Source organism: Cavia porcellus, unplaced genomic scaffold (assembly GCF_034190915.1).
Source record: "Cavia porcellus strain 051 isolate PalLab524CR breed Dunkin Hartley unplaced genomic scaffold, mCavPor4.1 scaffold_15, whole genome shotgun sequence".
In the NCBI taxonomy this organism is placed as follows: domain Eukaryota; kingdom Metazoa; phylum Chordata; class Mammalia; order Rodentia; family Caviidae; genus Cavia; species Cavia porcellus.
In genome coordinates, this window is record NW_026947498.1 from 8,233,677 (window position 1) to 8,337,394 (window position 103,718).

General features: G+C 56.4%; 5 protein-coding genes and 1 long non-coding RNA gene across 6 annotated transcripts; 4 read left to right on the forward strand and 2 right to left on the reverse strand.

Moving 5' to 3' along the window:
• Positions 1 to 1,457: 1,457 nt before the first annotated feature.
• Positions 1,458 to 31,360, reverse strand: Ubash3a (ubiquitin associated and SH3 domain containing A). The gene is made up of 14 exons (XM_003463961.3): positions 31,214 to 31,360; positions 29,885 to 29,938; positions 26,854 to 27,040; positions 25,077 to 25,275; positions 23,062 to 23,231; positions 21,994 to 22,202; positions 15,808 to 15,931; positions 10,079 to 10,178; positions 8,950 to 9,072; positions 6,568 to 6,660; positions 3,676 to 3,820; positions 3,330 to 3,436; positions 2,602 to 2,711; positions 1,458 to 2,021 (listed from the first exon to the last, which is right to left on the reverse strand). Exons 1-14 carry the CDS (start codon positions 31,324 to 31,326, stop codon positions 1,887 to 1,889), a joined length of 1,869 nt encoding a protein of 622 aa, XP_003464009.1. The 5' UTR covers positions 31,327 to 31,360; the 3' UTR covers positions 1,458 to 1,886.
• A 6,114-nt stretch (positions 31,361 to 37,474) lies between these two features.
• Tmprss3 (transmembrane serine protease 3) lies at positions 37,475 to 65,886 on the forward strand. The gene is made up of 15 exons (XM_013146076.3): positions 37,475 to 37,576; positions 38,725 to 38,869; positions 42,861 to 42,971; positions 43,674 to 43,790; positions 44,050 to 44,173; positions 46,067 to 46,192; positions 47,744 to 47,787; positions 48,284 to 48,449; positions 49,100 to 49,269; positions 50,800 to 50,895; positions 53,460 to 53,602; positions 53,773 to 53,925; positions 54,760 to 64,030; positions 65,436 to 65,585; positions 65,701 to 65,886. The coding sequence occupies exons 1-13, from the start codon at positions 37,559 to 37,561 to the stop codon at positions 54,775 to 54,777; spliced, it is 1,431 nt and encodes a 476-aa protein (XP_013001530.3). The 5' UTR covers positions 37,475 to 37,558; the 3' UTR covers positions 54,778 to 64,030; positions 65,436 to 65,585; positions 65,701 to 65,886.
• Positions 63,955 to 68,358, forward strand: LOC134470540 (trefoil factor 1-like). The gene is made up of 3 exons (XM_063225313.1): positions 63,955 to 64,030; positions 65,436 to 65,585; positions 68,234 to 68,358. Exons 1-3 carry the CDS (start codon positions 63,955 to 63,957, stop codon positions 68,356 to 68,358), a joined length of 351 nt encoding a protein of 116 aa, XP_063081383.1.
• Positions 68,359 to 70,474: 2,116 nt separating this feature from the next.
• On the reverse strand, positions 70,475 to 74,262 carry LOC134470439 (uncharacterized). The gene is made up of 3 exons (XR_010039319.1): positions 74,017 to 74,262; positions 73,475 to 73,822; positions 70,475 to 71,932 (listed from the first exon to the last, which is right to left on the reverse strand). It is a non-coding gene; the product is annotated as an uncharacterized LOC134470439 (long non-coding RNA).
• A 1,121-nt stretch (positions 74,263 to 75,383) lies between these two features.
• On the forward strand, positions 75,384 to 78,153 carry Tff2 (trefoil factor 2). Its single transcript, XM_063224563.1, has 4 exons — positions 75,384 to 75,542; positions 75,976 to 76,125; positions 77,178 to 77,324; positions 77,957 to 78,153. The coding sequence occupies exons 1-4, from the start codon at positions 75,464 to 75,466 to the stop codon at positions 77,968 to 77,970; spliced, it is 390 nt and encodes a 129-aa protein (XP_063080633.1). The 5' UTR covers positions 75,384 to 75,463; the 3' UTR covers positions 77,971 to 78,153.
• Positions 78,154 to 94,138: 15,985 nt separating this feature from the next.
• On the forward strand, positions 94,139 to 96,433 carry Tff3 (trefoil factor 3). Its single transcript, XM_003463916.5, has 3 exons — positions 94,139 to 94,299; positions 95,257 to 95,403; positions 96,270 to 96,433. The coding sequence occupies exons 1-3, from the start codon at positions 94,218 to 94,220 to the stop codon at positions 96,281 to 96,283; spliced, it is 243 nt and encodes an 80-aa protein (XP_003463964.2). The 5' UTR covers positions 94,139 to 94,217; the 3' UTR covers positions 96,284 to 96,433.
• Positions 96,434 to 103,718: the final 7,285 nt, after the last annotated feature.

The window sequence follows — 103,718 nt, forward strand, 5'->3', positions numbered from 1 at the left end:
TCGGGAGTTCACTTTCCCCTGTCCCCCGGTGTCCTCCCTGTCCCTGTGGGGCCTGGTCCTGCTCATTTCTGCTTTGTCTTTGCAGTGTTTCCTGGTGGGGCCTGGTGGGAGTGTTGAGGGGGTCTCCCAGGCTTGTGCCCCCCTGCGCTTGGTGACGGAGTCCAAAGACGAACCAGGTCTGGGCAGAAGGCTCTTACCTGCTCCTGCCATGGGCAGCACTGTCTGTGTAACAGTCCTGTGACAGCACCAGGGCTGTGCCTTGCTCCTCTGTGGGGGACAGAGAGGGGAAGTCTCCCCTGGGACATGAGAGCCACCAGAAAGAGCCAGCTGGACCCGGACCTGTGCAGGCTGGAGCCAAGTCAGCAGCACAGCAGGGCTGTCCTGGGCTTGGTGGGCAGGGTCATGCAGGAGGGGCTGCTCTCCCCAGGCCCTGAGGGCCCCTTGTTTCCCAGGGAGGACCAGTGCTGGGCATGCAGAGTCCCCTCCCGCAGCTGTGGCCGCCCTGCACGCTATGAGCGGTGATGCCTGCCTTTGCCCTCTGTGCTGTAACAGGGTTGAGGTCCCCATGCACATGGCTGTGGGGGGCGGGAGGACCCTGTGAGGAGCCCCCATCTACTGCTGGACCAGCGTCCTCTAATCAGAGCCGTGGTCAGTGCTCCACCTTCACCCGCTTCCCATCTCAATTCTTTACTCCAGACTGCAGTCTCCCTGCCCCGCCCCCTCCACTGGAAGAATGGGCGCCGGAAAGGGGGTGCACAGAGATAGAGGTGTCTGCAGTCCTCACACTAAGCGCCCTGGGGAGCAGGCACAGGCAGAGGCGTGGGGGGCGCTCAGCAAAAGCCCAGGGCTGAGGCTGCCCACCGTGACTTCCGTGGGAATAGAGACTGTCCTTTCTCTCTCTTTTTCTCTTTCTCTCCCCTCCCCCCAGCACTGAGGAGTGAACCCAGGGTTTTTACGTTGAGCTGTGCTCTCAGCCCTTCTTAAAAGGTTTTTATTTTTTGGAGACAAGGACTCACTGAGCCACTACGCTGCCCAGGCAGGGCTCAAACTTGTGGTTCTCCTGCCTCAGCCTCCCACATGTGGGTGCTACCACTTGAATCTTCTCTTGCTGTTAAGGATCTTGAGCTGAGAGAAGACCCTGGGTTCCAGGTCTGAGGCCTCCTGGGAGAGGAGGTGGGACGCAAAGTGAAGGACAGTGGAAGGAGAGGAACAGAGAGGTCCAGGGCGTTGCGCTGCTGGCCTGGGCGGTGGAGGAGGGGCAAGAGCTAGCCGCTGCAGGCCAGGCAAGGGCTCTGCCCAGAGCCTGCGAGGGGACCCCTGGGCCCTAGTTCCAGGGATCCCGACTCCGAGACTTGGGCGAGTCTGCGAGTGGTCGCCGTGTTGCACTGCTGCCCGTCACGCTAAGGATGTGGCAGTTTGTTAGGAGGCTAAGGGGGCAGTGGCCACAGCTGCACTGGTTCTGATCAGGGCTGTGGTGCCGCTTTATTGATGATCGCACCTCCCTCACCTGTGTTGATCAAGATAGGAAAGGGACAAATGCCCGGACCCCATGGCTGGCACTCGGGAGGTGGACAGACCTCCTCCTGTGTGTCTGTGTGTGTGTGTGCATGTGGGGTGTCGGCTCCTGACAACCAGGCTCCTGGGTCCCTCTCTTCCTCCAGCCATGGCCCGGGCACCCTTATCACAGGTCCCCGCACTTGTGACCCCATCACCTTGAGACACCTGGTCCTGCGTCCATTCTGTGTTCCCACAACCCAGCTGGCCGCCAGCAGAGTGGAGGCTGAAGTGAGGGGCAGGAGTCCCCGATGCCAAAGTGCACTTTGTGCTTCTGTCACATGGTTGAGGCAGGGACATCCCCATGGCGAGGCCGCACACTGGGAGGTGGCTCAGCTGCCCGGGATCCAGCTCCTCCAGTTGAAGGCCGAGTTGGCCCCGTGTGTCAGAGTCCTTGCAGGCGGGCTGGCCAACTCCCACTTCCCTTCTTCGTTCTCCTCGCAGAAGCACATGCCCAGAGCAGGGATCTAGAAAGGAGCGAGCGTAAAGTTCCTGAGCAGTGTCTCCCGAGACTCCCACTGCTGGGTTTGGGACTGGCCACTGGGGGGCCCAGGCTTTGCAAGTACATGGCCCTCCCAGGTCACCCGTTGTCACCCATTGCTCATCAGCCACCTGCACCCACCAGGCCCAGCACCCTGGCGTCCCACAGCTCCTGCCAGCTTGCCATGTGGCACAGCAGGTGGGGACCCTGTCCCTTCCCACCCATGCCACTTCCTGTCCTCAGGGGCAGAGCTCAGCCTGTTCTCTCCCCACCCAAATTGCTGGCTCCCCACTGGGCTGGGGTGGATCACAACATGAGCTGGAATTTCAAAACAGCTCACCCCTCGTTCGTCACAGTATGGGAGGCAGGAGCAGGGTGCACAGTGAGGGTGACATGCTTGTCCCTCTGGCCCCCTACTGGGCTGTGCTCTGACTGGCAGTGGGGCTGCACACCCTCAGTGGCCAGGGGTGGCTGGACCCCGACCTGCACTCTGAGGAGGGTGTGTGGCAGCCCTGAGCCTTCACGGTGGTGGGCCATGGATGCCAGAGATGTAAGTGGGAACGAACCTTTCTCACCAGCTGGACGAAGTCCCCGCAGTCCCGGGGCGGGAGCCCGAGGAGAGGCCGGGTGCAGACATCCAGGGCTGAGCCGTGGCTCACGATGAGGATGACGCCCGCTGTGGACAAAACACCCCAAGGTCAAAGCAGCCATGGAGAGCGCCTGGAGCCCCAGGACCTCTGCAGTAGGCTACGTCCCCAGCCCTTTTGATCTTTTATCTCAGGACAGAGTCTGGCTGCAGTCACTAAATTGCCCAGGCTGGGGTTGAACTCGACATGCTTCTGGCTCAGCTGCCCAGAGTGTTGGGATTACCAGGCAGAGCTCACCTTTCATTATCCAGGGGTCCCCCAAGCTGCGGGGGTGGAGCTGCAGGAGGTGCGTGTGCTCCGCAGTAGTGCTTTCTGCACCCTGGCTTTGTGTATTAATTTCAGAGTGCACCCCCTCTATATAGGGTGTTGGGGTACAGCTCCCAGCCCCCAGCCCCAGGGATGGAGGAAGGAGCCATCTGAGCCACCGTTCCCTTGGCACTGCCTAGGTGCTGGCAGCTGGAGGTGGGGGCGTGGTGGTGACTTGCCCAGACCTGATTCCAGAGCTCCCAGAATTGCATCCCGGCTGCTGCAGCCTCAGAGGAGGACCCTCCAGTTGGAGAGTGGAGTGGGGCTGGATGGGTCAGCTCCCACCCTAGAGGTGACCCCCAAGCCCAAGACTGCTCCACTAGTGGGCTGTGGACACTCACGTTCCTGTGGGCAGGCGCCCAGGACACGCTCCATGCTGTGTGCACAGCGGTCCGTGTACTGCACATAGCTCTCTGCAGGCAGGAGGGAGGACAGCGGAAATGCAGGCCTGGAAGGAGGAGGAGGTGGCTGTGCCCTTGGGAGAGGGAGGCTCCTTCCACCCCAGCCTGGGTTGACCAAGCCCAGCAGGGGAGGCAGAGGAGGACCTCACCTGGCCACCTGGGATCTCCTATCCTACCCACCGCCCACCGGCACTTTAGCTCCCCACCCCGTCTCCCGCCCCTCTTTAGCAAGCGTCACACATTTCCAGAGCCTGCAAAAGGCAAGAGGCGAGAGGCAAGGCGCAACCTGTAGTCGAGGTCCACGCTGAAGCCCGCCTCTCTCAGCTCTGCCTGCGTCATGAAGTTCGGGCCGGTTCTGCCTGCTTCCCACTTGGTCCACTCAAAGATCCCGGGCTCTATTCTTATCTTCAGCGTTTTCTCCAATTTGAGTTCTGGGTTCAACCAAACAGAGTATTTATCACGGTCTTCTAAACGATCTCTTCCCAGCTAGTTCTGACCTATGCACAGGTCTCAATATCTTTCAGAAAATATACTTTTTATTTCTCAACGAAGACCATCCTGGTATTATGCATGACTGTGGGCACTTCTGAGACCAGCAGTACTGCACAGTTAGGAGCAGTCTGCCCAGAAGGGCTGTCTCCCTGGGCTGGGAAGGTGTCACATGATCATCTGAAATAAAATGAGCTCCCCAAATGTGTCCAAGTCTGGGGGCCGGGTTCCTGCCTGGAGCACATTTGGAAAGAGGGGTCAACTTGATAAGGCTGCTTATCCAAGGTACATGGGGGCCTCATCTACAGTGCATAGTGGGGGCCAAGAGGGCTTGGGGGACTGGTGGGGGTGTGTGGCCTTGGGCCTCCTGTGAGGACACCTGAAGGCCACTGTCTAGTGAGATGCTCTGGCGATCGGCCCGGGCACTGGCACTGAATCCACAGAAAGCTCAGGCAGGATGGCATCTTAGGTCTGTCTGAGAAAGAGTTGCTTTTGTGGGGGAACTTTGGGGGAAGCCTGAGTCCCCTTGTGTTCTCTAGTTAACTCAGGAATTGTGAGTCCATGCCCTCCCCTAAGCACAGCAATCGTGGTGCTTGGTACATAAAGTAAATTCAGTAAGACAGCGTGTGAAACACACTGGCACTGGCGTGGTGGGAAACATTTCTGAGAACTTTCTGTTTTGTAGGCAAGAGACCCAAGTAATATAAGTTTAAAAAGCCCCCAAATTGGCATAGGTGGAACACTGACCAAGATGGGAAAGTTATGAAAAATGTTTTCAAAGCTCTTGCTCATATACTTTTTCTAATCACAGAGATTGGGCAAAAGAATAGTCTGTATCCTTCTGTCTGTGTCATTATGGTGAGGAAAAGGTCACAGTCTTCATGGATTCCCTGTGACAGTCCACAAAGGGTGCAAAGCCAGCCAAGATCGAAATTAAACTAGCTTTGGAGGGAGGTGCAAAACCACATCTGATGCATCCAGGAAAAATTCTCTATACACTGGGTGTATTGGCCCATGCCTTTAATACTAGCGCTTCGGGAGGCTGAGGCAGGAGGATCCCAGCCTGGATGACGTAGTGAGTCTTTGTCTCGAGATAAAACATCCATACAGGGCTGGGTGTATAACTTGTGCAGCCCTTGGGGTCAACCCCCAGCATCTAAGAAAAACAATTTAACACACTGCGGGGTGTAAGAGCCAGGGCCAGGACCTGGGATAGAAGACAGGAAAATCAAGGCATGGGTTTTTCTTACGGACTTGTGCATGGCTTTGCTGTGGTCAGAGCCTGTTACTATAGTTGTTGGGGTAATTGTGAATACCTGAAATCCCAAGGTAGAGCTACTTCCCGTGTAGAAAGTGTTCCCACCTTGTATGTGGGAGTTTTCCTCAGGCCAACGCCTTGGAGTGAACAACCAGGAAGGAACAGTGCAGGGTGTCAGATCGGCAGCTTGGGTCTCTGATTTTGTTGTCCTTGTCCTCTCTGTCCAAGGGCAGCACTGAGTGGCCACTTCTCCTCCCCTCCCTCAGTGAAGGGAGAGGCAGGCCCCACACCAAGAGGGGGAGAGGTAGACGCTGCGGGGCCTCGTCCCTTGCTTAGGGCTCTCAGCCTGGGCCCCTACACCACAGTCTGTGACTCATTGTTGAGTGAAGTCTCAGGAGAGGGTGTGTGTGTGTGTGTGTGTGTGTACAAGCTTGCACATGCTCATACACACATGCAGGGATGTGGCGAGGCTGCTTGCAAGCCTGCTTGTCGCAGGGCCAGGCCACGCTGCCTGTCTGGCTGCACCAGGCCTCACATGCTCGCTTTGGGAAGCTGACGTGGTTCTTTTCCTTTTCTTCTCCCATGTGTGGCACTGGGGACTGAACCCAGAGCCTCTGAACTGAGCTACCTCACCAGACAGTTTTGTTTTTCTTTTTGTTTGTTTGTTTTTCATTTTGAGACAGGGTCTTGTTAAGTTGCCCAGGCTGGGCCTGAACCAGTGACCTTCCTGCCCTGGCCTCTCACAGTGACCCTGCCTGCTGCTGCTTAGCATCATCTGCAGTCACATCCCCTGTCACCTGCTTTACCTGCCCTCTGTCTGCAGGGCCCGCTTGCTGGCCAGCACCTACTCCTGGCCTGGCCTTCATTAGCAATCTCCCCAGCTGCTCCTGGCCACACTGGCTGCAGGACACCTGGAGCTCAGGCCCAGCACCCAGAGGGGGCTCTTAGGGCCACCTGCTGGGCATTGTCCATCCAGCCCATTTCCTGGGCCCTCTCCCTGACACCAGAGTCACCCGCTCCGAGCTCTGCAAATGTCCAGCAGCCTCCCTTGCTCCCATCTGCTGGGGCCTGGTTTCCCAGGCTGTTTGGGGGTTCCATCCCATGGATGGATGCTCGGAAGCACCTCAGCTTCCTGCCATACCCCCGCCTGGAAGACACTGCCCAGCTCCTGGCAGCAGCTGTCCTGGGGTGAGTCATGCATTTGGGTCCAGGAAGGACGTGAGAGTTCCTAACTCTCAGGAGGAGGCCGCTTTCTAGGTGTTTAGACATCTGGCTGAGGAGTTGCAGCTGAGCCGTGTCATGAAAGGTGCTGACTGTGGCCAGCTGGTGGCCACTCATTGTGCACTATAAGGTGCCCTTTCTCCTTCCCCTGCCCATGGAGAATAGCCCAGAGGTCATAGCCACAGGCAAAGGTCCTGGGGTCTCACCTACCTTCCAGGATGTGGTTGGCCGTCTGCACGCAGCGGAGGGCGGGCGAGGAGAAGACCGCGGTGATTCTGACGCCGCTGTCCAGGAGTGAGTTCCCTGTGAAACGGCAAGCCGGACACACCCTCATGATCCTATGCCATGATAGGGGGGCTAAGAGGCTTCCGGACTCCTGCTCGGGCCAGCTAGAACCTGCTCCCCTGACCACCCGTTCCCCGTATGATATTATGGGGCTACAGGAGATGTTCTGGGACCCTGGCTGGGCCAGGCGGTCCAGTGAAGAGCAGAGATGTCCTCCAGAAAAGACTCTGAAGTAAAAGGCATTCAGCCCATGAGAAATCCTCCAATACTGTCTCAAAAGATGGAGGGCTCACGTACCAGGGGTGTGGGTGGCTCAGGGCAGAGTGGCCCAGCCCATGGGAGCAGGTAAGGAGCAGGCCAGGTTTCCTGCCACAAGGGTCTGAATGCTCGGGGGCTCTGAGCTCTTCTGAGGGCACCCAGTCCACTGATCCTCTCGCCTAGGGCCTTGAAACCCTGGACAGACACCCTGACCCACCCTGCTCAAGCTGGAGGGGCTGAGCTCACAGGCAGGCACTGCTGTACACATGTGGGAATTCACAGGCAGGGACAGAAGACTCAAGGCCATTCTGGAGGGAGGAGACGTAACCTGAGCACCTTCCCTGCCACACTGGAGGCCTTGGTGGCGGGGAAGCAGCAGGGTCTCTACGCAGGACAACTGCAGCATGTTGAGGCTAGCGGGGTTCCGGGGAGCCTGCAGTGGGTCAATTTTACCCCCCTACCCCAAAGCAAGATCTGAGAGCGCATTGGCAGCATCTGCAGATGCTGCTTCCAAGAATTGAAAGGTGGATGGGAAACGTCTGACAGAGCGTCCCTGAGCAATGCCGTACGGCAAGTCCTCTACAGAGCATTTCCGCTGTGTTAGCCGAGACTGTAACCACCCAAGTCTGTAACCACTCAAATGACAGGTGTGGAGAGGGTGTGCTCCTGACCTATGCAAATTTGAGGCCACTCTCCTGGGGCCTAGGGACAGCTGAGGATTTAGGTGGTCAGTCCATCAAGGGTACCAAGGGATGGCCATAATCCTATTAAAATAAGAGTGGGTACCCCTGTAACAGGAGCTTTTTATTTTATTTTGTTGTTTCTTTTGTCTTGCTATGCAGTTGAGGCTGGCCTTGGGACTCATTTAATAGCCCAGGCTGGTCTTGAACTTGCAATTATCCTCCTGCCTCAGCCTCTAGAGTGCTGAGATTGCAGGCAGGGACCACCATGCCTGGCTAGATACTAGAGTATTTTTAAAAAAGGCAAATTTCCATACAGAGACAGAAGACAGTGCAAAGGCACAGGGGAAGATGCTGTCTCTAAGCCAAGTGGGAGTGGGGAGCCTGGGCTAGATTTCCCTCCTAGCCCCCCAAGGAACCAGCCCTACAGCACCTTGCCCAGGGACTGCCAGCTCCAGAATTGCTGGCAGTGATGGTCATTGTCATCTGCTTTGCCCTGCACTGTCACAGTGGCCACTGGCCACTGATGGACCACATACACCAAGATGCTCCCAAATGCTCACGTGGGGAGGGTGTAAACATCTTAGCAAGATTGAGGCACGGAGAGGGCTGTGGAGGCCGCTGCAGCATGCACTGTGTGTATACACGCACACGCGCACATGCATGCACCCAGACATGCACACACACAGCCCTCAGGCTGACCCTGTAGCTGATGCCCGCCCCCTCTGACCTTGCCCAGGGATGTCCCCCTGGAGCCTGAAGTTAACCGAGGTGTCAGCACCATGTTCTTGCCACTGAAATCGGGCAAAGGCCGCACACCAGGGTTTCCCGTCCCTCTAGAGCTTGAGGGTTAAACTGTGTGCGGAATTCACTGCTGGGTGGTGGCTCTGGGGACCATTTGTCCTTCAGTGAACCTGTGGTGTGACTTGGATGTCATTTGCCCCTTTGGGTTCCCTTGGGGACTTTATCAAGGTGGGGCCAGATGGAGTCAATGATCTCATCTATTTCAAAAGTTCGATCTCATGGCGTGACAGCCCCAGACACAGGACAAAAGCCCATGGTGACAGAGGTTGCCACGGCGTTGCTGAGGGGGTGTGGCTTATAGTTCTTACGTCGCATCCTCGGGGCACGCAGGGCCTGTGGACGTCTCCTGTCCTCTTTCCTCTTTCCTCTTTCCTCTACTTCTTCTACTCCATTCCCACCTCTGCACTTCCGTTTCCTGCCCGGGTGACCTTGGGTGAACTCTCGGTGCCCAGGTCCCATGCTGGCAGAGTGGAGGCAGTGCTCACAATGGTGGCAAAGGACACGTGACAAGGGCTCCCTGTAAAGCTATGGTCATCGCTGTCTCCCGCCCGCTGGCCCTGCTTACCTGCGAGCCTGGCCTGGAAGGTTCCACAGGACGACAGCGGTGGGTCGCGCTCGAAGTCACTGAGTCCGCTGCTCCTCCTGGGCAGCTGGCGAGGGAAGTTGAGGTCCGGCCTGTAGTACTTCCCTGCAGCAGAGGCGGGTGTCATGTCCTGGCTGACCATGTTAGCGCGCAAGGGTCCCCCAGCCTTCCCATGATGAGACCCAGCTGCGTGGTCCCCTGGCTGTGCTGCATGGTGTGGACTGGACTCGAAAAGCCAAGCAGCTTTGCCAGGCATGAAGAATCTCCTCTAACACAGAGCCCCGGGGGATCATGGTCCCCTTTGTCCTGCAGCCCCTGTGACAGTGACCCCTGCAGCAGGAGCCAGATGGAAACCCAGCGTCTCCACGGCTGATTCGGGCTAACAGGGCAGGAGCCTCAGGTTGGTGTCTACTCTCGAGGGGAGCTGGGCTATCGTGTTGGCTGCAGCATGCCCTGCTGCCTGGGGGGCAGCGCACAGGTGGCTGAGGTGTCCCGGTGTAGTGTGTGACCCGGCCAGTGGCTTGAAGGCCGGTTGAGACCCAGCACCTTGTCTCTTTGTGTTTGACCTTGAGCTCCCAGGCCTGTTAGTCTGGCACCAGCACCCAGTGGCTGTGTGACGGGCAACAAAGGCTTCACCTGACCTAAAAACGGGTCACTGAGTTGGAGCCCGGAGCCCAGCCCCTGGCTCAGTAGGCGACCCAGGGATAAATCATAGCACAGGTGAGCTGTGCACAGTGGTGTCATTCCAGCATTCTGGAAGGCTGAGGCAGGAGGATTGCAAGTTTAAACCAGGCTGGGCAGCTTAATGACTTAACCCTGTCCCCCCATCCCCACCCCCCAAAAAAGTGAAGCTGAAGATATAGCTCAGCATGAAGATTCTGGGGTACAATCCCCAGCAGCAAAAATAAAAGTGGCAGGGCTGGTTCTTGATCAAGAGCACCTGTCATCTTCGTGGAGGACACCACCATACCAAGGGCCCTGTGCGCTCCAGCTCCTCTCTGAGCTCCTGAGGGGGTAGGGACTGGGTGGGGACCGGGCACCAGGTCCAGTGTGCTCACTGCGAACCATGCCTATGCCCATCCACCCATCGCCCGGCCCCAGCGCTGCCTACCGTCTGTTGTGGAGCACTGTCGCAGCCAGTACTTCCCGAAGACCTGGTCCACCCGCTCCCCGTGGCGCACCACCAGCACGCTTCGCCTCGCGAGTGTGGCCTGCAGGGAAGCCGGAGCCACTTAGAGACAAGCAGACTCACTCTGGTGGCACCTGGAGACCCGGCCGCCCATGTGACCTGGTCACTACTGGGGTAGGGACCCGGAGCCGCTTGTTTACTGGACAAGAGGGCATCTCAGAGACGGAAGGGAAGGTTGGCTCACACCACCATCCAGTGACTGCTGTCTTTCAAGCCCCTGTCCCTCTGCAGAGGTGTCTCAGACACCATCTCTGTCCTCATGCCTGTGTCCTGTGTCACCATAGTGTCCTGTGTTACCATAGACCCGGAGAAACAGGGCCAAATAATCTGTTGGACTTAAACCTTTACAGCCAGGATCTGAGCACACTTTTTGTCTTTTAAAGTTGGTTGCCCAAGGTGTTTTGTCACAGTAGTAGAATGACTGCCACCAGACACTTGTCTGACTTAGTAGATGCAGAAGCTGTGGATGGCAGGGCTGACTATTTTGTTCAGTTTCTTCTCAGTGTGGGGTGGGTGTGCTGGGGACTGGTGTGCTGGACACTGAGCTGACCAGAGGATGGTGGGACAGCTGTTTGCAGCAGAACCTTCTCTTCAAGCTGAGACCCTCAGGGCAGGCGCCGAGGCCCACTGTCATTCTGGATGGCACCACGGGCCAGCAGACAACACCTGCACTCATGTCCCAGCCCCATGGGGTACAGCCCGGTCCTAGCGTCAGACATCTGGAGGCTGTTCTAGAGCCAGATGGGGGTCCCCCCTCCACACAGGTCGCCTGGTGCTGCCCATAGCCCTGAGAACTCAAGCCATTGCTGCCTCTGTGGGGCCACACCTCAGCCCACGCTCCTTCCCCTGGAGCCCCAGATCTCCTGGGGGCCAAGGGACAAGTGTAGAAAGATGCTTTGTAGAGAGGACAAGGACAGAGTGCACAGTGGCTGTCACCAGACAGTTCAGGGAGTTCCTAGGGAGGACAGGACTCGGCCGTGCTCCAGCTGAGGTCGTCAGGATGGGTCAGCGGACAGTGCAGGGGACGGCCCAGTGTCCGCTCCCATCCTTTGCTCCAGCTTTGGCAGCACAGTTCAGGGGTTCAAATGCAGCAATGCCTTTTCTGGCTAGGGGGTTGGCATGCTCTTCCTCAGCCTAGCTCCATGCAGCAGCCTCCTGCTGCTCTCTGACTTCCCCTAAATCCTAGGCAGGGAAATACAGTGCGGTTAGCATCCTGAGTGGCCCCTTCTCCTGGGAGCAGGAGATTTAACACCCAGCCAGGCTGCAAATCACACTAGACTGTGCTTTCTTCTGCAGACACTGATGGAGCCAGCAGCAGGGTCCCCTTGGGTGTGCCTGGTGTTGGGAAGTGGCTGGGGATCGCTGGACGGGAGGAGGCTGGTGAGCAGAGGATAGAGGCTGTGTCGCCCTCCTCAGGGCTCCTGGGCTTAGCACCATGGACAGCTCCAGACGCCTCCAGCAGCCCAGGCTGACCTGGACAAAGGCCATTCCAGCTGCTCTGTGGACCAGATGTTCTAGTGACTCTTCTACTTGCAGCAGACGTGGGAGCTACAGTGTCTGTGAGAGCAAAGGACGCTTTGAATTGCACACATGCACTTTTGGAGGACCGGCCTTTTGAGCAGTGCTGAGGTGCTTCACGTGTCCAGCTCCAGGGCACAGCTCCGAGGGGAGCTTTGCCTTGCTGTCTTCCCGTTATAAGGCAGGGGACCACCGCTTCTGACATGTCACCTCTTGAGAAGATGCACTTGTATCTCCTGTCTAGCTGCCAGCAGCTGGCACGGCCCTCGGGTGCCCGGAGCTCAGCCTGCCTGGCTGCCGTCCTACGTGTTGGCAGTGCTTTGGGCTGAGGTGTTGGAATTTGGGGCCTTTTTACCCTGGTTGACTCTGGAGCACTTGTACTTTGAAATGAGAGAGAACTAGGGTGATGAAGTGAGAGAGGGGTACTAGGGAATGGGGTGGACCAGCCCCGAGAGCAGCGGTAGTGAGGCCCAATCAGCTCTCTAGGCAGAAGGGCTGTGTTTATGTACTGGGTTTCAGAACAAGGTACCCCAAACTGGGGGACAGGGGATAACAGGAATATATGCTTCCATGGCTCTGAGGTCAAAAATACAAATCCAAGACTACAAGGTTGGGTCCTCACACAGGCCCTGTGAAGGTAAGGATCCAATGTGTCCCACCCGAATGCTCCTGTGTTAAAGACATGGCTGTTGATGGATTTGGGGGCACTGATTGGATCATGTAAACTGTGATTTAATCAGTGGATGAATCCAGCCATGAGATCATACTTTGAAGCTGGGTGTGGTAGCATTCCTGTAATCCCAGTGCACTTGGGAGGCTGAGGCAGGAAAATTGTAAATTCAAGCCCAACCTGGGCAAATGAGTGACTGAAGGAGACCCTGACTCAAAATAAAAAATAAAGGGCTGGAAATATAGCTCAGTGCAAAGGCCCTGGGCTCAGTCTTCAGTATTGGAGGCAGAGGAGACCCTAACTTGACTGCATGATTTGGAGTTGGTAGAGACAAGCGGTGGGGCCTGGTTGAACAAAGTAGGTGTCATGGGGATGTGACCTGGGGGGCTGTCATTGGTCCTGGCTCCTTCCTGTATGGCTTTCTCATCCTCTCTGCTTGCTGGCTGCTATGAGGGAGCAGCTTTTCTCCCTCACAGCCTCTGCCATGTTGCTGTTCTTCATGAAAGGCCCACAGCCATGGAAACCCCAGACCATGGACTGAACCTCTGGAGCCACGAGCCAAGCTATAAACTGGGGAGCAGCTAAAGCTGGAGGTGGATCACACGTGTGGAGTTGGAGCCAGGCCCATCCTGAGACCACAGAGCCCCGAGGCAGTGGCGTGAATAAGCTGTCTCAGCCCTGAGCGTGCGAAGTGCCCGAGGTGAACCAGGTGAACTGGAGCTGTGAGAGGCGAGCTGTTGCTAGGCCGATGCGTGCAAATAAAGGCCTGCAGTCATTGGGCAGCTCTCTTCTCTGCCCAAGAGGAAGGGCTCCCTCTGGCCTCAGCTTTCCACATCTTCTTCATCTTGCTTTTATTTCTTCACAGTCCTACCCCAGAAGTTTCTCCAGAGCTGCACTGGACACTGCAACAAACCCATCCTCCTTGAAGCTGAGTCTCCAAGTTATTCCATCACAGTAGTGGGTGGCACAGGTCTCAGGGAGATGCGTCCTCCTCCTGCCAGTGTCCTTCTGTCCACACTGCCTCACGCCAGGCTGTTCCCATGTGGCTACCTCCTCTGGGTGTCTTTCTGGCCTCCTTCTGTAAGGACCATTGTGATGGCCTCTAAGGCCCCCTGGTCACCCAGGATCATCTCTCTCCTGGTCCTTAGCTCCAGGGCTCTGCAAAGACCCTTGTCCTTATCCTCGCATGCGAGGACTCCAGGGTTTACAGCTTCCGGTCTGTGCGGCCTTCGGTTCACCCCTTGCTGTACGGAAGGGGTGAAGGCAGAACAAGGGAGGGGCCAGCTTACGGGGAGGTGCATGTGCCTCGATCATACATTTAGGGAACCAGTCGGAGTAGCACAGGCCCAGCTCAAAGGACTTCTGCCCCTGGAGGGACACACTCCAGAGAGTCCTGTGGGGCCTGCTCTCACTCCCTGGGGACGGTGGCGTGTCCAGCCTGCACTGTCACCAGGTGAGGCAGGAGGGAGCCAAAGAAAGGCTAGGAAAGAAGCGAAGATGGACTGGCCTTGGAGCCCACTTTCTGGAATCCAGTGACCAAGGAAACAACTGGGAAATAAAGGTGGCTTGTAGATTTCTGGGCTGGAGCCACCTTCTGGGTTAGACGCTAGCCTGGAGCCAGGTGCCAGGTCTGAACACAGAGGGATGCAGTGACCAGGCAGCTTAGTGCAGACATGGCAGGTCCTGCACATGCGCACAGAGCTCTTCTTCATCCCTCGGTGACCCCGACCCTGATCACCACATCGCTGAGTATGCATTTGAGTCTGTGGGCTTCGGACACCAGGACAGCTCCTCCAATGGCCACACAAAGTCAAAAACTCCACCCATGGAGGGGCTGAGTCAGGCTGTCCCCTGCAGGGGTCACACTCAGACCCAACCTTCAGTCCTGCCCAAACCCTAAGGCTCGAGACCCTTGGCACTGAGGCCTGCTGTGCTCCTCCCTCTGGCCCGCTTTGCCCGTGGAGTGGACCCTGTCTTTCCCAAGTGAATCACTGACCCCACTGCTGCCCTTGAGGATCCTGCTCAGTTCTTTCAGATACCAGGAGCCTGGACAGGACCACACCATGGTAACACTGACACTGGGCAGCCTGGGCAGAGGGGCTCTTCCTGTCAGCTGGTGACCGGCAGATGCTTGGCTCCCTGGTCAGTGGCTCCTGGGCCTCTCTGGTTGAAAGCCTGGCTGGAGAGGACCCGTGTCAGCTCCTGCCTGGGTCTCTGGTGGTGTGGCTGACACTCAGGGAGGATGCTGGGAAGTGGCTAGGGTGGCAGGCGCAGTCCCACGGCCGGGATGCAACCGCACAGGTCTGTTTTCTTCTAAGTGGAGCCCACGAGTCCAGGCCACGCTGTCAGCATGCTGGCTCTCTGAGGCCTTTGTCCTTGGTTGGGGATGGGTTTTCTCTGTGTCCTCACGTGTCCTGCCTGTGTGTGCCTGTCCTCATCCATTCTTCTAAGGACACAGCCCTGTGGCTCGAGGCCCATGTGAATCAGGTCTACAGAGGCCTGATCCCCAAATGCCATCACAGCTGGAGGGGTCGGGGCTGTGAGTTCCCACAGATGGGTTCTGGGGACACAATTCAGCATCACAGTGGGGCAGCTATCATCTGGTCAGTGTGCTGTTCACCAAAATGCCACTAATAGGTCAGGTCTGGGTCTGCCTCTGGGGCTCAGGGAAGGGCCACACCACAGCCCTGTCCCCTGGTAGTGACACCCATGGTCCCCAAGGCCAGTCAGCTCCTGACATCAGCCCCCTGCACCCTGCCAAGCCCCACTTTGAGACCTGTGAAGGGAGGGGTGGGAGCGCTGCCTGCATTGATTGGGGTCACTGAGATAAGCAATGCTACACAGCAGGGTGCAGAGCGACTGCTTTGGAAACAGGAGGGCCAGAGAGGCCTTGCCACACATGTGACAGCTCTGTGCTGACCCCAGTGGCTACTTCTAAAGAAGGACAAACCTCCGCTCAGACAATGACCCTTTCCTGGGCAGCCAGGTACCAGATGGCCTTTGGGGACCGCATGGCATTGCTAGCTGCCCCCTTGCACCTTGCTTTGTTGGATGTGTCTGTGTGGGCGGCCAGGTTCAAGGTGTCCTCCTGCTGTGGATCCGGCTCCTCCACCCTGCAGCCTGGGCTCTCATCTCTCTCCTCCCTGCCTGCAGGAGCCTTCTTTGGGCTCGGTCCTTAAAGCAGGAATCTGGACATTATTGTCCCTTCCACTCCTTGTGTGAGGTCCTAGAACCATGACTTGTGTCCACTATGGAGTGCAAGGTGGGTCCCCTTGGCCAGGGAGGACAGACCAGATGTTGCCTCTTGGGCCCTAGGCCTGCTGAGAAGCATCCCAGGCCAGTCCACATCCGGGTCTGCCTGAGGGCAGGTGGAACCGAAGCTGAACCCAACAGCCCCACCTACGACAGGGTCCACGGAAAGCAGGTTTTACTTACTGCCCTTAAGAAGTGGGGGTTCTGTTACCTGCAGGGCCTGTAAGCTGCTGATACTCCTGGGTGTCGGAGAGTGGAAATCTCCGTTCCGCCTGCCGCTGGCTTCGGCGTCCTTCCTGGAGCTGGTGTCCGTGGCTAGACTGAAGGTGTACGTCCTGTGGGGGGGGGGGGAGAGAAGCCTATCATGAACAGAGCTGTGTCTGTCATTGCCATGGAAACGCAGCACGTGGTCCTGGAGGTGCGTGACAAGGTCCCGGACCACCTGGGCAGAGCAGATGATCCAGGACGCAAGGTCACAGCGCAAATGAAGTGCTCAGGACTGCAAATGGGAATTGCAGGCAATGTCATTGCTTCTGGCACTTCCTATGACGCTTAATTTCATGGTCCACTTGGCTGAGACACAGTGCCCTGGAAATTGGGCAAACACTTATCTTGTTTTAGCCTTGAGGACAGAATTCTGGAACTTCACAATGACCTACATCCCCAGCATTATTTTAAGTTTTACTTTGAGACAGGTTCTTGCTAAGTCATTAAACTGCCCAGGCTGGGTCTGAGCTCCCAGTCCTCCTGCCTCAGCCTCCCAGGTGCCAGGTCTACAGTTGTGCTAAAAGTGGTCCAATTTGAGGGGCTGAAGCATGGAATGTATTTTCATGGTGGGGTAAAATTTTCCCATTGTTTTTATTTCCCAGTGTTTTCTCATCTCTGCTATTTATTCTTCCCGGTGGGCTCTGTGTTCATCCAGGGAAGTTGTAACAAATGACTCCCTGGGATTTTGCCTGGAATCCATCAAACCTGGGAAAGCATGACAGTGAGAGAAGCGGGTACGCTCCTGTATTCCCCGTTCTCGCAGAGGTGTCGAGAGTTTATTTCTTCCTCCCTGCACGCACGTGAGCTTTTTCTCTGCCCCCGAGTCCTCCTGTGGCGAGCTTTTGTCCTCAGCCTGCTCCAGGGCTGTCCTGTGCCCATGGTCAGGCCTGGCCACCCACTGCCTATCCTGAGGTTCCTATTTCCTTGCTCGGCACGAGTGTCTTTCGCAGAACCGGAGGTTGAATGCAGACCCGGCCTCCAGGCAAGGCCTCCACCTCAGGGTCACAGCCCTAGTATTTTTTAAATTTTGAAACCTTGATCCCATATCTTGCATAGTCAGGTGCAGGGAGAGGATCACGGCCGCCCAGGAACTCCAGCAGTCACTGCAGACCCCCGATGGTCGTCGTAGATCCCTGATGGTCTCCTGTCCCCATGGGCAGCCTCTGAGGGAGAGCCCCTTCACAGGGCCTCATGGTGACAAAGGAAATGGCGGTCGGTTTCTTCTTCCGGAGGGTTAGGGTGGGGGCACCTGAGCGCTGCTATCAGCAAGTGACATCTGTGAAGTTTACAGTCAGCAGCAAACCGAAAGCATCGCTGAACTCAGAGATGCAGCGTGGATGGGTCAGGAAGAAGCCAGGGCTGCGGCCTCGGGGAGGACGGGAAGGGGTGGGGCAGCGGTGTGGACCTGAATGCCTGGTCCTTGGGGGCAGTGCGTGGGGCTCCGTGGTCAGTGTCATCCACCGGCATCGGGGCTAAGCCTCAAGATCATGGTGCCCAGGCTGTCCTTGAGGCCTTGTCCTTGGCTTGGGGTGGCCTCTTCTCCCTGAGGTCCCTCACACGGCCCCTCTGGTGGGCCTGGCCCTCAAGATCCAGTTCAAGGCTGTGGGCTGGATCAGGGCTTCCCCTGGTGACCTTGTTTTACCCTCATGCCTGATAACAAAGCTCTTCTCTGAGTGAGGTCCGGAGGTAGGTGGGGTGCTGTGGGGCAGGAGTTCACACTGTGAATTTTGTGGGGACCCAACTCAGCCCATGGCTCTGCTGTCTTTTTTTAAGGTCCGAGATGCTTGTGACCAAACTGCTCGGAGTTTTGAGAGTCGCTGCCTGGGTCTGCGGCAGAGCTGGGCGTGGTCTTCCCTGGACTCCAGCCTCGGCCTTGTTCTGGGCTCTGCGTCCCGTCCTGCCTGTCCGGCCTCCCGTACAGGTACAGAGTGCCGGGTCCCATGGGGTTCCCCGGGCTGCCCTTTGGGGAACCGGTCTGGCCAGTGTGGGATCCTCTCCCCAGTATGGCGGGTCCCAGGCTGGGGATGGGCTGCGCTCTGGCGCTCTCTTCTTGGGTTCCAGGGTGGGGTGCCCTCTGGCCGAGTTTGTGTCATCCCTGCCCAGGTGGTGTCCTGTGGCTGTGTCACAGTTGCCAGGTTGCCTCACGACACCACAGCAGGGTGGGGCTTCCAAAATGGGGCTCATCAGACACCTCTCAGTACCTGGCTGACATTTCTCTTCTTTCCTTTTGCCGCAGTTTTTGCTAACATTTATTAATTCCTAAAGAAGCTCATCTCCAGAAAGACACATCAGCGTGGCAGGTGGATGGTTATGCAGGCTACGGGCGCCGGGCACAGAGTTAGCAGTGACAGCTACGTGTGTGTCTTCCACAGGATACTCAGTGACAATGGGCTCTCTGTCTCGGGCATCGAGTGACAGAGCCTACCGGGGCACCCAGGTCACCTGGGACCTGCAGGTCAGGTTCGGAGTAACCAGGACATGAGTCTTTAGCGGTCACCAGGCAGGGTGATGGGCGGCGCCCCTTGATGCAGCCCTGGACACCAGCAGCCCCTGGACCCACAGCTGCGTCTGCATACCCCCCAACCCCCCATGCTCCTTCCAGGCCACCTTCTGCAGGCGTCTGTGCCCGGCAGCTGAGACTCTGTGTTAGAGCTGTGTTTCCTTCGATCCGAGGGCTGGGGACTCTGAGTCCGGATCGCCCAGCAGCCAGGTGCAGACGAGCAGCTGCCCTGGTTTTATCTGACTTCTTTATTTCTCCTTTGGCCCAATTTCCTCAGATTCTTTAGGTTTAAGATGGATCCATTCATACTTTGAAGCCGCAGTGCATTTTTAAGATACGTTGCATTGGAAGACAGCGAGGTTCCCCTCATGCGTCTGCCGCAGGAAGTCCCAGGCTCCCAGCCTCAAATCACCCCGCTGACGCCCTGGGACCTTAGGTCAGCACACACACACTCACACTCACACACACTCACCATGCATGTGTGTGCAGGCAACCTCCTTACCTCTGCTGCCCTCACAAAGTGTCGTGCCACACGCATTGTTCCGCAGATTGCTTTTGTCACTTGTTGATAAATGTTGGATTTTTTCTTTTTTTTTTCTAGTGCTGTGCTGCGTCCCTATCTTGGACGTATATTTTTCATAGCAAGATATAAAGTATTTATCACAGCTATGTTAAAGCTGCAAGTGTTTTATTATACGGATGTGTAACACTTCATTCCACCAGTGGTGGGTTTTTTTTGAGACAAAGTCCCACTTTGTAGTTCAGACTGGCCTTGAACTCCCAGCAGTTCTCCTGCCTCAGCCTCCCGAGTGCTCGAATTACCTGTGTACACCACAAGGCCTGGTCTCTGACATAATTTTTAATAGAATGCTTGCTTTGGGTAATGAGTTGGGGATTAGGATAGGGCTGAGTAAAGCCCTGGGGGAAGGTGGGCCAGTTGTTGGATCTTCCTGTGCCTCAGTTTCTCCAGCTGTAAAAGGCAGCAATAACAGTGCCTACTTAGGGGCTGCTGCGAAGCACAATAAACTGCTCAGGGCCAAGCCAGGGTCCATGCTTGGCCCCGGCAGGGTCCAGAGGTCATGGAGCTAGACTTATTCCAAAAATAGTCCCCAGCTGTTTGAGCCGAGCTCGCTCAGAGTGGGAACCTCACTGCCAAGTGTTGGGACCGTGGCTGCCTGTTCCCACCTGGGTGTGCTGTGTGGTCCCCACAGCACCCTTGGGTGGTGACCTCAGGGAGCTGCACTGCCTGCAGAGCTGTAGCTCAGGCTGGGGTCTGTGGTGTGAGTGGGTCCTCCATTTTGGGTACAGCCCACGGGCACTGTGCTGCCCACACTGTGGTGCGTGATCAGCAGACGGAACCTACACTCAGAAGCAGTCAGGCTCGCCTGGCCTTCCTCTGCGAAGACCCTCAGCGAACACCTCCCCACTTTCCCGTCTCCAGATCTAACTGGCTGCAGCTGGTGCCCCCACCCTAGCGTAGAAAGAGCACCCACTGACACAGAGAGCTGGGGTGAAGCGGGATGAGGAACAGAGCGGACAGACAGGGGTGTCCCCATGTCCCCCTAAAGCTGTCCTTTTCTAAATGATGTGGCGTTTCTCACAGTGACTGCTTTAGTGCGGTCCGGTGCAACTTTCTGCTTTTTAAACTGCGGTTCCTTGCAGAATCCAGCCATTCTGCCTACGGGCTTCTCCTCTGCTGGGCACCGCCCACACCTGCTTCATGATCTGCTCGGCACGGGAGTCTCATGACAGCATAGTTCTCAGGCAGGGAACAGTTAAGGGGCAAGTGTCGCTCAAATAAAATGGCACCCTCTCCACAGGCTCTAGATTGGGTGGATTGGACTTAGTGATTTGCTCACTAGCGGGGAAAACCCTAGTGAGACCAAGGAGGGTCTGAGGAGCCTCAGTCAAGCAAGGACATGAATTGGGGTGATGGGGGGGGTGTCTCATTTGGGTTGTCCCTCATCTGCCAGCCAGCTGTAATGGGGCCAGACACCCCCCCACACAGAGACTCTTCTGCTCCTTCACACTTGGACTTCCCCAACTGCCCCTCAACTGCCCCCAAACTTCTGTATCATTAAAACTTTCTGAGGCCCCTCCTTTCCCCTTATTCCTCTTAGTTCTGCTGACTGACACCCATGCCTGGTGTGACCCAGCGGTCACACAAAGCCATGCCTGGGAACAAACCTGTGTGTGTAGGCAGGCAGATGCATACATAGGCCTGCACGTGTGCTGTGTGTGTTATTTCACACGTGTTCCACACTGGGTGCACATATGCAATGCTGTATGTGTATAATATTTGCATGTGTTTATAATGTCTCTGCATAGTATAAAAATTACTGGTTTGCTGGGCGTGGTGGCTCATGCCTGTGAGGCGTGGAGGATCATTGTGAGTTCGAGACCAGCCTAGGCAACAAAGTTAGCTCAAGGCCAGCCTGAACTACACAGCGGGACCTTGTCTCAAAAAGACAAAAAAAAATTACTGGTTCTTCCCCACCTAAACTTGTATTAAGTTTGGTATCAGGATTATGGGGCCACTCTAACAAATACCTACAATGTGCAGTTTTGGGTCTGGACCATGAGCAGAGGCTGGAAGAAATTTTGGATGTAGGATAAAGAAACCCCATGTCATCACGAGCCGAGGGTTCACAGAAGGTGGGGGTAGGTGGTGGGGTACCGGTAATGCCTGTACTCTGGGAGGCTGAGGTGGAAGGATTGCATTGAGCCATTTAGAGACTTAGCAGGATCCTGACTCAAAATAAAAGATAGAAAAGGGCGGGGTATGCAGCTCAGTGCAAAGGCCCTGGGTTCAGCCTCAAGTACAGGAAACCAACAGTCTGGATGTTCAGGGTGCTGCTGGGAGAGCTCAGGAGGCAGTAGTGCCTCATAGGAAGTGGGGAGCAGGAGGTTCTGTTACAGTGAAAACAAAACCCAGCACAGGTGTCTGCAGGGGGTGGAGGTGTCTGAAAGTCTTGTTTTCCTCGTGTTGTTATGGGAAATGGGACAAGTGAGGGACACGTCACGGGGGAGGGGGGGACCAGGAGCCAAAGGCAAACAGTGCCAAAGGCTTTGAAAATCCTCGGCCTCAACAGGTGCTGACACTAAGAGGCTGCAGACATGGGAGGAAGAGACCCACGAGGGAATCTAGAGTTTCCAGGAAAGAAAGTGTCCATGACCCTGTGAGCTCTGGGGAGGATCTGGGGCCTCAGAGGGACCCAGCCCTGCCCACAGCCTTGTGACTCCGCATAGGGGACCCGGTTTAACCAGATCTGGCTCCTGACCTGTGAAAATCCTGTCTCAGCAGCTGACTTTGTGGGATTTTGTCCCAGAGAGGAAGAGGTCTACACAGCACCGAGCACTTGACGGTTTATGCACCGAGCCTAAGCTCAAGGCTTCCAAGGGTATTGCCTGGTGTTTGTAAGAAAGAAGACTTTTGCAATAATCGTTGGGCTTTACTGCCTTGGTAAAATAATATGAGGTGACCCACATCCTGAGTGTTATCGGCAGAAACCATGCGTGTATCAAGATACTCAATTGTTTTGCCAGCGTGGGCATAGAAGGTCCAGATGCATAGCCTTACAGTGCCCGCCACCTGGGCCACAGGGCCCAGGCCGTCCACACTGCACTCACCTGTGCTTGACCCAGGTGTCCGCCTCGCTGGCCCGCTCCGTGTAGTTCTCTGGTAGGAAGCCCCGGCAGCCTGTGCGATGCGAGGTCCCCAGGACCCAGCCCTCACTGGCCTCCTCCTGCTCGCTGGGGTCCACAAAGATGTAGTCGCCGGGGCTGAGTGTCAGCTCGTCCCCGTTCTGGGGCTTGTACTGGAACAGGGCACGGAGGGTCTGGAAGGAGACAAGGGGTTTGGGTCCCCTCAAGGGTTCATGCTAGGAAGTGACGTTGGAGCTGAGGTGTCATGTCTGGGGCCTTGCTTCCTCCCCTTCTGTGTGCCCAGGCGCCAGGGCCACGCTGTGCCCTTGTCGAGGAGCCACAGGGCATAGAGCGAAATGCAGCGTGGAATTCTAGGTAGATTCAGGGACTTATCTGTATGTCCTCCCTTTCCTCCTCCCTCCCAACCCGGTTACCCGCCTACTCGCCCACTCACCCTTTGCTTCCTTCCTACACGGAAGCCCCTCAGCTCTCGACGTGTGTCGCACATGCCTTCCCTGACACAGGTGACTATGGATTCTCTTAGAGTGGGGACAGAGTGGATACAGCAGCGCCTCGGTTCCCTATTTTCATCTGCGAACCACTTGGTTCTCAAACCGAAACATATGGCGCAATGTCACTCTTGCTTTGTGAATTCGCCTCTGGTGGTGGATGTGACCGTGGCCATCTCTGCCACCCGCACACAAAGGCAGCCACCTCTTCTCGAGTGGTGGAATGAACTGAGTTCGTGAGTAGAGGGACCGCTGTATTTACCCTGGGTCTGAAGGAGCACCCCAAGCTTTTTTTTAAAACCCATTAAGTCTCAGGAGAGGAGCCCTGGAATGAGCTACAGTAGGGGGAAGTAACAAGCAGCCTTGTTGCCAGCGGTCCTGACAGCAGCCCTTTGCTAAGATGACCAGAAATACCTCTGGTTGGTGGAAACTTCAGGGCTTGTGCCTGGGGGAGCCTGCTCCCCGCTGCACAGCAGGAAGCATGTGGGAAGGGGCGGGACCAGTGCTGTCCCCTGGACTCCGGGGAGGGAGGCCAGGCCCTCACCTGGTAGTGCACGAAGCGCATGTCTCGGGAGAAAAGGGCTGCCGTCCACTGGCAGGGGTGGCCTGGGGGGACAGCTCTGGCCAACTGCTCCAGCGTCCTCTGGTGATGGGGGTAGAACTTGTGGGCCAGCGTCAGGTGCAGCTGCTTGGTGCAGGGCTTCACGCTGCAGTCTGCGCATCAGGAGGGTGCAGGGCGGTTAGCATGGACCTCCGCACAGGGCACCTGCCTCCGCCCGCCCTGCCCCCTCTCGGTGGGTGCTTCCTGCTCAGGCGAGGCCTGGGCTTTCCCTGGTGCCCGGCTTCCCTGGCTGCAGGATGTGGTTGGATGCCACGGAGTTTTGGAGGAGGGAGGAGAGAGACAGAGGCACAGAACTATGGCTTGAGGGGTTCAGGGGCCTTGGGCGAGCTGATCTCCAAATGCCTGATGAAATGCACAGTGCCCAGCCCCCTCAGTCTCAGGGTGTGCATGGACTCAGCGCCTTGAGACCCAGACTCTAGTTCAGTGGTTTCCTGTTCTGTGAGGGTCTCTGGAGAGAACTCACAGGTCTAGCTGGGCATGGTGGTGCATACCTAATCCCAGAACTCGGAAAGCCAAGGCAGGAGGATCGCTCAAGTTTAAGGCCAGCCTGGGCTACAAAGTGAGTTCAAGGCCAGCCTGAACTACACACAGACCCTGTCTCCGGGAAAATACTGCGCACAGCATCTCTGCTTGGGTCTTAAAGGAGCCTGGGCGGGCTGAGGCGCAGGTCTTTGTGGGTGGTCTCTGTGCGCCCAGTCCTGGTCCTCCTGCAGGCTCTCAGGTCAATGAGTGGAGTGGCTGGTGTCACTGGAGCAGCCCGATCCTAATGTCAGCCAGGCCAGAAGCATTTCACATCCTCTGTCACGAGGGTCACAGCACAGGCCTTGCTCTGGGTGGGGGGGACAGAGGTTCCAGCCCCTTCTTCCCTTCCCAGTGGCACAGGTGTGGTCAGGTGTGGCCATCTGCCTCCCCTTGCTCCAACAAAGGGTGACTTGGGCCCAGATTTGCTGCCCCTGGGCGTTGTGGGACAGTGTATCCCGGGGGTCCTGCAAGCTGGTGGGACACAGGAATAGCTGCCTGCACTCCACGAAATTTGCTTGTAAACACACCTTGTTGTTCATAAAAAAAAAAAAAAAAAAAAAAAAAAAAAAAAAAAAAAAAAGCTCCAGGAAGACGCTGTCCCTTCCTGCAAGCTCTGTGGCCATTCCACCATCTTCCATGGACTCCACCCCACTCATGCAGCCCAAGTGGCTGGGCACACAGCCTAGACAGGTGGTGTGGGTGAGGAAATGTGTTCCTCAGCTGGTTTAGTAGCACGAGGGTGGACAGGGCCTCCTACACTGGCCCTGACAGACTAGGGATGCTGCCCAGCTGTGACTGGCCACTGCCTCGTGGGATCAGGCTGAGCCATGGGCCGTGGAAGTTTCAAGCCCCTGCCCTAGCAGTCCTGGTCCTGCTGTGTGAAAGTGTAGAAATGCTTCCTCTACAGTTCTGGAGGCCGGAAGTCCTTCTTCAAGGTGTCTGCAGGGTCAGGAGCCCCCCAACGGCTGGGGAGGGGCTGCCTTGACTCACCCCTTGAGGAGGCCCCGTGGAGGTGCTGTGTGACACCAGGTGCAGCCTCTGTGGCCCATGACTTTCTTGTCTAAGCGCCCGAGTCCTCTCCTCTCTGGAGGGAACACCGGTTGCTGGGTGTCGGGGCCGCTCTCCTCCGATGACTGCATCCTATCTATTTATCCCCAGGGAGGCTATTTCCAGCAAGGCCGCATTCCTTGGTGGTCCCAGCTTTTCAGGGGACACCACTGAACCCAATAAGGCTATTTTGACAGGCACCTTAGTGCCTGTGCCTCCGTCTCCCCGTTTTAAGGCGAGGCTGGTGAGTCCCACTGGGGACATGAGGAACAGTGAGCGCCTGGGGTGCCCAGCCTCTGGATGGGAGTTGTGCTGGGCACTGGGCAGGCCCTGGGGCACCTTGTCAAGCATCCCCTGCAGCTGCCTACCTGCCAAGACGGCTGCCTCGGTGGCGAAGGCGGTGGCGAACTCCCGGATGACGTCTGCAGGGCCGTCGCTGATGAAGAAGCCGAGGTAGCTGACGGAGGAGTGCAGCACCAGGGGCACGGTGGCAGGGAAGGACGCCAAGACCTGGTCCCCTGCCCTCTTCAGGGCCTCGTACAGGCTTTCCACCTTCTGGTCTTCACACTGGGGCGGGAGAGCAGCACCTTCCTCAGTCTCGGCCGGAGAACCTGCCCTCCCCTCCTCTTTCCTCCCCTCACACGCTCATCCCAGGTCCTGGCCTCTTTCTGCAGCCCTGGAGCCCTCTCTCCTGAGGGTCTTCACGAAGTGCGATCAAAAATACAGTGACCGCACCACTGAGCTCCTCCACAGTGAGGCAGCTTGTAAACCTACCACGCTGCGTTCTCATCCGCCTTGGTCACCAGAACTGGTTCCATGTGACTTCCGGCTTCTCTCCAGAGGCAGAATGACCGTGAAAGGGAAATGATCTGAACCAGCGGAGGACACTGAGGTTCAGGCAGGACAGCACCACTAAAGACCCTTGGGAGAGAGAACCCCAGAGCTGCGGCAGGAAGGGCCAGGATGAGGCCGGTGTGCCGGATACCAAGAGGTGCGTGGGAGGGGACTCAGAGCAATGTGTCTTCCCTATGATAAAGTTTTGAAATTCAAGCGGCCCCTGCCCTCGGTGGCACCGGTGACCCCCTTGGCAGATCTGCCCTAGATCTGGTGCTCATTTTCTGCTCTTTTAGGTAAACTCTTTCAGACTGGACTCACCTCCCAGTGCCCGGCTTGGGGCCCTTTGTCCCTCCTGTCCCTTTCCCAGGTCCAGCTGGTCTGGTCCCACTGCCTCACCCTCATCCTCACTGGCCCTGGTCCTGCCTCTTGCTCCCCACTCTCCGCTTTGCTGGAGTTACAGCCCCCTTCAGGGAATCCTGGGGGATGGTGCTCACACCCCCATACCCAGATAGGTGTGGAGCCTGGGCTGCTGGATTTAGTTTGTTTGTGTTTGGTATTTTGAGACAGAGTCTCAAGATGTAGTCCAGGCTGGCCTTGAACTCACTGTGCAGCCTGGGTGATGGAACTCGTGGCCATCCTCCTGCCTCAGCCTCCTGAATGCTGGGACTTTAGGTGTGTGGCACTGCTTTTGCTCTCCTGGTTCTGAGGCACATAGGAGAGAAGATGGGCGAGCTGGGGGCTGGCTGTCTCCCCCATCTGCCGGCTTTGGCCTCCTCTGCCAAGCAGCCCCGGGGTAGCCTTCTAGCTCCCCTCTATGCTCCTGTTCCATCTTCTATATAAAGCGCTGGCCCTAGGACAGGGATACATCCTGCATCTGTGATCACCGCTCTGCCACCCACTCATCAGCTGATTTGTCACATGGTTAGGAAGCTCCTTCCCACTCTGAGAAACATGCTGGCCTCTGGGTATAAAAACAAGGAGTATATCTGCCTCTCCAGGGGGTTTGGGCTGGGGAAGGACACGGAGCTGCGCCTTCCCAGGACAGGAAATGCCATTGGAGACGTAGACAAGGAGAGGGGACACACAAGACACAGCACTGCCTTCTGCCTGGACATCAAGGGAAGACTTAGAAGGAATCAATGAGCAAGCTCCTTCAGGTGAATAGGAGTTCATCAAGTGAAAGAAAGGTTAGTGGACACAGCAGACCCAGCTGATGCTGCAGATCTGGAGCATGTGTTAGAAGCCAGCCGTGTCCTTCCTGGCCTCGCTGCCCCAGAAGCGGGCTGCTGGTGCCCCGGACCGACTTACCGTGAAGAAGTCACAGAGCGTCACGTGCGGGAAGACCTCGTGGGCCCTGTTCTTGGCGCACTGCCGCTTGCTCTCCCTCCAGAACTCCTGCAGCCTCTCGAGCAGGGGCCCCGTGGGGCAGAGGAAGAGGGCATACTCCTGGGGGATGGGGTCGTCCAGGGAAGGGTCCTTGCAGTGGCTGTGCAGCCTGCAACAGAGAACGGGCACCTTCACGGGCGTCGCCGCGGCCAGGCGGCCACCAAGTGCACAGCCCAGAGAGTTCCGGCTGGTTCCAGGCAGGAGCCGTGTCTGAGACAAGGAAGGAAAGCGGCAGGAAGACTCCGACGGGGCTACCAGTGACCTCAGAGGTCCAGACAATGCCTCTGCAGTGCTGGGAAAGTTTATGGGAAAAATTCACGTTTTTCTTCTATGATGAACTTTAAATTAAACGTTGAAAATCAAAAGCATGCAAGCTAACAAAAAAAGAAAAAGTAGGTGAGTTTGGGTGGCTGTGATGTTTTCTTTCAGTTCAGTTACTTTTGGAAGCAAGCTGACAAAGAACCCGGGATGGGAACTCACCCTTTTAACAATAAACACAGAGATGAAGACAACCTCGACCTCGTTCTGTCCCCTGATTAAATGGATGAGGTTTTCCTGGAGGAATAAAAATTCCCAGCATGTCAAAGGCACAGCAAGGCTGTGAGACACCGTGAGGAGCTCATGGGGAGCAGTTAAGCCATGCATCTGGAACCTTAGGGTACCCCGACCTGCGACTGCCTCTGGGAAGGGGTGCAGAACGTCGGGAGGAGTCTCACAGGAGAGAAGGGCACTTCAGTGACAGGAAGGCTATTTATCAAGTGTTCGTTAAAATTCCTGGTTTTAAGGGCTTCCCGTGATGTGGGATGAGCTCCAGAGGTGACGTAGGGTTGGGAGCAGGGTGCAGCCCCAGGGGAGGTGTTGGTCCTGCCCAGCGCATCCCTCTAATAAAGTAGACGCAGTGAGATCGGTGCCTACACTAAGTGTTGATGCTTTAAAAAGTTATTGTCGTAAAAAAAGCGTTGCCGTTTATTCCTCCCAAATCCTCCTCCTCACCTTCCGTGTCCTTATACCGGCTGCTTCCTGCAGCAGCTCTGGAGTCCTCTTTCCCGAGGGTCTTTAGTGCCTCGCTGTCCTGAATCAACTCAAAACACTGACCTCTCATGGTCACTTTGTCTCTGGGGAGGAGCCGGGAGTCCCACAGTGCTGGCTCCGGTGACTGAGGTGGGTCAGGATGCAGTCACATGTTTACGAGCTGCCTTTCTGTCCGATGGCGCTCAACAGTAGAGTCACCATATTTCTGTTCACAGCTCACACAGACCCTCAGGAAAGAGGACTCCAGAGCTGCTGCGGGAAGTGGCCAGGACAGCGGACGAGTGTAGGAAGGCGGGGGAGGGTTCGGAGGGGAGTTGTGGCAGGACGTCTCTCTGGGCAGTAACTTTTCTTTAGCCATTTAAACATTCACGTTTCGTATACGGAGTCTGGCAGCCTCTTCTCCAGTTCACTCTTGTCCCTGGGTTAGTCCCGAGGAAGAATTCGTTTTGTTTTCTAACGGAAGTTTAACCACAGGTCTGTAGCCTGCACGGTGCGAATTTTATATAAATCATGAGCTATCTGTCCTTGTGTTCCCTGCTGTCAGCCACGTAGGCTGATGGGAGAAGTGACGCACGGCCCGTCACACACACGTGCAATACTGCGCTCGTCCTTACTGGTTTCCTTAGCGTGTCAATTCCTCTCTTCCTTTTAAAGATTCCCAGTGCTGCAGCCAAGATGTCTATGCCTGTCTCCTCTTGCCCTCTGTGTTCCGGGAACACGCTGGCATGCATGTGTGCCCGCAGACCTCATGGGATGGTAGCGTGTGTGTCCCTGGGTGGAGTCTGGGGACCCAGTTCCTCACAGCTCCATGAATTTTGACTTGGGGCTGGTGTCGAGTTGGATTGGCAAAGAGGGCCCTGGGTGGCCCAGTGCCCCCGGAGTGTCACTGCCTCACCCTGGCCCTGTGGTCCAGAGGCAGACACTGAGCCGGTGGGGACTGGCTATGGCCCTCATCCTTGTGATCCCTGTCAGTCTCTCCAGCCTGCATGGGCGGGGAAGACACCACTACCTTGTGGACCTAGCCCTTTCTCAGTGACGGTGTCTCCATCCGAGCGGGAAGTTCCCGGGGAGAGTCCCCTCAGGGCTCTCAGAGCAAGAAACAGTGGCACCCCTGGTACCGATAAAAATGAAACACACACACACACACACACACACACACACACACACACACACACAGAAAGAAACAGTGGCACAAGCCTGGCCCATCCGCCCACCTGGCGCTCTCCAGTTTTACCGTGTGAGCTCCTGGGCATAGGACCATCAGTGAGTGGAAGGGATCTGAGAGCGGGATGATCTTTCCTTACTTTCCTTTTTTCTCTATTCTTTCCTCCTTTCTTTCATGGGGGTTGAACCCAGGGCCTTCCCACTGAGTTACACCCCTTGTTTTTGGGGTTATTTTATTTTGTGATAGGATCTTGCTGAATTACTACTTGTCCCAGCTGGGCTCAATCTTGCAGTCCTCCTGCCTCAGCCTCCCCTGGTGCTGGGATTCCAGTGTGGGCCACGGTGCCTGGCCCGGCCCTTTCTTTTTTCATGTGGCCATAATGGATGCTCTGTATTGAGGCATTGAAGAATGGAGGTATCGAAGAAAACTGAGTGTTTCTGTGGGAGTCAGGTTTGAATTAAGTCAGATTTTTGCAGGGTGCAGGAGATCAAACTCAGGAGCTCACCCATGCTGGGCACAGGCTTCACCGCTGAGCCCTGAGTCAGATTTCCCCAAGTGGAAATCCGAAGGCTTTTCACTCCATCTCACAGCAGCGCTGTGCTCCCTGTGCCGGGTGCTGGGTACTGGCAGATTATCTCATCTCACTCTTGTTGCTTCTCTGTCCTCACCAGGGGGTCCTGGGCCCCTTCTGGGGTCCCCGGGAGCAGAGCCCCCAGCATAGCCCAGTCCTCCCCAGGGCCACTGCACCACACTCACCAGCTGGAGGCCTCCTCCACGGTCTTTCTCCCAGTGGCTGCCAGCGCCTTCAGCCTGCAGAGACGTGGGGGGGGGGGTCAGGGAGAAGCATGTGCTCCACCTGCCCCTTGTGGCTCCGGGGCTTCCCTGGGGGCTCCCTGCAGGTGGGTCCCCAGCCTCCGATGTCCCCTGGCTTTCTGGCATTGCTGTGCCAGGTGTGAGTTCACTGAGCTGGATTTAGCTGAGCCAGACTAAGCTGACTGAGTGTATGGGGCCTGCTGCTGTCTGCTGGACCCCGACGGGGATGCGGCCTGCTGGAGAGGTTTGGGCAGAGAGGCCCCCGGTGGGGCCGTGCAAGGCCCGCCTTTCCATGCCCACGTGTGTGCACTGTATAAATGAGAGGGATCTTGGGGCCAGCTTGTCTTGGGTGCTGAGTGTGAGAGGGATTTGGTGGCACCGGGAGCCAGCTTGAGGCTGCCCTGGCCACCCACTGCTGTTCCTAGACCTCGGCGTCTTTGTCCAGAACCGAGGGCATAGCTCGGCGTGGCCCCCTGCATGCACCTGACTCCACTTCCCGCTTGCTGGGTGCTCAGCTGTCGCCTACATCATGGTGACACCAAAGCACCGATCTGTGGGGGAAGCAAGGGCCTCTGGCCCCAGGCTGCTTCCTCCAGCGTTCGAGGTTTGCTTCCAAGTGCCAAGGAATGGAGAGCACCTCCCCTAGCCCTGGGGTGCCTTGAGTTTATTCCTGACGTGTCCCCTCTCTCCCTTTTCTTCCCAAAGGGTCTCAGTATGTTGCCCAGGCTGGTCTCAAATCCTTGGGTTCCAGAGACTCTGAGCCTTGGGAGTGGAGGGCTCACCACACCCAGCTCACTCCTGTCATTTCCTAACTGTCGTGCTTTGTGCTTCCAATGATGCGGTGTTTTCCCCAGGGACAGGTGGCTTTCCCTGTGTGGTTCAGAAACCTGGCCCAAGGGTTCTTTCCGTGGGCCTGGCATCAAAAACACACCTGGGGTTGGAGATGTCACCTTCAGAGCCACTTAGCCACCTTGAAATGTCACCTTCAGAGCCACTTAGCTGTACAAGAGGTCGCCACAGGCCCCAACTTCCTCCAAAGCCCTAGAAATGGGGGCAACCAGGGTGACATGTGGCTTCTAATGTGTGTGACTGTCAAGGTCTCCTGTTAGTCGGCCAGCAGGGCTGCTGCTTCAGCTGCTAAGGTCGCTCGGGGTGAAAGAGCAGAGGGGGCTTCTGCTAAGAACTCCTTCACCCGGCACCAGCGCCAGCCCACCCACTTCCACCGCTAAAGGGCTGGCCCAGATGCCCAGGGTCCCAGCTGCCTGTACTCACGCGGTGTGCGCTGGGAAGCCCAGGGCCAGGAGCGGGTCCAGCAGCGAGGGGGTGCTGTGGCCCTTGAGCTTGTTGCTGACCTTGGCGTAGAGCTGCGTCTCCCCTGCTGCCATCTCTTCCTGCCCTGGGCTGCGCCAGGCGCCTACAGATAAAGCAGAGCTGGGGCGGAGGGGAGGAGACAGGGCTGAAAAGCAAAACCTCAAGCCTTTTTGATGTCTCTGACACAACCAATATCCTGTTTGTAGGGGCGCTAGTCCTCGTGCCCTCTCTGCAAGGTGCTGGGGTCTGCCCACCCCAGCGGGGCACGTGAAGGGGTGAGCCGAGGACCAGGGAGTAGAAGTCAGGCCGGGCTTTTGTCTGGGGCCCCAGGGGCCACCTGCCCTCAGTGACCCTGGCCCTAGTCCCCATGTCTGCATGTTAGACATTAAACTACCCCACATCCACTGGCCCTGCTTGTCCTGAAATCTTTCTGGCCATTCAGTTATTCACTGATTTGTTTTTGATTTTTAAACATTTATTTAAATTTGAACATGCCAAAAGTCGAAGAATCACTTCGACTTCAGCAATTTCCATGCAGTGAGCACACACTCCCTGGTCTCCCAGGGACTGCAGCTGGGGGAGTTTTGAACACCTGCCCTGGGGTGCCTTGGGAGACACTCGAGGTGGTCATGACTGTGGGAGGAGAGGTGTCACAGGGAGAGGCCAGGATGTGGACAGCAAAGTCTGCAAAACCAAGAGTAACCTGGCTCCTGGTGTCTGGTGCAGGATGGAGAGACCCTGCTCTGGAATTTTCCTGGGACCCCTAGCCCTCTCCTGGAGCCCTCCACCAGCGCAGGGGCCATCAGCTGTGCGTGCATGACTAGTTTCCTTGTGAAATCAGTGTCGCTGCCTGTGACTGTAGCGAGCTCGCCATCAGTGCGCGTAGTGTTAATTAGACCAGTCTAGCACAGGCCTCTTCCCATCTCTTGGCTGCTGTGCCCTGGGGCAGATGGGACAGTTTATCTTCTCACCAGCAGATAATGAGAGTTTGGCTGCTCTGCTGCCGTGTGTGCACTTGGGATTGTCAGCCTCTTAAACATTAGCCATCCTGCCGGGGGAGTGGTGGTCCTCACTGGGGTTGTGACTCCTGTCTCTGGGTTGGATAAGGATTCTGAGACCCTTTCGTGGATTCCTTGGCCATTTGAGTATCTCTGGGGAAGTGCTTGTTCATAGCATCTGCTGTTTTGTTTTTTTCATGGGGTGACTTGCTTTTTCTTATCAATTTGTGGGACCTCTGGTTATTGGGTTCTGCATCCTGTTTACTCGCTTTGATAAAAACGGTCTCCTGTGTACTGTTCTGGAAGCTTTATTACTTTTACCTTTCACACTTAGCGCTATGATTCATTTGAATTAATTTCATGTGCAGTGTGAGGTAGGGATCAGGTTTCACTCATTTTTCCCATTGACAACTCTATTATTTGCCCAGAGTAGAATATTTATCACAAATATTTATTGTAAATCATAAGACTGTTTCTGGCTCTGTTCTGTGTCTTGTTCCTTCTGTCAGGTTTGGTGCTCGTTCTGCACAGTCGTGCTAAGCTCGCTGACTTTTGTCTCCTTCGGGATTGTCTTGAGTCCTCTAGACCTGCTGCTCTTCCCCATCCATTTAAGAATCAGGTCGTTGCTGTGTGTAGTGGAGATTTGAAAACACCTACACTCATGGCCCCGTGATTTCCAACAAGGTGCTGACGTACTTCCAAGAGGGAGCAGGATAATGGTGCTGGGAATGGCACGTCCACATGGGGTGCCCCTCAACTCCCACTTCATAGCATGCACAGAGGTGAACTTGAAATGCATGGTGGGCTCACATGTGAATCTAAAACTATGAGCCCTATTTTTGGTACTGGGAATCAAATTCAGGACCTCGCCTTTGCCAGGCGGGTGCTGTGCTGCTGAGCTGTACCCCTGGCCCAAACTAGGAGACTTCTAGAAGGAAACCTGGGAGAAAAGACTTGGTATGTTGGAGTTTGCAAACTTTTCTTAGGATATAAAAAGCATGATCCATGAGAGGTCGTAAACTGGAGGCTGATAACATGGATGTCATCAAAATTGTCAACTTCTGCCCCCTTAAAAGACACCATAAAAAACCCCAAAAGGCAAGGCACCGACTGGGAGAGGGTGTCACCACACATGTAACGGGTGTGGACTTGTACCCAAAATATTACACACATCAATGTATGAAATATATTCCTATAGTCAATAAGACATGTCAGTCTAAAAATGAGCAGTATATCTAAACAGACCCTTGGCAAAGGCAGATACATGACCGGGCAGGGAGACTCAATGCCGTTGTTCTTGGGGAGGAAATGCTGACACATATGGCTTCACAGAGCACTGCCTAGACTGCAAGCTGAAGTTGGAAAGACTGGCACACCAGTCAGCTCTTCATGAGAAGGTCAGTGGTTTATTTCGGCTCATGGTTTCACTGGTTCAGTCCATGGGCAGCTGGCTCAGAGGCAGAAACTTCACGGTGCTCAACTCTTGGTAACCAGAAAGCAGGGCAAAGGGGAAGAGTCTGAGAAGAGGGGCCACACTGCCCTGCCAATCTAGTCATCTCTCGAGCCTGTGAAGATTCACCAGGATTAACCGTCACAGTGGACCACACCAGGTTTGGACAAGGTGGCCGGATAATCGAGACTCTCTGACATTGCTGGTAGGATTGTACATCATCCGCTTACTTCCGAAAAACACTTCCATAGTTTTCTCTGAAGGTCAATGCATTTGCTATACGATCAGTTCTACTTTGAGCTTCTAACCAGGCACACATAAAAATATATGTCCATACGCAGAGATTTGTCCCTGGATGCTACTTGCTGTTTTGTTCCTAATTGTTCCTAAAGAAAGCACAGGATGGGTGGATGGGTACACACAGTGGATGGGTACACACAGTGTGGAATATTTAGCCAATAGAGCTGTTCTTGCTTGCTCATGGAAAGGACACGTAGTTTTTCATACAGCAGTGTGCATAGACACAAAAGAGTATTTTGCTGAGTGCGGATCACCACAAAATCCATCCTGCTACCTTCTGTGATCCATTTCAATGAAATTCTAGAAGAGATCAACCCAATCTACAGCAACCAAGAGCAGATTGGTCGTCGCCTGAAGTTAGCGTGGCATAACAAGGTTGATGGAGGTAGATTCCCTGGAGATTCCCTGGCATGCGCAGTGGTAGTTATATGGATGGGCACAGAGGACTAACCTAGATGTCAGAATGGGCACATTTATAGTGTGCCAATTAGACCTCAGCAAAGTTGATATTTTAAAAAAAGAAATGAAAGGAAAGTTGAGGACCACAAAAGGTAATATGTTATTTTCTGCCAAACCAAAAGTGTTGCTGGGATTTTGTTTGGAATTACGCGGAATCTGTAGATCAGTGTGGGGAGGACCAGCATTTTAACTGGTCTTTCTTCCCATGAATGTGCCTCTTAGTAGCTTTTTGTAGTTTTCAGGATGTTCCCTTATACTTTTGATGTTACTATAAATGGTATTATTAAGCAATTTCTGTTTTCATTTGTTTGTTGCTGGCAATAGAAATACAATTTTATACTGATCTCATTTATTAATTCTAAACCCGCCTATTGATTTAAAAATTTTAGAGGTTCTTATGGATTTTCATGTGTTCTGTCTCTAAATAACTACAGTTTACCTCTTTCTAGTCTTTCTGAACTTTATATACTCTTTGCCATTATAGCTCCAAAAAAGGCAACAGCGGATTTTTTGTGTGGTGTTTAAATCAACCTGCTTGCTTGAGACTGACCCTTTGGTCACAAAATGTCATTTCCCTCCCTTCCTTTCCCCTTCTTTTCTATTTTTTTCCTTTTCCTCTTTATTGAGCTACTTTGGGCCACAAATAAGATGTTAAACAATGAATCTAGGGCCTCTTCATGTATTATCTCCATCTGAGAGGAAAAGGTTTCAGCATTTTACCATCCCGGTGTGTCTGCTGTGTTTTCTGTACTATCTTTTTCCCTTTAATTGTACCCCCTTGGGGTGAACCCCTGACACCCGACCCCGCCGCCAGTCTGCTCTGCCCTGAGCTGTGCCCTTGCACTCCCAGCCTGCTGCTTTGGTGAAAAATCATCCACGGTGACTGACACTCAAACTGACGTCCCGAGTAACCACCTTCCGTCCTGGTACCCGAGTGCCCTCTTGGGAGTCCAGCCCTGTGGCTCTCGCGATGTGACCACCGGACTCAGCACTGCGCATCTCTGCAGCTCTGCACCCCTCCATCTGCACCTCCCACCTCCTCTCACCCCTGTCCTGGTCCCACCAATCTCCCTGTGCATTTGTTTCTCTCTCTCCTTCTTTTCTAGACACCACACATCAGCTGGAGTGGCAGCCTCTGCCTTCCCTGGCCTGCATCTCGTGGGGTCCCCAGGCCCATGGTCCTTTCTCTCTGAGGGATTCAGAGATGTGGTAATTTCATGATCAAACAATTTATCTAGAATTTGAAAGTCTAGAAATAGACAGAGCTCATTGCCCACAAGAGAGAAATGGATGTGGGGCCGACTGAGTGCCTCTGTTTAATCTGCCTTTCTCTGATAAATCACCAGCAGCTCTGAGAGCACTGGGCCTGGCACACACACTACTGGTTCACATGTTCCCATGCCTTGGCTTAAAGCAGGAACTGTGCTGCCTGTGCCCGCCAGGAAACGCCCACCTTCTTCTCCCTGCTTCAGGGCCAGCAGCGCAAAAGGCTCCTGGGCCTCAGGCGGGGAGTGTCCACGCTTTCCTGCCCAGGGGACATCAGGATGGGAGGCCTCCTCTTCTGAGTGTGCCAGCCCCAGACGTGGTCACGTCTCTGATTCTGGAATGTTCTCTCCTGACCTGGAGGGAATTGGTCTGTAGGAGACTTTCCCAGTGGCATTTTACAGGGAAGGTGTCCTGCCACCTGCACGACCATCCCTGGGAGACCTGTTTGACCCTGGGCCCCTTGTCCAACACCCCTGTTGATAAGACCTCATGGTGGCTATTGATGATCTGTAGTGGCCAGCTCCCCTGGGTGTACCATCCACATTGCACGGTCATGGTGGTGCTGGGCCCTGGGGCTCAGGATGAGGGGACAGCCCACACTGTTCCCTGGGTTTCTCATCACCTCCAGTGCACAGTTCAAAGTAAAGGACTCACGGTGCTTCCCTCTTGTCCCTGTCTGGGGGCAGAGGTCCGTCTCAGGCTGGCATGTCCACATTCAGAGGACTGCACACACCCAAGCCCTGGTGTGTCTTCCCTGGTTGGAAGTGGAGGGGGTCGGGCCCCTGGAGACAACCTGGTCTCTCCCTTGCTCCTGGCCAGGTGCTCTGGGCTTGCCCCGCCCCCACTGTCTCCTCAGCTCTCCTCTGCCTGGCAGGTCCTGCCCTCTGGCACCACCCTGCCCTGCAGCAGCCCTGCCGGGACACATGGGTCCCTGTTGCTCTGGCTGCCTTTCACCGGCTCCAGTCCTCCGTGGCACCATCTCAAGGAAAGCCCTTCTGACGTCCCGGCCTCCGTGACCTGGGTGTCTTCCTGGCATCCCCATCTCCACTCTGTCCTGGCATGGCCCTGAGGGGCCTGAGACGCACACAGTGCATCCTTTTCCCCACCTTGGAGCTGACGCTCTCTGCCATGGGCAGCCATCCTCCAGTGCCTAGAACACTGTTTTTCCTATCGCCAAGGCCTCCCCTTTCCAGAGGGCTGCTCCAGCTCCACACCCTAGCTCCCCAGGTCTTGCTGTCACCCCCAAGCCTTCCTTGCCTGGTTGGCCCAGACTGCCTGCGAGTTCCCGTCAGGCTCTGTCTATGCTCTCTGGGTCTGGCTCTTGGTGGATGGTGGAGGCAGGGGCTCCCCACTGAGCCATCCAAGTCTGCTCCTGTCCTCCCTGGCCGGAGCCATTGCCCGGGGGGACCAGAGCACATCCTCCTTGCACAGTGCTCAGTGACAAGCACCCCGCCTGGTCCCCTGTCCTTAGGCAGCTACAGGAGCTACTGCACTCAGTCACCCGGAGACAGAACCCCACCCTCAAGGGTCTCTGTCCCCTCGGTGGCCACCTGTTCCCATGCCACAACTCTCCTCTGCAGAGCTTCTGCAAGGCTCCCTCCCGGGGGAAACGGTCCCCTCCTGTCCCCACAGCCGATCCTCCTGGGCCACCTGATAACCACCAGGGCTTGGGTTACACAGAGGCTGCCACAACACCATTGGCCGCGATACGATGCCCACGGTGACAAGGCCCAGTGACTCGGTGAGAGGCCTCCCGCTGGACTCGCCGCTGGCAGCTGCTGCCTGCCTCTCCGGCTTTTACCATGAACAAGGAAATTCCTGCTGCTTCCGACCATGGCGGCTGCAGACACGGTGAGCGATGTGGGCTGAGGACAGAGGCACCAAGAGGTGCCTCCCTCCCTGCGGGTGCTGCTCTCGCGGTGGCGTCTTTTGGGAAGTGTTTGTCTGTGGGTTCTTACTCTTGCTATAGAGATGAACCGCCCGATTAGCCAGAGGCCGGTAGGGCCGGGCAGGGAACACTGCTGCCAGCGGGCTGTGTTCCGATGGCGCCCTAAAGCAGCGCTTGGGAGGGAAGGCCAAGAGGCAGTGTTTAAATGACTCTTGGTCAGTTCTAAGCAGACCTTGGGAAGCAAAGTTCCTTTAAGCGGCCCATGCTTCTCTGTGTTTTGTGAGTGGTAACAGCAGCCAGGAGAGAAATCAGAGCAGACCTGAGGGCCAGGGTTTGCCAGCCCCTAGGGGCTCAGCAGACTCAGCCCTGGGGACGCAGGTGCCCAGGGACAGGCGCGGTACCCAGAGAGTGACCAGGACTTGCCCAGGAGCCCTGCACTCTCACTGCCCCCAGCCCCTCCCAGGAGCCTAGAATGACCACAGCAGGCTCCTCAGCTCCTTGGCCTTCCGCAGGTGGAATCTGAGCTCCAGTTTCTGATGGAAATTGAGTCCCGCAATGGCCTTGGCATGAGCTTCAGCTTCCAGCCACTCCTCACTCAACTATGTGGGGAGGCCCGGTCCCAAGGCCTGGACACTTCCATCCTTAATTAGGTCAGGCAGGGAGAGGCCGTGTCCATGGGGTGCTGCTAATGCCACAGCTAAGGGTCCCTTCCCCAGGGCCAGGCACATCTAGGGGCCCAGCATTACGTGAGTATGGACACTGCTTACCTTTGAGGTAGACAGACCCATGATGGCACAAAGAATTGTGCCTACACGGCTAGGGCTTAGAAGGTCTCTTATGTTCCAAAGAATGACAGTTGCTTCTGAGTGGTTAAAGGGCTTTTCTTTGAAGGTGCCGTTTGATTTTAAGATTGGTTAAATGGACCATGGAAACGCAGTCCTTTGGGGGATTAAGTTTATAGTCTTGCTAATCCTAGAAGCTTTTTGGTTCAGAGGGGGAGATGCCTTTTTGATGAACTGGTCCTGAGTCCCTTTGTGTGGACCTGAAAGATTTAAAATACGACAGATTTGTGGGTGATGCCGGCACGCTCTGCTCTGTTCTTCCTGGGCAGGAGGTGGAGGTGGAGGCAGAGCCCGGTCTCAGAGGCCCTGAGATCGTCACCATGGGGGAGAATGACCCACCTGCTGCTGAGGCGCCCTTCTCTTTCCGGTCACTGTTTGGCCTCGACGACTTGAAAATTAGTCCTATGGCACCAGGTAGGTGGCGTCCAGTGGGGCCTTGTGACATCTGCCCGCTGTGTAGGTGACAGATATGGCTGAGGGAACAGGGTGGAGGGGTCCTCTCTGTGCACCGTCACCTCAAGGCTGGACACCTACTGTCTTCAGTTTTTAGAATCCCAGAGAGACAAGGGGGTGATTTTGCCTAGCTGCTGGCTGACTCTCTAGAGACAGATATTTTACTCTGTGGTTGGGGGTTTTCAGACATTGGTGGCCCTGGTCCATCCTGGAGGAGGACAGATCTTGGCCAGGAAATCTCAGGGAATCCTGAGAAGCAGAGGCTGCCAACCCTCTCTGAAACCCTAAAACAAGCTGTCTGCACATCCCCAAAAGGCTCAGAGTCTGGATTAAAATCTGACAGCACCTGACAGCTGCTCTCAGCAACCAGAGGCAGAAGCTGCTTTTGCAAATGAGCTGTGGCTGGGTGGTGAAGATCAGACCCTGCAGTGTCTGCCCTGCTGGGCTGGATGTGTCCAGGAGCTCGGGGCTTACTGGTCCTGGAAGTAGGGCTGGGAGCAGGCAACATGGGAAGCCCTGGCTGAGTTTCGGAAGTTAAAGAATGACAGCCAGCTGGACAACTAACATGGCGGAGGGACAGATGACGACAGCGTAGGGGAGAGGGTTCAGCCAGTGAAGAGAGACAGGATTTTAAAATGTGCCTCAAAATTAGCATAAAAGTAAAGGGAAGAAGAAAAGCCCTGTAATCTACAGACCCAGGTGTCACCTGGTTTTGAGACCTGCCTCTGCCCCTAAGTACGGACTCACACACAGCACAGGGGGACAGGTGTCTTCCTGCAGGCTGCCTGGCTTCTCTAAGGGTCCGCGTGGTGCTGGAACTTTGATCACCCAGATGTGTAGCCTGTGTTGCCATCTGATCAGTGAACCTGTGACACTCTCGAACGGTTTGTGATATATGAGAGTGCTATACGCACCCCTGCCTTGTGATTTTTGATGGTTATTTATGATTAATTCCTAGGACTGCGAAGGGTCACATGTTTTGGTTCTCACGTGTTTATTTTATGAGTCCAAGTCTGCAGTACGGAATGTCCATGTTCCTTGTGGAGAACTGATACATTTCTTCTTTTAAGTCCCTTTCCTGTTTCTCTGTCCTCCTCAGAACCAACGTGTTTTTAAGCCTTTCCTGTTTAAATAAAGCAGCAGAAATTTAGATAATACGCAGATCACCAAAAAGGTTTTTAAGAATTACATTTGTACATGACTCAGAAAGTACCCTGTTACCCCTTATTATTACATTTCTTGCTTTTCTTTTCCACACATTTGCCTTCTGAGGCTCTTTTTTTTAACTGTACTGTATCGAGTTCATTTTCCACGGCATTAAGTAGTTAGATAGTTTTCAATCTCTGCCCATGAGTCAGTCTAGCCCTCAGCCTGTTTTTATAGATAAAGCCTCACTGGGACATGCATTCCTGCTTTTTTTCATTCTGTGTCCTGTTGGGTTCACGCCATGACCACAGAGAGGTGGGTGGACAGGTCAGACACCCCATAAATGTCAAGGTCCTGACCTCTGAGTCTTTGCAGAGGACTGAGATCTGTCCGCTCTGTTCTACACCATGTTAAGCAGCCATAAGTGTCCACCGTAAGTGTCTACCACGCGTGCAGGTTCTTTCTTACTTCCCCGGGCCCCTTTTCTAGCTCTCCCCATTATAAATGTCCCTCTCCTCAGTGTCTCGTAGGCTGAAATTTGTGACTGATCCACAACACCTTGTAGAATGGATTCCCGGAAGTGCAGTTCCCGGGTCACACATCTTATCTGTGTTTCAGGCTTCTGCTGTCATTTCTAGGTGGACACAGGGCTCGCTGGCCACAGTTTGCATCCTAGTGGCCATTCAGTGGGGGAGGCCCAGCTTGCCTTCTCTGGACAGCAGTGGGGGTGAGGATCAGAGTCCGTGGGAGGCTGAAGCGGACTGATGTCTGGTTGGGATTCCTTCATTTCTGGGCAGGGAGAGAGTCCTCCTCCTCACTCATCCGTCCATCCTGCATCCATTCTTCCGCCCTTCATCCTGCGTTCATCTGTCCTGCGTGTATCTGTGGGACTCTCTTGTTCTGGGCACAGAACACACCACTGGGCTCGTCCGGACCTCCTGAGAACCCCCATTGCGCTCTCCTGTCTTTGAGCTGCTGGACCCCATTTCTTCTCTCTGTCTCTCTCTCTCCTCTCCCATTTCCCTCTCACCTCTCTCCTTCCCCATTCTGTTTCTTTTCCACATCTTCCTTCAGCGTCTCTGTCTCAGGCAGCTCCGATGGCCCTGATTGTCATATTTTGATCCTGTCAGCATTGAGAGGGGAAAGCTGAGGTTTCTGAGAGCAGAGGCAGGGAGATCTGAGCTGTCACTGAGGGCCATGGGGCGGGGGGCTCTGTTCCCTTTGCCTACTTTAGAGTCAGGGTCTCACTATGTAGTCCAGGTTGACCTCAAACGCATCAAGATCTGCCTGCCTCAGCCTCCTGAGTGCTGGGATGGCAGGCACGTGCTTCTGTGCTCAGGATCTCACCTGGATTTTAATGATAGCAGCCTCAGCATGGCTGTGCCTCCCAGGACTACGGGACTCCCAGTGTGCTGTGGCTTGGCCCCGAGAGAATGGAGCTGCCAGCGCCTTCCCTTCCTGGCCGGGTGTGCCTGCCTCTCTTCCTCCACATCCTGACTGAGTCTGTGAGCAGCGGGGCCTGAGGCTCACTTCCTCGTGAGCAGTGGGCGGGCTGCCTCCACCTCGTGGGTCTTGGGGCAGAGACCAGTGTCCCCTGGCTGCTGGAATCAAGTGCCACCAGCCGAGAGATTTAAAACAGGAGGGCTTTATTCTCTGTGTTCCAGAGACATGAGTCTGAACCCTGAGTGTGGCCGGGCCTCGCTTCCCCCAACAGCTGTAGAGCTTGTCTCCTGGCTCCTTCTGGTTCTGGTCATCCACTGACAGCCTTAGGTGTCCCCAGGCTGTAGCCATGGCCCTCTGTCCTCTGTCTTCATCTTCACATGACCATCTGTCTCTCCTGTCCTTTTCCGTCAGCTCCCCTCTACGTGTGCCTATCTGTGTCCCAATTTCTCCTCTAAAAACTGAGGCAGCCCACCTGCCAAAATCAATCCAAATTGGGTCCAAAAATCAAAAAGACGCCAGAGAACTTAGGGCACAAAAACCCGCGCGTTTATTTTAGCTGGCCAAGGACTTAGTCCCTAGAAGCAACTAGGAGACTAGCGCCCTGACTGGGAGGGGTTTGATGGAATTTGCTTTGTTACATTTATTTTTGAGGGACATCAGGCAATAGTTACACAGCTGAGACCACACGGAAAAGCAGCTCTGGGGGGATGTTTCGAGGTTATTTACAGCTCTGGAAGGTTCGAGGTTATTTACAACTCTGGGGGAAGTTTTGAGGTGATCTCCTGTCATGGATGTACAAACATTCCTGGGAAATTTTAACCACGAGGTTCAGTTACAGGTCAACAAGGTTTAGCAAAGTTGGCGCATTACAAAACAGTCAAGCGGTGCTTAGGCTATAGCAAATAGTTATTTTTCATAGCTTACAACAAAAACTGTGACAGGTGCACTGACTTAGGGCCACCCCTGCAGCCTCATCCCACCTACATTGCTTTATAAAGCTCTTCCTATTCGAGCATGATGGCACATGCCTGGAATCCCAGAAATCTGGGAGGCTGAGGCAGGAGGATTGCAAGATTGAGCCCAATGTGGCTGGGCTAAAGCTCAGTGCAAAGGTCCTGAGGCTCAATCCCAGGGCTCCTCCTGAAAGCCCCTCCAAATATTGTGACTTTTTGAAGTCCTGAGAGGTAGGACCAGGGGGATGCATCTTTCTGGGGGACACTGTTCAGCCCAAGATGCTACCCCCCAGCCTAGGCCAGGTCCTTCTCGAGGCACCCCCATTCTGGGTGGATGAGCGGCTGAGTTCAGGTTTAAGTCCCTCAGAATCACTGTTTCTGCTTTGCATGCTGGCTCCTGCTGGGCCCAGATGCCGACGCGGTGGCCGCGCAGATCCTGTCTCTGCTGCCTTTGAAGTTTTTTCCCATCATCATCGTGGGCATCATCGCGCTGATCCTAGCGCTGGCCATCGGCCTGGGTGGTGAGTCCTGTCCGTCACTTAGTGGGCGCTGAGGGGCAGGCGGGTTCAAACCCGCGGAGCCTCCCCGGCCAGTGCAGGGCTTCATCCCGGAGGAGCCTGTGCGGGGAAACATGATGTCACTTAGCCACTGAAACAGGGCTGTGTGGGGCTGGGTGGCCGGTGGAGGAGACAAAGTCCCCATTCATGGGATGCCAGGCTCCCTCACTTCTGAGCAGGGCACTGTGGGCGGGCGGCTCTGGGGAAAGTGGGTTACCGGGTGGGCGGGGAGCTTGTGGGGACAGTTTCTCACTTTCTCCTTCAAAGAGCTGGGCCGAGAGGTGCTTAGCTCGCCCACCTTGGCCTCGTGGCCTGTACAGAGTTCCTCCCCAGCCCAGTGCCCAGGAAACAAAGGGGGCCCAAGAGAGCCCAGGGAGGGTGCCCGCTTGGCTGTGTCACTTCGTGCTCGACCTTGAGTGTCCCCACAGTCTAAAATCCCTGGAACTCCCAGGCCAGGGCCCATCAACAGCAAAGTGGGGCACAGCAGCTTCACTACCAGAATGCAGGACAGAAACCGAGCTGAGGGATCCCTGCCACCAGGGATGCAATTTCAATCAGTTTCATTATTCATGGGCACGCTTACTGCCCGCCATGTGGCAGGTGGACAGTAGCCAGGGCTGTGCACTGAGAAAGCTGCCTGCTGGCTTTCTTGTCTCCCTGTCTTAGTCCACTTTGACTGCTCCGGGAAGTACAGGTGCCGTTCGTCTCTTAAGTGTATCGAGCTGACGGCGCGCTGCGACGGGGTGTCTGACTGCAAAGACGGGGAGGACGAGTACCGATGTGGTGAGTGTGGCCGTTCTCCACAGAGGCAGGAGGGGGCGGCCTTCCCCCTGTGTCATGGTGTGGCCTCAGCCACGGGGACTTGGCCCTGAGGCCCTGGGCTGGAGCGCAGGGAGCTCTGAGGGAGAGGATGTGGCAGAGACCAGGCCTCTCGGGTGCAGACAGTGAGCTCCACCGTGCTCCATGTGGCTGAGGGCTGTTTCGAGGGGCAACTGGGGCGGGGGATGCGCTGACATCCTGCTGTCCTGTCGCCCTGGTGCAGTGCGGGTGAGCGGCCAGAGCGCTGTGCTCCAGGTGTTCGTGGCAGCCGCCTGGAGGACCATGTGCACCGACGACTGGAAGGGGGGCTACGCTCGTGTGGCCTGTGCCCAGCTGGGCTTTCCCAGGTAAGCGCAGGGCTCTGGCCCCCACCCTGGGGCAGCAGGGATCTTGGGGCACCCAGCAGGGTGGCTTCTCTGTCTTTGGCCCAGTGCCCTGCTACAGGGGAAATCGAGGTCCGGGCCGGCCAGGGGACCTGACTGGGGTCCACGAGGACTTTCCAGGCCAGGACTTGTCTCAGGCCACAGCAGGAGGCTGGGCATAGTGGTCGTGGTCCTGGGGGTCACGCTTCTCGGAAGGGCCAAAGAACTAGGTCTTGTTCTTTTCTCTCTTTCTTTTGTTCTCTTGTACAACTTGAACCCAGGGCCTTCATACTGAGGTACACTCCTTGGTCCCATGTCTTATCTTTTGAGACACCCAGACCGGACTCCAGTCTGCCATTCTCCTGCCTCAGCCTTCCAGAGTTCACCACAACTATTTTGAACCAGGTTTTTAAAGCCTGGGATTCTGTGAGAACACAGTCGTTCAAAAGGCTGTTTGGCAATACTTGGATGAACCACTTTCCTGGATTTTCTGCTCCCATGTTTGGCATTGCCTGGGTGACTTCTGGATTTAGGGTGACACATTGACATCCAGACGCAGGCCCCGCCTCTCTGCTGGCCTTTCTGGGGCTCCCCTGTTTCTGTGGGGTCCTTGATTTCGTGCTCTTCACCCTTGACCCTCAGCACCTCAGCAGACAGCCTGGGGACAGAGTGAAGTGACCCGGAGGCCTTGGATGTATGACCCTGGGCGGCCCAGCAACAGGTGGTCAGAGTCTCGGCTGTCAGAGCTGATGTGCCACATGCTCGGCTGCCTTTGTCCAAAGCCAGGGGACTCTGGAAGGTCCCCACATGTGTCCCTGAGGCCTCCCCACCCCATGGCAGTCACCCTAGTGCACACACCAGCTGGGACTCCAGTCTTAACGCGACTGCCCTGCTCCTCAGAGCCAAGGAGCAGAAAGTTCACATTGTGCACACATGCACACTCACATGTACACACTCACATATGTGTATGCAAGCATGCAGCACAGGCCAGTGCTTCCCGGAAGGGACTTCCGCTTCCTGCTGAGCCCTCTGCTCTCCTCCCTCCTAGGCAATGGCTCCCCCCTTCACCCATCTTCTGGTTCTCAGGGCACCAGCTCATTGACCTGGGCACCCATTGTGCCAAGCGGGCAGCCCTGGCCTCCCCACCGCAGCTGGTGGGGGACAGGGTCCTCCCGCCTGAGCTGGGACTCTGGGCGCCTTTCTAAGAGCTGGTCCCAGGGCAGTGTCCCCAATCTGTTGTCTCTGCCCAGCCTGATTTTTGCTTTATACGCAGGCTAATCAAAAAATATGGTGACCATTTAAACAGTCAGGTGAAGGCGGGTTGCCACGATCCCTCAGAATCCTCCCCTGGTCTGGCCGAAGCCCTCGATGCTGCTGTTTTCAAAGCCGAACCTTTTTCACCCTATATCTTGACACTTCCCACACTCTCCTGGTCCTAGGGCCCCCCCGGGTCGCTGCCCCCACCGTACTTCCCTCTCTCTGGACACACCAGGAAGGTCTTGGTCCCCCAAATCTTCCTTTTGGGGTATTTGCCATCCACTGGATGCTACTGACAATGCCACTCCTAGTTCTGCATGTGACTCCTGGCTCCTGCTTTAAGCCAGGTCAGCTGCAGGCATGGAAGTGGGCCCCTGGGGCCTCCGGAAGGGTCCTGAGGATGGTGACCCAGGGCAGGGGGAGCTGGGTAGGCAGGGCAGTGGTGCAGGACCAGAAAGCAGACTGTTTCAGGCCACCATGGGCTGGAACCTTGTTAAGCTGCGTGTGATCTGATGGTGGGCGGATGAGGGCCCCAGCATGATGCTGCAGCCCCATGACGGGAGCGTGAATGGGTGGAGGCGGGTCAGGGTCCCTTAGGCACTGTGTTGGGTCTGCTTGCAGCTATATTGGCTCGGGTGACCTCAGAGTAGACCTACTTGAGCCGCAGTTCCAGGGGGACTTTGTGTCCATCAACCACCTCCTGCCAGATGACAAGGTGACCGAGTTACACCACTCTGTGTATGTGAGGTAAGCAGGGAGACACTGCCCGTCCAAAACATGCTGGGTCACTGTCTGGGCCTGTGGAGCCGGGTTGGGGGGCAGGAGCTGATCCGGGCCCTTGCCGAGTGGAGGGAGGAAGGGAAGAGAGTTGGGAAGCAGATGGGATGTGTGTGTGGTCACCTGGCAGGGCACCAGGTGTGTCTGGGATGCGGGGACTTGGAGGACAGGAGCGACCATCATGCACCTCACAGAGTGCTATGGGGGTCATTGCTCACTCTGTGTGTTTGCCCCAGAAACTATAGGGAAGGGAAACTGGTGCCCTTTGTGACAACCTCTAGGTGGCAAGGCTGAGTGAGGGGTCACCTGTGGTGCCCAGGTTAGACGGGAAGGAGCAGGTGCAGCCAGATGCTGGGGCCCTCGCTCTTGCTCTCTCCAACTCCCGGGACCCCGAGCTGCAGTCTGAGTCCTCTGCTCCTGGGCCACTGCTTCCAGCGTTTGTGGCCTGGGCGGCAGGGGTGCAGGGTCCCGAGTCTCTTGTGTAGGGAGCCAGGACACTCAGATCTCAGGGCCCCTTGCGAGCCCTCGTGAGCGATGGGCTCTGTCCCCACCTGGCCGGGGATGGGCGTTGCTGGCGCAGTCTCTGCTCACTGCCCCAGGAGGTGTCCTGTCCCCATGTGGGATCCCAGGCTCCAGAGGTCCTGAGACCCAGCCTCGCTGCCCCGGCACTGCCCCCCAGTGGTCAGGGTGTAACAGCACATGGCACCATGGGAACTCAGACTCCTCCTGGAGCCCTTGGAGGCTCAGAGAAGCCACAGCCTTCAGCCCTGCAGGGTGGGTGGGGTTTCCCATTGCATCCTGGGAGCCTGCTGGCAGGGCTTGCTTCTGTTTCAACATGGACTAAGATAGTGATTTGTACTCCAGGGCAAGAGGGATGAGGTGTATTTTTCTTCATTTACAAGATGGAATAGCCGAAGAAAAATTTACTCTAAAAGCCTTGGATACAGGGAGAAGCCACAATATTTAACGACTGCTTAGTCATTTCTATTTAAGCATTAATAATGCTTAAATAGAAAGCATTATTATAGGGAAACATGCATAGCCATGGGTCCCCCTCAGGCTCCTCTCTCAGCACACACTCGTCCCATCATCCTGGTCCTTCCTGCGACAGCTCTGGAGCCCTCTTTCCTGAGGTCTTCATGAGCTGTGAGCAAAATCAAGGTGGATGCTGTGCTGAGCGCCACCCAGGGGAAGGGGGGCTCGTGGGGACACTTCACGGTGTCTGCACCGTGTAACTTCAGGCTTTTCTCGAGATCGGAATGACCGTGACAGGGAAACAGTTTGAATCCATTCAGGACAGCCAGGCAGCCAGGACAGGGCAGCTAAAGACCCTCAGGAGAGAGGACTCTAGAGCCGCTGAGGGAATGGGAGGGACGGTGGGCTGGGTGTGTGTGACCCCAGCAGGAGGACAGGCTGGGAACCCTCAGCAGAGCTCTCACTGTAGTCAGGCTCAGTGTGACCTTTGCTGTGTTTTGCTGTCACCTCCCACTTTCCATCATGCCTGTTGTTTCTCCACACTAGGGAGGGATGCACCTCGGGCCGTGTGGTCACCCTGAAGTGCATGGGTAAGCGTGCTGGACACACAGGGAAATGAGTGGAAGCCAGCCTTCACCAGGTCCTGCCCCTCCCCCCTGCATGGCGCTGAGCCTCCCTTGGGTCCGGGTGGGATGGAGCAGGAGGCAGTGTCAGCCTCACCTGTCCAGTGGGAAGGTGGCCTTGGTGGGCCCTCTTGTCCCTTTGTCCTTGGACTTGCAAGGGTCCAGGCCCAGACATAGCCAGTGGCCTTCTGCTCCCAGCAGGGGCTCCTCTGGCAGGTGTGGGGCCTGGGGAAGACGGGGTGGGGGAGAGTGTTAGGGGACTTCTTCGGGCTGGGGCAGTAGTGGCTGACCTCACAGCACTGCCATTATAGATGGCACTGGATGCTAGGGGCACTGTCACCTGGGCTTTGACAACCCTGGGCAAAGGGTCTTGTTTCTGGGGGGGAGGGCTGGTCCCACGGGGTGGGGGAGTGGTCTGGAAAGCCCGAGCTCTCCCTGCACCCCTTCGCTTCCCCCTCTGCAGCATGTGGGCTGAGGACCGGCTATGGCGCTCGCATCGTGGGCGGGAACGAGTCCTCGCTGGCTCAGTGGCCCTGGCAGGTCAGCCTCCAGTTCCAGGGCTACCACCTGTGTGGGGGCTCAGTCATCACGCCCCTGTGGATCGTCACTGCCGCACACTGTGTTTACGAGTGAGTGTGGCTCCTTCCTGCCAGGCCCCGGCCAGGGATAGGCCACGCGGGACAGGCCCAAGCTGGGCAGTGAGCAGGCAGGAAGCCAGGCAGACAAAGCCACCACACTGCATGTTTTCCTGCATCCCCACCCTCCTCCCTGGCCCTGTCTCCACACCGGGGTGACAGGGCTCACACCAGGGTCAGAAGGCCATGTCAGGCCAGGGCCTGGCCTTTGGCTGCTAATTGCATGCAGTGGACCATGCTAGGCTGAGGCAGGGTGAAGCCATGAGGGGTGGGGTGGGTGAAAGTGCGTGGAGGACTCTGAGCCTCGCAGAGCAATCTCTCCGGAGGTGTAGAGGGTAAGAAGCCTCCTAGGCCAGGGTGCATTTCCCTTTCACTTTTGCCCGCTCTCTTTGGTGGCTGTTGGAGGTGGCCCTGGAGCCTCCTTGAAAGCCAAAACTATTTGTAAATGTGAACTGCATGGGTATGGAGCAGGCAGGTCCTGGACACATACAGGTCATGCGTTTCTACAAAGCCCGCCTGGGAGAGTGGTCAACACGTCAGGCCCTGGGCTGCCTGCTGCCCAGTGGCACCTTAGGGCCCCTGGTGTTAGCGGGTCCCATGGCTGACTTTGTCCTTGGCTTCACCTCCTGGCCTGTCCATTTCAGCCTGTATCTCCCCAAGTCCTGGACGATCCAAGTGGGCCTGGTCTCCCTGCTGGACAGCCCTGCACCCTCCCACTTGGTGGAGAAAATCATCTACCACAGCAAATACAAGCCAAAGAGGCTGGGCAACGACATTGCCCTCATGAAGCTGGCCGGGCCGCTCGCCTTCCACGGTACCTCTGGTTTCTGGGCCGTTCGGTGGCTTTTCGTTTGTTTCGAGGGCGTTTGTGATTACGTACAGAAATAGTTTTATGATGGCTGCTTGAACCTTATCAGAAAGCCCAGTGTCTGACTCATGTGGGTGTTGGTGTGTGCTGATTGTGCTTGTCACTAAAGTCGTGATTTGCCAGGTCCTTGGGGGTGACCAGCATTCCCAGCAGCACCCTGATGTTTGGTGAGGAGACACAGAATTCCACCCCAGAAAGTCTCAGAGTCAGTGGGCACCTAAATTTAGATTCAGCCTGTAGCCTGCCCGGGGCTCCTGTGACTTGATTAGTCTCTCCCCAAAGACTCCAGGCACCCTGCAGATGGGTGGGGGTCGCCACCAGGGTGCCCCTCCCTTAGGGGCAGAACCAGGTGGTACAGAGAGGCAGGCGTGTGCACCTCGAGGAGGGAACATTGCTAGACAGGCACCTCTGGGTGCTGCGGGGGCAGGGTTCACAGAGCTCATTCTCAGGAAGTGGGGGGCAGCGCTGGACTTTGTTAGCAATCCAGTGGGTGGGTGTTCTACTGCTTCGGGGCCTCCTACAGCCCTGGCACATGCACCAGGGGCACTCTGGGGGCAGGTGGTCCCCCGCCTTTGCTGGGGGGCTCAGTAGCTCTGGATGAGTCAGATGCTCCCGGAACGCCCGGGTCGATGGGATGCAGGCCAGGGCCGCTCCAGGAGGCCCCCCAGGCCATATCTGCATCCGGTCACACCCGTGTCCTGGCCCATTTCCAGGGGTTGCTTTCATACTCTGGTGGCCGAGTCCATGGCAGCGCAGAGGCCATGTGGCTGCCGAGGCCTGTGCACTCATGGCTCTCAGCTTTGGCTCCAGAGGCTGCCGGTCTAGCAGATAATGGGGCGAGAGGTCCCTGCCCTGAGATGCTCCCTCTGAGCCCGAGGCCCAAGCTGTCCCCGGAGAAAGTCAGTGCCCCTGCCTTGCGAAACTGCATGTGTGGAGATAGGTGACCTTGTGGTGAAAGAACCCACCAAGACAAAAATAAAAAAGGGTTGAATCAGACCAGAGCACACTGTCCAGGGGCTTGGCTAGCGCCGGCCGTGTATTTGCAAGACAGGACTCACCACTGGGGTGAGAGACCGAGGTTTGCCTGAGGGAATGCAGGCTGGGGAAGGGTCCCAGTTGGCGTATAGAAGTAAGTTTTCTGGGACATCTGTTTCCTCATTAAACCTTCTGGGAATGCCTGTGTGGCAGATGAAGGTATATATCAAAATTGCCAGGTGACAGACTGCTTATTTCAGCCTTCTGGAGGGGCCCCCCACCCCACGAGGGAGGTTTATGTTTCTCTCAAGGGTCCAGGCATTAAATCCAGACTACTGGGTATGTGTGGGGCGACATGCTCCCTGGGGCGGCTTCTTGCAGTGAGTTCCAGACCTCTTGTTGCTGGTGGACAGTTGTGAGCACACAGCAGGAAGACACAGCCACTGGTGGTGCGGTCTGCCCGCTGCCCGCTGAGCGGGGCTCTCGTCCCTCTGCCCGCAGAGACGGTCCAGCCGGTCTGCCTGCCTAACTCGGAAGAGAACTTTCCTGACGGCAAAGTGTGCTGGACATCAGGCTGGGGGGCCACGGAGGATGGAGGTCAGTGGTCTGAGATCAGATTCTGAGCCCAGGCCCCCAAGACCTTGGGGCAGGGAAGGGTCCCTCAGACATCTCATTGTAATGCCCCCAGAGTGGTGCTAAGGTCCAGTGGGGATTGTTCATGGACAGCTCAGGACAGCCCTCCCTTCGGCCCAGGGCCATCAGGTGCGCTTCGTTGTCTCAGGATCTCAGGAGAGGACTGGGACTCCAGGGGAATGGGGACATCCTCACCAGGGCCTCTGACACACAAAGGGCCGTCCTGCACCTCATTCTCCTCCTATAAATGCACACAGGGCCGCCTGGACACCTTGCTTCAGAAATCTGCTTGGTGACCAGTGCGGTGGGCGCTGGTGGGAATCTGGAAGTTGTATTACTTTCTCCTCCAAAGATCAAGCAGAGCAGGCCTCCCAAGGTGACCCTGGTGCTGTAGCAATGGTGGCAGGAGCCTGTGAAGGGTGCTGGCAGTGGTGCAAATGAAGCCACATTGGTGAGGCACAGGGAGGTCCCCAGGCTTGGACTGCCCACCGCCTCTTTCCTAGTTGGTTGGGAGAGCATCAGCTTCCTGTAGCTCTGTAACAAGTGATTCTGATCGGGGACTTGGAACTATAAAAATGTGGTCCATCATTCTGGAGGCCAAAGTCTGAGATCTTGGCGTGTGGCTAGGGCTCCTTCTTGGCTCAGAGGTGGATTCGCTCTGGGTCCCCCTTCCCTGGTCTGGTGGCTCAGCAACCTCAAGGTCCCTTGCTTGAACCAGAGCCACCCCAGTCCCAGCCTTCATTTTCCCTCAGCTCCCCACAAGTCTCAAGATCACAGAGGCCCCTCTCCTTGGCCTGATAGGGACTCGGTCATTTGATTTAGGGCCACCAAGGGCAGGATGAGCTGACTTTGTCACTTTAATCATACCGCAGAGACTCTATTCCAGGTAAGATTCCTCTTCCCTCTTCCCAGCTCCTGGGAGCTCAGGATTTTCCCTGGGAAACCTGTCAGTTGCGTCCGTCCCTCCTAAAGAACACGGGGCCTCCCCAGCTCCAGGCTGTTGCCCCTCCTTGTCTGCCCACTGCCAGCACCACTCCAGCTCAGGACCTTGGCTCTTGGTAGGTTGAAGCCAGCCCTTGGCCAAACCCAGCCTGAGCCAACATGTGGGGCAGAGAGGCTCCTGGCTGTAGCCGAACTGAGGCGACCCTGGCTCAATGCAGAAGCAGGGTAAACAATTCCGCTCCCTTCCTCTCCTGGGGACCCTCTCTGGGGATGCCTGCCCCAGCACCGTGGCTCTGGTCACCTTGGACTCTGGAAAGGAGGTCTCTGGATAGGAGCCCCTTCCTCCCTGGAGTCCAGGGTCCCCGAGAAGACCAGCTCACCTGCTCCCTAGTGACCTACTCCGTCCCACAGAAGCTCCTGACCCTTCTTCCTGTGAAGGTCTGGCTGCGGGCTTGAACTTCCTCCCCCTCCTCTCATAAGAAGCTCCGCTCACACACGGAGCCCTCAGCCTCTACACAGCACCCCATCCCGGGTGGGGTGACCTTGTGTACACGTGTGGGTGAGGACACGGGGGAGGAATGTGGGCACCATGCCCAGGTTCCTGCAACCAGCTGGTGCCAGAGGTGGGCTCCACCTGCTGCCCCTACCTGTGCCCCTCGCCACAGCTGCTCTTCAGGTATCTGGGGGATTGGCCACCGCTACCCCGATCTCTCAGCCCAGTGTCAGGCCAGGGTGTCCTGTCGGGGGCTGTAGAGACATGGGGGCTTTGGGGTCCCCCACGAAACATGCGAAGTGACACACTAATCGCACACTCAGGGTGCAGGTTTTGAGGGGTGAAGACCCACGTGGCACCTGCTCCACCTTCAGAGGCAGAGAACCCTCTATGACCTACAACGTCAGGCGGGAGGGTCGTCCCTAAGGCTGACCCTCACAGGTGTATTAGTATCCAGTGGCTGCTGCAGTGAAAGAGGCCAGCTTGGTGGCTTTGCGTGGCACAGTTATAATCATGGAGGCCACCAAGGAATCGGGGTGGTCAGGCTGGCTCCTTCTGGGGCCCTGGGAAGGGCACTCCCATCAAACTTATCTGTGACTCTGACCTCTGCTTCTGCCTCTCGGCTCCTCCTCTGAGCCTTTTCTGGGCCTAGTGATGTTGCTGGGCCCACCATACCCCTGCTCCTCTCTGGTCTGCACCCCGTCACACCTGCAAGACCCCCCTGGCCAGGTAGCAGCCTCGGGTTCCAGGGATCAGGCTGCACGTGTGTTTGTAGATGGCAGTGCCAAGCGGAGCCTTCCTGTGCTTCAGTCTCCCTGGGGAACGTGGCTCTGCTGGTGTGGGTCGAGGGCCTGACCAGGAGCACCCCGGGGGAGAACACTGGGTCCACCCTTTCTCCGCTTTGGGGAGCCCAAGCGGTTTGTGAGGGAGCCGAGACCCAGGTGAGGCACGCTGCTCTGGAGTCTGCTGTCCCCCCAGGGCCCTGCTGTCTTCAGGTACCAAGTTGTACCTGGATGACCTGCCCTTGCCCTCAGCGTCACCCTGGGCCCCGACCCCCCTCCCCCTCACCGTTTGTCTGCCCTTGTTGGAGCAGGCGACGCCTCCCCTGTCCTGAACCATGCTGCGGTCCCGCTCATCTCCAACAAACTGTGCAACCACCGGGAGGTCTACGGCGGCATCGTTGCCCCGTCCATGCTATGTGCAGGCTACCTGAAGGGCGGAGTGGACAGCTGCCAGGTGAGGAACCACAGTGCAGTGACCCAGCCTGAGGGCTGGGCCCCTGCCGTTGCTTCCTGTGGCTGTGTGCAAAGCAAAGGTACCCGGCATGGGGAAGAAACTGGCTGGAGATGCAGCCGCCCCCCCCCGGGCACTGGGCTGCGACCCTGACCTGGCCTCTTCCCTGCCAGGGAGACAGCGGTGGGCCCCTGGTGTGCCAGCAGAGCCGGCTGTGGAAGCTGGTGGGTGCCACGAGCTTTGGCATTGGTTGTGCAGATGTGAACAAGCCCGGGGTCTACACCCGAATCACATCCTTCTTGGACTGGATCCATGAGCAGATGGAGGTGTGTCCGGGCTGCTCCAAGTTCAAAGGGGACCCAGGGCAGAGCGGGTGCCAAGGTCTCTGCGAGCAGTGACTTAGCAGCTCAGGGCACAGTTAATCTCTGGGCCGGGCGAGGCCTCATGTGGGTGTGGCCCTCACATGGCAGGTGAGCAGGTGGCCAGGAGGGGACTGAGGACCCCAAATGTCCCCTATGCATTGCCCCTTGCTGGAAGCTGGGGAGAGATGCAGAGTGTTCAGGCAGGAGGGGCCAGGATGCCAGGGAAGGGAGTTCCAGGCCCCGCTGCAGTATAACAAGGGGACAGAGGAACGTGGGTGGAGTGACCAGGGTGTTCTAGCAGGGTCCCAGGCAGGGACCTCGGCCTGGAAGGCAGGTGGCCAACGTCTGCTGACCTAATCTCGGCCTATGTCTCCTATCACCCTGGGGACCAGTTTCCAAGACCTTTGCCACGGCAGCCTGACCAGCATTTGTCATTATTTGACTTCTCCACGATGTCCCTCCGGGGATAAAGTGGACTCTCAGTGTTGTTTTAATTGGCATTTCTCTACGAGGCCTTGCTGGTTTTGATGTGTGGGGTCTTTAGAGCATGGGTGAGTGTCCAGGACTGCTACAGGCTCTGCTGTCCGAGGGTTCTGTCGCAGGGCATTGTAGTCATCTCTGACTCTGATCACCCAGAGTTTGGAAGATGCTGGGATGTCTGGGGTAGCTCTGGGGCCGCCTTGGGGTAGTGCTGAGCACCTAGAGGACGGTGGTCAGCTCTCAGGTGGCCTGCACCCGCCTGCTCATCAGAATGTCTGACAAGAGGATGGCAGGTGAAGTCTCTGTGTTTGCTTTCAGAGGGACCTGAAGACTTGAAGAGGCTCACTATCTGAGCTCCTGAGTGGATGCCCAATCCTTCCCCAGACTCGACGTGGGCAGGGTGACATGGCTGCCTACCAGATCCCCAGGGACACTGGCCTGACCCTGACACCCATTACTGCCTGCTTCTCATGCCTCGAGCTGGGGGGCTTTGGGCTAAGATGACTTGAAGCTCCTCTATGACCTTCCCTGAGAACCAAAGCAGAGCATCCCACTAGCTACCTTTGCCCACTTCACTATTTAGGTTTTTAAAGAATTAGTATTCTTGGCATGTGTTTGCGATATACAACAGTGACCTCAGTTTGGGGAGCTAGGGACACATATGCATCAGATCTCAGCTGTGCTCAGTCCCCTCTGGCCCTTTCCCGACCTACCTTCCACTCCGTCTTCAAGGGTCCCACAGGAGTCCTGGTGAGTCAAGCAGAGCTGGGGACAGTAGCTCAGCTGAGAGGCGCATGCTCAGAGCTGGGCTCCCTGGCTCTGTGCACACCTGGTCCTCCACACTGGAGCCAGCCTGATGCTTCCTCCTTGCAAGGCCCGCTCCACATGTGGGGACTTCTCTGTAATAGAGGCTTCCGGGGCTGAGTCTGGTTGTTCCCCTGTGGCATCTGGGGCTGGGTGTGTTCCTGGCCCTTGTTCCCAAAGAACAGAGCAGTTCTGCAGTGGGCACTGGACTTGGTGAGCAGGTGCTGGCCACTCACATACCCAAAGCAGCTGCAGACCTGGGCCTGAGTGACATTGGGCTCTCCTGCCTACCCAGGTGGAGGCATGTATGACCTGTCCTGTGAGGACAGGGTCCTCAGCAGGGTGGGTCTTTTAGCCTAAGACCCATCAGTAAAATAAAAAGAGACAGAGGCCGGGTGGAGCAGGACCCAGTCCGTGCTGGGTCCAGAAGTAAGCGGAGCATGTCAGCACAGGTCAGCAAGGCTGGCTGCTGCCCACCTCTGCATTGGCTTGGTAACCTCGCACACCTGCAGGATCGGGGCCCACGGACACCTGCAGCCCCCACGTCACACGGCGACGGAGGAAAGTAACCTGGAGGTGACACTGGCTCTTGGCACCAAGTAAATCATCAAGACATGAATCAGCCAAGAATTTCAGGAGAAAAGAACCGGTCCAGGCACCCAGGGAGGAGACAGGGGGTAAGGGTAGGGGAGGGAGGCTGGTCACGTGGAGTAAACCCCGTCACACTGCGGGGATCCTCCAGGACCCCCAGTGACACCTGAGCCCACAGATGTAACCCTCCTTTCCATGCACGCATGCACCTGGGGTGAAGTGAATTTATAAAGGAAGTGCAGGAAGAGATGAACACAGTGTCCAGGAGCAGCTGGAGCAGCCGTGACCACGCAGTGGGATGAAAACACGGGGCGGCTCTCCCAGGTGCTCGGCTGCATTTTCTCCTTTACTGAAGGGCAGCGGGCACCAAAGAGCAGCTCTTTGGTGACTGTGACTGTGAGCATCACTGCTCTGGTGCCCAGGACCAGGATAAGCAGAACAGAAGCCACTCAAGTACCAGGACCTTCGATCAGATAACCAGATGATCATGACGAATGGGCTATCGGCAAATCCAGGGTGGACATGGGGCCACGGATGAGTCACATCCTGGGTGGGGCACGGGGTGGGGCACGTGAAATTCCACCCCACCACTCTGGAAAGCAGGTCGTGTAAAGTTTATAAATTGTTTACTTCTGGAATTTTCCACCAAATACCTGCAGAACACTTTTGTAACCGAAACCACAGATAAGGGTAACTGCACAACTAGGAAAGGCTCAAGACCGTTTTCCTTTGTAGTGTCTCTGCCAAGGTGTGGTTAGACAGATAAACAGGTCCTGAATTACAGTTCCAGCCTGCAGGGAGAGGGATGATTTCCTGTGCAGCCGTCTCTCTGGAAAAAAGTGGGCCATGGGGGGGGGGTGGTCAGCAGATGGACATTTCTGGCCCACTGTGGCCTTTTCCTTCTCTAATTACCACGCAGTTTTTGAGGAAATGTTTGATGTTGAACAGTAGGTGGGGGATTATGTAGATGGCAGGAAATTAATCAGCACATACTGGGTACTTTTCACATTCACCTGTTTCATTTCCACAGCAGGCAGTGTGCTGACTTTCTGTCACTATGAGAAAATTCCTGGTATAAGTGACTTAACAAGAAGAAAGGTTCTGTGGTGTCTCATGGCTTCCGAAGCTTCGGTCCGTGTTTGGCCAGCTGCACTGTCGCCAGGCCCGTGGCAAGGAAAATTGCTTGCTTCATGGTGGCCGGGAAGCGCAGAGAGGAAGGGGAAATGGTTTGGGGACAGGATATGGTACCCAAGGGCATGTCTCTTCTGTCAACCAGGACACTGGGTTAGAGAAGGGAGGCCACATCCAGCCAGCACTGCATCTGGATTAGAACAGCTCACTATAGCAGTGGGAGTACAGGTTGCATGGGAAGCTGGGAGCTTTGTTATTTGAGCTGCAAAGGGCTTCAGGTCGCCTACTTGAAGCCGTTTGGGACCTATCTGTGGCTCAGAGTCCTTCCTAAGGAGATGTTTGGTTTCCATGGAGACAGCCGCAGACTCCATGGAGGTCCAGGGGTGGATTTCTTCTTCCTTGTCTCCATGGCTACCGCATCATCCTTCCCCATGCTTGAGAGCTGGGCTAGATGGGAGCCAGGAGACAGCACAGCTAGAGTGCTCCTGACCTGCAGCCACGTCAAAGACCTAGCTGGAAGAATGGGCCAGAGATAGCACGGGCTCCCTGGGGCCTGGGGGGAGCCCTGTGGCCAGCAGTGTCCTGAGCTGATGGGCAAACAGAGTCCCAGCTCCCAGTCATCCAGGACAGACCCACTGGGACGGAAGTCTCATTCCCATTACTCACTTTAGTGTTTAACATTTTAAAAAGAATGAATTATAGGAAGCCTGATGGCACTGCAGTCAGTTTGAAGAAAAGAATCTTAAACATTGACCACTGACTTAAATACCATCATTGGCTGTGAAAACTGAAGCCTTACTGTGTCACCTCGTTAGGAGGGCTTCTCGCCCAATCAGAGGACAGTGGCCAAGGGCTGTGTCCTCCTCGTCCATGCCTGGTGCAGGACATGAGTCCCAGACACAAGGCAGCATCTAGGACTCCAGGGGATGGGGGTGCGGAAGTGAGTGCTCCCCACATGGAGCTTCATGAGTGTGTGTGATCCACAGCCTCTGAACAGGTATGGGTTCCTATTGCCTGGCTTCCAACTCCTGGGAGGGGACAGAGACCAAGTCCAGGACGGGGAGCGACAGCCAGGAGCCACACTGCTCTGTCCTGCGGTCAGTGTCACAGCAGTGAGGCTGTGGGTAACCTGGGTTTGTAAAGTGTTATTTGCTGGGGAAAACTGGGCAACATTTACAAGGAGCCCTCTGCACTGTCTCCTGTCACGGCCTGAGTCTGCACTCTCTGCTGTTGTGGCATGTGACCCTACATTTATCTCATCAAGAAAAATTCTGCAAAAGGCATCGGGGAGACAAGTGCTCCATCTACTCCCAGGGACTCACTCAGGAGTTTTGGCCTGATCGCCAAGATGCTGTGGGGCCGAGGAATTGTTCTCACCACTGCTTGGTGTTTTGCGCTCAGAGTGCGTCCCTGGAGAGTCATCCAAGCTGAGTGTGTCTCTTGTTCACGCTTGAACTTGCAAACTTCCTGCCTCAGCCTCCTGGAGTGCTAGAGTTACAGTCATATATCATCATGCCAGGCTATGAATTTCTTTGTCTGGTCTCATCTTGGCCCATCCTTAAACCATTGACACCATCTCTTCATCTCAGGGACTTCTAAAAATCACAGTGGGAAGCCGGGAATGGTGGTGCATGTCCGTAATCCCAGCACTTGGGAGGCTGAGGCAGGAGGATCTCTGTGACTTCAAGGCCAGCCTGGACTACAAAGCAAGACTGTGTCAAAAAAAAAAAAACAAAACAAACAAAAAAAAAAACAGCTGGGCACAGTATTGGGACCTGTAAGAGTCTCCCCTGGGGAAGCTTCGCCAACAGATGACTTGTGCTTAACTTGTCCTCTGCTCTGTCAGCTCACACCAGGGACAAAATCCCACCCCTGAAATAAAAGAGCTGCGCACACATGGACATCTTGGGTAGATGTGGCTGGAACCCCACCAGGAGCCGTACCTCAGGGGCAGGAGCTGGGCTGGGGCTGGACAGCCAGGGGCACAGGGGCACAGGGGCTTGAGTTCTGCCTACAGAGCTCACAGTTGAGATGGCTGGCACCTGTTTCACATCCCCTGGGGGCCACGGCCAGGACAAGCAGGAGGGCAGCCCCGGGGGAAGGTGCACAGTGGCCCCTGCCTCGCCATGGGGCTCAGCTGTGGGCTGTCCTCATACCAGCAGCCTGTGCTCACCGCACTGGGTCTCACAGGGGTTCTGATTGGGAGGGGCGAGAAGGAGGGCAGGCCTGGCCTGCACACCCAGCTGGCCAAATCTAAGCAATCGGGGCGGTGCACAGTGCCCTCTGGCCTGTGTTTGACTTCAGGGAAGGTGTGCTGGCGAAGGTATACAGCAAGCATGGTGGTGGGGTGCGGCCCTGGGCCCCCCAAAGTCAAACAGCCGCCTCTGTCCCTGCCTGACTCACCGCTGCGGGAGGGAGGCCATGCCGCGCCTTCTGTTTCAGGGATAGCGGGGAAGCAGAACCATTGCTTTGTGGTTTTAAAGCACAGGATTTGTAAGGAAAAGATTTAACGTCGTGCGTTCAGGACTCAGTCAGGAGACAGGAGCCCAGAACCCAGGCAAAGGACCCTCAGGCCCACCCACTGCCCCCACGGCCCCTGGCCTGGACTCCGCTGTCTCCATCCTGCCCGGTCACCTGTCAGCTCTGCGTCCGCTTCTTTGTGTCTTTCGTGTTTTTTTCCGTCTTTTCTTCTCAGCTCTTTATGCGCTCGTGTCTGTGATACATAGTACTCACGGTCACCGCAGGCAGCTGGACCCTTCTCCTCCTCACCCATCTCCCCTCCATCCTTTCAAACAACCGACCACGCTTTGGTTTCTGACCTCCCCATTTTTTGGTCTTGATTTCATTAATTTCTGCTCTGGTCTTTATCACTTCTTGGCTTCATTAGGCTTCATCTTGGCTTATCACTTCTTGGCTTCAGTCCCAGGTTTGAACTGTTCTTGTCCTCTTAGGACCTTGAGCTGCACCATGCGGTTATTTATTTATCTGTGATCACGTGGGGTTTTGTTATTGTTGTTGTTACTGTCTTGTTTTTGTTTTTAGTAAGTGGATTCCCCGCTAAACTCTTCCCTCTTAGAACTTTGTGTCGCTCGCTTTTGGTGTCTTTTGCTTCTGTCGTCATTTGATTCTAAGGGAGTCTTATTTCCTCCTGGAATCCTTCTGTGTTATTTAATCTCCCAGTGTTTGCATAATTTCTGAGGCTTCTTTTGCTGTTGATCTCCAGCTTCATTCTGCTCTGATGAGACAGCATGCAGGGCCTTACTTCGGTCCTTTGCATTTATCTGCGTATGCTTTATGGCCTGAGGGATGGGGTATTTTGGAAAAAGTTCTGTGTGCTGTTGTGAAGACTGTGTATTCCGCTGTTGCTGGACAAAGCACTGCGTCGATGCTCTTTGGTCCATGCATCTGCTTCTTTTCAGTGCTCAGTGTGACAATTTGTCACGTTACTACAAATTCCCCCAGGATTCGCCAGTGATGGCCCCTGGCAGGTACATGCAGGGCTCCTAGACTGGGCACCTGCTTGGGCTTGACCCAGCTGTGACCCAAAGTGTCCAGCTCTGTGCGACTGGCTGTGGTGGTGCTTGTGTCCCTGAGGTGTGTGTGGGTTCGGGCTGGCATTTCCTGACCCTTGGAGGCTCAGACATTTCCTGGTCCTGATGTGTGGTCCTGCTGGCCGTGTTTGTTTCCTGAGCTGCTGAAATAAATCAGTAAACAGCCACTGTGGCTCCCACAACATGATGTGCTGCTGTCCCCCAGGGCCAGGGTTGTCCACAGTGTGGCCTCCCAGCGGGATGCCTGTTCCTGGCTTCTGCTATCTTGGGTGGTCTCAGGGATCCCCCAGGGCTCCGTGTCTCTATGTCACTGTCCCCTGCAGGGATCTGCATCCACCCTAATGATTCCATCATCTGCAAAGACCTGATTTCCAAAGAGGGTGCTGGGGATGGGGCTCCCATGTCCTCTGAGAAGCCACCCTGGGGAAGGCTTGGGAGAAGGGTCACTGCGTGCTTCTGTGGCCTTGCTCCCGAGCTTGTCCCCCAGGACCTTACCTGTCTTCCCTGAAGGTCTATGTGTCCCTCCTCAGGGGCTGGGGCCACTGGGGAAGCACCTCGGACACAAGGCCAAGGCCAGTCTGGGATTCCATCACAGGGACCCAGTTGACGGCCCTTCATTGCCAGTTATGGGACATGGACACCCCTCATCCTCTCCAACTGCACCGGGCCCATGAGCCCCCTACTCTGCCCTCAGTGCCTTCCGGCTCTGGGCAGACCCATTCCGGTCCCCACTTCCATGAGAGCAATCTGCTGGGGTCAACGCCTGCTCACTGCTTCCTTCTCTCCATGTAGCACCCTCAGCTGTCACGCAGGTCGCACCAGCATTCCTGGCTGTAATTATTCTTTGGAAAGCTGGATTCCCAACCCTGAAGGGAAATCCGCAAGGAGAATCCCTGGGTCTCTGGCTCTACCTTGGCACCTTGGGGGAGTGGAGTGGCTGGAGTCGCCCTTGGTGGGGACAGCGGGGTGCAGGCCCCACCGTGGTGAGGCAGTGTCCCTGTGAGATGGCCAATAGGGGCAGAGGGTAAACCCCAAAGGAAGGGCAGGCGGCGCCATGGAAGGGCACAGTGGGGCCCTGGCCCCCTCAGCTGGATCGTTTGCTGCGGGGTCTCACAGCAGCCTCGGGGTTCCTGTCTGCAAATCCAGCAGCTGGACCCTACCCTCCTGGGCCTGCCAGCTGCCCTGGGGCTCCTAGGCGCCTCTTGGGCAGGGAAATTTGCCCACCCACTGGGAAAGCCAGTGTGGAGCTCCTTGGGGTCTATGACCAAAGTGACAAAGTCAGCCGGGAATCATGGTGCTCACCTGTAATCCCAGCACTCAGGAGGCTGAGGCAGGAAGATCACCATGAATTCAAGGTGATTTCAAAGTAAGAACTGGCCTCAAAAAGGAAAAAAAATCACTAGGTAAAAGGTGGGTAAAGGCATGCGGAAGCCACACCCACGCTTCCAAGGCCATTGCAGCACCAGTCATGGGAGCTAAGAAATGGGAGCACCCAAGGAAGAGTTCCTTCGGCAAGGAACGGGTAAGGCAAAGGTGGCATCCACTGTGCTCCAGGGAGTACTACGCAGCCCTGACAGAAGGAAAGCCCTGGGTTAAGAGGTTCTGACCTTCCCACCACGTGCCCTTTAGACCATCCTCAGCGGAACACTGCAGACAGGCCGAAGGCCCCTTGCACCTCCCACGCGCCTTTCCTCCTCCAGATGTGCTGGCCCCGAGGTGGGTGGGTCCCCTACCCCCTGTGCTTGTGCCCTTGTTATTCTTTGGGTCCAACTCTGTGGCACTGACTGACATACTTTGGAAATCTCCATCACAGGTGATCACCCTTTAAGATGAGGCTTAATTTATTCTTCACTTAATTTTGTAAAATGTCTCATTACTTCTTCAGTGTAATCTGCAATTATGTAAATTTATGAGGTATATAAAGCACATATTCTGTATGTACAAAAGGTGACCCAAAAATACATTCAAGAGCTCCATTTTGGCAGACACAGCCATGGAATCCCTTCAGAATCCTCCCCTCTCTCCAAACACACTCTTCCCCCTTTCTGAGGTGTGATCAAAGACCTAGTGAATGCTGCTGCCGAGCGCCATCCAACAGAAAGGCAGCTCTTAAAATCAGGATGCTGGGTCCTCATCTGCCTTAGTTAGGGAGTCTGGTGCCGTGGGACCTTAGCTCCTCCCCAAAGTCAAAATAACTGTGACAGGGAGACGGTGTAAATCCATTCAGGACATCAAGGCCGCCAGGACAGCACAGCTAAAGCCCCTCAAGAGAGAGGATTCCGGAGCTGCTGCAGCAAGTGGCCGGGGTGATGGAAAGAGTGTGTTAGAGGCCACAGGCAGGACTTAAAGGGGGATTCATGCCAATGTGTCTTTTACTGTGGGAAATTTAAACACCATGTTTGTTGATCATAATGCATAAAAGTCTGAAAGGTCCACTACTAGGCCTATTATATTACTGCCCTGTACTGGGTATATCAGTGCCTTTCTCATTTCGGGCACTCATCCTTCTTCCCGCTTCTGCCCCTTCCTCCCCCTCCTCTCCACTCCTCCCTTTTCTTCCGTCCTTTTTTGATGTAGCCCAAGGTTGCAAAGCCCCGTCAGGTCATGTCCTTCCGTGCATGCACCGCCACGGAAAGCACAGCTTGGCCGAAGCTGGGAGTACTCGCTCCCTACCGAGAGCCACATAGCTTGCACTCCAATCCCCGGGCACTGCTGCTGGGCCTGGACAGCAGAGTCCAGCAAAGTCCCTGTCACTGTGCCCGTGCCCCTTGTTTGTCAGAGCTCAGCCCTCTGAAGGGAGGCCCTCCCGCAGACCCCAGCCCGACTCGGGGTTGTGCCTCCAGGGATGGCAGGGTGCTGGGCAGGAGGGAAGAAGAGCCTGGTCACCCCTGGTGGAATCTGGGATCCTCCCACGGGCTGTGGACTTTCTAGAAAAAAAGAGAATCTGGGGGTGGTTCCAGCATGTCGGGAGGCCGAGTCAGGAGGATCCCAAATTTGAGCCCCATTTGGGTGAATTAGAGACTCACATAGATCCTGTCTCCAAATTAAAAATAAAAAGGGGTGGGATGTAGCTCAGTGCAAATCTCCAGAACCACTAGAAAACCCCAAAAAGCAAAAACCAAAACAGAAACAAAACTAGCTCTAATGGCCCAGGTGCCCCTGTCACACCGGAGCGAGGCCCCGTGAGCCCTGGTGTGGCTGGGGCAGAAGGGCCTGGCTGGCCCACTTGCTGGCCCGGGGTCATGGCATCCTGACACCGGGTTCCGGCCCCAGCCCCAGCCCCAGCCCCAGCCGCACCCATGCCGGTCACAGTCCACGGTGACTCCTTGGGTAAACGCTGTCCAGACTCTTTAGTCAAACAGGGCCGTGGTATAAAGACAGTGCCGCTGGCTTCCTGGCCGACTCCTGTCTCTCTGCAGCCCAGGGGCCAAGTGCGATGGCGCGCAAGGTAATCTGCATCCTGGCCATAGTCCTCATGCTGGTCCTCAGCGCGCTGGCTGAGGGTGAGACAGGTAAGGTGGCCTCGTGCAGTGGCCAGCGCATCCCTGGCCGGTCCTGTCTTCCATGCTGACCCTCAGAGCATGCTGCCATTAGTGTCACACTGTGATAGGAATTTTTGGCTTGGGCTTACACCATGCCTCATAGCATTTCCAGAGGTGCATGGTGCTGCACATCTGTAGCCCAACACTTGGGAGGCTGGGGCAGGAGGATCCCCACAAGTCCGAGGGCAAGTTACATAGCAAGTTCGAGTCCAGCCTGAACCTCACAGGGGTAGCTGTGGTCTCGAGGGCTGGGTTATCAGTGTGGGCTGGCACGCCAGTGGGCAAAGTGTTTCTGATTTGGATATTTTTGTATATTTGCATTATTGTACCTCTTTCAGTGAAAGAGGGCAGGGAGTTGGCAGGGTCTGTGGAAAGCACTTCCCGAGCTGCGAGGTTCCAGCCCACTGTCGCTGGAGACTGGAGACTGAGTTTCCAGGGAAAGGGACAGCAGAAAGGGCTGCCAGCATCCCCAAACCAAGGGTTCCCCCAGAGGGGACAGGAAGAGCTGAGGGTGTCTCCTAAGGGGGCGTCTCCCAAGGGGGCATCTGTCAAGTGGGCATCTCCCAAGGGGGAGGTGTTGGGGCAGAAGGAATAGGGAGCAGCAGGCCATGTTTCGGAGCCAGAGGGAGTGGGCAGGAAGGGACAGAGGTCCCCGGCAACCTGGTCAGTGTGACAGCCCACAGAGCCACACATGGGCACAGCCCCAGGCAGCCCCTGTCACCCCGAATCCCCCCAGGACCTCGAGGGCCTGGGGTAGATGTGGAACCGTGACAGTGATGGCTTGTGTCACCTCCCACCTCAGTGGGGTCCTAGCAGGTTGCCCTGAAATACAGCCCCAGGTTAGGCTGTGTCCAGGTCCCCAACAGCAGCAGGTCCCCACCTGCCCTTCTTCTTACCCACGTCGCCACGGTCCTGTGCGGGGCTGTCCAGCGGCTCTCTGTACTCCCAGCCTGCAGTTGCCCAGTCCCTGCTCTGCATGGGCCCCACCTCACCCAAGCCCCCAGCCCCACTCGAGTCCCTCTCACAAGTGACTCAGCTGCCTCCTGCAGGATGCCCTTCCAGCTTTGTCCTTCCGCCCTGGCCTGGGTCCACCCGGAAGCCCCTCTGTCCCACGCTTCCTCGGCACATGTGGAACCCGTACCATGCTGCCTTAGACCTTACACCCTCAGCTCTGAGCGACAGCGCCTCCCTTCCGATGTCCCGGTCCCTGTCATCCTGCCTGTCATCCTGCCATCGAGTGCCTGATGGGTGCATGTGACTGTCACTGTTTGTGGGTTCACACTGCCCGCCGTGATGCGCACGGTGAGGTCCCCGGGCAGGCAGAGCGCGTCCCGGGCACTGTGGCCTCTGGCCCACTTATCCCGATTCCCGCCAGGGACCTGTGACGTGGCCCCCAACCAGCGCATCAACTGTGGCTTCAGTGGCATCACGCAGAAGGAGTGCGAAAGCAGAGGCTGCTGCTTCAGTAACAAACACCGCGGGGTGCCCTGGTGCTTCATCAAGCAGCAGGTCAATATGGAAGAAGGTACAGCTGTGGGGCCTGGGGTGTGGGTGGGAAGGACAGTATTGGCTCCTCCTGTTGGGCGGAAACCACAGTCGTTTCCAAGTGAACTCACGGTGCCTCTCCTCTGACTCCCCAGAGGACGAGTGTCTCTTCTAGTGGCAGCCACAGGGACCTGCTGGCCTCCAGACCTGGCACCATCCTGTGCTCGGCGGCCTGGAGCTCAGCCACCAGGAGAACGAGCTTTTCCCTTCTGCAGATGTAGAGCGACGTCCTGACTTGCGGTACTCAGAATTGGCTTAAAATTAAAAGAGAGGAGCGGTGACTTGTGCCTCTTGTCTTTCACAAGTACACGTGGCAGTTACCTCTCTGGGTCTTGTCCCGACCCACTGTCACTGCGGCCGTCTCCGAGAGCTGGAGTGGGCGCTGGCGGGTGGAGCCTGCCGTCTGCTGTGTGGTCGGCCTGCTCACCTCTCCCACTCCTGCAGGCGCCCCGGCTCCTGTCCCCAATGTTGCCCACATGACACTTGTCCTGCTTCTGCCCTCTACTATTCTTCTTTCCGATATGGCAACTGGCTCGGAGCCCCAGCACACATCTGAAAGGGTCAGCAGTCACGTGCAAAGGGCAGTGGGGGGCTGGCATCTTGGGGACCCTTCCCCACCCCGAGATCTAAACAGAAAGAGAGGAGAGGGACTCAGAAGCCAAGGTCACTCAGTCACCTGATGCTGACACAGCCAGAAGCAGAAGAAAGAGCCATTTGCATCTGCCTGCTGCTTCTCAGTCTGTGTGGCCTGAGAGATGGGCACTGGGGGTGGGGCCCGGAGCGCCCTGTGGAGAGCAGGGAAGGGGCACCCCACTCCGTCACTTTTATTCCTGCAAGCTCAGCCTAAGGCCAAGCTGGGTTCCCAGCTTCAATGGAGCTACCACCTGCACCCTTGTTCCTGGGGACGCCAGTGGCCCTGCAGCCAGCCGGGGAAGGGATGCTCAGAGCCCATTGGGCTGCTCTGCTCAGCCAGGGAATCACTTCCCAAGCCCTTGGCCTCTGGGGTGAGGAGCAAGATGCCGAGAAGGGGGAGAGTCTCTCCTCCGAGACAGGGACCAGGAACAGGAAGGCCCTGTCCCCTGCACACAACAGGGAGCAGTCACGGCTCAGGACCCTCATGAGTCCTCTGTGTGACATGGCATGGTAGTTGTCATGCTTATAATGCCTGGCACAGGGTGCATGCAGATAGCTGTCATCTTGTGTCCTTGCAGGGGAAAAGGACAAGAGAAAACACAACCAACCAGGTGTGGTGGTGCACACCTATAATCCCAGCACTCAGGAGGCAGAGGCAGGAGGATCTCTCCAGTTGAGGTCAACCTGGGCTACATAGTGAATTCAAGGCCAGCCTGAACTATACAGTGACACTTGGTTTGAACAGCCAGAAAACTTGGCTGGGGATGGAGCTCGGTGCTAGAGAGTGTCTGTCGTGCAGGAGGCCGAAGTTCGATCCTGTCTTGGTTACTTTTCTCTTGCTGCTGGGACAAAATACTTGACACCCAAAATGAAGGAAGAAAAGGTTTATTTAGCTCACAGTTTGTGGGGGTTTCAGTCCATAACCAGCTGGCTCCAAGGCAGGGTGGCTCATGGCACAGGGGCAATACATCAAAGCAACAGATAACAAAAGCTGCCAGGGCACACATGCACAAAGTGGGAGCAGGTGGAGCACCCCTGCAATCCCAGCACAGTGTGAGGCTGAGTCAGAAGGATGGCAAATTCAAGCCCAGTCTAGGCTACTTGGTGATTTTGCAAGATCCTGTCTCAAAATATAAAATCAATCAATCAATCAATCAGTTAATCAGTCAAAGGCCTGACCTTTGCATGAAGGTGACCTCAGCATAAAGGCCCTGGTTTCCATTCCCAAGAGGAGAGCAAAATCACACTCTTCTTAAGCCTCCTGTGTAGGTGCAAAGTTCAGATGCCTTTGACCCTGGCCCACTGTGGTGTGAGCCTGTGAGCAGCACATGGCCGTGTGTGCCCTGCCTTGGGCGCTGGGCCAGGATGGGGGCGGCCCCTCCAGCGAGCTGCAGACTAATGGGGCTCCCCTTTGTGTGTCCCTGGAACACCTGATCCAACAGCCTCTGCTGGACAGACACTCGCTCTGGGCCCTTGGAAGCTCAGCCGGGGGTCCTCTCAGACCCCACTTCCTGGCCCCTGGGAGGGGACAGTGCCCTCTTCATGCCCCGCCCTTCACGTGGCATGGCCTCGGGAGTGGCTGGCCTGTGCTTGGGGCATGGCCCGGGTCCTCTGGGGTCCTGCTGGTGTCCTGCACCCTCTCCCATCATTCTCAGCAGGGAGGTGGGGTCCCCGAGACGTGGTCCACCTGCTCCTGCCCTCTTTCCTGCCCAGTGTTTGCTCCGTAAGGAAAGGGGAGAAGCTCACCTTCTCACCTCTTCTGGCTGGAGGTGGCCACAGGACTGTGGCTGTGAGACACAGAAAAGCAAAGGCTTGAGGAGGCTTTTCTTTCTGAGTAAAAGGAGGCTCCCTGGCCAGGCATGGCAACCAGGCTTTGGATGTCTTGGTGCATGCCACCTTCTGGTGCTTCAGCAGCCATTCTATGACACTGAGGAAAAGCCCAGAGCTAACACCTGGGCATCCTGGGGGTCTCTGATTTGACCTCTTTGTCTCCAGATGCTGTGTTCACTAAGCCAAGTGTCCTCGTGGGTGACCTGCTGCTTGCTGGGGTTCCTGCGACTTTCCCAGAAATAAATGGCAAAACTAACATTGAGAACTTAGGCATCCCCAAGCCTAGCTGAAGCTGGAGGTTCACTGAGAGTCACCTCCTTCTGGTCACTCACAGCTGTGATGACCTCCAGGCAGGCAGGGGCCCCCTGCTGGGGCAACCAGTAGAGCAAGCCACACCTTATGGGCAGCTATCAGGCCAGGTGACGGGGAGACACTGCCACACTTTGGCTTCCCCAGTACCTGCAGGTGGAGGTGGGTCTGGGACAGTCGCTTCCTGCTGCCCTTCCCTCGAGTTCCCCTGCTGGCTGCCCCCTACTGGATGTGACCTTGGACCCTGCATCGGGACCGGGGCTCCTGGACACCAGGGTGAGAAGGGGCCCCGGCCACCCACGGCAGCTGCCCCAGCAGGGTGATGGGGTTGGTGTGGGCACCGGCCAGTGACTTGGCCCGAGGGTGTCTGCCACCGGGACAGCCACTCGGGGCAGGAGAGTCCAAAGATGGTTGGCAGAGGGGATGCCAGGGTGGGCGCATGTGGGGCCAGGAAGCCTGGCAGGGAGGTTGGCAAGGGGACTGCTGGAAAGGGGTGCACAGGCACAGGGCCCAGAAGTTTCACCCCAACAGAAGCTCATTCGAGTGAGGCACTGATGCACTGCCCTGACTGTGATCCAGCACACTTGGAGCCAGGGGAGGATTCTGAGGGGGGCTCATGGTCACGCGGCTTTGCTGTAACAAAATTGTAGATGTAAATGGTCCTTGTGCTTCATGCTCATGTGCTGTGGGCACCTGTTCACTGCAGTTTCTGCCAAATGAAATCGTGACACCACGGCTTCATCCTCCTCGGTCACTGGCTCTGGCCCACTGTGATTCCGGCTCCTCCCCAAGCTCAAAATGGCAGTGACAGGGAAAGCTTTTGAGTCCAATCAGGACATGGAGGCAGCCAGGACGGCACCACTGCAGTCACTCAGGAGAGCGGACTCTAGAACAGCAGCGACTGATAGGGGCTGCGTGGGAAGGGCGGGGAGGGCTTTGGGGGCACTGTGGAAAGTAGTTCTTAAAAATCCAAAAGTCACTGTCTTTTAGGAGCACGGTGAGTCCCTGTGCACATGTGTGTGAGCACACCAGGTGCACGTGTGCACGGCCCAGGCCAAGGAGGGAGAGGAGACAGACAGACAGACAGGGCGCTGCCTCTGTAAATGCTGAGTCCTGTCCCCCCTGGGTCCCTGCACCTTGTCCCACATTCTGCCCACCCTGCCACCCCCTTAGTAGCCAGTGCTCAGTGCTTTTGAGCCACTCGGGCTGTCCAGAAGCAGCGATAGGGCAGTGTGTGCCCCGCCCCTGTGGCCATCACGCCTGGGCATGGAAGCCGGCAGGAAGGCAGGCTGGCAGGCATGGGGCACTGGGCCTTGGCGTCCTCTTGGAAGCAAAGGCCTACAGGAAGGAGCACAGCCCTGCTGAGGCGGTGGCCAATGGCTTGGTGGTGGCACAGATTTGCCCTGGGACCCCAACGCTGCACGGGCCGCTTGGTGGTAGGCAGCCTCCCATGTTTGTCTGTTCCCTGGCCACAGGACCAGTCACTCGGGGTGAGTGCCAGCTTCCACGGTCTCTGACAACCAGACAATGCCAGACACTGTTCCTGCTGGCTGTGGTGTCCTGTGCACTGCACTCCTCTCACAGACTCAAAGTCTTCTAGAATGTTCCATGTCACTGAAGCTGAACCTTTTAGAATGTCCCACATCCCTGAAGCTCTTCAGATAAATTGCTAGGGTGCCTCTCACAGGGAGAGACTCACTTTGGGGAGAACACGGAGGCCAGTCAGGTGCCCCTTATCCCTCACCCAGAGTCAAGGTGTGAGTCGGTGAGGGGCCAGGTTCATCACAAGGCTGAGGAGCAGGGAGGTGGTAGGGAGGGGAGGGTCCTGGCTTCCTGTACCCCCAAGGTCCAGCCAACCTGGCATAAAAAAATGAATGTCTTGGCCCTGACCGGCAGTGTCTGCTTGTCTTTGTTTTCTGAAGGACACAGTATGGAGCATGTTTCCATGGCGTGAGTGGCACAGAGCAGCTTCTTGGGCGGCTGTGTGTCAGCCTCCAGCCTCCTTGGCTAGAAGGAAGGAGGCTTTGGAGGAGCTTCCATTCACCCCAAATAAATGCTCACATTGAATTCAGCAGTTAACACATATATAAACATTTATCAATTTACTTGGTTTATACTGTTCCTAAATCAGGGGCTTTTATAGGCTTTTACTATTCTGTTTCTGCTAATGATGTCAGCCCTGTGGGGTCCCCGGGGGGCTGCTGTCCATCCTGCCCTCTTCATCTTGGTTGGGGTGGTGCTTTGCCGTGGGCCCAGAGACTGCAGCCACGGACATCCATGGTCTCAGACTAGGGTGGCTGGAGCTCTGCGACCCTGGCACCAGCCCTTTGGCCCCCTGAAGCCCAAGGCAAATTGTGTCCTACTTGCTGCCACATTACGTGGGCACCTGTCTGTGCCTCTGGGATCCATGTGTCTAACTGGGCTACAGATGGCAAGGAAAAGGCAGCCTCTCGGAGATGAAGAGGCGTAAAGGGGCAGACTGGGCCACCGGGATGCATGTGCTAGGGTGGGTGACACTGCTGGGAGCGGCCACTCGCAGGTCTGTGGGGTGACCCGGAGGGTAAGACAGTGAGAAGCAGCCGGGCAGAGGGCAGCTCAGGATGGGAGCCAGGGCCCTGATTAACCATCCTGTACCTCAGGGCCGGGCTCTGTCACTCCCACATCAGCCACACACCGGGGACCCGTCAGCCCCAGCGTGCGGGGAAACAGAGGTGCTGGGAGTCTCACCCATGGAGAGGATGTGTCATCCCCAAGCTCTGCCCCTCTCAGGAGGACTCTGCTCCCATCACCCGGGCCCAGGATGCGTCCTCCCCACCGTGGCGTCCCTGTCCCCTCCCCTTGCTCGGGCTGTCGACGGAGTCCATGCACCTCGGGTCTGGATGGCCGGATGCAGTCCCCATGTCTTTCTCCTCTGCAGCTGGGCATGAACTCGGAGGCTCTGTGGCTTCCAGGTGACTTTTCAGACAACAATGGGGTTTTGTTCAGAGACTGCTGAGTTAAAGGTCAGGTTCAGGAACTAGCTCCCCAGCCAAGTGTGGCTTTCATCCTACTGTGGGGTAACCAGCCGAGCTGTGGAGCAGTGGCATGGACTGAGGAGACCTTCCTCCTCTCTGTGTGCAGGGAGGGCTTGCAGGTCAACAGCCTTAGTACTGGGGGGCTGGTGGGAAATGTCAGCAGAGGGGAAAGACGTCAAGCTGGCCAGTCCCAGGGCTCGGGACACGCAGGGCAGTGTCTGGAGCCATTGGGAAGGTCACAGAGCATGGCACGGAGCACTCAGCACTCTCCAGGGAATTTCTTCATTCTCTTGGTCTTTATGTGTGCAGAGTTGGACTCTTTGGGTGGGTGGGGAGAGCCCTGGAGGCACCAGGCAGAATCATGTCCACTGAGCCGGCAGGTGCCATGATGGGGAGCTGGTGGCGAGTGGCGTCCACAGAGAAGTGGGCAGTGTCAGCTTTCTGTATCTGGTCCAAGCTGGCTTGGTGGTGGTGATGGGGGAAGGATCGAGCTCCGTGCTCCCTGAGACTGACCTGAGAGCCTGGCATGGTCTCCAGCACCCTGCACAAGAGATTCCCGGGTCAGAGATAAGACTTCGTTACCCCAGCACAGCAGAACCAGGGTGCCTGTGCTGGTTCCTCTGCCCACCAGCCCTGGAGCTACCAGAGAGGAGCTCAACCCTCAGGGTCCGAGCTCACCTGCCCTTTGCACCTGTTTGTTTTCCTGAAATCGGTTGCCCCACAAACCCCCTTGATGGCAATCAGTCCTGCAGGAAGGCCGGCTTTGCCCTCTCCCTGCCCACCGCTGCTTACGGCTAGGGGCTGGTGGGGAGCTCAGCCTTCCCCCATCACCACCACCAAGCCAGCTTGGACTGGATGCAGAAAGCTGACACTGTCCACTTTTCTGTGGACGCCACTCGCCACCAGCTCCCCATAGACCAGTCCTGATCACAGCCTCACAGAGGAGCGTGTGGGCAGAGCTGGGCCCGAGGGAGGTGGTCCAGGCTTCACGGTATCAGCTGGGCGTGGCGGCCTCAGGTTCCTGCAGGATTTGGGATTAGCTTGTTTCAACACTGCTGTGGGCTGCCACGGAGCAGGATCTGATACTCCTGCTCTGATACATGGGCACTGAGCCCGGTCCCCGAAGGGAAAGTCGTGGGCGGGGAGCTTTCCCCTGGTGCTGTGGCCACGATTAGGCCATGGAGGCCACTCGATGCCCCTGGGGGTCACAGCAGCACTGCACACGAACCTGAATTCTAGGTCTCCCGCTGCAGGGCAGCTCCACTCTTAATCCACAAGAGGGAAAATATCTGGGAAACCGGACCGGATCTCCCCATGAGGGTGCTAAGCATGAGATCTAAGACAAGACTGCAGAGGAGCAGAACATGAAGACTTATTCCTCTAACACTTCACTTATAAATAAAATAGAGATGCTTCCATCTTTAGTTTTTAAAATTCATTTTAGGCCATTTAAAGGCTACATATAATACAGGAGTAAGTGCTTTTTTTTTTTTTTTTAAGGGCTAGATTGTCAATATTATAGGCTTTCTGGGCCATGTGGCCTTTGTCACTATAAGCAGCTCTGCCTCGGTGTCCAGAAAGCAGAGATAAACCATCTAAGAAGGAAGGCAAGGCTGTGTCCTGATAAAGCTTGATTTTAAAAACAGAGTGTGGGCCAGGCGTGTTGGTGTACACCTGTAATCCCAGCACTCAGGAGGCTGAGGCAGGCGGATCACCGTGAGTTCAGGGCCAGCCTGGACTACCTAGTGAGACCTGGTCTCAAAAACAAAATAAAACAAACAAAAAACCACTTAGTTTACCTGTGCCAACTCCTACCACATGAATCATTTTATCTTGATGTGCAGTGTCAGCGGTATGAGGGTTTCTGAGTTTAAACACTGGCCAGGTCCTGGCTTACCTTAGTACGGTGTTAGAGTAACAGCGACCAGAACACAGGACGCTGCCCCCACCCAGACTCTAAAAGTCGAGCAGCAGCTTTCAAGGAATGCAGAGAGCAGCACCTGCACCACATGCCCGAGACGGGCATGCACCCTGTGACCCTGGGGACCTCTCTTGTCCCTCTCCTCCCGCACCCTGCACGAACCTCTTGCCTGCAGGATCACGGCTCACTGCTTCTCCTTGCTTCGGCCAGGTCCCTGGCTGTAAGACCCTGTTCCAGACCAACTAGCCTGGTTGACACAGCCAAACCCCAGGAGCCTGGAACCTGGGAAAGGCACCAGGAGTATGTACCACTCGGCCTCCGCCACCAGCATGGGGAACAGAAACACCCCTCCCCGGTAACAGAGTGAAAACATGACCTTGTCAGGCTTTTAGGGGGCCAGGGAGGTGGGGCAGCGTTGGATAAGTCCTCTCCCCTCATGTCACAGATGGAGATGCCAGTCAAGGAAGCAGCCAGGCCGCCTTGGTTTCTGCGCAGACCACGCCACCCCGTCTAGGTGAGGTTGTAGGATTGCAGAAGGTACTTAGCGTGATGCACAACACGAGAGGGCAAAGCTTCTGAGCTCTTGGGGTGCTGTGTCCCCTTCTCTCTCCTACCCCCATCCCAGTACACAGGCTGCTGACACACGGGGTGGATCTGGGGTCCACAGAGTGCGGGGCTCGGGTTGGGCGTGGCTCCCACCCTACCTGGGCTCACTGTGCCGCCACGAGGTGACTGCTGCTGCCACCTGTCATCCTACAGCGAGAAGGCTGTAAAATTTACAGGACACTGCGTCCTCATCCTCCCTGGTCAACACACCTGGCACCGTGTGACTTCCGGCTCCTCCCCAACGGACACAGAGGCAGCCAGGACAGCACCACAGAAGGCCCTCAAGAAAGAGGACTCCCGGCCACTGCAGGAAGCAGCCAAGACGATGGGATGAGTGTGCTCCAGGTGAGGACACTGAGGCAGATCCATGGCGATGAGTCTTTTCCTACGCTGAGTTTTTGAAGTTCTCTTATTTTGATCCGGCCTCACCTCACCTCTTGTCCTCGTGTGCGGTGTACCTTTTCTCCAGTGGCTGTAACAGTTTAGGCCTGATTTCCAACAGCCTGAGTGTCCGGGTCCTGCTGCGACTCTTTGTGTTTCCCTCCCGTAGTGTTCTGGAGCCACCAGGGTTTGCAGCTTTCCGTGTCTCCGCAGCTCACAACGCATCTGGCAGTCATTTCTCCGGACACCGTTCCCTGCCCAGGGCTTCCTCGGCTATCATTCCCTTCCTCTCCTCCGGGCCCCTGAGTCCAGGTGTGTGAGGCTGCTTGGTGTTGAGCCAGAAGTCCCTGACACCCTGTTGCTTCCCCCCAGCCCCTGGTCCTCCGCACTTCACCTGGGTATTTGGTATCGCATCGATTCTGAGCACATGACCGTGTCTCCCACGGTATCCACCAGCCAGGGTCTAGCTGAAAGCCCAGACGGTGATTAGGTCACTTCTGAGGCCCTCGATTTCTTTGCTAAAGTTTCCACGTGGTTCATTTCTCTATCCAGACTCCTTTTCTGTTGTGCTTTCACTGTGGTTTTGTTTCCCTTTAACGATGTGAACAGTTCTGGGCCGCATGGGGCTCCTTCCCCAAGCGGTGGGCACACCTGCCCACTTCCCAGGTGTGGTGACCGCCATTCAGTGCTGCCAATGGGCTGTCCCATCTCTCAGCCAGGGTCTTCTCCAGCTCTCAGGTCTCCGTCATGTCTATTTCCCCAGGAGCTCCCATTCCCAGTGTTGCAAAATTTCCCATGGTGGCCACATACTCAGTAGAGATGCCCAGCTAATCCCTTCCTGGGTGTGACCCCCTGGTGCCCAGCTCCAGCCACGAGCGTGACCCATTGTCCACGTCAGCAACCTGGCACGGTCCGGCTTTCTGTCCAGGAGCCAGTGGCCTCGCCTTTTGGGGCACGGCTTCCTCCTCGGGTAGCCAGGCTATCTCAGTGCCCTGTCCTAACAAAGGACCAAGGAGGGCTGGGGCCGCAGGGTGGGGGAGAGGTGGCTGGGGGTGTTGAGGAAGGTTTCCAAGGCTCCTAAACAAACAGACAGGAGATGATAAAACTGCCTGGCCGGTGGTGAAGGTCCATTCTGCAAGCCACCCCGTGTGCGGCTAAGTGGACATGCGTCCTCAAGATGCCCCACTGCTGGCTGTGGTCCTCATCCTGGGGCTGTGCACCCTAGCGGGGGCTGAGAAACCTTGTAAGTGAGAGCCCCTCGGGCTGGGCCAGGGAGCTGGGACACCTGCAAGCTCCAGGGTTGGGGGGGAGGTCAGCCCCTCACCCCTGTCAGCCTGGGAGGCCGGGACTGCAAAGGCTGATGCTGCCTGAGGGGTTCCCAAGATGCCCCCATTCAGACTCCAAGAAGGGCCGAGACCAAGCTGCAGGCAGGTCCAGGGCATTGGGAGGCCCCAGCCAATCCTGCCCACCTTCCGCCTTGGTCTTGCCCCGATAAGGGTTGCTGCTGCTGTTCTTTTTAACTAAGAAGACAGCTTCAGCAAAGGCTCAGCTCCTCGGGAGGACTGCACAGTCTGGATGCAGGCCTGATGAAACCTGGCGTCCTGGCTGCCTGGGACACAGAGGGTCTCCGAACCCCAGAGCTAGGGGGCCCAAGCTGACCACCGACCTCTCTGCAGCCCCCTGCCAGTGTTCCCGGATGAGCCCAGAACATAGGAAGAACTGTGGCTTCCCGGGCATCACCAGTGAACAGTGCTTCGAACTTGGCTGCTGCTTCAGCTCCAGTGTTGTTGGGGTCCCCTGGTGTTTCCATCCTCTGCCCAAGCAAGGTACCCCCAGAGCTGGGCCCTCTTCCAAACACAGGGTGAGGGTGGCAGCATGGGACCCAGGTTCTGGGCAGAGTCCAGAGCATTGCGGGCTGTTGGCCTGAACCTACCGAGGGCCAGTTAATCTAGGCTGGGCATGCCAGGCTGGTTAGTCTCTGACCAGTTAGTGTAGGGCTTATCTGTTTAGTCTAGAGACTAACCAGGCAGTGGTGGTGAACCTATGGCATGAGTGCCACAGTGGACTATTTGTTATCATTGAATGGTCTACAGGGTTTGCCATGCCTGCCCTGGGGCCTGGTCAGGCTAGTGAGTCTGGGGCTGGCCCAGGCTGGTCAGTCTGGGACTCACCTGGGCCAACCAAAACAGTGTTGAAAGTGCCTCATTCTCCCCGTCCACATCATTTGCCCTTCTCGGAGCCATGTGTATGGACCTATCTGTTCTGCTTCCTTTGGGGCCAGCAAAATTATTCACGTTCCTTCCAATTTCAAACCTGTGCCTTCCAAAATAGCCTCCAAGAGGAAACGGATACTTTTCTAGAGCGTCTCGATGCTCCGGCAGCGGAGCTCGAGAATCCAGCGTGTGAGCTACGGGTCAGAGCCTGCTGTCAGGTCCGGGTCTCACCACCCGGGTGTGTGCAAAGGAGCTGTATGTGAGCCCCACCCATGAGCATGGACCTCGGCCAGGTGTCCTGGTCCACACACCCAGGTGTCTTTCCTGTCTGTGACCATGGCTCAGCACTCACTGGGCCTGGCTGGGAAGCCAGGGAGCCTCAGTGGGAGTGAGGCTGTTCCCCAGGCCAGCCTCGAAGGGCTGTGGGCTGCCTGCCCCATTCCTGGAGCAGAGCTCGAGTCCGCAGAAGCAGGGTGATTGTCCTCAGCCCAACCTGCTGTGCTCCATTCTCAGTGAAACAAAGCCAGCTGGGGGACTTTGGTCTCTAGAGACACCTCCTCTAGATCTACAGAGCCTGCCAAGCCAGAGTCCCCGTGGGTGGCGGGCCTGAGGCCTTGGGAGGTCACCAGCCTCATGGGGTCTCTGCACTGTTCTGCCCGGGCCAGAGACCCAGGAGTGCGTCATGGAGGTCTCGGCCCGCAAGAACTGTGGCTACCCGGGCATCAGCGCTGAGGAATGCGCCTCCCGGGAGTGCTGCTTCTCCAACGCCATCTGGCAAGTGCCCTGGTGCTTCTTCCCTCAGTCCGTGGAAGGTAGGAGGCTGTCCTGGGAGGTTGCGGGTGACTGTCACAGGCCACAGTGCTGTCCAGCCAGGCTGCGTCTGGAGACCCCCAGTCGCCTCCTTCTTGAAGTAGAGCTGCTCCACCCCTCCCCGCTTGCTGGTGTCCCTGGGTCCTGGTATTGGTCTGTGTCTGTTCTGCTCCGTCCCGGGTTTAGACAGACAGAGAGCCTTGCACCGTGTGGCTGGAGGGCTGGGCCGGGAGCGAGGCCTTTGTCCTCCCTTCTGCCATACCTTTGTGTGCTCCCCACTGCGGGTCCTCCCTGGCACAGCCTGGAGGGCCTACCCCAGTGGCCGGCTTGCCACCCTGCATCTGCTGGATGGTGACAGGAAGCCCTGTTCCAAACCAGGGCAAGAGCCCAATGGTGGGGAGCCGCTTTCCGGGTTTTCCTTCTCTCAGGGTTTCCTTCAGCTTTTAGAGCTCTCCAGGTAACCTCTGAGGTGGCTGGAAGGTTCCCCTGCAAGGTTTCCCACGCTCAGGGGGGATCAGGTGCCACAGGGAGCACCCTAGGATGAAGTGGGGGTGGGTGCCCTCAGGAGGAGACCCTGGCACAGGACCTGGGCTCACCCGAGGCTCCGCCCCACTTCTCCCTTCTCCCCCTGCAGACTGTCATTATTAAGAGGCACCGAGGCGCAGGCTGTGGAGGGCCTGCCCCGCTCGCTTGCTGCTGCAGAACCGGAGAAGAAAGCTCGCCGTCCAGCTTCAGGTCTCGCATGTCCCTGGGTTTCCTCCATGGTCCTCTGATCCTTCCCCAAGGCTCCATACACAGCTGCTTCCAATAAAGAAAAACCCCTTCACTCTGGCCAGGCTTCGCTTTGATTTCACAGACACGAGGGTAGCAACGATAGTGTGTATGTGTGCGCGCGCTTATGAACGAGTGTCTGTGTGTGTATACGTGAGTGAGCATTACCACAGGCGGAAGCCATTGTGTGCAATTTAAACCCCCTCCTTTCCCCTTCCGGGCTCCAGCAGCTCTGAAACCCCCCAGGGACCTTGACCCTGGCGAGCGGCCTTTGGCTGTGCTGATGAATCACTCCCCATTTCCCCTGTGGAGCCCGGCCCGCTGGCTTTGGACGGGGCACGAGACTGTGTTGGCCTCCTTTCTGGGTGGTCGGGAGCATCACCAGGACCAGACAGGGCCAGCAGTACAGTCTCTCCCATGTCTGTCCCCCTCTGCCTGACAGCGGCCTCCATCACACGCCCGGCTGGAGTGTGGAGGGCGGAGCTGGCCTCACTGCCTGCCTGCCCTGGTGACTGTGTGTGTCTGCTCCACGGGGCTGTGGTGTCACCGAACTAGGGCTGGATCTACTGAGTGATGACATAGACTGGGCTCACTGTAGCTTTGCCTTCTTCCTCCTCCCTCCCCTTGTGTCCCACTCGGAGAGCTCCAGGCATCTGCCCTGGAGGGTGGTGACCTTCAAACACGGCTCCTTGAGGTATGGATCCCGCCTGAGCCTGCTCTGGGGATTCCAACCCTCTCCTAGGGTTTCTAGGGAGCTTCCTCCCTGCCGCCCCTCCTCTCCATTCCATCTCCTGATGGGTGCAGACGTGGTGCAGGATGCGGATGGGTTGGTGCAGGTCCTCGACGCATGAGCTCCTCAAGGGCAGGCGAAGGCCAAGTGGCTCGGCCCTGGGTTCCACCGCCTGTCTGTCCCCTAGCTCCCTGGGCTTTCTGGCCGGCAGCTCAGGTAAACAAGGTGCCTTGGGAAGTGATTGAAGGGCGATGTCAGCCCCTTGCTGGCACAGGGGTCTGCAGGAAGGCGGCCACTGTGCAATGGCCTGGGCAGGTCACCTGGAGAGGGCCTGTGTTTCCAAGTCCCAGGCTCCTATTTACAGTTTTGGGGAACAGTGACGAAACTCTCCGTTGGCCTGAGGGTCGGAGGTGAAGTTAGGGCTTCTGGGTGCACAGTGGGGCACAGGCAGTGCACAGGCTGGCCCGAGCCCCTGTGGATACGAAGGTGTGGGGCCGGCCCTGAGCACCACACACCTGTCCCTTAGGGAGCACGCGCTTCTCTTTTGTTGACGCTGCCCCAGAGGAAGCAGGTCTGACCTTGATCAGGGGCCCGGCTGCATGGACCAGTCTACACGGCGGTGTTCCATGTGTACACGGCTACATTCCTGCTTCCCCATCCTTTGGTTCATGTTTGCAGTCCCCTCGCCGACACTGAGGTCCAGCAGCAGTATGGTTACTCTGCTGGGGCAATGTGTCCCCAGCACAGATGTCCCCTGCCCGAGGCCCGTGAGCTCCCCTGCCACGCTAAACCCAATTTTCTCTAGCTCTACTTCAAGAGCAAAATCACCAAGGAAAAGAAAACTCAGAAAACAGCTCAGAGGAGGGCCACTCGAGCCTCCATGATCTGAGACAAGGAGGCAGGGGTTGGCCTCCTCTGGCCTCGAGTGGGCAGACACCTGCTGGTGACTCAGGTTTGTCACCATCACTCATGTCTGAAGTGCCACAGGTATGGATCTGGGGGTACAAGTGAGCTTTAATGAGTAGCGGAATTTGCAAACAGGAAACCCATGAGTGCTGAGGTGTGATCGCACATCCGTGATATGTGTGACAGTCATCGAACCTGTGACCTGGCCTGGTGGCCACCTCCTTTCCCCAGGGAAAGCCTAGAGTCTGCAGCTCCAAGGAAACAGGCACAGATCGCACGTGGCCTCGTGTTTCTCTTGGCCAGAGCTGGGATCACAGTCAGGCTGCTGGGGCCTCGGGCACCACTGCATGGAGACAGCAGCCTTTCTGTGCATGGAGGTTCTCTGAAAGTGTCACATCAGTGCTAGGGCCACTGGAATGTCGTGTGCAGGTTGAGGGCCAGAGCTCTCTCGTGCGTCTTTAGTCCCTTTTGATACATTGACCCCCAGCCTCTCTGCCTGACCTCGATATATTGGGAAAACATTTAGAAGCCACTGCTAAGCCGGCAGACCTCTAGTCTGCCAGACTAAAAGCTGGGCTGCTATCATATCCAGCCAGGCATGGGGGTGAGGTGGGAGGAGGCTGTCATCCCAGCAAGCCAGGAGGCTGAGGCAGAGGGATCACAAATTCAGCCATGGTGTGGGGAAAGCCTGTCTCAAAAGCTTTAAAATATAAAAAATAGGCTGGAGACGGAGCTCAGTTCAAAGCCCTGGGTTCAAACCCCAATCATGCAAAAATTAATTAATGCATTGAAAAAGAAGGTCTTCTATCAGAGACTTGCATGAGCTCTCCCGGCTCTGCCCAACTGCCCACCGGGGACCTGCTTGCATGCCTTTCTCTGTCCTATGACTGAGAAAGTCCGCATAAGCTGGTCATGGTCCTCAGGACACACCTCCATCTCCTTTGGCTCAGCATAAACTGTTCTCTGCTTTGGAGAAAGGGCCAGGCTGACGGCTCCCTGCATCCTCTGCCTGGAGGGCAGCACCGTCCCTTGGCCACCCTGGGACACGGTGCCCCTCCAGCAGACACCCCATGTCTCCAGGCCATGTGGCTCGGGGCTGGTTACCACCCAGAGGCCCTGATGTCCCTCCCTGCCAGTCAGCACCCCTCATGGCACCCTGTTCCCTGGCCTTGTTCACCAGGGCCTGGTGAAGCCTGGGAGGGTGTAGTACAGTTCTGGGAATTTCCCTGGCTTTTGGGTGAGGCAAATGGGCCAGGACAAGGGGAGGTGGCCTGCCAGAGGGGCTGACCATGCAGTCCCTGCTGGACCTCCTGGCGTGTCCATGGCGTGTCCAGCTCAGAGGAGGGCCACTTGAGCCTCCATGATCTGAGCCAATGATCTGTCCCTCCATGATCTGGGACAGGCTGACACCAGCGCACTGGGTGGCTGGGTGCCCTGAGGTCCAGGGGCTGACAGTCCCTGAAGCTGTCCTCTGCTCAACACTGAATCTCAGTTGGCTTTCATGCAGCACAATCAGAACTGTGGCTCTGAGGAGGAAGTGACAGAAATTCCTTCGAAGATTGGACTCAGGACTCAGGACTCAGGAAAGCCCCTCCTGTGCACCTGTGCCTGGCCTCCAGCGCTCTCTGGTGGCCCACCCGGGGACTGTCATCCCACCCCACCTGGTTGAGAGGCAAGGGTCGCCCACCTGGTACTGCCTGGCAATCGCCTTTTCATCTGCTCAGGACACCGTGGCCCACTCGTGACACTGACCAGGAACAGTTATGCCTTGAGATCTGAAAGATGGGGGGATCATTCATGCAGAATAAAATCCACCTGGTGCAAGTGACTCATTAGGAAGTTTTGGTGGACATGGCCACCATCCAGCTGCAAGAGGACCTCATCTTCACCCCCAAACCCGCCCACGCCCCACAGTCAAGGCTTTGGCCCTGCTTCTGCCCCGAGGGTTGGCTCGCTAGGATTTCCCCCAAGTTTAACCGACAGTGTGGAATTCGGGATCTCATCTCCTGTGCCAGCTTCCCGTCACCCAGACCCAATACCCAACACCCACAGTTAAAAGGGGGACAGGGGCCTGTGGCCTACGGCTCAGGGTTCAGTCTGGTGGGCACATCAGGGAGAGACGTGTCCTGTAAGGCCACCTCTGCTGGGGACCTGGCCAAGATCCCAGCTGCCTGCATGAAGGGCACAGGACAGGATAATGAGACACAGAGACGAATTTAGTAATGCATAACTTGGGGGTTAAGAGGTCAAGGCGTTGGGATGGGCAAAAACAAAGACGCCCGAGCCAGCCACTGTTTATGGGTGCATACAGCGAGGGGTGAGTGATGGCCCAGCAGAGGGCTGTGGCAGCCTTGTACTGGGAAGGTCTCAGGCTGATGAGGATCAGTGCGAGGAGATGGAGGGCACGGAGTTTGTCCTTTCCCCATTACTGCTGGGTTCTTAGGGAACCAGGATGTCTTCAGAGGATGCAGTCTTGCCCTGGGACATCATGGCATCAGGCCACCACTGGGGCCTCAGCTGTGATGGAAGACACAGTAGCAATGGAGTAATATAATCCATCACTGAGGTCAGTGCACCCAAGACCCAGTCACCTCAGTAGTCAACGTGACAATGAAGATTCTCTGGGACCTCTTCTTTCACGCAGCACACAGATATCTGGACTCATCTTGCTTGCTGTGTGTGGTGATAACACATCTTTTTCTTCCCTGCATAGTATTCCATGGTGGTGGGCATTTTTCATGATGTACTGTCCACTTCTCAGTTGTTTTCAGGTCACTATGACATGAATCAAGCTACTGGGAACACTGTGTACAAGCCTTAGAATACATTGACACCTGGCTGGGTGGATGGCTTTTCCCGATGGGCTTGCTGGGTGGTGTGGGTGTGTTAGAAGAATCAGGAAGATTGCTCTCCAATGCAGTTGTACCATTTTCCGTTTCCACCAACAATGGGTGGAGATGCCCGCTGCTTGGCGCCCACTTTAGCTCTGTTAGGTGCGTGAGGTGGCCTCCCATTTTCCTTCTCCCAGAAGGAAAGGCGTGGAGTCTCTGACGTGTCAGACTCCTGACAGCTCTTCGGGAGCAGTGCTTGGTCTAAGGTGCTTCCCCGGGCCGTAAGCGTCCACGCAGGTCTCACTCAGGGGTGCGCTGTGTCTGTGAGGGGCTTTTCGCTTCCTTCAGCAGTTCTTTCAAAGAGCAGATGCGTTTTAGTTTTGATGAAACTTAATTCTTCCCTTTAGGGTCTGCCTTCTCGATTCCTGGCGGAGAGACATCTGGCTAATCCAGGCCACGCAATCTCCCCCCTGTTTTCTTCTAGGAGTTCTGTAATTGTAGTTCTCCTGCCTTGGTGTCTACCACATACTCCCAGGCCGTGGCTTAGCCTGGGTCTGTCCACGTCCTCGCTGCCCGTCTGCTGGGCGACCACTGACCCCAGGGGACCAGGCAGTCTGGGAGGTCTTGTTAGGGTCCCCTAGGAGGAAGAGAGTGGAGACTCCGGATTTGTTCGTTGAGAAATGTTTCTATTTGTTCTGTGTTTTGTTTCTGTTTTATGTCTCTACTGAATTGTTTTCTCAAGTCGCTGTCTTCCTAAAAGCTTACACATTTATCCAGGTCATAAAAATTAATACATAAAGTTATTCAAGGAGTCTCTTACAGTAAAGTTTCCTGCTTTGTACTTATTTATCCCTGTATCAGTTCTCACTTTATATGTTTGGATTTCTTTTTCCTTTCCCATCTTGATTAGGTTAGCTGATTGTGCACCTATTGTGTTATCTTTTTATGTATCTTTGATTTGTAACTTAATTCCATTTTCTTTCAGGTCATCAGCTTCTTTCTTGTTTGGTTCCAGCTTGTGTCACTGTTCCGGTCCTGGTTTTCTGAGTTGTGAATTTTAAAAATTATTTATTAACTTATTTATTGGCAGGCTCTTACTATGTAGCCCAGGCTGGACTGGGACTCATGGTGATTCTCCTGCCTCAGCCTCCTGAGTGCTGGGATTACAGGTGTGCACCACTCTGCCTGGCTCCTTGAATTGGGCGTTTAATTCATGGAGCATTGATACATGTCTGCAATATTTTCCTCTAATCACCACTTAATATGTCCTTTGTAGCTTCAGAAATGTGCTGCTCTTATTAGCATGATTTTTAAGAAACTCCGTAATTTTGATTTGTTGTGTATCTTTTAATCACACATTTTAAAAATGGAAAGTAGTTAAATCCCTGTGTACAGGAGCCTTTGTTTTTTAAATTTTATTTAAGGACAAAAAGAAAAAAAAACAGAAAAAGGGTACAAGTTATATAGAATTTCAGAAAGAATAAACAGTAGAAAATCACTAGTTAATAGATTACATATTGTTATCTTAGAAATAGTTGTTCAAGTTACAAAATTAAAGCATATAAAGTGGACTTTGAAACAGTGAGACTGCAAACAGTTCTGTTCAATGATCCAACAAAACTCAGTAATATGGTTATCTAAATTATACACTTAAATATATATGTAGTTATATTCTTTAGAGCACTTTCTTCTCCTTTCTTTTGTACAACGAAAATGACACATTTTGGGCTTTATTACTCCCACAGGAGCCTTTTTAAAACGTTGTCAACATTTTTGAGGCTTGCGGCGTTGCTCAGGGAGTGATAGTCTCAGGCACCCGGGGCTCTCTGTGAACAGGTGGCCATCAGGCTTTGTGACACTCAAGGATGTCCAGTGGCAGTTGGGTTATTATCAGATTGATTTGGTCTGAAGCCGAGGTCTGTAACTCAGAGCACACAGGTGGTTTGCACCGGCACAGGTTCCATCCCAGTCCTGCAAAATAAATACCTTAATAAACAAATAAATGAGGCAGACGTGAGCACGTGGTATTTATTTCTTAAGATCCACATTATTGATCACATTTTCCCATATTTGTACTTGTGTTCTGTTCGCTTGGCTTTCTTTGCCTAGAATGGTCTTCCCATTCTCATTTGTGGTTTTTGTTCATCTCTGCTCACACCTCACAGGTTCTGGGGGGCAGGGGGCGTGGGTAAATATACTCTGCCTCCCTCTCAGTGGTGCGAGGGTCTTCCAACCTCCTCGCTGGGGATCTCGACTCATCAAGTTGTCCCCCCAACCCTCCTATATCTCAGCTCTGATTCATCATGAAGGGCATTAAAACTATTTCTAGGAATAGACCGATTAATTTGTGCTCAGAATGACCATGGATTAAAAGCAAAAGGAATAGTGGCCGAGAGACACAAAGGCCGCTGAGGAAGAAGAGGAGGAGGAGGAATGGGAGGAGGAGGAAGAGGAACATCCCCCGTGGGTAAATTATCTGACACTTCCACACACAAGATGTGTCCCAGTGTCCCCAGAACTGCAAAGCCATGTTTAAAAGGGAAACACACCCCTTCTGTAAATCACATTTTCAGCAAGTCCCTTACTAAGTTTCCCCTAGTTGGCTGTGTGCTCTTCGGCATGGTTTCTGCGCGTGGCTTTCCATGTGGAGCCCACCAGGGCTTGGGGACCTTTGCTTAGTCACCTGCTGTGAAGGTGTGGCATCCGGGTGCGGTGTCGCTGGCCAGGGGCTCGCTCGGCATCCCTTATCACTCGAATCTTCGTAATGACCCCACGGGTTATTTATTAGCTGCAGATTGCTCTGGCTCTCTGCCCCAAGCTGGGCGCGGTGTACCTTGGCACACAGACCTATTGGCTGAGGACCAAGATGACCTTCTTTACTGCGAGGTCTGCCTTCCAGCCAGCCTGGGCTTAGTCCGTGGTCAGACAGTGGGGTGGTAAGCACTGCCCAGTTCTCGTGGCCGCCGAAAGGCATCTTTGTGTCCCATGGCACCAGCTCTGTTGGTTCTGGCCACACTTTTCCCTGCCATGGCTCCCTCCCACCCACACAGGATGACAGCTAGGGGTTTGGTCCACCCCGACCATGTCACAGGGCCCACGAGAGGTCCACTGAGTCAGCTGTGCAGGTGCCAGGGTGGCAGGAATCACAGCAGTGCAGTGATCTCCTGCGACTGCAGCAATAGCAGCGTCACCAGCACGGGGACAGCACTGTCCCCTCAGACTGTATGGCCACCACTGCTGGGGGCTGGCTCCTGCCTCACAGAATGGACAAAGGACAGCACTGGGGACACAGGGAATGTGGTGGACATCCAAGGACACCCTCACCAGTTCGAAGCCGCCTTCTGTGGGGTCCTTGGCAGTGAGACGGAGTGCGTGGCATGTTCTCTGCAGCGCAGCTCGGTGAAGCAGGACCCAGGCCTCCTTCGTGTGGGTCCCCCTCCCGTCCCGTACTGGAAGGACAGCAGCATTGCCACTGGGAGAGAAAGCTGACCCCAGCCAGGCCTGCACCCCTGAGCCTCTGTCCTCTGTCAGCACGACCCACACGTGTGCCAGCTGTGCTGCAACAGTGGGAGGCCCAGAGCCCTTGTCCTGCCTTTTCTCCACACGGCCCCGCATTTGTCATGAGGGTACACAGCCTGGACAGCTGACCGTGTCCTTGCATCTCCACTGCTTTTCTGTGAGGGCTTCTGTGCCCATACTCTGTCTGTCTGTCTGTCTGTCTGTCTGTCTCTCGTCTCAGGTGACTGAGCCCAGCTCAGCGTCCCCTCTCCACTCAGGACTTCCTCCATTGAACACCCTTCGGCCCCTGCCTGCTTGCGTGTGCAGACCCGAGGCCCAGCCGTGCGTGTCTGTGAAAATCTCCACGCCTTGGGCGTGACAGTGTGCGTCTGCAGGGCGTGATGCCTCCGATCAGAGGGAGCTGGTGCGTGGGCCTCACTTGTCCTGTTTCTACCCTCCCCTCCCTGCCTCTCTTGTCCCCTTCTGTGTGACAAAGCTCCATATCCCCACTTCCCATTACGCATCTGGTCCTTTCCTCGAGTGGGAGAAGCGGTGTCTGTCTCACTCCACTGGACATCAGGGTCTCCGGGTGCATCTGTTTTCCTAGGGATGGCTCAGGTGTGTCCTTCTTTATAGCACAGTAGTGTTCCATGGTGTGGAAAGCTCACTTTTTCTTTTTTTTGGTACCGGAGATCGAACTCACGACCTTGCACTTGGCAGGCAGGCACTTACACTGCTGAGCTAAATACCCGGGCCACGCTCACATTTTCTTTATCCGTTTATCTACTGATTTACCCTAACCAAGAAGCAAGAGACCTCTATAGTGAAAACTACAGTGCTCTGAAGGAGAGCGAAGAGGGTGTCAGAAAAGGGAAAGACGTCCAGGTCCTGGGCAGGCAGAACCCACGTTAAAGTAGCCGCGCTTCCCGAACTGCCTGACACACAGGGTCACTGTGGTCCCGAAGCAGCAGGGTTGTTTCTCAAGATCCCTGTGAAAGGGTCCAGCCACCAGAGGGTCGGCGGCAGCGGAGCCATGGCGGCGGCTTGGACCTGGCGTTTACAATCCCTCCAGGATTAGAACTTTATCGGTGGGGACGGTGACGCATCGATCCCTCCGCTGTCGCCTTCCTCGGCACTGGGCTGAAGGCTGTGCACACCACCGTGCTCAATAAATACCGGCTGTTTGCTTTGTGTCCATTCCATTTTCCCCTGCAGGAGATCCGTAAATATTAACTCTTGGTAATCCCCTTAAGTCCTTTAAAAACAAAATATCCAGAGTGCGATCCTGGGCATGAATCACCTACTAGTGAGCCTCTGATTTACCTCTGTGTGTGGTGGCCTTGGGGACCCACAGGCATCAGTATGACAGGGACCCCAAGACCTCTTGGCCAGGAGGCTGCTGCTCTGGGGCTGCCCTCTGCCGGCAGTGGCCCCTCATTGTACCCTGAATGAGGGAATGTGCTGTGGGAGGCCATGCAGCTGGGAGACGCAGGTGACCGCCGTCGAGGGCCAGCTGCTTCCATCTGGCAACGGTCACCAGGAAGCCCCTGGCTGCTCTGTGGGTGGTCGGGTTGGTGGCTGTTCCCAAGAATTCACAATAATCCTGTCCCGTTCTCTCCTGGAACCTGCTCTAAGGCACACATGGCACAAGGGACACACAGACCGTGCCTGTGGCCCAGAGCCTTGCCTGCACTTCCTGCTGGGATGGGGTCACGCTTTGGTCCTCCCTCCCTCCCTGCCTGCCTGCCTGTCAGGAATGCAGCCAGGGCTCCCTCAGCAGGTGCAGGTGGCTTCAGCAGCTCGGCTCCTGCAGTCCCTGGGCACGTACAGGTGGGACAGGTGTGTCAGGTGCCCGCCACGGGGACCTCGCAGGGGGCACCACACACACCCGGCGGGGACGTAGCCTACGGTTTGCTTTTCTTTAAAATAAGCACGTGTGCACCCTGGAAGGATGATCTCAAGTGTGGCATAATGAACACACACGAGTGACACGCGCACTACTCTCTGCCGTTGCCGTGCACTGCGCCTTGTCGTGTGCGTGGTGTGTTTACAGCAGCAGAGCAGGGGCTGCGATGCTGCTGGGTAGTGGGAATGTCCCATTCTGCTGTGATCCTCAAAGCTTTCTCCTCTGTGTTAGTGCTCGTTCGCGGTGGGCAGCGTGTCCATCGATCCGCGGGGACGGGCGTCTGCTCAGTCTTGTCCTTCCTCTTTCCCCTTTCCCGCCCCCTCTGTCTCTGGACCTCCTGCCCATTGGGAATGATCCGTTTCTCCCTTTCCTGTCGCCGGCCTTCTGTTACTTTAACACTTGCTTGTACATTGGGGTTCTCATAGGAGACAGAGCACTCGGTATTTGAGCTTGTACGTCTGATCTGCCTCAGCATTACGGCCTCAGGTGCATGCACCACCCACACTGGAGCGTGTCCCCTAGGAATCTCCGGTACAATGCAAGACGGTGGAGAGAAAGTCAGGGCTGCGCTATGGGAAGCTCAGGGGCCTGGGAACCAAAATGGAGACCTTGATGTGACATAAGGCCACCGAGCCACTGGGCAGGTGCTGGCTGGATTGAAGAGCGATCCCTCATCCTGCACTGACCGGATAAAGCCCTGTGATGCCGTGTGTCCAGGTGGCCTTCCCACGCCAGGACCCGGCCCCTCCAGTGTCCTGATGCAGGCGGACTCCTGCTGCCTGCTCTCTGACTCCCACACCTCTTAGGCTAGCTAGATTTTGTTTGTTTGTATTTTTGATACCAGGAATCGAACTTAGGACCTTGCACTTGCCAGGCAGGCACTGTGCTACCAAGCTGTATCCCTGGCCATTAGATTTTTAAATAAAAATTTTAAACAGTCCCCGTGAAAATGCTTCTTCTTAAATGGCATCAAATGTCACAGGCATCTCGTTTTGTGCAGGCTGATCAGGTGTTGATCTATCTGCCTTGATGCCTCTTATTTAATGAAGAAGTAAAATTACAAAAATGTCTCCTTTACCCCCCACCATGAACCCCTGTTCAGAAGTCAGTGTGCCTTACTTTCCTGTTTACCTGTCAACCTCACAAAGTTCCTGTAGGCTGCCCAGTCAAGCTTCCATCCCGACCCACTGTGCCTAGGAGGGGTGGCAGCCCCGCTAGAGCTGTGTTTACTCCTGGACTCTCCACTTAGCTACAAAACCCGGAGTGGGGTGGCCTAAGTTGCTTCTGGAGGGTTACAGGAGCAAAGCAAAGTAATTTCTCCCCAGAGGGACCTTTGACCACACTGAACAACAGGAGCAGCTACAGACTCAAGCTGTGTGCTTCCTCAAAGAGCTAAGAAACAGGGCAGGTGGAGACGGCGCCCCGGAGGAGCAGAAGATACACATTATTTATATTAACTTTGTTTCCAGGCACTGTTGTCTTCAAGATTTCTCTTGTTTTAATTAATTAAGCTTACTGGTACATTTTCAATATGATCACTTTCACCTAGGGACTTTGTATCTGTACTTATTGCGATTCTTTTTTTTTTCTATTCCTTTATCCTTCTTTCACTCCCTCTTCCCCTCATCTATTTTGCCCCCTGTTTTTTCCTGTTTCTCTTTTCTCCTTTCCCTTCCTTCTCCCTACGCCACCCTTGTGCCCTCCCTACTGAGCATTTTCTTCCTATTTCGTGATGTCTGTTACGTATTCTGGTCCTTATTTACACTTCCATTTCTCACCTCAGAGAAACAATGCAATATTTAAACACATGTGTTTGATTCGCTTAAGAGTGTGGTCTCAAAGTCCACCCATTCACTAGTAAAAAAAAGGTTTCTTAGAGCTTCCTTAAATAGCCTCAATCTCAGAGGCACAGGTGCTAAATCTGAAATCAGGCTAAGTGTCCACTGAGGCCTAACAGGGGGCAAACACCAGGCCCCCAGGGAGGAGAAGCTCGGGAAGCCACGTCACTGACAGAGGCTGACGGAGAGCAACCGTGAGCAGAAGAGGGTGGACAACAGGACATTGGCCGTGACGAAACCTAAGTAGCCAATAAAGGCATGGAGGGAGGCTGGACCTCACTAACCCTGGGAAACGACACAGTAAACCAGTGTTAAAACTCGGGTCCCCTCGAACCAGGTTGCACCCACATCCCAGTGATTGACCCGGTTGTGGAGAAACAGAAGGTGGGACAGAAGTGTCCCTGATGACACAAGTCACTGACCTCTGCACGGTGGCAGCATTTAGAAAACGTCTTGACCACTTGGCCTCATAGCCACCCACAGCCAGGGGGAGGAAGTGGCCAGCAAGAGCCGGAGCACACAGCGGCAGGGTGGGGTCCTGCAGGGCAGCCCTGCAGGGGAGACAGCACTGATGGCCTGGGCAGGGCCGGCCCAGCTCACCGGGCAGCAGGACCAGGGCTGGACAGGAGAGGTCACCAGAGACGGGTGGAGGCTACAGCCGCAGGTGAAGCAAGTCAGGTTGCAGAGCCCCAGCGCCCAGGGGTGGGGAAGATTGAGAGACCGGCGGCTCAGACCACTGTGCCCTGCGGCCCCAGAGTTGCAGGCCAGGCCCCGAGACCCTGCTCCCTGTGCAGGTTCCGGAGGGGCCTTCTGCCCCTCTCGAGCTCCAGGGGCTGCTGGAACACGAGGCTGGTGCATGCACCGTCCCACCATGCTGTCATCACATGGCTGTCCCTTTCCCGTGTGTGGTGTCACCTTGTCCTCCCTGTCTGTCACCCCTCTCCCTTTCTACGTGACATGCGTTGTTGGTCTAAGCCGACCTCCCTGAAGTTTAATCAGTTCCTCCCGCCCGGGCTGTTTCCCAGTGCAGTCGCATTCTGAGGCCCCAAAGGCAACAAACATTGGGAGACCCCTTGGTGGCCCTGGCTCTGTGCCCAGGTGAGAAGCCTGATGCAGGCACCCAGCGGTGAGCCCTCCCTGGTCCCCAGACATCTGCCACGGGCTGCCATGACCCCCACCCCTTGCCCCATGGCTCTCGGGCTGTCAGGGCCGCACATCCTGGTGTGACTCAGCGCAGCCTCTGCCGCTGTCAGGGCCAGCACCAGGCCCGGTCTGCAGGTGTCTGGGCCTCAGCTGGGGCGGGGAAGGGCCCTCAGCTGTGCAGCTGTCCATGGTGACTGCCCCACCAACCTCCATCCCTGGGTGTTCCTGGAATCCTGGCTGATGTAACTGTCCCCACCCAGAGCCCCAGAGCTCAGGGACACCTGATGGGCTCCAGAGTGGCCAAAGTCATCTAGAACCCCCAGAGCTGGAAGTCCCCTCCCTCACACAGCAGGAACCGGTCATCTGAGCCAGTTCCAGTCAGGAGACTGAGGCTGGCCAGGGGGCCCTTCCTGCAGGGACAGCCAGGCCTGCCTGGCGCCCCCCTGACTGTCCCAGACTGAGGGTAACAGTGGACACCGTGTTTGGAAGTAGCCACACTAGGGTTCTGATTCAAGCCAGCCCAAAGCCCCATCTGGAAGGGAGGAGAGAGTACGCAGGAAGGGTCTGAGCCCGGTCAGCTGTGGAGAGGGCACAGCTGAACAGCAGAGCCCCTGCGAGGTACCTACCATCTGCCTTGGCACCTCTTCCTGTGCTGGAGTCGAGAGTGGCAGCATTAATAAGGGAAGGAATAGAGTCAGGCAGGCACCCTCTGTCTGCAATGCCCTTCTGACCCTCGCTCATATGGTGAACTCCTACCCATCCCTCAAGACCCAGTCAAATTTCATCCTGTCCTGCCTGCTTGAATAGTATCACCACACAACTAAGGCTTGTCTGCCTCCCCTCCCCAGTCCCCAGCTCTGGGCTCTGAGCCTGTGCACTGAATGGTGCTTGGAGGCCCCAGCATCTGGCCAGACTGCTCGCTTCTTGAATCTGACCAGAAAGCCCTATCTATCTTCAGATCCAAGCACACAAGGCTAGGGAGGGGAGGGGCAGGGTTCCTGGGATTCTGCACTGTGCCCAGCTGGATGATGAGGAATGAGGAGAGAGGCTAGGCCTCCAAACATTCGCTCATCCAGGCCCCAGGTGCCGTGGCTGCCACCTGCCAGGGTGGGGCCTGCAGCCTGGCGCCACGTATCCTCCACGAGTGACTGGATCTCCCCGAGCATGGGCAGATGGGCAGGCTCTGCAGCCCCAGGTCCCTTGGAAGGACACATAGCTGCTGCCTGGCTCTCCAGCCCTGGGCCAGCCCCGAGTCCATGCGTCAACCCCAATGCTACCCAGCCCTGCCCCAGGCAGCCTCAGCTACACCCTCTTCGAGCAGGGGACCTGGATCTGACCCCTCGGCCACCAGGGCTGCTGCCCCCCAGGTGGCAGGTGATCGGTGTTTGTCTTTTGCCCCTAGCACCTGGCTTAAGACTGCATCACCGTTTCAAGGAGTGCTGCAGGATGGGTGCTATGTGACAGGAGGAGAAACTGAGGCACAGATAGGCAAGGTTGGACTCAGATCTCAGCGCTTGAGAGACTTGGATACTTGCCTTTGTCTCCAGACCGCAGGTGCTGGGCCAGGTCCTTCCTGCAGCCTGGGTTCCCTTAGATCACTAGCCTGGGGATCTGCAGGGAGAGGGTAGGAGAGGTCCCCAGAGGTCCCCAGAGCTGCCCATAGTAACTTCTGGTCCTTTGAAACCCCAGCCTGTGTCCACCATCCCAGAGAGAGCGGAGCCAGGATAGTGCAGATATGACTCTTCCTCCACTCCTTACCTGGTCACCTGGCCACCTGACTGCCCAAGGCCCTGGGCCACCATGGAGGGTGCCCAGGTATAAGTCCAATCTAATGGGAGGGACCTGTCCAGTCCCCAGTGAGTGCTGCCTGCTTCCCCTGGCCACTCAGTGAAGGACAGAGCCAAGGGCACCCCCATGGGTGATGCAGGCTCCTGCACACTCTATGTGCCCCACCTGGGCCCAGCCTGGGTGGGCACTGTGGTCCACACCACATGGCCGGGGCCTTCAAGTATCCAGGGAGGACCTCAGAAAGTCCTGGGGCTCCCTCATCCTGGGGGTGAGGTCAGTCAGTGCCTGGTTCCCACTGGATGCACTGCTCAGTGAGGGTGCTGAGAGCCAAGAGCCGGGTCCTGCACAGGTGGCCGGGGCTGCATTAGGGAGCAACTTCTGCAGGAGCCTTGGGTGCACACCCTCAGTCTCCCACCCTCAAGCCAGGCTCAATTCTCCTCGATCATCTGGACCACACTTGCTGGCGGAGGGTGTCTCCAGCAGAGCGCAGGCCCCTGTGCACAGCAGCACAGCTCCCAGCAGCTAATTCTATGCCCCTCAGCAGATCCCAGATAAAGAAAGTGTGACGTTTGCACACAGTGGAGCACTACTCTGCCATAAAGAAGGGCACATGAGAGTCCTTGTGGAAAAATGGATGCCGCTTGAGATCGTGATACTGTGTGAAATCAGTCACACAGGTTAATAACTGCCACTATCTCATCATGAAAGGTAGAGAGCAGGACACAGGGAGAGAGAATTTTTGCAGAAAAGGACCAGGAGATTGATGGGAAGTGGAAGAGGACGTGAAAAGGGTTGGGATGTGTCTGCACACGCGCCAGCTGCACACGGGGTGTACACTGCAAGCATGGATGGACAAAAATTAAAAATGAAACAGACTAGTATAAAATCCAGTTCTTACTTTTAAAAAAGAGATGCAGTGTTCGTTTGAAAAAAGAAAAAAGAGAAACGTAACCTGGCGGAGTTGCATGGCCCCAAACGTGGGAGTTGCCAGGTGGGGTGGGCAGCAGGCTGTGGGGACGCTGTGCCTCGCCCGGGCCTGGACCACTCCAGCAGGTGGTTCTCAGGGCCGAGGCATGTGTCCTGTGTTTATCTAAATGGACTCAATAAAGTGTAAATAATGCATTTATTAAAAGGCAGTCAATAAAAAATACTTGGCTGATAAAAAGCACCAAGAAAGAATTTCTTCCTCCTGCTGTGGCCTGATTGAGGGGTGGGGCAGCCCCTCTCCAGGTCCCAGGGGGGCTGGGACACCGCACAGCTCTCATCTCTGTCCCTGGTGCAGGGGTGGAGGAAGCGAACTCTGCCCCAGCCACCGCCCTGGGCTCAGATGAGTCTGTGGGGAGCAGAGCAGGTGGAGCTGGAGCTGGAGTGGGCCTCCCCAAACAAACACTGCGGGAGAGGAGAGGCCAGGCAGCATGGTATAAACTGACTGCACAGGGCGGCCAGTGCATCCAGAGCCAGGCATCCCTGAAGCACACGTCGTCATGGAGACCAGAGCGCTGTGGCTGCTGCTGCTGGTCGTGGCCTTGGGGTCCCTGGGTTGGGCTGACCCGTACATGGGGCTGTGTGAGTACCACGCTGACCACCCAGGGGACAGGGTGGGCATGCAGGGGCCCTGGAGACAGGGACTCGGAGAGCTTCAACATCAGTTTAACAATTGGCTTTTATCCTGTGCACATTTTGCTTGCGGCGACCGTAGCTCATGGAGTTTACCATCCCCATATCCCAGGCGGGGAGACTGAGGCTTAGAGGCAGCTTCTGTACCTAAAGCAGCCTCTTTGCTCAGTGTGGAATCAGGGCGCCCTTGCCTTCTTTGCCAGGTGTCTAAAGCACAAGGTGGGTCATCACTCCCAGAGACTCGGGGGCAGGATCAGGGGCAGCCTGAGTAGCTGCAGGCAGACGTGGCCTTGGCTGGCATCTGCAGAGCAGGGAAGGCAGCGCTTCCCAGACTTGGTCTTGGGCCCCCCAGAGCTGAGTGAACCCCGCTGCCCTACTGGGAGCCAGACGTAGTGGAGCCCGGAGCTGGCAGGATCAGGGATGGGGGATCAGGGATTGGTGTGGCCGGGCCGGGCTGCAGTCACAGGGGTCTGGGGTCTTCTGGGTTCTGTTTGCCAAGGGAAAACGCAGTTAGGTGATGGGGCAGGCCTGCGTGAGCAGCGGGTGCCTGGCACAGAGTGGGGGCAGGTGGATTTCTCCCGGAGTTTAGATCTCACGGCACACTTCATTTTAAGAAAAGGGGCAGGTTTTGTCACTTGCACCAGGGTGAGGGCTCTGTTTCTGGGCTCAGGGACCCCGGTTCACATAGGTCTCCCAGGGAGGTGGTGAGAGGGAGGTGGAGAGACCTGTGCAGAGGGTCGGACCCCTGGGCTCTCTTCTTGCCATCCCGCAGGAAGCCCACCCTCCTGGGCGGAAACCTCGGCCACCAAGCATGGGTGGGGGTGGGGTGTGAAGCAAATGTCGCCCAGCGCCACACAGCCCCGAGGCAGGAAGTGCACCAAGGCTGACCGGATGTGGTTTCCACAGCGCCCAGCCAGTGTGCAGTCCCGGCTGCAGAAAGGGTGGACTGCGGCTACCCCCGGGTCACCAAGGAGCAGTGCCAGAACCGCGGCTGCTGCTTTGACAATAGTATCCGCAACGTGCCCTGGTGCTTCAAGGCTCTGCAGGACACAGGTGAGGCGGGCAGCGGCGCTCGGAGTCCTGGGCACTTGGAGGTGTGACTTCAGGGCCCGGTGGCCACACAGGCCCTGGCCTGGGCAGGATACCCGGCACCTTGTCTGTCTCCTGGGCAAGGTCTCAGGCCAGGTCAGGACTGCTGGTGGCCAGGCAGTGAAGCACCAAGCAGAAGGCGCTCCTTTAAAAACTGCCCTAGCGAGAAGGGCAAGCGAGGGGTGTGGAGAGCTGCGCTAACCCCAGAGGCTGACCAGCAAACCGACCAGAGTCCTTTGCATTCATGAGGCACTTGCAGCAGATAGAAGCTGGGTGGCTTGCAGGGTATAGTGCAGGGTAACCCCTGGGACCCTTCCCGGGAGGGGCGGGGTATGGGCAGCAGATGGTTTGCTGTCCTGGCTCATCTAGGCCCACCCTATCTTGGGTGTAGCTGCTAGTGGCCACCTGGCGTGCCCAGGTGTCAGTGCGCCTTCTAGGAAGGACACACCTATTATGCCAGGCACCTTCCTGGTTTGGCACCCAAAGAGGACAGCCGTGTCCTGGGGTACCAGGAGGGAGACTGGGTCCCAGCTGCTCTGGTCCCCAAAGATGGAGACCCCCTCCTCACCCAGAGCCCCCCCTTCCACCAATGGAGCCAGAAGAGGACCTGAGAGGTCTGGGGCTGCAGGGGGTACCGCCCAGGGCTCTTCCTGGCTGCCCTGCACTTTTGTCCCCCAAGAACATCTCCCCTGTCACCTGCCAGGCCCTCCCAGGTCCACTTGTCCCTGCTGCAGAAAGGGGTCCCAGGCTGTCCCGAGCCCACCGTGCCCTGGGGAAGCCAGGCAGCTGGGGTGGCGATGGCAGCTCACGAGCCTCTGCTTTGTCCCCAGAATGCACGTTCTGAAGCTCGCCTGCTACTGCTCTGCAAGCGGCCCCCTGCTCCCAGTGGCTGAGAGCCCCCGGTTCCCACTCCTGGCCAGCATGCTGCTGAGCTGGGTCAAAGCCAGGGCCTCATGTCCTGAAGAATAAAGATCCTGTGTCAGCATGAGGACAAGCCCGAGACCCTCCACTGCGACTCTTTATTCTACTATGTGCTGTTGCATGTGTGTGTGTGTTGGGGGAGGGGAGTATCCAGCACACCCCAGGGATCCCTAACGGGGCAAGACCCAGTGGTCCATGTGACAGGGAAGGCCTGGCCTCTCCTCTGTAAGCCAAGAAGAAGCATGTCACATCTAAATTTTAAAAATCACTAATTGCCGGGCGTGGTGGTGCAATCTGTGATCCAGCACGCTGGGAGGCTGAGGCAGGAGCATCAAAAGTCTGAGCAACTTAGCCAGCTCCTGTCTCAAAACAAACAAGGTGCTGCAGATGTGGCCCACAGCAAGGGCCCGGCTTCAATGCCCAGTGCTACAAAAACAATACTGAGTACAAAAAGCCAGCACTGTGCGTCTTGGTGAAGGTAGCAAACCCAGAACCCCCGTCAGGCTGGCCTCCTTCCTGTTTATTTGCTCCTTGATCCCGGCACTCATGACACTTGGAGGGGCCTTGCAATGTGGCTGCAGCCAGTGTCACTGGAGCAGATGCCTGGGGAGCTCACCCCATGATCCCTGCAGTGCCACCCACCCCACTGCTGGGGTGCCTGCCCCTAACCTACACTCGTCCTGTGTGGCCCCGCCCACTGTACCTACCGCTCTGCTTCCCTGGGGACTGCTCAGTTACCCCCACTCACAGCCCCAGAGCTGGGTCCCTGGTTTCCTCCCCTGGGAGAGAGACACCCTTAGCAGCAGCCTGATCTCAGACCTTGGGCTTTGCCACTCTTGTCTGGCGCTAAGGGAGCACAATCTCTTTAGGGGATGCGTCCAAGGTCTGGCTCAAAGCGACCCAGTCTGGTGGCTTGCCAGTCTGGGAATCTGAAGCCCTCCGATCGAGTCCAGTCTAGTGCCCAGCTGTGCCCCCTGCTGGCCTGGAGTGACCCTCAGGGCACCAGCTTCCTTGGTCAGGAACCCTGCTGCCTGGGCTCTGGAGCATGCATCCCTTTCAGGGTGATCACACCCAGCCTGTGAGGTGTGGCCTCATCCTACTGGAGAAGGGATTTAGTGTCCCTGTCCCCAGGCTGCTGTGGTAGCCTCGGCCTTGTGCAGGGGCAGACAGCTGAGGTCTGCTCCCTCCTTCGCTGTGGTCATTGGGAACTGTGGCGGCCGATGCCCCATGGACTCCAGGAGCTTCCTCGCCTGCACCCACCGTCCCCCAGCCCCACCCTCTCTCCCTGGACCCTGAATGTCCTGCACTGTGTTCCATCCCTGTCCCCTCCAGAGGGACCCAGACACCAGTCCACCCCAGACCCACTCCCTCGGCTGGGGGCAGCTCTGTCCTCCAGCCCTTCAGCCGCAGCGTAGACACAGCAGTGCTTGGCATTCCTTCTGGAAGTTTCTCCCACCCTCCTGCTGCCCTGGCTGCGTGGGGTGGAGCGGCTGCTGACGGGAAAGATGCGGGCACCGTACAGCGCTAGGGTGCGTTGGGAGCTGGGGTTCCCCACGGTGCTGCTCTGTTTCCAGTGGCCGAGGGGGCCCCAGGGATCTCATTTGGGAGCTCAGTCCCAGCATGGTGACGTGGATCAGAGGGAACCTTCCAGTGGGCCATGAGGTCGTCACGCTCACTGGGGGTGAGTGCTAGAATGTCGTGAGTTTCTGGAAGCTGGCTGGGAAGAGCTGGCTCACTCAAGTCCCCACCTTGCTTCCCACCATGTGATCCCAGTGAGCCGTGCTGGTGTGATGCCCCGCTCCATGCTCTTGGCCCCCAGAATTAGGAGCCCATAAATCTAAGAGTCTAGCCTTGGGTATTCTGCAAAATGCCAGGAAAAGGACAAGGGGTACAGGTTCCCTGAGGCATCCACCGTCTGAGACCTAGAGAATCCTGCACTGGGGCCCTGAGACACCCTCCGGGGACTGCCACACCCTCCTCCCACGGGCGGGACACCACAGCCACCCCTCCCTGCTCCCTGAGTTCTCCCTAGTCTTGGGGATCCCCCTGCCAGCCCTCCTGGGGCTGGGATGAGCTAAGGCACCATGAGGTAGGGGCCTGGGCGCCCTGGGCACCTCGTGTGCTGAGTCCTGGCCCTGACAGGTCTGCAGCCCTGGCTGTGCGGTAGGATATCGAGGTGCTGCTGGGTCCCCGTGCGGGTGTCATTGCGTTGCGTTTGTCCAGGTTGGGCTTGAACTTTTGATCCTCCTGCCACAGCCTCCCAGAGTTCTGGGTTTACAGATGTGCACCATGACACCAGGCTCCCCGTGTGCACAAATAAAGATTATTTTTATCATAACTCGATTTCTTTCCCCTGGAGCTCTCAGAAGCAATTCCCATCTGGTCATTCCCAGGGATTCAGCTGTCCAAGCCCTGCTGCCTCTTGGGAATGGACAGTGTGTTCAGGGACCCTTCTCTCAGCTCTTCCTGGGGTGTCACTGGGTGCCCTGTCTGCCTTCATCTCCCATTAGGAACTTGAGTGCTTCTTGCTTCTCTCTGGGCCCCAAGTCCAGAGCGTGGTTAGGACAAAAAGAGAAGAGCCTCACAGCACCCCGGGGGTGGCTGTCTTACGTGCATAAGGGCTCCCAGGGTGCCCAGCTAGGGGCGGGGAGCAGACAGGGAAGCAAGATGCAGCTCACTTGGAAATGAGACCAAACACAGAACCTCAGGCAGCGCCCTCTGCTGGCCACTGTGAGTGCGGCACCAGGGCCCCACTGCAGTCCAGGGGATGCCTCGGGCTTCTTTCTGGGTGAAATGAGGAAGCCTTGCGGATCACCCCACCACCAGAGAATGTCCACTGCCCAGCAAACCACTTCCTGGAAGATCCCCAAATCACCAAGTAGGCCCGAGTCCACCACAGGCCCTTTCTACCGCTGCCAGGGCTTCTCTGTGCCCGCTCCCTAGCTCTGCCTGCTCCCCAGCTTTGCCTGCTTCCCGAGGGAACATCCGCCTGGCTCACACACCCCATCTCCAAACCTGCCCCTGCGTGGTCCCCAGGCCCTCGACTGCCCGGGCCTCCACGGAGGCTGCACGATGCGGGGAGTTGCTGCTTATGGGGGCCCTCCCTGGGAGGCCCTGCCACCCCTGCCCAGTCCCCGGGGATGGTCCTGGGAGGAGCTGCCCACCTGCCCCAGGCAGTGTCTTGCCCCTTCTTTTCTATTTAAACCTGGGTTGTGCCTTTTGAACTAAAAAAGAAAACTCCCAGCGGTTGACATCTGTGTTCTCTGCCTTTCTGCCTAAAGCATTCCTGCTCCAGCCCAGAACAGTGGGGAAGGGCCCCACAGTCCTCGGAGCTTTCTCAGACACCCCGTCTCTCCAGGGCACCCCCAGAGCTGTTGGAGCAGCAGATAAAATCCCTGCTGCTCCCTGTACCCGTCCGACCTGGGCAGAGCCACCAGGAGCCCCTGGGCCTTCCGAGCTGTTCCCAGGGGCCAGGCCTCATCTCCTCCATGTGCTGGGGTGTGACATGGGTGGCAGTGGCAGCACAGAGCCTCAATGGCTCCACCACAGGGCAGAAGAGCCCCAGCAAAGGGCGAAGCTTGTCTTCCCAGAGTCTAGAGTTTCCCTCAGTGCCTGCCCCAGAGAGGCCGCCGTGGAGCACTGGCCCAGGGCCCCAGCTGTGGTGAGGTCCAAACCTGGCATACATCTGATGGTGCTGCAGGACCAGGACGTGTGCGTGGCCTTCCTCAGCGGGAACCTGTCCTATTGACGGTCCCACCCCTCCCCACCTTCTGGCCTGGGCGGCACTTTCCTCGCTGGCTTGGAAACAGCACACACAGCCAGCACCTGCTGGCGCCCCTTGCAGCTGGTGCACACAGGACTCTTGCTGCTTCTCTCTGTGCAGCTGTCCAGGCCCCAGCGGCCTGGGCTCTGCAGGCTTCTCTCTTGCAAAACTGCTGACGCCTCCACCCAAGCTCTGGTGCTTCGTCCCCGGTGTGCAGGTCCCGCACCCACTAGAGGGCGCCCTGGACACCTACACCCATTCATTTCTCCACAGCCCTGGGTGCTCCCCCCCACCCCCACCTTGGTCCACCAGGGATGGGTCGGTGCCCTCTAAGCATCTGGTAGACAGCGAGGATTTCCTTCCACTGTGCCCCAGGAAGGCTTCTGCAGTTTGAATGCAGGCCTCGAGGCTAGCAGGATGTGTGTGCAATGTTCAGATTAAAGCACAGAAGGAATGTAGAGACAAGCACAGTAATGTCCATCAGAAAGAAAGGGCCGCTTGGATTCCTGGGATATTCCAGGGACGGCATCCACACAGCTGCTAAAGCCGAAGGGAAGACCCCTCCAGCTGGATGCAGGAGAGGGAACATGGGTGTGGGTCGGTGGCCTCTCTCCCTACCTACATGGGCCGGGGTGTGGGGGGATCCAGTGTGTCTTGTGGCCAATTCCTCTGTCCCCAAACTGCTCGGGTGGTCAGGAGAGGTGTGTGCCTGCACAGACTTTGTTCACTAAGTGTGCAGCGTGTGTGTGATGAGAGAATCCCATGACGACACTGGGGGGCACTGGTAGGAGAAATCTAGGCATTGAGGAGGGACAGGAGTCAGATAGACGGGGTCAGGAGGGGACCAGGCTGTGCCTCCCGCAAGCCCTTACCAGGCGAGTGGAGCCCTGAACCTGCCTCCAGCTCGATGGCCTCGGGCACATGCTCTGACCTTTCTAAGGTTTGGTTTGTTCATCTGCCCAATGGGCTGAGGTGGCCTCTTGGCGCTGAGGGGGCTTAGGGAAAATGACACCAAGAAAGGGACTTGGTGTCAGCACAGCAGGGGCTGTGGGTGCCCCCCACCTCTCGGAGATATCTGCCCAGAGGAAGCCTGGGGTGGCCCTTGGCCAGTTCCCCATCCCTTCCTCCCAGCAGGTCTGAGAGCTGGTGGGCAGCTGGGAGCAGAAAGGAAGGAGGAAGGACATGTGAAAATACCGCTCTTTGTTCCACGTGTATCGTGTTGTTCATGACTGGCATCTAAAGTCAGAAACCGAGTTCAAGTCTACAAAAACTGCAGGTGCGAATCTGCAGAGAACGAGGCAGAAATGGACAGGGTGGGTGGGGCTGGAGTCGGGAGCTCGAGTCCTAGGTCTGCTCTGGCTCTGGCTGCCTGGCAGGGACCACTGAGGGGCCACAGCCCCAGAGAGCCACCGCTGGCTCTGCATATAAATACGGATCATGGCTCGGAACTCCTCTCTCCCCGAGGGGTCCCAGGGTGTGGGGCTCCATCTGGAGAGCAACCCACACAGCGCTATGAGACAGACAGCGCCTGCACATGAGTCAGATATGTTCCCACTCGCTCACTGAGTACAAAGTGACTTGCATTGATTTTTGCTGAGGAAGGGGTAACAGTTAGACAATCCCTCATCAGATAAAAGGAACAGCACCGCAGCTCCCTGCGATCAGCTGTCCACACAGTGTCTCCAGAGCACAAAATGACCAGAAAAGCAGGAAAGGCGGCTGCACATAGGGACCTGTCTGTCACACTGACCTCCACCCATTTCCGGCAGGGAGCACTGGGCCTATTTCATTAGAAATTTGGATGACAGAATATCTTTAGTCTTATTTTATTCTTACTTATTGAGACAGTCTTGCTATGTAGCTCAGGCTGGCCTTGAACTCACTTGTAGCCCAGGCTGGCTGAACTCATGTGATCCTCCTGCCTCAGCCTCCCGAGTGCTGGGGTTGCATGTGTGTGTCACCATGCCTGGCGGATGTTTTAGTCAGCTCCAGGAATTAACAATATTTATGATTAATATTTATGATTTATGATGTCCCACAGGTCACGGGACAGAAAAAGTTGCAAAGCACACAATTCAAACAGCTTACTGTAGTTCCTAAGATACTTTCAGAAAAACCGAACTGCATGACCCTTTGGATTAAGAGCATCCAGGCGTGTCCAGGAAGAAGAGGGGGTTCTCAATGTGTCCTGTGGTTTCCTGCACTTAGCCTTAGCACTTAGCACTTCGGCCTGGAGTGTGTCACCCACAGGAGAGGGGGCACGGAGGGGCCCCCAGAGAGAGGTGGCTAGGTGACGAGCCCAGAAATGGATGAGTGGGCAGGGCCCAGGCTCACACCCTCCAGAATGCAGAGGTCCCACATGGCACCTCTGGCAGCAGTGAGCAGGAAACAAATGTCATGCCCACTGTGGCCCTGGGGAAACCCACGGTGGTGAGGTATGGCTGGGGCCGTCACAGGGACCACCGGCCCACTCTTGGATGGAGCCACTTTAGTGAGAGCCCTGGGGGCCGCTGTAGGGATGTGTGGCTCTGTATCCACAGGTTTTCCTGAGATCTCAGGGCTGAGAGACAGCCCTGAGCCAGGGTCCCTGGTGAGATACCTCAACACCCTGCGCTGCACTAAAACGGACCTGAAAGGTGACCAGGAAGGGAAGCAGCCTGGATGAGCTCTGCCCAGAGCCTCGAGAGTCCCACCAGGCTGGGGACAGGCAGGGGCCCTTTAGTGCTGCCCAATCTGTCCCCAGCCAGGGACAAACAGCCCACACATGGACGCCGGTAACCCGTCTTTGCAGGAGACCCTGCTGGACACCAGGGTCAGCACCATCACACACGAGGGGGACCAAACGATGGTGACCACTGAAATGAAAGGGAACTTCTTAGAGTAAAAGACATACTGCCCAGGCAGAGACAAGCGTGGCCCAGGGGAGCAGGTGGCCTGAGTGTTTTGCAGGGCTTCATGCAATGGGTCTTGCTGTGATACATTTTTAAACAATGAACATTCAAAACACTTTGATCACCAGGCACTGGCATTTCTGTCAAATGAAAGCATAACGTCCTCTGACACCATGTCCTCCCCAACTTCAGTCACTGCATCAGGTGCTGTGTGACTTCTGGCTGCTCCCCAAAGTCACAATGACCATGAAGGGGACACAGTTTGGATCAGTTCAGGACACCGAAGCAGCCAGGACAGCACCACTGAAGACCCTGGGGAAAGAGAACTCTGGAGCTGCTACAGGACGCGGCCAGGATGGTGGGAGCCAAGGGGAGGATTCCGAGGGGGATTTGTGGCTTTTACTGTAACGAGATTTTTAAAACTGGAAGCATTCACCGTGTTGTTGATCACACCTTCTATCGGGGATGTGGCAGTGGGCAGCCTGGAGAGGATGGCCATGGAGGGAGAAGCCAGGCGCCCATGGGAGGAGCTCAAGTGTGACCCCTGGGTACCTCCCCCTCACGGGAAGGCTGTGGGGACCATGGCCATGCAGCCTCTATGCCCCTCTCTGTCCCAGGTTCAAGTCCCAGTGACTCTGGGCCACAGAGCTGGGGCTGAGAGCTGCATGTTTCAGGGACCAGCACTGGGACAGGGATGTCCCCTG

Excerpts from the sequence above, each read along its gene's own strand:
- LOC134470540 (XM_063225313.1), top strand. The coding sequence starts at position 63,955 with ATGGCGCGCAAGGTAATCTGCATCCTGGCCATAGTCCTCATGCTGGTC. Across the intron at positions 64,031-65,435 it reads GCTGGCTGAGGGTGAGACAG|GGACCTGTGACGTGGCCCCC; the intron begins GTAAGGTGGCCT and ends GATTCCCGCCAG. Across the intron at positions 65,586-68,233 it reads GCAGGTCAATATGGAAGAAG|ATGCTGTGTTCACTAAGCCA; the intron begins GTACAGCTGTGG and ends CTTTGTCTCCAG.
- Tff3 (XM_003463916.5), top strand. The coding sequence starts at position 94,218 with ATGGAGACCAGAGCGCTGTGGCTGCTGCTGCTGGTCGTGGCCTTGGGG. Across the intron at positions 94,300-95,256 it reads TGACCCGTACATGGGGCTGT|CGCCCAGCCAGTGTGCAGTC; the intron begins GTGAGTACCACG and ends TGGTTTCCACAG.
- Tmprss3 (XM_013146076.3), top strand. Across the intron at positions 49,270-50,799 it reads CGGGCCGCTCGCCTTCCACG|AGACGGTCCAGCCGGTCTGC; the intron begins GTACCTCTGGTT and ends CTCTGCCCGCAG. Across the intron at positions 50,896-53,459 it reads GGGGGCCACGGAGGATGGAG|GCGACGCCTCCCCTGTCCTG; the intron begins GTCAGTGGTCTG and ends TTGTTGGAGCAG.
- Tff2 (XM_063224563.1), top strand. The coding sequence starts at position 75,464 with ATGCGTCCTCAAGATGCCCCACTGCTGGCTGTGGTCCTCATCCTGGGG. Across the intron at positions 75,543-75,975 it reads AGCGGGGGCTGAGAAACCTT|CCCCCTGCCAGTGTTCCCGG; the intron begins GTAAGTGAGAGC and ends ACCTCTCTGCAG. Across the intron at positions 76,126-77,177 it reads CCATCCTCTGCCCAAGCAAG|AGACCCAGGAGTGCGTCATG; the intron begins GTACCCCCAGAG and ends TGCCCGGGCCAG.
- Ubash3a (XM_003463961.3), bottom strand. The coding sequence starts at position 31,326 with ATGGCAGCAGGGGAGACGCAGCTCTACGCCAAGGTCAGCAACAAGCTC. Across the intron at positions 2,712-3,329 it reads GGGCGCCTGCCCACAGGAAC|CGGGCGTCATCCTCATCGTG; the intron begins GTGAGTGTCCAC and ends TTTTGTCCACAG. Across the intron at positions 2,022-2,601 it reads TCGTCCAGCTGGTGAGAAAG|ATCCCTGCTCTGGGCATGTG; the intron begins GTTCGTTCCCAC and ends GCTCCTTTCTAG.